The sequence below is a fragment of the Anomaloglossus baeobatrachus genome, chromosome 4, assembly GCF_048569485.1.
Source record: "Anomaloglossus baeobatrachus isolate aAnoBae1 chromosome 4, aAnoBae1.hap1, whole genome shotgun sequence".
Classification (NCBI taxonomy): Eukaryota; Metazoa; Chordata; class Amphibia; order Anura; family Aromobatidae; genus Anomaloglossus; species Anomaloglossus baeobatrachus.
In genome coordinates, this window is record NC_134356.1 from 562,785,598 (window position 1) to 562,929,776 (window position 144,179).

The window sequence follows — 144,179 nt, forward strand, 5'->3', positions numbered from 1 at the left end:
CGCCAGTGATACTTCTGGCTCTGCTGTGTTCTGCTCTTGAGTGACCTGTTGTCTGCCCTGCCCCCTCCTGACCTCCGTGTTCACCTGACCTGTTAACCTCCTCTGTTGTCTGTTTCCATCAGTGTCTCTCCCGCTGTCTCCCTGTTCGTTCCTTATCTGTTTACCTTTATTCTGTCTTGTCTTCCCACTCCCCCTCGCTTCTAGGCTCTGATTTCCCGGCTACTGACTATTTGATTCCCTCTATGTTTAGACTTTGCCCTTGTGTACTTACAAGACCTCATGTTGTGACACGGCTTTCTGACGATTCTACTGCCATCTGGTGGGCTTGACTAGTATTACCTCTGCTAGGGAATTCCCTGCTCATACGTTTCCTCCACTTTTACGCCCCCTAGTGGTTTACCAGCTAACTACCTTCTCAGATAGTTTCAGGAATCCTCTCAGTCCCACATTACTGCGCTGTACTGCTATTGTACATCTTAGAGTACAGCGTGACACCGAGCACCCGCAATATTCAGCTAAGCACAGCGAGTACCCAAGCACCCCGATGCTCGATTGAGTACCGAACAGTGGCAAGCATGCTCATTCAACACTTCTTACAACCCCAGTTTCAATCGTTTGAAATGTTTTTCAGAAGTTTGCTATTCATGAAACAGTCAATAGAAAACATACAAGAACCCTATGAAAATTGGTTCAAAACTTAGCAAAGAAACCATGTACATCATCCAAATAGCTTCAGGCTGAGATGGAAACATCTGGAGTAATGTTTCTACCCTTACCATATGCTGCACTCTGAACAAAACAGGACTCTATATATGAAAAGTAAGGAAGATCCTACTGCTTAAGGGGATTGTCCACTTTCAAGAAAGTGGGCACCACACTTTGTAAACCTACCTAAAATAGCAATCTTAAGGGGTACTCACCTTCGCTGTGCACAGTGTTGCCCTCCCCCCACCACTTCTCTGGTCCTACTGTTTTGACTGCAGAGCTGACATCACGCCAATAGTGACTGCTTTAGCCAGTTACTGAGTTCAGTGACAATGTAAGGTGTTAAATACTGTTTGTATAGAGTCTAGTGCAAGGGTACAAGGGAAACACAGAGACACAGATTTGCTAAACAGTTCTTGTATTACTTCATACAAGTAAGTGAACAAAACATGAAGGGTTAAACAGTTGCAGGGTGCAGAGGCTGGGAACAAATTAAGCAGTAATGGATCCTCAAAGTTCAGCAGAAGTGTCAAAGTATAATTCAGTCTCTCTTACTGTACTTGTAAATGTCCATGGCAGAGCAGAAAGGTTCCTGTGTGGACACGAGTTCCAGGGATCCAAAACAGAGGACGGCAGAAAAGTAGTTCTTCCAAAGACTTCAGGAGATCAGGTTACAGGCAGTCTGCAAACAGGATTCAGAAGCACTGGCCCATCAGCTGAGATGGCTTAAGCAGGTAATTGGCAGGGAACAGGGCAGGAAAATAGAAACTGAGGAATCCATATTGACTGAGGGCAAAGGAGAGGGCAACAGAACAGGAAGCAAGATGGCCAATGAAGAAAAAACAGATTCAAGCAAAATGACAAAATAAGGCAAAGAGTCATAAAACCTCACAGACAAATGCTTTGAGCTTAGTACACGCCACTGAGATCATTTCTTGCATACGGAATCCAATGACTGGCTGCAGCAATGAGGTCACATGAACATATTGCATCACCGCACTAGCTTGTGCACTGAGCAAATGCTGTCAACTTTGGAACATAATGGTGACTCGAGCTGTTGACTTGACATCACCGCTGCAGCAAAAATACTGAGACCGGAGCAGCGGTGAGGAGCTTGCACTCGATCCAGGGAGCGCGAGTACCTGCTGAGCTTGTTATTTTAAAACACCACTTCAGGTGTTTTGTTTTGTTTTTTTTTAATGCTGGAGTGGTGCTTTGAATCTAATACCCATTCCCCTGTTCTTATACTCACCCTTCATCTGCTTCATAATTTTTTGGCACTGATCCAGATTTATGGCACTATCTTGTGCCCATAATGTATGACTGGCCAGATCGCAACTAAATGCAACTCTATAAGAGCAAGAACAAGGCTCTCACAGACTTAAATTGATTTGTGTAATGCAGGTATTGGTGTTCCTCACTGTCCTGTCCACTTCCTCTTGTGGGGACACTGGCACACTCATCTTTCTGGCTGCTCAACAGTGGCTGCTCGGTCCCCAGTCTCTGCCGCCGGCCTCCACACATGCACACCTATTCTGAAAGGGCTAGCGTGTTCTAACCCGGAAGTGCCTCTCAGCTAGGTATTTAAGGCACCCTCCCCTTATGGGTGTCTGGGCAAAGTGGTCTATACGTTACTAGTTGTAAGGTCGCTTGAGCTGCTGCCGCTGCTGGTTTCATGCTGTATGTCGCATTGCTAACACCCATCTGTGTTCCAGTACTTGATGTATCTAACCGTCCCAACTATACCTGCCATGTCTGCTGCTGCACCTATCCTTATGCGGGCGTCACACGATATGATCTATAGTGCGATCGCACGAGCGATCGTACCCGCCCCCGTCGTTTGTGCGTCACGGGCAATTAGTTGCCCGTGGCGCACAAAGTCGTTAAACCGCCATCGCACGTACTTACCTGCTTAGCGACGTCGCTGTGGGCAGCAAACATCCACTTCCTGAAGGGGGTGGGACGTTCAGCGTCACAGCGATGTCATACAGCGGCCAGCCAATAGAAGCGGAGGGGCGGAGTTGAGCGGGACGTAAACATCCCGCCCACCTCCTTCCTTCCACATAGCCGGCGGGAGCCGCGCGACGCAGGTAAGCTGTGTTCATGGTTCCCGGGGTGTGACACGGAGCGATGTGTGCTGCCCCGGGTACGATGAACAACCGGCGCAAAGAAAAATAAACTTTTTTTTTTTTTAAAACGAGCGACGTGTCAACGGTACACGATTTGCGAACATTCTGCGTCGCTCGTAGGTGTCACACGGGACGACGTCGTAAACGATGCCAGATGTGCGTCACGAAAACCGTGACCCCCAACAACATATCGCACAATAGATCGTCTCATGTGGCGCCCGCATTATTAGCTGCATCTGCTGTACCCACTACTGCACCATGCCGTACTAGCTGTATCTGCTGAACCTGCTGCTGAATCCATCTATTCCAGCCGTGCCTGCTGCATCAGCCATCCTGGCTGCCAGTGTTATATCTGAGACTGTTATATCTGAAGCCAGCTGTAGCAGTACCATGTCTTCTCGAGTGGAACTTGGCTGCTGCCACCAGCCAAATACACCCTCCCCATCAGAGGCTCTCGCTGTAGGCCAGTATGCCATCCATTTTCGTACCCTGTCCTCCGAACTGGGCTGGAATAATGAAGCACTGGTGGGTGCATTCTGGGAAGGATTGTCAAGTAGAATCAAGGATGAGCTGGCTTGTCGAGATGTGCCTACTACTCTGGATGACCTGGTATCGCTGGCTGTCCGCATCCACCTCAGGTTCTAGGAATGATCCAGAGAGGCGAACCAAGAGAGGAGGTCATTGTACCTGGTTCCTTTATTCCAGAGTCCCATCATTCTGCGCCCGCAGTCTCCGAGACTCATCCTGAACCCATGGAGGTGGTTCAGATGCATTCAGCAAAGCTCCACTAAGAGTCCTGTCGCATTGGAGAAGGGTGCTTCTACTGTGGAAGTTCTAGTCACCTAATCAGTTTCTGTCCTAGAAAGCCAGGAAATTTACAAGCCTAGGGTCTGTGGCAGAGGCTACCTTAGGTGAGAGCAAGTCCTCTTCATCCTTATCCATATCCGTCTCCATGTCATGTGGCAATAGCTGTTTTACTGAATTGGCTCTTCTGGATACTGGTTCCGCAGGGAACTTCATTCAGTAGGTCGTTCTTGATCAGTACTGGATTCCCATCCATCGACTGAGTTCCCATAGTAGTGACTTGGTGTCGCTGGCTATTCGCATCCACCTCAGGTTCCAAGAATGATCCAGAGAGGCGAACCGAGAGATGAGGTCATTGCGCCTGGTTCCTTCATTCCAGAGTCCCATCATTCTGCGCCCACAGTCTCCGAGACTCATCCTGAACCCATGGAGGTGGTTCAGATGCATTCAGCAAAGCTCCACTAACAGTCCTGTCATGTTGGAGAAGGGTGCTTCTACTGTGGAAGTTTTACTGAATTGGCCCTTCTGGATACTGGTTCCGCAGGGAACTTCATTCAGTAGGTCGTTCTTGATCAGTACTGGATTCCCATCCATCAACTTTAAGTTCCCATAGCAATGACTTCATTGGATAGAAAGCTTTTGGCTCAGGCTATCCAGGTCATCACCGAGCAAGTTGAGCTTCGGGTTGGAATCCTGCACATGGAGAAAATAGCTTTCCACGTATTCTTTGGGATGTAGCATCCTCTGCTATTGGGTCTGCTGTGGCTTTAGAGACATTAGCCTCTCTTGGACTGGAGATCCAGAGATATGCTCAAATTATGTCAGTCCTGTCACGAAAAAGGTGTTGCTCCAGTTCATCCTGTTCGTCCACCTGTGATGCCCTCTAATCTTCCAGGCCTGCTGTCCACCTACTGGGTACACGCAGATGTCTCCATCTAAAAGAAAGATGAGACACTGCCGCCACATAGGCAATACAATTGCCCTATCAACCTACTTCCTGGTTCCTCACCTCCCCACATCCGAATTTACCCTCTGTCACAGGCAAAGACCCTAGCCAAGTCATAATACACTCAGGAGAACTTGGCACATGGATTGAACCAGATGTCCTCCTCACCGACTGCAGCTGGGTTCTTCTTTATAAAGAAAAAGAATGGCTTACTATGTCCATGCATTGATTATAGAGGTCTCAACCAAATCTCGGTCAAGAATAAGTATCCACTGCCACTTCTACCAAAATTGTTCGACTGTCTTCGAGACTACAAGTTCTTCTCTAAGCTCAACTTCTGGGGAATATACAATCTTATCTGTATTCGGTCAGGAGATGAATAGAACACTGCCTTTAATACCCGTGACAGTCATTATGAGTATTAGGTGATGCCTTTTGCTCTCAGCTATTCTCCGGCGGTCTTCCAGTAATTCAATTATACCTTCCGGGATTTTGTCTTCTCACGTGTGGTGGTGTATGTGGATGATATTCTTTTGTTCTCTCCCAATCTGCCAACCCACAAGAGAAATGTTCACCTGGTACTACAGAGGCTGAAGGAGAATCAGTTATATGCCAAATTCAATAAGTGCCTTTTTGAACAGACATCACTTCCTTTTCTGGGCTACATAATCTCTGACAGACACCGGCCTGAAGCTGGAATCAGAGAAGGTGTTGGCGGTTCGCAAATTATTATCGCCAATTCATTCCACAGGTGTTTTTTTTCGGACCCGCAAGGGGGCGAGGCCCAAGATGAGGATTCCTGAAGCCGAAAGTATGTTTGTCTTCCTCAAGCAGCGCTGCATAGACCAGGGATAAACAAGCAATTCTTCTTAGAGGTAGATTCATCTTCCTACAGGGCTAGAGCCATTCTCACTCAGAAATAATCTTTCCAGTAACATAGTAACCTGCTGTTTCTTTTCCAGTGCCTTCTCTGCCTCTGAACGTAATTACTTGATTGGTGGTTGAGAATTATTTGCAATCAAGATGGCTCTAAAAGAGTGGAGATACCTACTGGAGAGGGTGTTGCATCCTGTAGTCATCTTCACCAACAACAAAAACTTGACCTACTAACAATCGGCCCCAAGACTGAACCCGTCAAGCCTGATGGTCGCTATTCTTCACCGGCTTTAACCCTTGTTCTGTATTTCCAGCCAGCCGAAAAAAATGTCAAGGTGGATGCACTCTCCAGATCTTTTATGTCGGCCAACCAGGAGGAGAAGCCTCAACATACAGTCATATGAAAAAGTTTGGGCACCCCTATTAATGTTAACCTTTTTTCTTTATAATAATCTGGGTTTTTGCAACAGCTATTTCAGTTTCATATATCTAATAACTGATGGACTGAGTAATATTTCTGGATTGAAATGAGGTTTATTGTACTAACAGAAAATGAGCAATCCGCATTTAAACAAAATTTGACCGGTGCAAAAGTATGGGCACCTCAACATAAAAGTGACATTAATATTTTGTAGATCCTCCTTTTGAAAAAATCACAGCCTCTAGTCGCTTCCTGTAGCTTTTAATGAGTTCCTTGATCCTGGATGAAGGTATATTTGACCATTCCTGTTTACAAAACAATTCCAGTTAAGTTAAGTTTGATGGTCGCCGAGCATGGACAGCACGCTTCAAATCATCCCACAGATTTTCAATGATATTCAGGTCTGGGGACTGGGATGGCCATTCCAGAACATTGTAATTGTTCCTCTGCATGAATGCCTGAGTAGATTTGGAGCGGTGTATTGGATCATTGTCTTGCTGAAATATCCATCCCCTGCGTAACTTCAACTTCGTCACTGATTCTTGCCCATTATTGTCAAGAATCTGCTGATACTGATTTGAATCCATGCGACCCTCAACTTTAACAAGATTCCCGGTGCCGGCATTGGCCTCACAGCCCCAAAGCATGATAGAACCTCCACCAAATTTTACTGTGGGTAGCAAGTGCTTTTCTTGGAATGCTGTGTTTTTTTGCCTCCATGCAGAACGCCTTTTTGTATGACCAAACAACTCAATCTTTGTTTCAGTCCACAGAACCTTCTTCCAAAATGTAACTGGCTTGTCCAAATGTGCTTTTGCATGCCTCAGGCGACTGTTTGTGGCGTGCTTGCAGAAACGGCTTTTTTCGCATCACTCTCCCATATGGCTTCTCCTTGTGCAACGTGCGCTGTATTGTTGACTGATGCACATTGACACCATCTGCATCAAGATGATGCTGCAGGTCTTTGGATGTGGTCTGTGGATTGTCCTTGACTGTTCTCACCATTCTTCTTCTCTGCCTTTCTGATATTTTTCTTGGCCTGACACTTCTGGGCTTAACAAGAACTGTACCTGTGTTTTTCCATTTCCTTGCTATGTTCCTCACAGTGGAAACTGACAGTTTAAATCTCTGAGACAACCTTTTTGTATCTTTCCCCTGAACAACTATGTTGAATAATCTTTGTTTTCAGATCATTTGAGAGTTGTTTTGAGGAGCCCATGATGCCACTCTTCATATGAGATTCAAATAAGAGAACAACCACCTTAAATACCTTTTCTCATGATTGGATACACCTGCCTATGAAGTTCAAAGCTCAATGAGGTTACATAACCAATTTAGTGCTTTAGTAAGTCAGTAAAAAGTAGTTAGGAGGGTTCAAATCAAGAAATTGATAAGGGTGCCCATACTTTTGCACTGGTCAAATTTTGTTTAAATGCAGATTGCACATTTTCTGTTAGTACAATAAACCTCATTTCAATCCAGAAATATTACTCAGTCCATCAGTTATTAGATATATGAAACTGAAATAGCTGTTGCAAAAACCCAAATTGTTATAAAGAAAAAAGGTTAACATTAATAGGGGTGCCCAAACTTTTTCATATGACTGTATTATTGAGCCTTCCAAGATGCTCCTGCTGGCTCCAGTAGAAGTGTCTCCAGTTCCTCCAGGAAATACGTTAGTTGTGGAGACAGACAGGAAGTGTGTTCTTCAGTGAGACCATTCCTCCAGGTTTACAGAACAGAAGTCTATTCAGCTGATCTCTCGGCATTACTAGTGGCCAACGCTGCATCAAGACGGCGTGGAGTTGGTTTTGGCCTGTTCCTCGTGTGCTTGCAACAAGACCCCTGCTTCCCCTACTGGTGCCGACCGTTCCTTGGCAACACATATCCATGGACCTCATCATCGACCTTCCAAGGTCCAAAGATTGCTCTGTCATCTGGGAGGTAGTGAACGGAATCTCTAAAATGGCTCATTTAACTTTGCTGTCCAGTTTGCCGTCTGCCTGCACAACCTACCTCTCCACACTGTGTCTGATTGAGGCATCCAGTTCACATCTCAGTTCTGCAGGGCTACCTCCTAAGTTGCTGGATGTCACCTTGGACTTCCCATTGGCCTACCATCTGCAGTCCAATGGCAAAGTGAAGCGGGTCAACCAGATCCTGACAATTTTTTTGCAGCTATTGTTCCAGCCTAGAGACAAGGTATGGCTTTCTTTTAGATATGTCCACCTTAAGATGCCATCCTACAAGCTGCGTCCCCTTTTTATTGGTCCCTTCGACGTGCTCCAGCAGATCAATGATGAAGAGAGTAAGGGGTAGGACTCTTCTTTTGTGGACTGAAAGGGTTTTGATCCTAAGAAGAGGTCATGGCAGCCAAAATAGAATATTAATCCACCTCTTCTCCTTAAAAGATTCCTGGAAAAAGGGGAACATTAGGGAATGGTACTGTAATGCAGGATGCTCAGCAGTGGCTGCTCCTTCCCCGATTCCTGCTACCTGTTCCCAGGGCCTGCGCGACGTGCGTGCTGTACCTTCCTCCTGTGAACACTCCTAGGGAGCACGCATACACCTATTCTTAAGGGCCCAGCTCAAAATAGATGAAGACACTGGCAGGCGAATATAAGACAGGGGGCAGGGGACTTACATTAAAAGCACCACTACAGCGGTGAAATAGTTTGGGGCCAACTTTCTTGAAAGTAAACAACCTAGTTAAAACAAGCATATTAAAAGAGCGATTGGACAATTTTCCCAGAATTGCTTGTCTATATCTATGGACAGATGAAACCAAGCTAGAACATTTAGGCAATGCATACCAATATTCTGTTTATAGATGACAAAATGTTCTTCCAAGTGTAAGATAACCTGATTTCAGTTGAACACAATGGGTTGTAAAGAAGTATAATGATGCAAAGCATACATCCAAATGTACACAAGAAAGATTAACAAGAAAAGAATAGACTGGTCAGGAATGAGCCTTGAACAGTTTAAAATCGACCTGAACGAACCCTTGAAAAACGTAAGAACTTGACAGAATTTAAGCTGAAGAAACTACAAGCAAACAGTTGCAAGAAGTTCCTAAAAAAATATTGGGATGTGGTCACTGTAGGTTCAGTAACTAAGTATTATGGAATTAAAGCCTTTAAAGATTAATGAAACTTTAGATGCTAGACAACTATTACTTTTTTACTCCAATTAATTATCAGGTGATTTGGCTTTTTCTTTGGTCAAAAATAGCTGGAAAGTGGCCTCTAAATTTCTGTTTTTCCACAGTTTTGTAGCATGATTTCAATTGTTATTCAATATCCATTACTCCATCTCTATGTAGTTGGGGAGTATGACTTCTCTCTATAAAGGGGGTGACACCTTAGGAGTGTACTCGTGCTCTACAAGGGTCACTTATAGTGATCCGCCACTGTGCTCACCAATACTCAATACTCGATTGAGCATCGGGGTGCTCGGGCACGCTCATTACTTGCGGGTATTTGAGCGCTATGCTTGTGTCCTTGCCACGCATGTTTTTAAGATTTTTCACAGCCAATCATCATACAGGGATTGCCTGCCATACATGGTAATGCTGTCGTCACGTTGGCTACTGTCATTACTGTGACTGACTGGCTACATCATCATATTTTATAAGACCTGGAGACGCGATACTCGTCAAAATGCAGTTTAGGGAGAGTTGAACTTTCTATTTTGTTCTTGATGACTGAGAGGAGACCTAATAGCGATCTACAAATATCTTAAAGGCTGTCACACTGTAGAGGGATAAGTTTTATTCTCAATTTCACAAGGAATGACTAGAAGCAATGGGATGAAACTGATGGGGAGGAGACACAGGTTAGATATTAGAAAAAAACTTTTTGACAGTGAGGGTGTTCAACGAGTGGAACAGGCTGCCATGAGAGGTTGTGAGTTCTCCTTCAATGGAAGTCTTTAAAAAGAGGTTGGACGGACATCTGTCTGGGATTTAGGGTACCTTCACACTTAGCGATGCAGCAGCGATCCGACCAGCGATCTGACCTGGTCAGGATCGCTGCTGCATCGCTACATGGTCGCTGGTGAGCTGTCAAACAGGCAGATCTCACCAGCGACCAGTGACCAGCCCCCAGCCAGCAGCGACGTGCAAGCGACGTTGCGCTTGCACAGAGCCGCCGTCTGGAAGCTGCGGAGACTGGTAACTAATAAACATCGGGTATGGTTACCCGATGTTTACATTAGTTACCAGTGTGAGCAGGGAGCAGGGAGCCGCGCACACTAAGCGCTGGCTCCTTGCTCTCCTAGCTACAGTACACATCGGGTTAATTAACCCGATGTGTAATGCAGCTACATGTGCAGAGAGCAGGGAGCCGCGCACACTGAGCGCTGGCTCCTTGCTCTCCTAGCTGCTGTACACATCGGGTTAATTAACCCGATGTGTACAGCAGCTACATGTGCAGAGAGCCGGAGCCGGCAGCACAGGCAGCGTGAGAGCTGCTGGTAACTAAGGTAAATATCGGGTAACCACCTTGGTTACCCGATGTTTATCTTGGATACAGCTTACCTCAGCTGTCAGATGCCGGCTCCTGCTCCCTGCTCGCTTCATTTGTCGCTCTCTTGCTGTCACACACAGCGATCTGTGTGTCACAGCAGGAGAGCGGCTTTGAAGAAAACGAACCAGGGCTGTGTGTAACGAGCAGCGATCTCGCAGCAGGGGCCAGATCGCTGCTCAGTGTCACACACAGCGAGATCGCTAATGAGGTCACTGCTGCGTCACAAAAAGCGTGACTCAGCAGCGATCTCGGCAGCGAGCTCGCTGTGTGTGAAGCACCCCTTAGTGAATCCTGCTTTGAGCAGGGGGTTGGACTAGATGACCTAGGAGGTCCATTCCAACTCTAATATTCTATGATTCTATAACAGCCCATTACTTCCAGTCACCTCTAGGTCTTGTAGGTCACAGCATGTTGTAAGGTCGCTGCACATGTTGTGACATCATGACATTGTAACCCTAAAACACATGATGATCCCACCCCAAGGCCTTGTCACCTACTATAGTTAAGAACAGGCAGATATTTGAAGATCAGGCTGATGAGGCTTAACAACAGCTGAAAGAAGAGACCCTGTTATTTTTTTTTTTACTATTTGCTGGCTTTTTATGGTTCAACAAAACTGATGACAGGGTTGTTGTTTTTTCTCAACCCTTGCAAATTGAAGTCCTCAAAGTGGTGAGAAAATATCAAGAAATTCAACTCAAAGTTGATTCTCAGTGAAAGTTCATTTACTCTTTAAACGGAATCTATCACCACTTTGGCCAATTCAAACTGTTAATATAGACATACAGCTATAGAATGTTGAAAAAAATCTATACCTTTATGTGTCATATCAGATGCCTTGCTGTGGAAAAATCATCTTTTGTCACTCTAAGTAAATGAGCTCTTCCAGGTTATGGGGGCGGATGCTGCCTGGAAGATATCTCCGCCTCCAGAGAGTATTTTAAATAAAAGGGGCGTTACCATTGTGAGACAAGTAACTGACACTGAACAGGAGAAATTAAATTTGTCTTCTTTCAAACACATGTTTTGCAGATCCCTGATATCTTATCTTCCAGTCAGCATCCGCCCCATAGTCTAGAAGAGTTAATTTACATAAAATGATAAAAGATGCTTTTCGGGCTTTGCTCTCTCTTTCTATGTTCTGTATTCTACCCATGTTGGGTTGGTTCATAAAAGGATTAAAATGGGCCTGACTCGAGCAGTTGCAGTTACTAGATATGTATAGGGGAGCGGAAGGGTGGGCTACATGTCAATGTTAAATATTTGAAATCTGTTTTTCTGCTCTTTGTGGAACAGTGGTTATTTTGTATGTTCTCGAGTCGGTCTTTAAAATAAAGAATTAAAAAAAAAAAAAAAGATGATATTTATACAGTAAAGCATCTAATATGAGACATAAAGATATGACATTTTTCTGCATTATATAACCTGTATGCCTATATTAATAGTTTAAAATTTTCAAAGTGGTTACAGAATCACTTTAACCCTGTTCATGTCATACACTGAGTTTCTTCTTTCCTTTTTAAATGACTGCATTTAGGGTGATCGGTCAACTTTATTGCTGAATGTATTTGGCCATGCTATTAAAATATTCTAATTATATATAGTTTGTACAAATTCACTTCTTTTCTCAGAATATTGGCTTTTTTATAACTATCAATGCAGAGTGACAATAATGTTGACCACAACTGTACTGTATATTGAGCTTATGCAGCTTTGATAAGATGTTCCACTGCTCATATTACATTAACTATGCTCCATTACAATATTCATTTACATGTAAGTGTGTACACAATAAATATACATTTTTTGAGCATCTTTCACAAAATTTTTCATGTTGAACTGGATACACGATGTCATGGTGGATGCAGATCTGCATTTTCTTTTTATTTTCACCTCTCCATGGTATGTGGTACCTAATTAGTTAACTTTTCCAAGTGGCTGTTATTAGATAGTTTTCACTGAGGTGCCCAATCAAAAGTGATAGCAACTCAATAGAAAAATAACATGTTCCCACCATAGCTTAGGTTTTTCAGCATGTGAGAAGTAATGATACAGTTCTTATCTCTGGGTCTAACCTCCTGCATGATTAGGAAGTGCTTGGAAATTTGAGCACAGATGACTCACACCTTTCAGAAAAGATACCTGTGGGGAATTGGCAGTACAGCTGAGTTTATCTGTGTCACATTACAAACTCTTCTATCTATTACAAATCCTCTCCTCTCATAGCATTGTGAGCTCTGCTGCATTTCCCCTTTTCGTGTGTGAGATGCAATGACACCTAGCTCATTCCTGGCTCTAGAGGAATAACAAGATGATGTGAGCACAAGAGACATCTCCTGACAGGCAGTGTGGGGGATGGGGGGAACATACAGTCCAGCAGAGATGACAGTGCTATGAGAAGAGGAAAGCTGATAGAAGGGTTTGTAAGCTCAGCTATGCTGCCCCTTCTTACACAGGAGCCTTACCTGAAAGACGTTACCTTGGTGTTCGTTAACGTCGGTTTCAGTTTTCGTAGATTTTTTTTCTGTAAAAAATTTGTCTCGGACTTCGTCTGCATGCAGATTTGGTGCAGTCATTTTTTATGCATGAAATATGCACCTTCTAGCAGAAAAATGCACCAAAATATGCTCGTGTTTTGGTGCATTTTTGTGGCATGCTTTTGTTAAGTAAAATCAATTGGTAGAAGGGCTAAAAAATGCAGGAAAAACGCACCAACAATTGACATGTGCAGATTATTTTCTGCACCAAATCTGCAAGTAAAAAATAAGCAACGTGTGGACAGCACTTCAGAATTCTCATTAACTTTGCTGGCATAAAGATAGACATTGAGATTTGGGCCACAATCTGTGGCAAATCTGCACCAAATAAGGCTATATGCAGATTTTTCATTTTGTTTTTTTTTTTTTTTTGTGTAAATGCAGTGCTTACGCCACATGTGAACATGCCCTAAACACAGTTGTGGAAACATTCTCTCTTTTCACCTCTAGATATAATCACAGGAGATTGAAATCTCTTAGTCATGTATAAAGGTCCACATGATCTCATTTTTCATTCTCACCAAGTAATTTCTACCCTACTTCAACACTGAATAGACGGTTCCAATTTCAGATTCTTCAGAAACACTTCAAACACCACAAACATCTGAAAAAGATTGTGTAATTGGACTAATCATAACCTGTTAAGAAGAAAGTAATTTCGGAAAGGATTAGCTGCTGTGTTCTCACTGCCATTGCCAGATCAAACATCCGCGCTATTAGGGGAGAAAGCTGGACATGCTCAATCAAATCTTTTGATAGTGGAATTAGATAAGCAATGCTAGAGAGAAAGTAACCAAAGGTTAATGGTAAGATCATATATGTGCTGCTAACAAGGCACAATCGCTACAATAGCAACTTCAAAACGTTGTTATACTAAATATACCGTCATCTAAAAGTAGAGGATTCAGATCCACAACTAAAAAGATGAAAGTAAAAAAACATTCACTAGATACCTAGATGATTATTTATTGCAAAAAGTTATCAAATTGTGAAAAAGTAATTCCCCCCCTTAGTTATACAGTCAACTGATACAATTTATTGGGCTATTGGGGCACCCGTACACCTAGGCCGGAGTCACGCTTTTGAGTGCCTCGCGCGAGTCACCCGACACAGCCGTACACTCTCTTGACAAGAGCAGGTCGGCTGCATGTATCTCTATGCAGCTGAGACGCTCCTGTCCGGAGAATGTGTGGCTGTTCTGGGTGATGTGATGCAAGACTCACACAAATGTGACTCTGGCCTTAGAGACAGTTTACACTAAGGGGTACTTTGCACACTACGACATCACAGGTGCGATGTCGGTGGTGTCAAATTGAAAGTGACGCACATCCGGCATCGCAGGCGACATCGGAGTGTGTAAAGCCTAGATGATATGATTAACGAGCGCAAAAGCGTCGTAATCGTATCATCGGTGTAGCGTCGGCGTAATCCATAATTACGCTGACGCGATGGTCCGATGTTGTTCCTCGCTCCAGCAGCAGCACACATCGCTGTGTGTGAAGTCGCAGGAGCGAGGAACATCTCCTACATGCGTCACTGCGGCTCCCGTAGGATATGCGGAAGGGAGAAGGTGGGCGGGATGTTTACATCCCGCTCATCTCCGCCCCTCCGCTTCTATTGGCCGCCTGCCGTGTGACGTCGCAGTGACGCCGTACGACCCGCTCCCTTAATAAGGAGGCGGGTCGCCGGCCAGAGCGACGTCACAGGACAGGTGAGTCCATGTGAAGCTGCCGTAGCGATAATGTTCACTACGGCAGCTATCACAAGGATATTGTGTCGCCCGGGGACCAGGGGTACTCAAATCCGGGCCACAGAGTCACTTCTGTGGGTATCACGGTGGCGTGACCCGATCTGTGATCCCAGGCTCCACAGTAAAAGGGGTTTTGTTAAGGGAGATTGTCCGTGACGCCACCCACGGTTGTGGTGATTGTGGACACCACCACTGCTCTTTATGGGGATCCCGGGAGCGATGACAGGGAGCAGCTAGATGTTATTTCTCCCCTCCGTGGGTAGGGGGTTGGTTGTCCCGGGGCCCGGTGATGGGGTAAGCAGGGAGCAGGGCGCAGTGCTGCAGTGCGGTGCCCGAGGGCACGGGTGTACTCACAAGTAAGTCACACGGAGTCACTGGTAAACTAGGAATTGCTGGTGTCCGCAGCCTTCGGTACGGGGGTGTTAGTGTCTCACACACGGTGCAGCAGCCCTTGTTGTTCTTTCCCTGCAGCCAGGTGACTTTCTCTCCACTCTCTTCCTCTTTCTCCTCAGCCGGGAACGGGGAATCCACTCCCCTGTAGTGATCCGGGTACCCAGGTACCGAGGGGCCACCGCCCTGCTCCGGCTACCTCTGGCCCCTTCCTCACTACAGCCTGTCCTGGCCCTCTCGGAGCACGCTTTGCTTTCAGCCTGGGAGCTACAGCTCCAGGCTCCACCTCTGTCTGCTTCTCCAACACTCTGCTCCAGCCCCTCCCCTCTGCTCTGGTTTTCTCTTACCCTGGGGGAGGTGGTTTGTCTTGCTGCACCGGTGTGAGATCAGATTACCAAGGAGGATTAACTCTTTCTGTGACAACCTGGCTGTGCCAGGGCGTCACACACCCCCCTGGTAAAACACGGCCCGTCCTCGGGCCGTCTGGCCACCAACATTTATTAAACTGGGAAAAGAATAAAACATTTTAAACATTTTCACACACGTATTTTCAATCTTCCCACAGCGGGATGTACATTGCTTCAACGTTGCGACAACAATAACACTTTTAATAATGGCAACATAACGGGTCCTTTAGTCACCCACCCAAACAACCTAGCCTTGGTGCTGCCCCTAAAACCCAGGCAGCACCCCTTGACCCCAGTCCAGGAACGGCTTCAGATTGGTCAACGGGACCGGTACTTCGCGACCGTTGCGGCCGGGCGGACTGCCGGAGCCGTCGTCATCTCCGTCGCGGCCGGGCGGACTGCCGGGGCCGGTGGCAGGGCGGTGACAAAGGTGAGGCCTGGGGACCCCAGGTCTGGGTTCTCCCCCACAGGCGCTGCGGGCTCCGTTACCGGTAACAGGGGTAACGGGTCGGTGCATCGCTGCGGCGGCCTCTTTCAGGAACCAAATGCTGGCAGTGTCCTGGCGTCCCTGCCTTTACAGTCCTGGTCACATGAACTGCAGTTCCTTCCTACTGCTCCCCCTTGGTACTCGGGAGCAGTCCTTCCAGCAACTTTTAAAGTTTCTCTTTCGCTTCCGGTCCTCCGGAGCTTCACTTCCGCCCGCGTTCTCAGGGGGCGGAGCCTCTTTTTTGCGCCCACCGCTTGGGGAAGAAGGCGCTGGGCGGGAGATTTTCGCGCCCAAAATGGCGGCAAAGATGGCAACTTTCAAAATTTTTGCAGCGGATCACCGCTGACAGTCCAGAATAAGGCGCACTTCCTCCAGGTAACTGGATGGGTTCGATCCTGTTCGTGACGCCAAATGTGTCGCCCGGGGACCAGGGGTACTCAAATCCGGGCCACAGAGTCACTTCTGTGGGTATCACGGTGGCGTGACCCGGTCTGTGATCCCAGGCTCCACAGTAAAAGGGGTTATGTTAAGGGAGATTGTCCGTGACGCCACCCACGGTTGTGGTGATTGTGGACACCACCGCTGCTCTTTATGGGGATCCCGGGAGCGATGACAGGGAGCAGCTAGATGTTATTTCTCCCCTCCGTGGGTAGGGGGTTGGTTGTCCCGGGGCCCGGTGATGGGGTAAGCAGGGAGCAGGGCGCAGTGCTGCAGTGCGGTGCCCGAGGGCACGGGTGTACTCACAAGTAAGTCACACGGAGTCACTGGTAAACTAGGAATTGCTGGTGTCCGCAGCCTTCGGTACGGGGGTGTTAGTGTCTCACACACGGTGCAGCAGCCCTTGTTGTTCTTTCCCTGCAGCCAGGTGCCTTTCTCTCCACTCTCTTCCTCTTTCTCCTCAGCCGGGAACGGGGAATCCACTCCCCTGTAGTGTTCCGGGTACCCAGGTACTGAGGGGCCACCGCCCTGCTCGAGCTACCTCTGGCCCCTTCCTCACTACAGCCTGTCCCGGCCCTCTCGGAGCACGCTTTGCTTTCAGCCTGGGAGCTACAGTTCCAGGCTCCACTTCTGTCTGCTTCTCCAACACTCTGCTCCAGCCCCTCCCCTCTGCTCTGGTTTTCTCTTACCCTGGGGGAGGTGGTTTGTCTTGCTGCACTGGTGTGAGATCAGATTACCAAGGAGGATTAACTCTTTCTGTGACAACCTGGCTGTGCCAGGGCGTCACAATATCGCAGCTGCGACGGGGGCGGGGACTATCGCGCTCGGCATCGCAGCATTGGCTTGCGATGTCGCAGCGTGCAAAGTACCCCTTACAGGCCCCCAATAGAATGCATTTGACAATTTGTAGTTATTTGATAGCCTTTTTAGACAGGCCAACCGCTCACAATGATCAGCAATAGATGATTTTTTTGTGCACAGTATGTCTTAGTTCTCGGCAGCAGATAAGCTTTTTACACTAGACGATCGTTGTACTGCTGATAAAAAAATAAACACACAAAAAACAACATTTTTTTAAGCAAGATTAAATATAGCTTAGACAGGCAAACAAGCATCTTGCTTATTTGTCAAGTGACTGACAGCTTATTTGTACTGGACAATTATCGAGCATATCTAGACTATGGCCAGAGTAACACTTGCAAGTGAGTCTTGCATCACATCACCCGATACGGCCACACACTCTTCTGACAGGAGCAAGTCAGCTCCAAAGAAATGCATGCAGCCGACCCGCTCCTGTCCAGAGAGCGGTAGGCTATGCCGGGTGATGCAATGCAAGTCACTCGCAAGTGTGACTACGGCCTAAGGCCTCTTTCACACGTCAGTGAAAAACACAGACATTTTTCACTGACGTGTTAAAGATGCATGTGTCACTTCGTGTTCTGTGATGCACGGCACACGTGGGTTGTCCATGTGCAATTTGTGATCCGTGATTGCACATGGCGATAAACTCACCTGTCCCCGCTCCTGCTCTCCGTAGTGCTGAACTCTTTGGCTCTGCTGTATTTCCACTCCCGCCCACTGAAGCTACTTCTGGGTCGGCTGCTCCTGCATACATGAATATGCATGCAGTAATTAGCTGGCTCTGAAGCAGCAGCATGTAGAGGCCATAGACAAGCAGCGCTGGAGAAGGTGAATTAAAAGTGCTTTTTTTTTTCAATGTCTGTGTTTTTTTGGTACGTGTTTCACGGATCACACCATAGTGTGAGCACACGGACACGCATGTACAACGCACGGAGACTCAGACCCGTTTCACACGTCAGTGAAAAACAGTGACGTTTTTCACTCGCGTGTAAAACACGCACATGTGATTCACGGCACACGTGGGTTGTCTAAGTGCAATCCGGGCTCCGTTCTCCGTGGCCCGCGATTGCACTTAGAAAACAACTCACCTGTGCGCGCTCCCGCTGTCCATGGTGCTGATCGCTCCCGCGGTGCAGCATCCGGCCGGCGGTGACCCCCGCAGCAGCTGCTTCCGGGTCGGCTGTGTCGCGCATAATTAATATGCGCGACAATAATGAGCCGGCTCAGAAGCAGCAGGGAGAACAGGCTGCAGAGGACATCGCTGGACGCCGGGTGAGTTAAAATGTTTTTTATTTTAAAAGCCTAAAGGCTACTTTACACACTGCGATATCGGTCCCGATATTGCTAGTGTTGGTACCCGCCCCCATCTGTTGCGCGACACGGGCAAATCGCTGCCCGTGTCGCACAACAGCCGTCACACATACTTACCTGTCCGGCGACGTCGCTGTGACGGGCGAACCGCCTCCTTTCTAAGGGGGCGGTCCGTGCGGCGTCACAGCGACGTCACTGAAGTGTCACTGAACCGCCGCCCAATAGCAGCGGAGGGGCGGAGATGAGCGGGACGTAACATCCCGCCCACCTCCTTCCTTCCGCATAGCGGCCGGGAGGCAGGTAAGGGGAGCTTCCTCGTTCCTGCGGCGTCACACGCAGCGATGTGTGCTGCCGCAGGAACGAGGAACAACTTCGTTACTGCTGCAGTAACGATTTTTAAGAATGGACCCCCATGTCGCCGATTAGCGATTTTGCACGTTTTTGCAACGATGCAAAATCGCTTATCGGTGTCACACGCAACGGCATCGCTAATGCGGCCGGATGTGCGTCACAAATTCCGTGACCCCAACGACTCCGCATTAGCGATGTCGAAGCGTGTAAAGCCCGCTTTAGGCTCCTTTCACACGCGGGAGCGATCGGCACCATGGACAGCGGGAGCAGGCGCAGGTGAGTTGATTTCAAAGTGCAATCACGGGCCACGGATAACGGAGCCCGGATTGCACTTAGACAACCCACGTGTGCCGTGATTCACGGCACACGCAGGGACATGTGCGTGTTTTACACGTCAGTGAAAAACGTCACTGTTTTTCACTGACGTGTGAAACGGGCCTTAGGCCCCATTCACACGTCAGTGATTCTGGGACGTTTGTGCTTTTTTTTTAAACGTACCAGAATCACTGATATACGCAGACGCATTATAATGAATGGGTCTGCTCACACGTCAGTGATTTTTCACTGCACGTGTCTCCGTGCGGCGTACCCGCGTGTGCGTGATTGCTGCACAGAGACATGTCCATTTTTTTCTGGCATCACTGATGTTCCACGGACCACGCAGTGGTGTGGTCCGTGAAACACGTGCCAGAAAAAAACGTGGTTTTAAAATAATAAACATTTTAACTCACCCGGCTTCAGGCGCGCTCTCTGCAGCCCGTCCTCCCTGCTGCTTCTAAGCCGGCTGATTACTGTCGCGCATATTCATTATGCGCGACACAGCCGACCCGGAAGCAGCTGCTGCGGGGGTCACCGCCGGCCGGATGCTGCGTCGCGGGAGCGATCAGCACCATGGACAGCGGGAGCGGGCGCAGGTGAGTGAATCTCTAAGTGCAATCACGGGCCACGGAGAACAGAGATTCACGGCACACGCAGGGACATGTGCGTGTTTTACATGCCAGTGAAAAACGTCTGTGTTTTTCACTGACGTGTGATACGGGCCTTAGTCAGTGAAAAATCACTGACGTGTGAGCAGACCCATTGATTATAATGGGTCTGCGTATGTCAGTGACTCTGGTGCGTATAAAAACTGCAACATACATACCAGAATCACTGACGTGTGAAAGAGGCCGACAGTTAAAATGTCCAAAATGTATCAGTCGCTGAAGCAGTTAAATCAGACAGTCTAAGGCTATGTGCGCATGGTGAGTTTATGGTGCAGACATTTTCTGCACCAAAAATGGTAGCTTGTAGCAGAAAAATGCACCAAAAAAGCATGCATTTTTTGGTGCGTTTGTGGCGCATATTTTGGTGTGTTTTTGTGCCAAGTATTATTTTTGTGAAATCAATGCCTAGAAGGGCTAAAAAAAAAACGCAGGGAAAAAAACGCACCAACAATTGACAAGCTACAAATTTATTCTGCACACAAAACTGCACGGAAAAAAGAAGCAATGTGCGCACAGCACTTCAGAATTCTCATTGAGTTTGCTTGCATAAGGATAAACAAGTGTTTTTCTCACAAAACTCCACCAAAAAACACATCAACAACGCATAAAAACACACTTTGAGCACACAGCCTTAAAATATGCCAGGTTTATCAAAGTTTAGATCAGCTTAGCTTGTTTACTTTGTGCCAAATGTTTTGCGCCAAAAATGTTGCTGTATTTTTTCGGGCCCAGTGTTGCAGGGTTAGATATACCCCTTTTGACAAACCATGACCTTTTTTTAGACAAGCTCACAGAAAAAGTCACATATTAAATATAGCACAAAGGCTCATTACTTACGGATAATGCTTTTTATGGAAGCCATGAGAGCACCAGTGAGACCCCACAGTTGGACCTGACCAGACCCTCAACTTCTCTCTTTAGTGGGTTTTTATAGAGCAGTTAGTGGAAAAGCCAACCCTATAAAATAACTAATAGAAATCAATATTGTAAATGTTTTCAGCCATCTCTAAAGAAGAAAGTCAGAAATCGCATACAAGTACCAAGCCAGAGGAACAGAATTGGAAGGGTGCGGTCATGGGTTCAGGAAAATAGCATTACCAATAAGTGATGACCATCTTTCTGCTTCGCCCATGACAATACCATTAAAAGATTACCATAAAAACACACCAAAAGGAGAGACCACTGTGTCACCCGTGGATCAGGGGGGTACTCAGATCCGGGCCACGGGGTCACTTCTGTGGGTATCACGGTGGCGTGACCCGGTCTGTGATCCCAGGCTCCACAGTAAAAGGGGATTTGGTAAGGGAGATTGTCCGTGACGCCACCCACGGTTGTGGTGATTGTGTGGAACACCACCGCTGCTCTGGACGGGGATCCCGGGAGTGATGGTAGGGAGCATCTAGATGTTAGTCCTCCCCTCCGTGGGTAGGGGGTTGGTTGTCCCGGGGTCCGGTGATGGGGAAGCTGGGGATGATGGTAGGCGGTTTGCGAGGCCTGGCGAGGTGCAGGGTCGCAGGGGCAGCGCTGTGCCGCACGGCACGGGGTACTCACTCAGCCAGTAATCACGACACAGTCCTTGGTAAAACACTCGGCTGGATGGACGGGTGCCCACAGACGGCTGCGGTTGTTGTTTCTCCCCTGACCCAGTTTGGTGGTGTAAGTCCTTTCCTGCACCTTCCGTACACTCCTCCTGCGCTCCGGCTTCCAGCTGGCTCCCCAATTCAGTACCGGTGGGCCACCGCCCAGCCCTGGCTACCTACGGTTCCACCAGCTGTCTCCCCGGCTCCCTGCAGACGGCCACTACCGTCTGCCTGACTCTCTGCTGCACGAGGGCCCTAGGCTCCAATCCTAGGCCCCAGTCTGCGTCTGCCTCTCTGCAGACCTCCTCTCTCTTCCTCTCCTAGGACTTGACTGGACTTGTTTCCTGCCTCAGGCCAGCTAAACTCCTGGGTGGGCGTCTCCATCTCCTGACTCCGCCCACCTGGTGTCTGAGCCTGAGGAAAGGAATCAAGTTTCACTGGGGATGTCTGCTGTGAACTGCTGGGGGTGGGAGTGTGTGTGTTGTTACCTGTGGCCCCTGGCTTGTCCAGGGCGCCACATTCCCCCTTAGCAAAATGCAGACCGTCCGCGGGCTGCCCGTCCATCACCGGTTTTATTTTTCTTTTAACTGCAAAAGATTAAAACATTAAACACAAGCATTACTTTGCAAACTTCCCACAACGGGAGGCATATCAAACATTAAAACACTTTTAATAATAACAATGGAATGTGTCCTTCAGTCACCCACCCAAACAACCTGGTCCTGATGCTGCCCCTAAGAAATGGGCAGCACCCCTTGACCCCAGTCCAGAACCAGGCTGCCCAGATAGTTAACGGGATGGGTGCTTCGCTGCCGTTGCGGCCGGGCGGACTGCCGGAGCCGTCGTCATCTCCGTCGCGGCCGGGCGGACTGCCGGGGCCGTCGTCATCGGCGGTGCGGCTGGGATGGAAGCCGGGACCGGTGGCAGGGCTGTGACAAAGGTAAGACCTGGGCCCTCCCTCACAGACGCTGCAAGCTCCGCTACCGGTGACAGAGGTAACGGGTCGGTCGGGGCGTTGGCCGCGGGCACTGAGGTTTCAGCGGTGCTGGATGGACGGGACATCTCGTGCAGCGGTGTTCCAGGAACCAAACACTGGCAGAGTCCTGGCGTCCCTGCTTCCACAGCCGCGGTTCACATGCGGCCGGACGCCATCCCGTCCCCCTTAGCCTCTTTTTAGCACTTCCTTCTTCAGGGGGCGGGGCTCCACTTTCGCGCCTTTCCTGCTCGGGGAAGACGCTCGAGCGGGAAATTTTCGGGCCAAAGATGGCGGCTTCTGAAATTTTCCGGCCGGACACCTCCGGCGGTAACAAGGCGCACCTCTACCAGACGGCAGAGCGGTAGTATCCTGTTCGTGACGCCAAATGTGTCGCCCGTGGATCAGATACTCAGATCCGGGCCACGGGGTCACTTCTGTGGGTATCACGGTGGCGTGACCCGGTCTGTGATCCCAGGCTCCACAGTAAAAGGGGATTTGGTAAGGGAGATTGTCCGTGACGCCACCCACGGTTGTGGTGATTGTGTGGAACATCACCGCTGCTCTGGACGGGGATCCCGGGAGTGATGGTAGGGAGCAGCTAGATGTTAGTCCTCCACTCCGTGGGTAGGGGGTTGGTTGTCCCGGGGCCCGGTGATGGGGAAGCTGGGGATGATGGCAGGCGGTTTGCGGGGCCTGGCGAGGTGCAGGGTCAGCGCTGTGCCGCACGGCACGGGGTACTCACTCAGCCAGTAATCACGACACAGTCCTTGGTAAAACACTCGGCTGGATGGACGGGTGCCCACAGACGGCTGCGGTTGTTGTTTCTCCCCTGACCCAGTTTGGTGGTGTAAGATCTTTCCTGTACCTTCCGTACACTCCTCCTGCGCTCCGGCTTCCAGCTGGCTCCCCGATTCAGTACCGGTGGGCCACCGCCCAGCTCCGGCTACCTACGGTTCCACCAGCTGTCTCCCCGGCTCCCTGCAGACGGCCACTACCGTCTGCCTGACTCTCTGCTGCACGAGGGCCCTAGGCTCCAATCCTAGGCCCCAGTCTGTGTCTGCCTCTCTGCAGACCTCCTCTCTCTTCCTCTCCTAGGACTTGACTGGACTTGTTTCCTGCCTCAGGCCAGCTAAACTCCTGGGTGGGCGTCTCCATCTCCTGACTCCGCCCACCTGGTGTGTCTGTCTGAGCCTGAGGAAAGGAATCAAGTTTCACTGAGGATGTCTGCTGTGAACTGCTGGGTGTGTGTGTGTGTGTGTTGTTACCTGTGGCCCCTGGCTTGTCCAGGGCGCCACACCACCACTTATGATAATTTTCTCAAAGAAAAGAGCTGAAAAATCTGGAACTCAGTGATGTGGAAATGTTAGCAAGACATTAGACGTGAAGACAAAAAAAAGGATTTCTTTTTGTCACTGGAAAAAAAAACAAACAATATTACCATAACCAAAACCCTAAGCCTTGGAGTCTCCTAAAGGAGAAGACCAGGTCTGGTTAGAAATTTTTAAGACCTGACCTACATATACTACTGTATCCAAGAATAATGATTGGAACTTTCCTCATTTTACCATACTTAAAGTGAACCAAACATCAGGATTTTGGTATATAAGGTAAAGCCAGTGCAGTACTGGCACTATCAGGCACAGGCTGTACATACCATTAGTGGGCAGCTCGGATGTTTAGGCTGTGAAATCTATGTTTATGAAGTTTGAAAATTCATCCACTTTTTGATTGACGTGTGCACTCCTCCAGATAATATCCGGGCGGGTTATGCACATGATCTCCCCCCCCACCCCGCCTGTTCCTCCCTCTCTCTGGCTGTATGCAAATTTCTAATCTTCAGTTACACGGCGTCAGAGTTGGCGCCTACGCATAGCGCTTATTTCTGGCGCCTTGTTTTTGAAACCCGCATACAGTGTTTGGTGTCTGAGAGGGCGGGGCATGCGCCCTCGCTTCTTATCTTGTTGTGACAGCGGGAGCACGCGACTGGAGAGCAGCTGATCTTACCGATTAGCTGCAGCAGACGATATTGTAGCAGACTTCTGCTGCAGCTAATCGGTAAGAATAGCTGTGCTCCAGTCCTGTTGTGACCATGGGAGCGCGCGCGGTCATAACGAGATCTGAAGAAGCGACGGTGCATGCGCTGCCCTCTCAGACAACAAACACTGTATGCGGGCTTCAAAAACATTCAAAGCAAGAAGGCCTGCGGAGACACCATCACATGTTTCTCAACACTGGCAGGAAACTAGCCAGGTCTTTTATCGGGAAGGAACAACCACGGGAAGGGCAGTCTCCAGTCAAGGAGACCACCTATGCCAAACATGGTATCCATCCACAGACAGCCGTTTCGGGGTATTTGCCTCTCATCGGTGTGGAGTAGGAATCTGGCTAGTGGTAGCATTGCCTAGTAAAAGACTATGTGAGCAAGGATGGTTGACCTTAGGGAGATCAACATCCACCACTGCGGAGACACCATCACGTGTTTCTCAACACAGTGATTCTAGAGCAATGCCCCCTGGGAAATATTCAAAGCAAGAAGGCCTGCGGAGATACCATCACATGTTTCTCAACGCTGGCAGGAAACTAGCCAGGTCTTTCACCGGGAAGGAACAACCACAAGAAGGGCAGTCTCCAGTCAAGGAGACCACCTATGCCAAACATGGTATCCATCCACAGACAGCCGTTTCGGGGTATTTGCCCCTCGTCAGTGTGGAGTAGGAATCTGGTTAGTGGGAGCATTGCCTAGTAAAAGACTATGTGAGCAAGGATGGTTGACCTTAGGGAGATCAACATCCACCACTGCGGAGACACCATCACGTGTTTCTCAACGCAGTGATTCTAGAGCAATGCCCCCTGGGAAATATTCAAAGCAAAAAGGCCTGCGGAGACACCATCACATGTTTCTCAATGCTGGCAGGAAACTAGCCAGGTCTTTCACCGGGAAGGAACAACCACGAGAAGGGCAGTCTCCAGTCAAGGAGACCACCTATGCCAAACATGGTATCCATCCACAGACAGCCGTTTCGGGGTATTTGCCCCTCGTCAGTGTGGAGTAGGAATCTGGCTAGTGGGAGCATTGCCTAGTAAAAGACTATGTGAGCCAGATTCCTGACGAGGGGCAAATACCCCGAAACGGCTGTCTGTGGATGGATACCATGTTTGGCATAGGTGGTCTCCTTGACTGGAGACTGCCCTTCCCGTGGTTGTTCCTTCCCGGTGAAAGACCTGGCTAGTTTCCTGCCAGCGTTGAGAAACATGTGATGGTGTCTCCGCAGGCCTTCTTGCTTTGAATATTTCCCAGGGGGCATTGCTCTAGAATCACTGCGTTGAGAAACACGTGATGGTGTCTCCGCAGTGGTGGATGTTGATCTCCCTAAGGTCAACCATCCTTGCTCACATAGGCTTCAAAAACATGGCGCCAGAGATAAGCGTTATGCGCAGGCGCCAACTCCGACGCCGTGTAACTGAAGATTAGAAATTTGCATACAGCCAGAGAGAGGGAGGAACAGGCGGCGGGGGGCGGGAATCATGTGCATAACCCGCCCGGATATCATCTGGAGAGGTGCACACATCAATCAAAAAGTGGATGAATTGCCTGATAGTGCCAGTACTGCACTGGCTTTACCTTATATACCAAAATCCTGATGTTTGATTCCTTTTAATGCCGAATTAACAAAAATGCATCTGCAACTAGTCTAAACTGAGGCTTTACTGATTTAATAATCAAGCGACTCCAACAAGGCGTATTAACCGGGGTTTTTACCGGTTTGTAAATCATACATTTCAGTAGTAACTGAGTCTTTATTAATTTCACCAAAATTTATGCAGACTTGACCATGTTACAACTCCAACCCAATTTATTGAGAAATTAGTGGGTTGGCCAAAATACAGTACATGTCCAACCAGGATTACACAGTTTGCTTAGTATCTTAACTTCATTAGAAAGAGGAAACACGGAAGCAGCTTTTAGTATACTAAAAAACGAATAGATGCCGAAAATCTTGAGATTGCTCATAATGTACTGCATTCATCTTTCCTTCATTTTTACAGAGTCCCTCATTTGCCATTTTTTAATCACAGTTTGAACACTGATGACTGGCATTATCAATTGCTTGGATATCTTTTTGTATCCCTTTCCTTTTTTATACAGTTCAACTATCTTTCCCATACAGTGTGTGCAGAATTATTAGGCGAGTTGTATTTAGAGGATTTTTTTTTATTATTGATCAACAACTATGTTCTCAATCAACCTAAAAGACTCATAAATATCAAACTTAATATTATTGGAAGTTGGAGTGTTTTTTTACATTTGGCTATCTTAGGAGGATATCTGTTTGTGCAGGTAACTATTACTGTGCAGAATTATTAGGCAACTTAATAAAAAACAAATATATTCCCATCTCACTTGTTTATTTTCACCAGGAAAACCAATATAACTGCACAAAAACTAGAGATAAACATTTCTGACATGTAAAAACAAAACCCCAAAAAATTAGTGACCAGTATAGCCACCTTTCTTTATGATGACATTGCATGCAGCAGCCACTACTGCCTCCCAGACACTGTTCCGAGAGGTGTACTGTTTTCCCTCCCTGTGTATCTTACACTTTATGAGGGACCACAGGTTCTCTATGGGGTTCAGATCAGGTGAACAAGGGAGCCATGTCATTATTTTTCATCTTTTAGACCTTTACTGGCCAGCCACACTGTGGAGTAGTTGGATGCATGTGATGGAGCATTGTCCTGCATGAAAATCATGTTTTTCTTGAACGATACCGACTTCTTCCTGTACCACTGCTTGAAGTTGTCTTCCAGAACTTGGCAGTAGGTCTGGGAGTTGAGCTTCACTCCATCCTCAACCCGAAAAAGTCCTACAAGTTAATCTTTGATGATACCAGCCCATACCAGTACCCCACCTTCACCTTGCTGGTGTCTGAGTCGGAGTGGAGCTCTCTGCCCTTTCCTAATCCAGCCTCTGGCCCATCCATCTGGCCCATCGAGAGTCACTCTCATTTCATCAGTCCATTTTTATTCAGGCAGCATTATAATAATACCTATTTCTAAGGGCACAATTTCGAGATGTGCCACAGAAGAGCAGAGAAGATGAAGGTCTGAAGAGACGAGCTGTAGATATAAAGTCATCATAGCACCAGGACCTGTGAGGTACCGAGATCTGAGGCTGGATAAATACATCGGCTAAACGCAGGTTTTAAATGACCGTTGATCTATATCAAGCAGATGGTCAGTCGTTTATTAGCCTGTTTATCCTGTAAGCGCACTTTAATGTGCACAGTACGATCTTTAACATGATCATCTTGTGCACATAGAATAGCATTGTTCTTGGCAGTGTGTGTTTTCTGGACAATGTGCTGCCAAGATAGATGATATTTAAAGGGAGTCTGTCACAATCCAAATGCCAATTAAACTGCACAAACATTTATTTAGGGAACATAGCCCATATAAAAATCATACCATATAAATTTTAATCTAATAAGGGAAAATCTTCTTTTATTTTTTTTTTTATTCCTATTCATCTATTTTCTTATTAGAGCCAGTCCAATGTCTTGATCAGTAAGAGTGAGCGCTGCCTAAAATTGATGCGCTCCAGGTGTCAGTGTGGCCATGCACACAATGTGTCTTCTGGCGTGCTCTGATGTCTGGTTCCTGCCAGTCTTTGGCCACTATTTGACTGGCTTCAATGAGGAAGATATAGGGTGTTTAAAGAGGACCAACCACCAGAATTTTGCAATATGAACTAAAGGCAGTGCGATACAGGCAGTAAGATGCTGAATCCAGGCATACCTGATGTAGAAAGATCCGATGCTTGGTTCACCTCGCAAAGGACACTGGAGGAGAATTTTACAGCTGGGAATCGACCGACAAAGTCCCACCCCTGTTGCATCCGTCAATCAAAATGCAGTGCATTTCTGCAACTTTGATTAAAGATATGTCTGCAACCAAGCATTGGCTCTTCCTATAACAGTTATGCCTGCAATCAGCATCGTACTGCCTGTATGACACTGCTTTTAGTTCATATCACAAAATCCTGGTGGTTGGTCCTCTTTGAGTGAACATACAGCATGTGCGCGCCACATGGTGCTCTCCTCGCTCACTACACTGCCAGGTGCATCGAGCGGCGACCATAGACAGCCAGGATTAACACATCAGAGCACGCTCATTGAAACATTGTGTGCGCACCTGCATTGTCAGAGGGAGAAATCTCTGTTTTCAATAGACCGCTGACAATCAAGACAAGGCATTGGCTTTAACATGCAAATATTAGGGCACAACAGTGCATCAGGGCATAGGACATGCCAACTGTGCATGAAAGCACCCTCATTTCTATACTAAATAAACATAGATTTTTCAGCAAATGTTAAGTTAAATTATATGTGCACCTAGTATGATTTTTGTATGGGCCACATTCTCTATTAAGAATGTTTACACCATGTAATTCGCATTTTGTGGGTGACAGACTCCATTTAAGCTTAAAAATGTCACCATACGAACAAATGTTTTGCTCCTGCTTTGGGTGATTGAAAGCTCATTTAGGTAGACCGATAATCAGCTGCAGTGTAAATGCAATTTAAAGAGTAACTAAACATTTTAGAAATTATTTTTAATTTTTTAGGGTCATCATTTTGAGCAGATCCGTGATGAACCCAGTCCTGAGTCGCCTGCCATCACTCAAAAATCTCTTAAAATATGCAACTCATGAGACAGGAGAGCACACAGAGCAGGATGGATGCAGTAGAAAGTCAATGTCCTGTCTCCTGAGCTGTGCACTTCAGCTACCATGATTCCCCGAAAAAAAGACTTGCCCGAAAATAAAACCTAGCAGGATTTTTCAGGGAGGCTTAAATATAAGACATCCCCCAAAAATAAGACCTAGTCGCAGTTCAATAATGAAGTGTCCATGCATCGGTAAAAAAAAATTAGACACTGCAGGACACTTCATTATAGACAGCGGGCACCCCAGAAGAGAGAAGACCCCGCAGTCATACTCACCAGACGCCAACCGGGAGCAGGTGAGCGCATCAAGGTCCTGCGGCGGAACACATACACACATAAATCAGACACACTCACACACACACACTAAAGTTCGCATCCACACACTCACCACATAAAGCGATATTGCTTGCTTCTCGGAGCGCGTAAGGACTTGTGATGCTGTGCAGTGGATCTTCAAAGACCTGCGGGAGGATCACATGGCCGGAAGCACATGGTATCTCCGGATGTTGTGAGTGTGTGGGCACGATTGTACAGGTATGTGCAATATCGTGAGTGTGTGTGAGTGTATGAGATCGGATGTGTGAGTGTGTGTTCTGTTGTGTGAGTGTGGGCCGGACGCAGGGGAGGATGGCGTGCAGCACATCTGCCTGGAGCGCCCACCGGAAATCACAGGGAGGAATGATGTGGAATCTGATGTGTGTGTGTGTGTGTGTGTGTGTGCTCTCTGATGTATGTGTGTCGGCCAGATGCAGGGGAGTGTGATGTGCTGCAAGATCTAGGAGCAACACAGACGCTCAGGGCTGGTAATTATGATGATCCTGGGAGGGGGGGGTGTCTACTTTTTGTGGGGGGTAAACTTACCCCAAACCATGTCTCCTCGAGAATAAGACACCCCTTGAAAATAAGACCAGTGCTTTTATCGGGGCGAAAAAAATATATAAGACAGTGTCTTATTTTCGGGGAAACAGGGTATGGAGGCCTAAGTACATATTGCTGAACTAATCTGCTCAAAATGAATGGACCTAAAACAAGATAGCTCCCAGAAGTTAAAAGGTCCAAAGGAAAAGTAATTTTCATTCTAAATCCCCATCTATTTTGTGCCATAATTATTGGCTGGCGGATTCGCAGATACCCAGGATCGGCGGCTTAATCGGGTTTATTAAAAAAAAAACAATAAAAAACACTTGGTTTGGGCCCAAAATTGATCAAGGATATCTGGTCGGATGCCGGTTCCCATATAAGGCTAAGGGGACTAGAATCTGGTGCTTTAGGATGGTGGTAGAAGGGATAGGAAGATTGGAGCAAGCGCGTTATACTTACAAAGTCTCCAATGCTGCACTAACGCTACTTCTGAGACCAATCATTAACCTTATACATATGCCCTGCTTCCCCCAGTCCTGTGTCTCTGATTGGTTGCAGTCAGATGCGCCCCCACCCTGTGTGACAGCATGTCTGACTGCTTTCAATCAGAGACACAATGTGTGTGTCTCTATTGGTGTAAAAATACATTTTAAAAAATTCGCATAGGGTCCCCCCATATTATGATACCCACCACAGATAAAGCCACAGGCTGCAGCCCCTAGCTGTGCACTTATTTTGGCTGTGTATCAAAAGAAGAGGGAACTCATGCAGCTTTTTTTTTGTTATTTAAATAAATAATTTTTAAAAAACAGTGTGCTGTCCCCCCCCTCAATTTTGATACCCAGCCATGATAAAGCCGGAAGTTAGGAGCTGGTATTCACAGGCTGGGGAGACCCATGCTTATTGGGCCACTCCAGCCTAAAAATAGCAGCCGGAAGCCATCCAGGATTCTTGCTTCCATTAGATGTGACAATCTCGGAACTTAATCCCCATTGTCTTGGTGCGGTGGCAATGGGGGTAATAAGGGGTGACAGCTCACAGCTGCCACAAAGCCCTACATTAGTAATGAGAGGCATCTATAAAAAACCCCATTACTAATCTGTAAGTGAAAGGAAATAAACAAACACACAGAAATTTTCTGTGCCCACGCGCTGTGACTTCAGCCTGAAACCCACAGCGTCCGGACATGTTCTGTGCCTGCAGGCTGTGACTTCAGCATGTAGCAGAGCCAGAATTGTTGTGGGACCTTGTGTAAATTACGTCGGAACTGGGTGTTTGGGTTTAATAAAGGGGTGAAAGAGGGTGGGTTTTTTTGTATTTTATTTCAAATAAGGGATTTTTTTCTGTTTGTTATTTCTTTTCACTTACAGATTAGTAATGGGGGGTCTCATAGATGCCTCCCATTACTAATCTAGGGCTTAGAAGCAGCTGTGAGCTGTCAGTAACCCATGATATTACCCCGATTGCCACTGCACCAGGGCAAACGGGATGAGCCTGGTAAAGTGCCAAGATTGTCTCATTTAATGGATGCGTTCATTCTGGGTGACTGCAGGCTGCTAGTTTTAGGCCGGGGGAGTCCAATAACCATGAGTCTCCTCAACCTCAAAATACCAACTCCCAGCTGTCAGATTTACCATGACTGGGTAAAAAAAATTGGGGCGGATTGCACGCCTTTTAAAAAAAGCCACATGGGGTTCTTCTTATTTTGATATACAGCCAAGATAAAACACACAGCTGGGGGGGCTTCATCCTGTAGCCGTATACTTTACCTGTGCTATGGAAAGACCCTATGCCAATTTTTTTATTTATATTTTACCACGATAGAGACGCACACAGCATCTGTGCTTTCAAGCAGTCTGACACGCTGTCACAAAGGGTGGGGGCATGGTCTGACTGCAATCAAACAAAGACATCAGGACTGCTGATGGGTGGGGGAAGCAGTGCATATCCATGAGGGATAATGAGAGGCCCTGGAAGCTACAGCAGCGTGGAGACTGGGAAGTATAATGCACCTGTTCTTATCGCCCTAGCCCTCTCTACTACCATTTTAAATCACCTGATTTGAGTCTGCATAGACTTATATGGGGATCAGCGTCCAGGCAGATATCCGAGATTAACTCCGGGCCCAAACTGTTTGTTTGGTTTTTTTAAATCTGGTTGGACCTGCCGATCCCAAATATCTGCAGGTTCGCCCATCACTACTCCGGTTTTCTGTATAAGAGAGCCACTGCCAGACGTGTCTGGAGGTTTATTATTTAGAGATTATAAGGCTGTTCAGTCCTAAATCTGACGTATCTCAGATCAGAGTCAATCATACAAGGCCGATTGTTTGTGTATCATTTTATCATGCACCTTAATAAACTTTGTTATAATTTTGCACCATATATACTCCGTTCCTCCTGTCATTTCATGTATTCTAAGGAGTAGGTGTTTTCCACAGAGCCCCTCACTTGAGGTGGTCTTTGATGGTTATACAGCATTGTATTGGTTATGAGGTCTTTTGTTTTTCTCATTGTTCTTCCTGTGTTTTTCACAGTTTGCCTATTAACCACAACGGAGTTCAGAGCCCACGATCAGGTGTGGCTCACCAATTTTGATGATGCAATAAAGAATCAAGGTGGTCAGCTCACAAGTGGTGGTGAAGCCACTTCCAATGATTCATTGATTTATAAATACAGAGAATTATTAAAAAAAACGTTTGAAAATCTGTTGGAACAGAGCTCTCCTTGTTAAATACATTGATAGGGGCTTGGTCCCCCGGGGGCTCAGGGTCCAGGTCTTCCCGTCCTTTGGAGTAGAAGAGGAGGAATTTAAGGACAAATGGGAAGACCTGGCCCAAAAATGTTCCACAGGATTTCTGACTCGTCTCTGTGAACATAATACCAAATCTCTGTTAACCATGGAGGTGGAGTTAGAGGAATTGGAGAAGACACTTAAGGCCCCTTTACACACTGAGACTTTCTAGCAATCCCACCAGCGATCCCAACCTGGCCGGGATCGCTACAAAGTCTCTGGTGAGCTGTCAAACAGGCCGACCTGGCCAACGACGCAACAGCGATCCGGACCTGCAGAACGACCTAGCTAGTCATTGGGGACGTTGTAAAGCAGCTTTTTGAAAGGGAAGTCGCTGTAAAGTGCCCTTTACACACTGAGACTTTCTAGCGATCATGCTGCACAGCGGAAAACAAAGGACCAAAGAATGGTCCTGAACGATTTGTAGCGATCAGCAACTTCACAGCAGGGGCCAGGTCGCTGATGTGTTTCACACACTGCAATGTCGCTGGGGAGGTCGCTATAACTTCACAAAACCGGTGACGTTACAGCGATGTCGTTTGCGATGTTGCAGTGTGTAAAGCCACCATAAAAGAGAGGTTGCCCGCTGAGGGTATCACTAAGTTGAATAACGAGTTGGAACAGGAATTGTCGAAGGTGGAGAAAGAAATCAAAGAGTATAAATTACGCAAGTTCAATAGAGATATCTCTGATTACTCTAGCCACAGGGAATACAAATGGCACCACAGACAGGATAAGACCCGAGCATCGGGCCCCAGGGACACTGCTACGAGTAACAGATCTTCCTCTGTACAATCACGAGCTTCTGATAATGAATCTTCTTCCGGGGCATCAGGAGGGACATGCGATTGGGACCAAGGCATTGGAGCCAGGGTCAAATCTAACCGGTCCAGACAACAATTTACATGGAAAAAAACAAACAAGTATGTAGATAACCAATTGCAAGTTATTAACTTATCTGGACGTAAATTAACTGATGCCCAGATTGAAGTTTTATCTTTTGGTCTCACTTTCTCGCCTACCAATTCTTTTAATTTTTTTACAGCGTTAAAAGATATTAATTTATTTGCGAGAAAGTTGATTTTGAGGAGACTACATCACAAACAACCATCCGGGGTAAATCACGAATTGGAGCAAGAAGCCCTACAGGTATTGGAGGATCTGTTGCGCGAGCAGAAGCCCGATGTGGCATATTCTTTTCCCAGACATCTGCTGCCCAGATCCACCCGTTCCCCTCCCTTGTCTCTGTGCCCTGTCATCGATATCTTCACCCGCCTTGTGGTGAATGATTTTAAAAAGATATCAGTCAAGCAAAAGTACAACAACCTAACTTATAAACAGAGACAAGCGTTGGAGGAACTACAGGGTTATAAGGACGTTGTCGTCAAACCAGCAGACAAGGGGGGGAATGTGGTGGTCTGGGCTGCCGAAAAATATGAGGAGGCTGTACGCCAACTTCGGGACAGAGAGACGTATTCCAAATTATCATTTAACCCCATGACCACCTATGCCAGTGAGTTATCCCAGATCCTGGAGACGGCGGTTGAGAAAGGAGTCATCACACGGAGGATGTTTGATGGACTCCTTAACAAATACCCAAAAACACCCACCTTATATTTATTACCCAAAATCCACAAAGATCCCGTCAACCCACCGGGGCGCCCCATAGTGTCCAGTATGGAGGGGTTGTGTGAGCCTATTTGTCAATTTATTGACCATTATTTAAAACCCTTAGTGGAAGCACTCCCCTCCTACGTTAAGGACACTACGGAGGTCCTAAACAGGATGGACGGGATCTTTGTGGAACAGGACATGATACTAGTGACGGCTGACATACAAAGCCTTTACACTAGTATATGTCATGATGATGGGCTAGCTACAGTTCGTTTTTTCCTGGGAGCTGACAGTCGAGATGGGGAGATGGGCATGTTAGCCCTTGAGCTGCTCCGGTTTGCTTTAACCCACAATTTTTTTTCTTTTCAAAAATCAATGTTACCTTCAGAGGCGTGGCACTGCAATGGGCGCAGCCTGTGCGCCTTCGTACGCTAATTTATTCCTAGGGTTCTGGGAACGGACCATCTTTGGCGACGGAGGCGTGGGGGCCAGCTCCCATGTGCAGTGCTGGCTAAGGTACATTGACGATATTTTGTTTATTTGGCAGGGCATGACGGGGCAGCTCGAGGACTTTATGAGATCATTGAACATCAATGATTACAACATCAGGCTCACTTTTAGGCACAGCAGCAGTAGCATTCAAGATAGAGGTTGGAGACGATCATATGGTACAAACAGATGTCTTCCGTAAAGATACCTCTGTCAATGCTCTGCTGCACGCCTCTTCAGCCCACATGCCCTCCACCATAAAAGCTATCCCCACGGGTCAGTTCCTACGGATGTGACGAATTTGCTCCTCCAGCGACAAGTTTGAGAATCAGTCGGCCGATCTTAGGCGCCGTTTCCGGGAGCGGGGTTACAGTGGCAGAGTGGTCAAGAGGGGATATCTCAGGGCAAAGAATACATCCAGGACACAACTCCTCACTTATAGGCCCAAAAAAGATTCTACTGGGGGTGATCTCAGGTTCATTGGAACCTATAATCATGAGTGGGGTACGATGAGAGAAATACTTCACAAACATTGGCCGATCTTAACATCTGATCTGGTGCTTTCAAGTCTACTCACCGATACTCCACTCATGACAGCCAGACGGGCCCCAAGTATTAGAGTCATGGTAGTGAGGAGCCATTACGTGCCTAATATACAGAACCCCTTTAGTAATCGTGATCCACTTGTTGGATGTTTTAAATGTGGACATTGTTTAGCGTGCAGTAATATTGTCCGCAGCAGGACCTTTTCTTCTTCTGATGGCAGGAAAACCTACACCATCCGCAAATATATCTCGTGTGGTACCACACACGTGGTATATTTTGCGACATGCCCATGCTCCCTGATCTACGTGGGGCTTACCTCCCGTGAGCTCCGCATCAGGGTCAGGGAGCATGTGCGTGACATTACAGCAGCTGCATCTGTTGAAGATTGGTCTTTGCTAAAAACTCTCCCCCGCCATTTCAAAAAACATCATGCATGCAATGCCACGTTACTCCAAATTCGTGGTATTGATTCCATCAATGGCGGATCTAAAGGGGGGAATTTAAAACGTTTATTAGCCCAATGTGAAACTCGCTGGATTTCCACCCTCGATACCCTGGTCCCCAAAGGGTTAAACGAGACCATCAGCTTCGTTCCCTTTTTGTAGGTCACCTCTCATTTTCCCATATATATTGTTCCTTCGTTCTTTTTTATCTCCACTTGTGATCATTTTATTCATTTTATGTATTTCCACATATTTTAAATGGTCTTATCAATTGTATTTATACATATATTGACTCTATATTCATAAATCATGTCCCATTCCTGTTTTTCTTGTGTTGGCTGCTTTGTAGAATTATTGGTACTAATTGCATACTATTTCTAATCATATTTACAGCTGATTGTGTACCAATCGTCTTCCAATATATGGATCATGTGCGGGACTAACAATTTGGATATATCCTCCGTTTTCCGATGTCTTTATATATGGACCTGATGACTCCACATATTATGAGAAGATCCCACTTGATACACTTATGGATCACAGCAATCTACAATATATGGACTTTTCATTGTGTTTACTTTGATAACAGAGAATACAGGACCTTGTTATTACCGCCCCCTTCTCTGTCATGTGATCCTTACCTCATTTCACTATGTCACCTGACTTCCTCGGTTGCCGCCCCCTGACTGCGCTCTGGGGCCGTGTCTGCTCTCTTTGCCGCTGTGATTGCAGTCCTCCTGGCTGTAGCGTCAGCGTGGGATATGGGTGATCCGTCCCCATCCCTCCGCTCATGCTCCAAGGCCTGACGGCACTCGCGGTGGTGTTTGGGGGTGGGCCCGGTATCGGCGCGCGTCACAGGGGGGGGGGGTACACTCGGAAGTCAATTGCTAACAGCAGTATTTAATGCAGCCTTCCTATACCAAGCATATCGCCTCTTCCTGATGAAGCTGGAGCCACTGTGATTGTTATCAAGCGAAACGTACGTTGAAGGATGGCTTTAGGGCAGGCTGGGTGGTACTATCCCTCTGGGAGCTCTCCTTGTCCTTAATGACACTAATCTTACCAGGGCAATTGCCTTATTACCACTTTCATGGTGTCTACCATTATTGTGATTTAGCACATGCACTTTAAATAGTTATTGATGATGGGTTACCATTTATATTTACTTCTGGGGTATCTTAATGAACTGTGACCATTTTGTATTGAATATTATCTTACCCTCATGAGCTACTCCATGCTCCCCATGACTCCATAATTAGTGTTTTTTTTGTTTAAGGTATCTTGAGCCCCATAGAACACCTTTCCATGTGGTCTTAATCTTGTTTTTATAATCATGGCCCTGATTGTTTGTGTATCATTTTATCATGCACCTTAATAAGCTGTTATAATTTTGCACCATATATACTCTGTTCCTCCTGTCATTTCCTGTATTCTAAGGAGCAGGTGTTTTCCACAGAGCCCATCACTTGAGGTTGTCTCTGATGGTTATACAGCATTGTATTGGTTATGAGGTCTTTTGTTTTTCTTAAGGCTGTGACCGTGCAGCCAGTGGCTGATGCATACTGCCCAAACCGTTGGCAGCATATATCAGCTGACAGATCCCCTTCTTAAAGGGAACCTGTCATCAGAAATTTGGCTTTCAACCTAAATGTTTCCCCCTCTGCAGCTCGTGGGCTGCATTCTAGTAAGGTTTCTATACTTTTTGTGCCCCCTTTTAAACCAAAATAAATACTTTATAAAGTTGTACCTTTTGGTATGAAAATCTTGTAAATTCTCCATGGGGGCGGGCCGTCTGGTGTCCGTTGCTGTCCCTTACGCCGTCCCCCCACGCTCCAAATCATCCCTGAGGACGCCGCCCACTGCGCCCGAGGTCCCGTGCACGCCAGGACACCTGGTGACGTGGTCACAGGCACGAGAGTATGGGCGGCGCTGTGATTGCATCGCAAGTGCCCGCCCATACTCTTGTGGCCGCGCTCTCCCCTCTGTACGTCGTTCAGATCCTTTCCGCTTCTCCTGTGCTGCTCCGCTCCTCCCATCTATTTCCTGCTGCAGGGTACGATGGAAGGAGGTGACGTCTGGTCATTTGGCCGGCGCAGAACGCTGGAGGAAGAGGGGAAAGTGTAGTCACGAGGTTATGGGCGGCACTTGCTGATGACACTCACAGCATTGCCCATAACCTCGTGCCTGCGCAAAACGTCACCAGCGGTCACACGTGCACGCAGTGCACAGTCCCGCTACAGTCCCACAGCGCATGCGCAGGACCTCGGGCGCCCAGGGGCGGCGTCCTGAGGTTTGAAATTCAGCGTTCGGGGGCGGCGTAAATCGGCAGGAGGACAGTAACGGACACCAGGCAGCCCGCCCCCATGGATAATTTACGAAACTTACATACGAAAAAGGTACAACTTTATAAAGTGTTTATTTTGGTATAAAAGGGGACAGAAAAACTAGAGGAGCTTTGCTAGAATGCAGCCCAGGAGCTGCAGAGGGGGAACTTTTAGGTTTATAGCTAAATTTCTGATGACAGGTTCCCTTTAAAATTGCTACAACCTCTACTGGTAAGTCGGACTAAGGGTATGTGCACATAACATTTTTTCAGGTGCATCTTCTCTATAACCCTCCTGAAAAAGCACTTTATAAACTAGAAAGACTAGATCCATGTTCTGCAGTGAAAAAAATGACTTGCTGATCAGATGTTCAGTATTTTGATTTTTTTTCTCTTTTTTTTTTTTTTTTAAAAAAGCTTCAGGTTTCAAAAGATGTGAAGCGGTGAACGATGTGACCTGACCATTCCTCAGGCAACTTCCGCTTGTAAGCTACTCTAGAGTTTACCTAATACAATGTACGGTAATAAAAAAAAAAAAAAAAAAAAAGTGCCCAAAAGATGTCAGTAAACTTGACTGAAAAGAAGGGGGAAAAAACTAGCTTTAGCACAAAAAATATTGTTGTGTCCTGAAGTGTATTCTGCCTGAAAACCCATGGAATTCACAGACATCTAAAAGACATCTGCATACACCCTGCTGAGGCCTTACCCTCAAGATCAGTGTTCCCCAACTCCAGTCCTCAAGGCCCACCAACAGTGCAGGCTTTCAGGATTTCCTTAACAATACACAGCTGTTGGAATCATCATCTGTGTAGGTGATACTTTAATCACCTGTGCAATACTAAGGAAATCCTGAAAACATGCACTGTTGGTGGGCCTTGAGGACTGGAGTTGGGGGAACACTGCTTTAAATAGTAGTTAAGCCCTCCGATACACCTAAGACAAAAGGGGAGATATAAATATGTTTGATATGTATAGTCAGTATTAACAGTTAAAACTCATGGGCAACTTGTCCAAGGTATTTGATAAAAACATAAAGTACCGCCCCATAATGCAGTATAAACCAGTGGAACCTGCTCTGCCAGATACTAGAAGGAACATCTCATCTACCCAGACATACAAGAACACTTTTCTTTTTTCTTAACAACTGCTGTCAAAAGGCTTTAATTATAAGTAAACCATTCTGTTGATATTAACTTTCAGTGATCAGTGAGGAATTAAGCACAAGACAATGTCCCCAACTGTTGTCACAAGTGCTCACCTGACAGAAGAACCCTTGAGATTACCTGACTGAAGGATTCATGATTTATTTATTTTTGCTTCAAATATCCTATTTATGGTGCTAATTGCTGCATTATTTAATTAAAATAAAAAAAATAAGTATAAAAGTATGCATATCACCACAAAATACTGGTCACAGCTAAAAAGATCACCAAATTTAGTATTGCAGACAGGGTCGGACTGGTGTGTCTGGGGCCCACAAAGAGAATTGACTCTAGGGGCCTACCCTACAGCTATATGCAAATACCTATTAGCCGTTATCCCTGTAAGGCCCCCTTCACACATCAGTAATTCCATGTACCAGAAACACGGACACACGAAGACCCATTAAAATCAATGGGTGTGTGCACACATTTCTCACTGATGCGTTTCCGTGCGGCGCACACGTGTTTCAGTGTGCTCCACACAGACACAAGTCCATTTTTTTCAGGTATCAATGATGTCCCACAGACCACCTTATGGTGTGATCCATGAAACATACCAGAAAAACACCTACATTTAAAATAAAAAGGTTTTTAAACTCAACTGATTCCAGCGACGCTGTCTCCGGCCGCTGCTGTCTCCTGCTTCCAGGCTGGCAACCCATGCAAACATGGAGAGAACATAAACTGCTTGCAGATGGTGTCCTTTATGTGATTTGAACCCAGGACCCCAACCCTGTAATACTGCAGTCCTAATTAATGAGCCACCATGTTGCCCATGAATATTGCATCTTTACAACATCACAAACTCTTTCAAGTCCTCAAAGAAGGCTGGTTACTCTGGTCAGAGGACAGGATAATGTTGAGGATCCCCTTGGGTAATAGTTTCAACACTGCAGCTGGAATTGCTCGCCAGGTGAGCACTGAACAAGGTAAGGATCTGTCTCATCATACAGGGTCACAACATTTTTTGATCATTTGGCTGAATGCCCACTCTACAGTGACCAAACATCTCATTAGCAGAAAGAATCAACAGGCTAGACACACCTTTGGTGAGGAGCATGTTGTGTGGACAGAGGAGAAGTGGTCCACCATTCGTTTTAGTGATGAAAACAAGTTTAATCTATTTGGGTTTGATGGGAAACATGTTCATCGACAAACTGGGGAAAGACTGAACCCAAAGTTTAAGCAGTCAGTGAAAGGTAGTGGAGGAAGTATCATGGCTTGGGGAGTGTTTTCTGCAGCAGGATTTGGACCTCTCATACAGCTGAATTGCAAAGTGAATGCAAGTGTCAGAACCTTATTCAACATGTGGTTCCCTACTTGAGTTCATCACTCAGTCAACCAGCAATTTTCATGCTGGACAATGCAAGGCCCCTGTCACACAGCAAAACGAGTAAAGTAGTTCCTTGAAACAGAAAACCTTGAAACAATGAAATGGCCAGCCCAGAGTCCTGATCTAAACCCAATGGAAAACCTCTGGAAAATCCTTGGTAAAGTTATGGCCAAGAAACCCACAACAGTCCACAGAGCTCCTTTTATACAGTATGATGTTCTCACCACTCCCTATACACTGTATGATGTCCCTACAGCTCCCTATACAGTATATGATGGCCCCACAGTTCTCTGTTCATTGCAGGATGGTCCCTACTGGTATTACACTGTAGGATGGTCCCCACAGCTCCCTATGCATTATACCCACACAGCTCACTATACACTGTATGATGGCCCCCACAGCTCCCTATACATATAAACAATGTTTATTATGGCTCACAGGCAATGAAAACTCAAATGTCATCTCAGAAAATTAGATTATATAAGAGCAACTGAAAAAATGATTTTAAACTCAAATGTTAGCGCCTAATGAAAAGTCTGTACAGTAAATGCATTCAATACTTGGTCAGGGCTCCTTTTGCATGAATTACTGCATCAATGCAGCGTGGCATGGAGGCGATCAGCCTGTGGCATTGTTGGGTCTGGTGTATATTATATATACATACATATATACACACATACATATACATATATATTATATATATACATACATATATATATACATATATAACATACATACATACATACATACATACATACATACATACATACATACATACATACATACATACATACATACATACATACATACATACATACATACATACATACATATATATATATATATATATATATATATATATATATACACACACACACACATATCTAATTTATTTATTACAGTGGGGGAAAAGGTGTGCGTAGCACTGCAATATGTTTACATATGGTTAAAATCGAGGCTAATTGTTGGTTTGGGTTTTTAATAACCTGGACCATCAGAAACCAAAGAGAACACAGAAATTTTAGATATAAGGACACACTGTATATGGCACCGTGTTACAGTCATATTAGATGTGTTTACTTTAACCAATGTGAAATTAAAAAGTCATGTTCATTTCTTTCTCTTTTAAACATTTTATTAAACATTTTAAGAAGTCAAAAACTGTGATGAAAAGAAAAATACATATTAAAAAAAAAATCCCAATAATTTAAAAACAGTGTCCATATCACTCCCACCCAAAACAACAAAACCTGTACGAGAAGGATGAAGCCAGAGCTCTGGTTGGAGAGCTGCCATCTTCTATTTGGTACAGACATCAGCGCCTCATATCCATTGCACTGCCCCCTTTCACAAAAAGAGGAGAGGACATTTAAGGCACTGGAAAAAGTCAAATTATTTTAAATATAAAAAAAAACAATTGATGAAATATTTTCACTTGATTCCTAAAATACATTCCAACTTTGTACTGTATACCTGATTAGTCGGGAGGAGCAGGGTGATCGGAAGAATACAGTAGGGGGAAACAAAAAAAAAATTCTATAAAAATTAACCCATGGAGTGTCCACTTAAAACAGAGGTAAGGCACAAAAAAAAATCCAAACAAAAACACGTTTTAACAGACAAGATGAGATGTTGGGAATGTGCAAGCATTTGGTCATGAAAAACGTGAAAGACTAACACATTAGGAGCTTCGGAGGTGGCAAAATTCCAGTATCAACATTAAGGACACATTAGATGGTTGCAACGGCATAAGGGTTTTGCAAACTACTTGAGTCCGTACATACAGATCCTGCAGTGTACCATGGCCTTCCTAGAACGTGTCATTTCACTGAATGGGGACCCGTTTTTGTAAACCGACACGGGAAGAAATTTTTTTTTTTTTTTTTTTTTTTAAACTTTTGCTATGGCTTTTTACAATCTATTAACCATCAAGACATTCAACATTGTAAAAACTAGAAACCTAGTTAAAAATAAAAAAAATTAAAAAAATGTTCATTGCATAATTTCTTAATATTTGGTATACATTTCACATTAACCTGTTCAAGACTTGAACCCGCCAATCCACGGTTTATGACAACGCACGTTCTTTTTGTATATATATTATACATTTGACATTTTAAAAAAAAAAAAAATTTCTAACCAGAAGGGATCATCAAAACTACAAAATGGTATTTTCATTTCCGCAGCAAAAATTTTTGCTTTTTCCCCCTCACACCTTCAACGAGGATGGGGCTTAAGGTACAGTCACACTTAAGACACGCTCCAGCGATCTCACCAGCGATCTGACCTGGCAGGGATCGCTGGAGCATCGCTACATGGTCGCTGGTGAGCTGTCAATCAGGCAAATCTCCACAGTGATCAGACATCAGCCACCCGTGTAACAACGCTTTGCTTAGTAACCATAGTACACATCGGGTTACTATGCAAAGCGCTTTGCTTATAGTTACTCGATGTGTACCTTGGCTACGTGTGCAGGAAGGCTTCTAGAAGCTGCGGATGCTGGTAACCAAGGTAAATATCGGGTAACCAAGCAAAGCGTTTTGCTTGGTTATCCAATGTGTACCTTGGTTACCAGCGTCTGCAGAAGCCAGCTCCCTGCACATTCAGATCGTTGCTCTCTTGCTGTCAAACACAGCGATGTGTGCTTCACAGCGGGAAAGCAACGACCAAAAAAAAATGGTCCAGGACATTCAGCAACGACCGGTGACCTCACAGCAGGGGCCAGGTCGTTGCTGGATGTCACACACAGCGACATCACTAGCAAGATCGTTGTTGAGTCACAAAAACAGTGACTCAGCAGCGATGTCGCTTAGTGAGACGTGGCCTTTAGGAAAAAAGGGACTTCGCCTTTACTTTTTTTTATCCCCAGTTTGTCTTAATTTCACAAGATCATGGAAATTCGCATGTTTTGGGTGGGGGAGGGTGGGGGGGGGGGGAAATCAGTGGCATGCTCAGGATCTCTAGAACAGGAGGTGGAAGCTTTGTAGCACTTCCTCTACTGTAAGCAGTGCTTATTCAGTGCGATGTACAGTTATCAGGAAGGCAGAGATGGTAAAAACCCAACTGCCTTGTCCAACAACTAGCTCCACAATCTCCGTGCAGCTTCTTTACTCTGCATGGACGTTCAAGATCATCATTTAGAGTAATGTGCCCACTGCCAACATTTTAGGTCAATGGCGGTCTGCAAGTTGAGTAAAAAATTAAATAAAACCTGCATCCAGGCTGACATGAAGATGCAAAACCTAAAAGCAGTAATGTCTTGGTGTCAAATATGAAAATGTTTTTCCCTCTAAAGTCAATTATATTTTACTATACAGATTTGAAGCCGCTCCTAAAACAGACAGTACAAATTAACACAATGCAGACTTTGCGTTAGGACATGGAGTAAAGTAGAAGAATTAGGTATCATGGAATGTGAGAATACAAGGAGTTGATCACAAAACTGTTCAAGTTGTCATATTGCAATGTTGCAAGGCAAATACTGATCACATTTCAATGTCCCAAAAAAAAAAAAAACAAAAAACAAACACTCATTCACTAACAACTCTTCATAAAACATTAACAAAACTATTTACCTAAAAAAAAAAAAAAAAAAAAAAAAAAGTCTGAAAAAATAAATTAGGTGGCTATGAAGAGGTTCATTTTGAGCCAGCAGTGCTGGCTTATTAGGCTGTCCTCACAGAGTCATTTGTGTGAATGGTTTTACCAAATGTAGAGTCATTTTTCTCGAGCCAAAGTTCAGCAAGCCGCTGGGTAGAACCATGAGTAGATGCTTTTGACCCCAAACACATTTTGAACTGTTTAGGATCAAGATTAGGGTCACAAAACACAGGATGGTGTATGTGGACCACACCCACCTCTTGACTTCTAAAAGGCCTTAAACCTGCTTGTACAACCTTATTAAACAGGTCCACGTCCTCCAGTCCCCACCCCTGAATAGAAACATCAAAGCCTCCGGCATGAATAAGGTCTCCTTTATGGACACACGTAATGCCAAAACCATAGTTCCTCCATAAACCAGTTTTCTGTGTAAACACATAAGGGTTGTCACTAGGAACTTTTCCGGCATAGACAATCTTGGGGTCATATTGGCTGAAGATAATGGGAAAATACATTTGTTGGCCAGGGATGGTGTTAGCCCTACAGCGCTGAAGAAACTCTGTAGTGAATACCAAGTCGACATCACAGAAGAAGAGCAAGGAGTCATTGGTGAATTGAGAAGCTCCGACCTCTAGGGCCATAGCTCTCGAGAACTCTCCAGTTACCGGTAAGATCTGCATATCAGCCTTTGGATATTTTACCCGATAATCTCTCATGAGATCAACTTGTTTTTCCTTGTCAGTGTTGGCATCAGAATTGAAGAGCAAAATTACCAACTTCACATTTTGGTTGGGAATGAGACAAGTCTTTTCAAAGTTAGCCATAAACCTACTAAACATTTCATAGCGACCAGACAATGGCACCAGTATGTTGACCTTCATATCTTTGAGTTCTTTGTGTTCAACCTTGGATGAGGTGAGCTGGAAAGGGACAAACATTTTAAGGGAATTAGAAAGAAATGACAAAGAACCTGAATCTTGATTTATTCTATTGGCCAGCTCTTTTGCATCGATCTCGTCATGCTGCATGAATTGAATTTTGCTGAATGTCTGTTGGAGGTAGGCATGTCTCCTCACAGGTACTGTCATTTTTTTGCCTTTGTGCTTTTTGTACAGCAAGAGTAAATCCAAAACATACTCTGCTCCATACAAAGGATTAAGCCTGCGGTACCCATATTGAATCTCTTTAAAGTCAATAATACGACCACGGGTTTTGGCATTTGCATTGATCATTTCCATAACCTGCATTACGATATCATCAAGAGCTTCCTTTTGTGAGGCATCCATCCCACGCCTAGGAGGCTGTCCATCTGAGGCCGAATACAGATATTTGCCAGTGAGAAATTCCCACTCCAAGATCTCTTCTCTTTGGCGGGGTTGGTAGCGCATAAAAGAGGGAGCCATTCCCAGCTGCAAGTCATCCTTGTGAACTTCTGTGTTGCTGTATCTGCTCATAAGCACGATTTCCCGGTGGAGCTGAATAGTGCGATAACGGAGCTCTGCGATCTTACGACTCAGCATGTAACTGTGCAGACGGTACTGGTAGGGGGGATTCTTATTGGGGTGGAGGGTGATTGCTCTATGAATCTTGCTGTTGTGAAGATCCCGAATATAGCCCTTTTTGTTTTGTTCATAATTCTCATAAAATAATTGCTGCATCTGGGGGAAGAAAAGAAAAAAAAGTTTTAAATTTCCATTGCTTTATATTGTACAATTCTCTTTACATGGTTTAGATGAAATGTTAACTACAACAAAGACTATAATCCCCTTTATACTATGAAACACTACACAGCCACTCTACAAATGCACATAATAGGCCTCAGCTTATCACCTGGTCTTCTAACGTCAGATAGCGATGAAAACTAAGCCATGTGTAATTCCAAACTTTTAGAAGAAGAATGTAAGGAATTTGAAAGTTTCTTAGAAATGCAAAGAAAAGACATGGAGAACAGATTCACTGTGGACAAGGAGTGTAGTGCATCGGGACAGTAACGTGGAGTGTGTGGGGGCTACAAGAGGAGAACTACAGCAAATTCCTAAGAAGTCTGGGGAACAAGAAGAGTATGCGAATACTCGTCACACTGCTTAATAACCACGGAGGAGTGCAGCATGCTGACAGCGCAGGATTTATTAATCTCAGCAATGTTTAAAGGCGGACTTTACTCCATAAGGCCAGTAGTAGAAAACACCATGTATATTTAGTATATAGTTCTAGGACCCATGTTAGTTTCCACCTACACCTTCGGCCTAGGACAGTGCAAAGAGTCCCACGGCTCTCTGTAGCACCACTATGCTAATGCAGATCTACCTCTCTGGACCAGATATCATGTCCTTACTAACCAGAATTCCACAATTTGTCAGCCATTTCATTTATCGACGCTTGATTTGTAATATCTAACGTGGACAAATCAGAATTCATAATCAACTCCCTCCCCCCTCCAACTAAGTCAACCCCCCCCCTCCCCAGCCCTATCCAGTAAAGTCAATGGCTGCTCACTCTGTCCAGTCCCGCATAATCGTTGCCTCGGAATAGCCCTTGACTTTGCGCTCTCTTGCAAGCCACATATCCATGCACTTTCCAACTCTTACTAAAGCAAATTCAAAAATGTTTCCCAGATCCATGCATTACTTAACCAAGAATCTGCAAAAACACTAATGCATGCCCTCATCTCAGACCTCAGCTACAGCAACCTTCTGCTCTGTGGCCTCCCTTCTAACACTTTCGCACCCCTTCAAATCTATCTTAAAACTATCCTGCCTGACTAAGGGTACTTTCACACTTGCGTTTATTTCCTTCTGTTACAATCCGCCCTTTTGGAAAACAGCGGAATCCGTTAACGGATTCCGCTGTTTCCCATAGACTTGTATGGGTGACGAATTGTACCAAAAGGACCTGCGTTGCTTCCGCTGGGCGACGCTCCGTTGCTTCCGCCCAGCGGGAGGAACGCAGCATGTAACGTTATTTTGAGCAGCGGAATCCTCTGGATTTCACTGCGCATGCTCTTTTTTTTTTTTAAATCAAACTTTATTTTGGCTCGCGGTGGCCGAACGTTCAGCTGAGCGCCCGGCCATCGGCAAGCGACAGCGCTCAGCTGAGCGACCGGCCGCCGGCAAGTCACAGCGCTCAGCTGAGCGCCCGCCGGCATGCCCGGGCGCCGGCAAGTGACAGCGCTCAGCTGATCTTCGGCGGTCGGTTGCAGGGAGCGATCAGCTGATCACCCGGCGGCCGGCTGCAGGGAGCGATCAGCTGATCACCCGGCGGCCGGCTGCAGGGAGCGATCAGCTGATCGTTCACAATAGTCTGCCGCTGGTAAAAGGGAAAAAAAAAAAAAAAAAAAAAAAAAATCAAAAACGAATTGCGTTGTTTTGCAGCATCCGTTGCGCCACTATATGCAACACATCCGTTGCATCCGTTACACAACGCAATGCAACGGATACAGTTCAATGCAAGTGTGAAACTAGCCTAATCCACCAGCTATTCCCAGTTTCTCCTCTGCAAATCCCGTCACTTTCCCCATTTGTACTGGACAAAACTAACCATGACAAAGAAAGCCACCTGCTCCTCTGTGACCTAGTCTGGTACCTACCTGCATGCAACCTCCGATCCTCAAAGATCTCATTCTCCACTCCCCTCTTATATATCCCCCATACTCTAACTTTCTACCCAAACATATCAAGATTCTCGCCTACTGTGGAAACATTCAAAAAGGAACCTGAAGACCCACCTCTTCTGACAAGCCTACAACCTGTAGTAACCCTCAGTCCGCTATACCACCAGGCAACCATCTCTCCCGTCCCCTACTGTATCATAGCCCATCCCTAGTAGACAGAGTCCTCGCCGGCAGGGTCCTCTCTCTCCTGTACCAGTTGGTGACTTGTCTTGTTCATGATTATACTTATTAGGGTAAGGACACCGAGTAAAAATGGAGCAAGCAGGCGGGGGTGGGGCGGGGTTGTCAGGAAAAAAAAAATAAAATAAAATAAAAAATTGTATGGGATGACTGATTCATGAGACATCAATGGAGTCAACCACGTCAGAGTGGTTGTGCTGGAGAGCCAGGGAAGTCATGCAGTAAGTTATGGATACTAGTTTTTTATAACTCCATCTGAACATAAAAAAATAAATAAATAAAAACCGCAAAAAATGATTTTTACCACAATACTACATAAAAGTACATTTAGATCCTCAAGCATTTTCAGGTTTAGCCGACTATAGCTATAAAAGCCTTTATACATTAAACAAAAAAAAACAATTCCCCTCCCCCACTAAAATATGATCACAATGTTTTTGCAAATAACTTGCATTATTTACTGGCCAGTGGGGGATGTACAGACAGAAAAACACTAGGATGTGAACTTTGCATACCACAGTTTCCATTTGTGCTAAAGCAGCAAGGACACTTACACAAAACAAGAACTGAAGGTATTAAAACCACACACCAGTATATATTATATATAAAATATTTATTTAATTTATTTTTTTATATATAAATATTTATATAATTTTCTTCTTCATTTATTATACACACTATCCCCCCCTCCCAAAGAACATCCATATACTTTTTTACTGCCATTTCTAACTGCAAATTTCACGAGAGGACACCAATCCACGTCTGTTTACCTAAGACCTGTGAACGCCCTACAGTCCCCTCATCCATTAGGGGAGGAATGCTTGTGGTACAGCTGTTGTGGACTACTCTGGCCATTTTCCAAAATTCCAACTAAAGAGCATGCGTTGTGTTGTGGGATTTTAATGAAGACACGCTCCTGCCAGGCAGAGTAGAACACATTGGGTAAGACGGGCTAAAAAGAAGGCCCGTTTTATAGAGAAGCTGGCCTCCAGCCTGCACGGCGTCCCTGAGGATTTCATCACAGGCAGAGTTTGTACTGCATATTCAGGCTGCGATGTAGCATATTTCATAAACAAGGCCCCGTGTATAATGAGTTATCAATGGATAAGTGCGAGCAATGTGTGCTGCCTTATTAAAAAGGACGGGTTCAGGGTCATCACTGCCGGGAGATGGACATGCAGATACCGAGGCCAACTCCTCAAGCTTTCAGAGAGAGGGAAGAGATTTCTGCTAACGCATCGTCTAGAAAGGAGTCATCCATGGTCAAGAGCGTCATCTTATACATATAGGATACGGTCCAGTGTGTATGAGGAGCAGCCTGTTGCACCATAAACACTGCGTATCTGGAGATAGTGACCTTAGAGCTGTGTACAATGTTTAAGTCCCATACTTAAATGGGCAGGGGGGAGAAGATTGGTAAAGTGTCCAATCGTGAAGTCGACACTGCTCTACTTCTTGCTTGTGTGAACAAAAACAGTCAGTATGGTACTACATAGCCATTTTTGCCCGCGACAGTCACATGACCAAGAACCACTATACGTCACCGCTATATCACAGTGCTATACAAGCGAGTGTGACCATGAGGGTATTGTGACATGCAAGTGGCAAGAAGTGCATCTGCGTCAGATTTTGTGCCACAGTACCTTGGGGATCACAATAATCCTATTCACTTCTACTGTGTGGTGATGTAGCAGCGACCCCCTAGCCAACTGACGGGGTCGTGGAAAACGTTGCCAAACAGCCCTAGCATTGGAACAGTCACTATTAAAAATAAATAACTTGTTTCATCCTTTAGACAAGATCGGTTTACAAACAAATTCCAAGGCGGTGGCTTTTTCCATGCGGATTGTCTTAAAGGATGAAATATAAGTTGTTCTAATAGTGCGGATCCCTCCACAATGGGCTCTTGTTACACTTTGGAATTTTGGAACCTGTAACAGGTGAGATGAAACCCTTTTTTTGACATTAAAGAACAGTCGCTGATAATGACAATATTCAATTCTGTGTGTTTTGTGCTTCATACACTCCTTTTCTTCCAAGCCCTTTAATAATGCCAAGTGCATTAAGCAATTTTGTATGCCAGAGGGCACCAAACATTATGTATGACTATAAAAATTAATGGCAGACATAGCATGTAATTATGCAGCTGAAGGGTTATATTTACATGTACGAAGGCACATAAATAACGGCACACCCCAAAATACAAGTGGAAACCCATGCAGAACTGCTGATCGTTACGTGCCAAGCAACCACAAGCGAGAAGTGGTCGGAAAAAGAGCAGCGCTCAGACGAGTGCAACAGAGCAGATTTATACGCAGGGATGAGGACCAGGCACCTGCAGAGCTCTGCCAAAGCCAACATAAGCCCGAGCACGGTTAATAAGCAGCAGCGTACTCTCGAGCCGAGCGGCCGATAACCGAAGGCTGCTCTGTATGTGCCAAAGCAGGTCATTCTAGGTAACAGAACTGACAGAGCAAATGCAACAGGGTTCACAAGACTGCCAACCCGGCAACTCCGCTGTACGGCACAGAATCCGCACAGGACCAGAGTGCCTGAAACAGTATGGACCTGGACCACCACCAAATGCAAGCCACAAAAATATCCAGAAGATGGAGCAACATTTCAGTTTTATTGTCCAATGAGAGAAAACTTCTGTATAAATAAAAAAACAAATCTATAAAAAAGTAACGATATAAACCACGACATGAAAAACTGTGCTCTAAATCCAGCAAGACAATGTCGATAGAGGGCTCGTTGGGGAGCGTGCACCGAGCTCACGCCGACCAGCACTTATGGAAGATTTCATAGCAAATGTCACCTAAGGCTGCTTTCACACTACTTTTTTTAACATGCGTCATGAATTTTTTTTGCTGTAAAAGCGGATCCTGTTTTTACAAAGAAAAACGCATGCAAACGCAAGTGTTATTTTTCAGGATCCTGTCACTTGAAGTTTATGGGCGGGCATTGGAGTCATGTGATCGGGAGTGAGGGGAACTGAACGTGAGACTGGGAGCCGGCATCTGACAGCTGCAGAGGCTCGTAACCAAGGTAAACATCGGGTAACTTGCTTGAGATACCCGATGTTTACCTTGGTTACGAGGGTCTGCAGCTGCTAGGAGCCGGGCTCCCTGCACACGTAACCAAGGTAAACATCGGTTATCCAAGCAAGTTACCCGATGTTTACTTTGGTTACGAGCCTCCGCAGCTCTTGGGATGGGGGAAGAGAGACTGATCACGACAGGCTGGTTTTTGGGCATGCTCAGTAGAGCAAGCAGGATCTTGTCTATCAGCATGCCAGCGTTCATACGTTTGCATGCAGTATAGTCAGGATCCAGCAATTTGCAGTATTTGGACGCAGCTCAAAAACGCTACAAGTAGCGTTTTTGAAAAAAAAAGTTAAAAAACTGCAAGTCTCTGGATCCTCACTATAACGCAGGTGAACGCGAGTCCATTGCAAATGCATTGAAATGAAAACGCATTTGCACTGGATCCGTTTTTTTTTGCGTTAAACGTTCAGGACGCATGTTAAAAAAAAAAAAAGTGTGAAAGCAGCCTAAGCCACTTTATAGAAGCCTCCTCAAAAACAAGACAAATCTCACATTAAAAAAGGCCATAAATCTAAAGCACTGGCTGGCGTCACAGGAAATGCGCTGCTGAAATGTAGGTGATGCCAGGGGAAAAAAAACTCAACCGAGAGGAAACCGATGATGTGGCACAGAAGAAAAAAAAAAAAAAGTGAGATGTCACCAAGTGACTGGATCTTTAAAACAGTCTTTTCTGAAGAGGCCTGTAATAAGCATCAGAGTACACATAATTAGGGAGAACAAACGTTTCCCTCTCTGAAGGCAGGACAGCACGTTTAGTGCCCATGCCCGACCACAAGGCTTCGCCTTCTCTGCAGCCGGCAGACGACCACACGAGGACGGACAGCTGGAGACAAATGAAGGTTTACAGAGGTTTACGTGGCCATAAATGTCCTGAGGTTTGTGAATGTCCACATTTAACCACTTCTAGTATTCACCGCTTCATACATATAACTGAGAAAGCCCCCGTACCACTAGATGGACCATATGTAAGCCGTGTCCATTGCCTATTAGTTGGGGTGAGCATTGCTGACCTTAGGGATATCAACATATCCACTGCGGAGACACCAAGGTCAACAATGCTTGCTTAAGTAGTCTTTTACTAGGCATTGCCCCCACTAGCCAGTTTCTTACTCCACACTGATGAGGGGCAAATACCCCGAAACGGCTGTCTGTGGATGGATACCATGTTTGGTATAGGTGGTCTCCTTGACTGGAGACTGCCCTTCCCGTGGTTGTTCCTTCCCAGTGAAAGACCTGGCTAGTTTCCTGGCAGCGTTGAGAAACACGTGATGGTGTCTCCGCGGCTTTCTTATTTGCATATTAGTTGGGGTGGGCGCTCCTCCTGAACGTAGGACCAACTGTAGTAGAGGCAAAGAGAATATGGCAAAATGGATCGGATATGAAGGTGAAAGAAATTAGATCTTATTTACATATCAATGTTATAATAACCCCTTCACCCACGGGCGATTCTCAGTTTTGTCCCCCCCTCCCCCTCCCCTCTCCTTCCAAGAGCTGTAACTTTATTTTTCTGTCAATCTTGCCACTTGAGAGCTTGTTTTCTGCGGGACGAGTTGTACTTTTAAATGAAACCATAAGTTTTACCATATAGTGTACTGGAAAACGGGAAAAAAAAAAAAAAGTCAAGTGTAGAAAAACTGCAATAGTTTTTGGGATACTTTATTCAGTGTTCACTATATGGTAAAACTGATGTGTCGCGGTGATGCCCCAGGTACGAGGTCGTAGATACCAAACATGTATAGCTTCACTTTTATCTAAGGGGGTTAAAAAAAAATTCACAAGGTTGTCCAAAAAATATTAAAAAAAAAAAAAAAAAAAAAAAATAAAAAAGTTGCACACTTTGTGCCATTCTCCGAAACCTATAGGAGTTCTCATTTTTCAAGATCCATCGCTCAGTGACTGCTTATTTTTTGTCTCAAGCTAACATTTTTAACGGTAATATTTTTTACTCCGATGCTACGTTTTGATAGCCTGTTACTGCATTTTATGCAAAATGTGTGGTGACCAAAAAACGTAATTGTCGTTTGGATTTTTGTTTTTTTTTGGCTGCTACGCAGTTTACCAATCAGGTTAATTGATTTTATATTTTGATAGTTTGGGCATTTCTGAATGCGGCAATAACGAATGTGTATATTTATTTTTTTTAACCCTTTAATTTTCAATTGGGCAAATGGGAATTTTAAATTTTACCAGGTCCCCCAGGGGTCTATAACGATCAGCAGTCTGATCACTCATTCCTTCTTGGAGATCAGAGCAGCATTGCTCTGATCTGCACAAAAGCAGCTCCCCTCTCACTCACGGCAGTCTGCCAGCAGTGAGAGAAAGTGACTCATGATAGCTACAGAAGTCATCACATGACCATGTGCTACCATTGGAAGTCACGTGACTTGGGATGGTGCCAGGTAAGTTGATGCTTACCGTGGAACCATATAGCTGTTCAGATTGACAGCGAGAAGTAGGGGCTTAGTAGGCACAGGTGGACAGTGGATCCACTCGTGCCTGGCAGGCACACATGTCAGCTGATTTGAATAGCTGACATGTGGAAGGATCACTGCGGGTTGCCCACGGCAGTCCACAGGGATTACACTGCCACAAAACATGACGAACCCAGTACGTCATGTGTTGTGCAGAGGTTAAATGGGAACCTGTCACCAGGTTTTTCCCTTATGAGCTGCAGCCACCCCCCACCAGTGAGCTCTTATATACAGCATTCCAGAAGGCTGTATAAGAGCCCAGGCCGCTCTCTAGAACATAAAAAAACAAAACACTTTTATAAAATACTCACCTAGGGGGTGGTCCAGTCCGATGGGCATCGCTGCTCTCCAGTCCGGCGCCTCCTCTTTGCGGTGATCGCCGTCATCCTTCTGACACATCCTATGTCATGCACACTAGCCCACACAGCCAGAATCCTACTCCACACTGATGAGGGGCAATACCCTGAAACAGCTGTCTGTGGATGGATACCTGGCCTTGGTATTTCCCTTGTCATATCTTTAAACTTGTCAAAACGTTGGATATTGACTAAAAGGGCCACTTAATATGGTGGTCTCCTAAAAAGAGTCACCCCTTGGCTGGGCCCTTCCCGGAGGGATATCTGGCTGGTTTCTGTGGTGAGACTCCTAATAGAGGCTCCACGGACCTTTTTAATATGCACACTAGCTGGCATGGAGGTCCTGCTCAGGCCAGAACAAAGTATTGTAGTGCACATGCCAGGGTGAACTTTAACCTTTCCTCACATCTGCGCATTGGAGTACTTTGATCTGTCCTGCTGAGGGCAGATCAAAGTGCGCCAGTGCAGGACTGCAATGCCGGCCTGGGCGGGATAGGACAGATTGCAGCAGAGGCGGCGCCGGACCAGAGAGCAGTGACACCCATCGGACCGGACTACCCCTAGGTGAGTATAAATAAAATAAAACACACACACACACACACACACACACACACACACACACACACACACAGTGCCTACAAGTAGTATCAACCCCCTGCAGGTTTTATTTGGAATTAACTTGGCATTGTGACATTTGGACTGTAAATCAGCCTGGAAGTGTGAAATGCACTGCAGCAAAAGGGAATTTTGTTTACTTACCGTAAATTCCTTTTCTTCTAGCTCCAATTGGGAGACCCAGACAATTGGTGTATAGGCTATGCCTCCGGAGGCCGCACAAAGTATTACACTTAAAAGTGTTAAGCCCCTCCCCTTCTGCCTACACACCCCCCGTGCTCCCACGGGCTCCTCAGTTTTGGTGCAAAAGCAAGAAGGAGGAAAAAGAATTATAAACTGGTTTAAAGTAACTTCAATCCGAAGGAATATCGGAGAACTGAAACCATTCAACATGAACAACATGTGTACACAAAAAAACAGGGGCGGGCGCTGGGTCTCCCAATTGGAGCTAGAAGAAAAGGAATTTACGGTAAGTAAACAAAATTCCCTTCTTTGTCGCTCCATTGGGAGACCCAGACAATTGGGACGTCCAAAAGCAGTCCCTGGGTGGGTAAAATAATACCTCGTAAGAGAGCCGTAAAACAGCCTCTTCCTACAGGTGGGCAACCGCCGCCTGAAGGACTCGTCTACCTAGGCTGGCATCCGCCGAAGCATAGGTATGCACCTGATAGTGTTTCGTGAAAGTGTGCAGGCTCGACCAGGTAGCCGCCTGACACCTGCTGAGCCGTAGCCTGGTGCCTCAAAGCCCAGGACGCGCCCACGGCTCTGGTAGAATGGGCCTTCAGCCCTGAGGGAACCGGAAGCCCAGCCGAACGGTAGGCTTCGAGAATTGGCTCCTTGATCCACCGAGCCAAGGTTGATTTGGAAGCCTGTGACCCTTTACGCTGGCCAGCGACAAGGACAAAGAGTGCATCCGAGCGGCGCAGGGGCGCCGTACGAGAAATGTAGAGTCTGAGTGCTCTCACCAGATCTAACAAGTGCAAATCCTTTTCACATTGGTGAACTGGATGAGGGCAAAAAGAAGGTAAGGAGATATCCTGATTGAGATGAAAGGGGGATACCACCTTAGGGAGAAATTCCGGAACCGGACGCAGAACCACCTTGTCCTGGTGAAAAACCAGGAAAGGGGCTTTGCATGACAGCGCTGCTAGCTCAGACACTCTCCGAAGTGAAGTGACTGCTACTAGAAAAACCACTTTCTGCGAAAGGCGTGAGAGAGAAATATCTCTCATTGGCTCGAATGGTGGTTTCTGAAGAACCAGCAGCACCCTGTTCAGATCCCAGGGTTCTAACGGCCGCTTGTAAGGAGGAACGATGTGACAAACCCCCTGCAGGAACGTGCGTACCTGTGGAAGTCTGGCTAGGCGCTTCTGGAAAAACACAGAGAGCGCTGAGACTTGTCCCTTAAGGGAGCCGAGCGACAAACCCTTTTCCAGTCCAGATTGAAGGAAGGACAGAAAAGTGGGCAAGGCAAAAGGCCAGGGAGAAAAACCCTGAGCAGAGCACCACGACAGGAAAATTTTCCACATCCTGTGGTAGATCTTGGCGGACGTTGGTTTCCTAGCCTGTCTCATAGTGGCAATGACGTCTTGAGATAACCCTGAAGACGCTAGGATCCAGGACTCAATGGCCACACAGTCAGGTTGAGGGCCGCAGAATTCAGATGGAAAAACGGCCCTTGAGATAGCAAGTCTGGTCGGTCTGGTAGTGCCCACGGTTGGCCGACCGTGAGATGCCACAGATCCGGGTACCACGACCGCCTCGGCCAGTCTGGAGCGACGAGGATGACGCGGCGGCAGTCGGCCCTGATCTTGCGTAACACTCTGGGCAACAGTGCCAGCGGAGGAAACACATAAGGGAGCTGAAACTGCGACCAATCCTGAACTAAGGCGTCTGCCGCCAGAGCTCTGGGATCTTGAGACCGTGCCATGAACGTCGGTACCTTGTTGTTGTGCCGGGACGCCATGAGGTCGACGTCCGGCACCCCCCAGCGGCAACAGATCTCCTGAAACACGTCCGGGTGAAGGGACCATTCCCCTGCGTCCATGCCCTGGCGACTGAGATAATCTGCTTCCCAGTTTTCCACGCCTGGAATGTGAACTGCAGAGATGGTGGAGGCCGTGGCTTCCACCCACATCAAAATCCGCCGGACTTCCTGGAAGGCTTGCCGACTGCGTGTGCCGCCTTGGTGGTTGATGTATGCCACCGCTGTGGAATTGTCCGACTGAATTCTGATCTGCTTGCCTTCCAGCCACTGATGGAACGCTTTCAGGGCAAGATACACTGCCCGTATTTCCAGAACATTGATCTGAAGCGAGGACTCTTGCTGGGTCCACGTACCCTGAGCCCTGTGGTGGAGAAAAACCGCTCCCCACCCTGACAGACTCGCGTCCGTCGTGACCACCTCCCAGGATGGGGGTAGGAAGGATTTCCCCTTCGATAATGAAGTGGGAAGAAGCTACCACCGAAGGGAAGCTTTGGTCGCCTGAGAGAGGGAGACGTTCCTGTCGAGGGACGTCTGCTTCCTGTCCCATTTGCGTAGGATGTCCCATTGAAGAGGACGCAGGTGAAACTGCGCGAAAGGAACTGCCTCCATTGCTGCCACCATCTTCCCCAGGAAGTGCATGAGGCGCCTCAAGGGGTGTGACTGGCCTTGAAGGAGAGATTGTACCCCTGTCTGTAGTGACCGCTGCTTGATCAGCGGAAGCTTCACTATCGCTGAGAGGGTATGAAACTCCATGCCAAGGTATGTGAGCGATTGGGCCGGTGTCAGATTTGACTTTGGAAAATTGATGATCCACCCGAAACTCTGGAGAGTCTCCAGGGTAGCGTCGAGGCTGTGTTGGCATGCCTCTTGAGAGGGTGCCTTGATCAGGAGATCGTCCAAGTAAGGGATCACCGAGTGACCCTGAGAGTGGAGGACCGCTACTACAGTAGCCATAACCTTGGTGAAAACCCGTGGGGCTGTTGCCAGGCCGAACGGCAGTGCCACGAACTGCAGGTGTTCGTTTTCTATGGCGAAGCGCAAGAAGCGCTGGTGCTCTGGAGCAATCGGTACGTGGAGATAAGCATCTTTGATATCGATCGATTCAAGGAAATCTCCTTGGGACATTGAGGCGATGACGGAGCGGAGGGATTCCATCCGGAACCGCCTGGTCGTTACGTGTTTGTTGAGAAGTTTCAGGTCCAGGACAGGACGGAAAGACCCGTCCTTCTTTGGGACCACAAACAAGTTGGAGTAAAAACCGTGGCCCTGTTGCTGAAGAGGAACAGGGACCACCACTCCTTCTGCCTTCAGAGTGCCCAGCGCCTGCAGAAGAGCCTCGGCTCGCTCGGGAGGCGGGGATGACCTGAAGAATCGAGTCGGGGGACGAGAGGTGAACTCTAGCTTGTAACCATGAGACAGAATGTCTCTCACCCAACGGTCTTTTACCCGTGGCAGCCAGGCGTCGCAAAAGCGGGAGAGCCTGCCACCGACCGAAGATGCGGAGTGAGGAGGCCGAAAGTCATGAGGAAGCCGCTTTGGTAGCGGCACCTCCGGTGGCCTTTTTAGGACGTGACTTAGACCGCCATGCGTCAGAGTTCCTTTGATCTTTCTGACGCCTTTTGGACGAGGAGAATTGGGACCTGCCCGCGCCCCGAAAGGACCGAAACCTCGACTGCCCCTTCCTCTGTTGGGGTATGTTCGGTTTGGGCTGGGGTAAGGATGTATCCTTTCCCTTGGATTGTTTGATGATTTCATCCAAACGCTCGCCAAACAAATCGGTCGCCAGAAATTGGCAAACTGGTTAAGCGCTTTTTGGAAACAGAATCTGCCTTCCATTCCCGTAGCCACAAGGCCCTGCGGAGTACCACCGAATTGGCGGCTGCAACCGCCGTACGGCTCGCAGAGTCCAGGACAGCATTAATAGCGTAAGACGCAAATGCCGACGTCTGAGTGGTTATGGACGCCACCTGTGGCGCGGACGTGCGTGTGGCTGCGTCAATTTGCGCTTGACCTGCTGAGATAGCTTGTAGCGCCCATACGGCTGCGAACGCTGGGGCAAAAGAAGCGCCGATAGCTTCATAGATGGATTTCAACCAGAGTTCCATCTGCCTGTCAGTGGCATCTTTGAGTGAAGCCCCATCTTCCACTGCAAGTATGGATCTAGCTGCCAGTCTGGAGATTGGAGGATCCACTTTGGGACACTGAGCCCAACTTTTGACCACGTCAGGGGGAAAAGGATAACGTGTATCCTTAAGGCGCTTAGAAAAACGCTTATCTGGACAAGCATGGTGATTCTGGACTGCCTCTCTGAAATCAGAGTGGTTCAGAAACATACTCGGTGTACGCTTGGGAAACCTGAAACGGAATTTCTCCTGCTGAGAAGCTGACTCCTCCACCGGAGGAGCTGAAGGAGAAATATCCAACATACGATTGATGGACGCAATAAGGTCGTTCACTATGGCGTCCCCGTCCGGAGTATCAAGATTGAGAGCGGCCTCAGGATCAGAATCCTGATCAGCTGTCTCCGCATCATCAACCAGAGATTCCCCCCTCTGAGACCCTGCACAATATGATGATGTCGAGGGAAAATCTAAGCGAGCTCGCTTAGTCGGTCTGGGGCTGGGGTCTGTGTCAGAACCCTCAGCCTGGGATCCATGAGATACCCCGGGAGGACCATTGTTGGTCCAGCTGAGGTGGGCCAGGGAACAAAGATTCAACAGAGTCCCTGTGCTGAGATACCGGCCTGGACTGCAAGGCTTCTAGTATCTTAGCCATAGTCTCAGAGAGTTTTGCAAACTCCGTCCCCGTCACCTGAACAGTGTTAGCAGGTGGCTCCCCCTGGGCCCCTCTTAGCAGAGGCTCCGGCTGAGTAAGTGCCACAGGGGCCGAACAGTGCACACAATGAGGGTCAGTGGAACCTGCCGGTAGCGGGGTCGTACATGCGGCGCAGGCAGCATAATAAGCCTGTGTTTTGGCACCCCTGCCTTTCGTGGGCGCCATGCTATTATCTTCCCTGAGTAACACAATAGGGTATATAGCCAGAAATCAACTGTGCACCATACAGTGTAAAACATATATACCATAAACATATAATGTTACACTACTGCACAATGGGGCTAGCACCACAGGTGCTGCTTACCACCCGCCTAAAGCGGTTGTGAGGCCACCAGAGTCCCTGCCTGGGTCTCCCAGACTTTGTCCCCCTCTGCAGCGTCCGAGGAGCTGACAGGAATGGCTGCCGGCGTCCTGAGGAGAGGAGGGAGCCGTGGGCGTGACCCAGAAAGAGCGGGAACTGGTGCCCGCACTGTGCACAGTGAGGGGTGGAGTATGCAAAGCATGCTCCAGCCCTCAGTGCTGCTCGTTCTGTGGGCTGTCAGGGCTGTGGGCGGGAGGAAAGGAAACTAGGCCGCAAAAAGCCGGGGACTCTAGTAATAAACGCGGCCGCCGTAAAAGCGCGGCCGGCGTGAAAGTCCCCGGCGCACTACAAGTCCCAGCCGCGCCGCAGTGTTTCCATGGCCGCGGCGGTCAGTGCGGCAGTCCCTATACATAAACACACTCAGCAACGCTGAGTGTGTAATGGCACATATTAACCCGGTCAGCGCCGTGGTCCCCGGTGCACTAGCACACCCAGCAAAGCTGGAGTGTTGCTGTGCGCTGTCCCCACAGGGATACAGAGTACCTCCAAGTAGCAGGGCCATGTCCCTGAACGATACCCGGCTCCTATCCAGCAGGCTCCACAGGAGTTGTGGATGAAGCACGGTCTCAGTGCCTGGAGACCGATAGGATCCCACTTCACCCAGAGCCCTGAGGGGGATGGGGAAGGAAAACAGCATGTGGGCTCCAGCCTCCGTACCCGCAATGGATACCTCAACCTTACAACACCACCGACAAGAGTGGGGTGAGAAGGGAGCATGCTGGGGGCTCTATATGGGCCCACTTTTCTTCCATCCGACATGGTCAGCAGCTGCTGCTGACCAATCTGTGGAGCTGTGCGTGCGTGTCTGACCTCCTTCGCACAAAGCAAAAAACTGAGGAGCCCGTGGGAGCACGGGGGGTGTGTAGGCAGAAGGGGAGGGGCTTAACACTTAAGTGTAATACTTTGTGCGGCCTCCGGAGGCATAGCCTATACACCAATTGTCTGGGTCTCCCAATGGAGCGACAAAGAAAAGAATGTTATTTCTTTTTTTATTTTTTTTTTTAAATAATTGTGAAAAGTTTATTCAGAGGGTCATTTATTATTCAACCGCTCAAACCACCAGAATTCTGTTTGGTTCCCCTAAAGTATTAAGAAGTATTTCAGGCACAAAGAACAATGAGCTTCACATGTTTGGATTAATTATCTCTTTTTCCAGCCTTTTCTGACTAATTAAAGCTGGTGTCACACATGTCGACAACGACGTCGCTGCTACGTCACCATTTTCTGTGACGTTGCAGCGACGTCCCGTCGCTGTCGCTGTGTGTGACATCCAGCAACGACCTGGCCCCTGCTGTGAGGTCGCCGGTCGTTGCTGAATGTCCAGCTTCATTTTTTGGTCGTCACTCTCCCGCTGTGACACACACATCGCTGTGTGTGACAGCGAGAGAGCGACGAAATGAAGCTATCAGGAGCCGGCACTGGCAGCTGCGGTAAGCTGTAACCAGCGTAAACATCGGGTAACCAAGGGAAGACCTTTCCCTGGTTACCCGATGTTTACGCTGGTTACCAGCCTCCGCTCTTGCTGCCAGTGCCGGCTCCTGCACTGTGACATGTGGCTGCAGTATGCATCGGTTAATTAACCCGATGTATACTGTAGCAAGGAGAGCAAGGAGCCAGCGCTAAGCAGTGCGCGCGGCTCCCTGCTCTCTGCACTGTGACATGTAGCTGCAGCACACATCGGGTTAATTAACCCGATGTGTACTGTACCTAGGAGAGCAAGGAGCCAGCGCTAAGCGCGGCTCCCTGCTCTCTGCACATGTAGCACAGCGACGTTATGATCGCTGCTTCTGCTGTGTTTGACAGCTAAGCAGCTATCATAACAGCGACTTACAAGGTCGCTGTTACGTCACCGAAAATGGTGACGTAACAGCGACGTCGCTGTCGCTTAGTGTGACACCAGCTTTAGACCCTCCCCAAACTTGTGAACAGCACTCATACTTGGTCAACATGGGAAAGACAAAAGGAGCATTCCAAGGCCATCAGAGACAAGATCGTGGAGGGTCACAAGGCTGGCAAGGGGTACAAAACCCTTTCCTGTCTCCACTGTTGGGAGCATCATCTGGAAGTGGAAGGCTTATGGAACTACCGTTAGCCTTCCACGGCCTGGACAGCCTTTGAAAGTTTCCACCCGTGCCGAGGCCAGGCTTGTCCGAAGAGTCAAGGCTAGCCCAAGGACAACAAGGAAGGAGCTCCAGGAAGATCTCATGGCAGTGGGGACATTGGTTTCAGTCAATACCATAAGTAACGTACTCCACCGCAATGGTCTCCGTTGCAGACGAGCCCGTAAGGTACCTTTACTTTCAAAGAGTCATGTCAAGGCTCGTCTACAGTTTGCTCATGATCACTTGGAGGACTCTGAGACAGACTGGTTCAAGGTCTGATGAGACCAAGATCGAGATCTTTGGTGCCAACCACACACGTGACGTTTGGAGACTGGATGGCACTGCATACGACCCCAAGAATACCATCCCTACAGTCAAGCATGGTGGTGGCAGCATCATGCTGTGGGGCTGTTTCTCAGCCAAGGGGTCTGGCCATCTGGTCCGCATCCATGGGAAGATTGATAGCACGGCCTACCTGGAGATTTTGGCCAAGAACCTCCGCTCCTCCATCAAGCATCTTAAGATGGGTCGTCATTTCATCTTCCAACAAGACAACGACCCAAAGCACACAGCCAAGAAAACCAAGGCCTGGTTCAAGAGGGAAAAAAATCAAGGTGTTGCAGTGGCCTAGTCAGTCTCCTGACCTTAACCCAATTGAAAACTTGTGGAAGGAGCTCAAGATTAAAGTCCACATGAGACACCCAAAGAACCTAGATAACTTGGAGAAGATCTGCATGGAGGAGTGGGCCAAGATGACTCCAGAGACCTGTGCCGGCCTGATCAGGTCTTATAAAAGACGATTATTAGCTGTAATTGCAAACAAGGGTTATTCCACAAAATATTAAACCTAGAGGTTGAATAATAATTGACCCACACTTTTATGTTGAAAATTTATTAAAATTTAACTGAGCAACATAACTTGTTGGTTTGTAAGAGATATGCATCTGTTAATAAATCCTGCTCTTGTTTGAAGTTTGCAGGCTCTAACTTATTTGCATCTTATCAAACCTGCTAAATCTGCAGGGGGTTGAATACTACTTGTAGGCACTGTATAATATATACATATACATACATATTAGTGTTTATGTTCTACAGAGCGGCCTGGAATCTTATATACAGTATTCTAGAATGCTGTATATAAAAAGGGCTCACTGGTAGTGGGTGGCTGCAGCTTGTAGTAGTCAAATCTGGTGACAGGTTCCCTTTAATATGTGCACCTTTGTGCTTCTATATCTTGGCATGTTACACATTCCCTATTCAGTCCACCTTTTTATACACACCTTTTTTGCTCCCAGTTCACATACGGGAGCCAGTGGAAGGTGAGTGCACAGCTCCTCTGTGTGCTGGTGCTGTTGTGGTGGCGTCGTATCTGTGCGGCCTGGAGCCTTGGGGGCTTCGCCTTGCAGCATGGGTGCTATGAGGCACCAGGTCACCTGCCCTGCTGGTGCTTTGTCACTGCAGCAGTGGTTAGTGCACAGTGCCGCACTAAAAGGTTTAGTATAGGGACCCACTCAAGAGGTTCGCCACGATGTGGCAGTGGGCTTAATACAATCTGATCAGAATGATAACAAAAGAACCTGATGTTCTATTTAAATTTTTTGCCTAGCCGCTTTAGATCATTGTATTTTTTTGGGATGTGCGATCCATGTCTTTCTTCATAGTGTTTTTATACACAAAACACAAGAGGCCATTACCAAAAAAAAATAAAAAAAAAAAGGGGTGGACTCTTCATGAGGAAAGGTTAAGTCCCAATGCTTCAGGTGGAGAAGCTTTTGAGAGGCTATTACAAAAGGCAGAGGGGGAATGTACTGAAGAACAAAGAGGAAAGCACGCGGCGTCTGGTGACAATATGGGAGTTTCTTGTGCCCTTTAGCAGTTTGTCTCCGGCCATCACAAAGAAAAGTCCATAACATTTTGAAATAAAATATAAAATTCTGCAGGATATTGAAATAAAAGCAGGATATTACCCTGGATTTACATATAAAAAAAATAATGCGCTTCTTCAGAGAATCCAAGTTTTCTTCATCGCAGTGGAGACCGTTATATAGCCTTATAGCAAACGTTGAAAAGTGTTGGCAACTTTAGAAAGATGCAGAAGAGATTCTCTAAGGCCTATACTGCCCAACTTAAAATTAAATACAAGTAAGACGAGGCACAATCCATAAGGCTGCTTTCACACATCTGGTTTTTGCAGTGTGGCAAAATTCGGCTCAAAAACCTATGCAACGGATGCGGCGAAAAAAAACCCCGGATTTGTTGCATAGGTTTTTTCCATGCGGCCCGTCCATTTTTTGACTGATGTGGCTTGATACTGAGCATGAGCAGTTAAAAAAAAAAAAAAAAAAACATCCGGATGCGGTTTTTGCCGCAGGACGCCGCATCCGGCATCCATAGGCTTGCATTGTAAATCGCGCTGGATCCGGCGCGATGCGTTTTTTTCGCTGCAAACAAAACACGTTCATCCGGCCGCTGCATCTGCTAAATATGCCGCATCCGGCAAAAACCGGACGCAACGCAAGGCCATGCGGCACAATCCGACGCTAATAAATGTCTATGTGGAAAAACCGCACCCAGCGGTTTTCCCGCAAGGCGCCGTATTGTGCCACACAGCAAAAACCAGATGTGTGAAAGCAGCTGCCAATCCAGCACGTCCCGAGGGATAGGACATGGCAGCGGCCAGCGACTTGTTGCAGATGCAATGGCTGATTTTACTGTTCAAGTCAGTCTTTTTACACAGAAATCAAAATGCACAAGTCTAGAGTGAAAATGGTTATATTATATACAGGCGTGAGATGCATTTCGATGGAGGTTTAGAGGAGGGAAAAAAAAAAAAAAAAAAATGAACACGCTATAGAAAAAGAAGAGTCTGGAAATTAGTCTGGAGAGGGTTCCTGGATAGTTAATATCTTCCAGTTTCCGCTATCGTTTTGTGGTGTCAGCACACAGGCCAGACACAGGGTTCATTCTGCAGGACTAGTATGGCCGACTCATCTGTTCCATGAACATCACCGAGGAGAGAGACTAGTTTTTTTGTTTTTTTTTTTTTTTGGAAGTCATTCAGAAAAATAGCATTTAATGAATGAATGAATCCTTTTACAATGGGAAAAAAAATTAAAAAAAAAAATTGTAAAATAAATAAATTTAAAACGCACGCATGCCAAAAATCAGGAGTGGACCAATCAGACGAGAAAAAACAAAAAAAAAAACAAAAAAACCCACAAACAACCACACAGCTCAAATACTCACTGTGCCCACAGACCTGCATATTGTATGCAGAATTTTTCCTGCCAGCAATCTGATGGGGGGGGGGGGGGGGAGGGGGGTTGGTGTGCATAAAAATCCACAGCAAACACTCAATGTGTGAAAATGCCCCAAGGGTAGACAAGAGAGTCAGCCTTCAAGGTGGAGATTGTGTATTCGAGATATGGCCTTTGTTATGCCTAAAACAAAGGCCACCGACAACAATGGCTCTGTGATTTCGGCCTGTGTTTGCAGACTAGGGTTAGTATTTGCCATCTCTTGAGCGTCTGTGTTGCTGGCCTCAGACAATTACGGCTGAGGCCCAAGAATAGATTGGATTGTACGCTGGAAATAGACAGTCAGCCCAACAGCTGGGATTGAGGTTTCCTAGATAAATTCATAGACTCCAGTCGTCCTTTCATTCATTCTCATTTCAGTCGTGGGTGGACAATCGGATTTCCAGGTTCTGTCCTATAATTTACATTCCATCGATCCAGTGTCTGGTCACAACTAAGTTTAGAATGAAGCCTATGTTCCATAAGGAATTATATATGTGCTTCTTTGAAGTGCCTAATTTAGTATCGGCACGTTTGGGCCGTAGAATATATGGTGTTCAGGTCTCCTAAACGGTCCTGTCACCAAAAGGCTTAGAAATTCCAGTATTTAGTGGCTTCCAAGTTGGCATCTAAAGAAGCGAGAGTGTAGGGTAAACGGACCATATATTTCATCCTCCACTTGTTAATAGTACAAATCAAAACGAGGCCTCAGGTCATAGTCGTGGCCATGCGTCAACCAATTACACAAAGTTTCTAGGAACCAAATAAAAAGTTACCGTAGGTTACAAGTCCGTATTTACTAGAGATTTGCTGGAAGATTAGTAGTAACCTGGTCCAACAGCAGCACTGGTAGTCTGTGGCTGCCGGGACCAGAGCTGAGGACCCGCTACCAGCCGGCATTCCCACCAACTCAGTAGCTTTGAAGGTCCAATGTGACATCTTCGGTGTGGTGCAATGTGCACTTGAAGTCACGCCAAGCCTACTAATCAGAACAGGCAACAAGGCATCAGGTAGCCAGTGGGGCTCATAGGTCTATGGTCTGGGGGCTGCAAATACAGAAATGTCCACACTACAAGCAGATTGATCAGCTCAAATGTTTAAAACTAGAGAAAAGAAAATCCAAAAAGACTAAATTTGTAAACCAAAAAGTTGTTGTTTTGAACTGGAGAGACAAACCGATCAGTCTAGAGGTGGTAAATCTCCAACTGTGGAGCCAACGCCTTCAAAACTACTTCCGTCAACTCGGCACAAAGTGTTGATACTAACGATTCAACGTGTGGAGCTGGAGAGTATATAGAGGGTACACCAGCTGCCTTAGTCACCCCCGAATGTTTATTCAGACTTCAGGTGGGAAATCTCATTTCCTGACTATTTTACAAAACATTCAAAAGCCGTGGCCACCCGATAGGTGTCATTACACAATGGCTCCTGGTTTCAGCTTTCCACTCTCTAGGTAGGGGGTGAAGAGAAAGAACAATTACTGCACAGTACAGGCGAATGCAGGGGGGTCCCTTCAAGGGGATTTTAGGCCCAACTAATCCATGAAAGGATCATGGCAATGCACAAACTCCTAGAAAGAACTGTAATGGAAATCTTATACACGCCGCTCCTAGAGAACCTTGCACTCCCAAGAGGGAATCCGAGGTGATTTCACATGGCCTGTAAACTTTTCCTGGCCGTGGCCTTTTAACAAATGATTCATGCCAAAAAGGAAAGAAATGGGTGGAAGAGAGACAACAGAAGCCATCAGCTTGCCAGCCTATTAAATATGAAGGGTAATAAAACATGTGCATTGCTATGGATGGTGACAGCGCTTCCAAATGTCAGAAGAAGCAAAAACCTATGACCAGCATTGGCCAGAGTGAGCAGGGAGGAAGAAGAGTCACATTTTCTGAAGGTCAGAGATTGCCATGCTCACCAGGGCAGGTGAGGGCAGAGCATGGAGAGCCAAACCTTAGGAGGTCATAGGACTAGAAATATTCCTCCAACTATAAAATCCAGAATGCGGCAGCAACGACTAGAAGTGGTTCTCGGGGGGACGAGCTCCCAGTAGTCATCTATCACCGCAGACTTTACAGCTGTGTAATGACAGTGTACGCAAGCGATTGGGAAAGACCCCCAAGAATCCAGGTGTCATCCAGGTGAGCGCTCTGCAAGGAGAAAATATTAGCTTGCAAAATTTCAGAACCAAGCACCTAATTACTCCTGTGAGCAAGTCTTGGCCTGCTGACCAGCACATGAAGAAATCCTGCGCTCCCAGAACACATCGCTGAGTAATAACAGGCCTGTGATGTAAAGATGCCAGAAGGAAGGACGGATGCTCGTGTGAACTGCAGCTAAGCCACCATCATTGCCCTCACTTCACAGCCAGAGACGGAGGAAAGCACATTGCAACTACAATGCAAGCTTGGATTACGAGCAGAATTGGTTCCGGTAGTGCGCTCTTAAACAAAGTTACTCTTCTATCAAAGCGAATTTTCCCATAGGAAATAACTGAAACGCAGACAATTCATTCCACAACCCAAAAATAATTTACTGTAATAAGTTTGTATAAATACTGTAATACAAAATGTACTGTATTCATTTAAAATTACAGTACACTAAAGGGGGTGTTACACGCAGCGATATCGCTGGTGAAAGCACCCACCCCCGTCGTTTGTGCGTCACGGGCAAATCGCTGCACAAAATCGTTTGGAGCAGTCACACGGACTTACCTGCCTAGCAACGACGCTGTTGCCGGCGAACTGCCTCCTTTCTAAAGGGGCGGTCCGTGTGGCGTCACAGCAGCGTCACTAAGCGGCCGCCCAATAGAAGCGGAGGGGCGGAGATGAGCGGGACGTAACATCTTGCCCACCTCCTTCCTTCCTCATTGCCGGTGGCTGCAGGTCGTCGTTCCCGAGGTGTCACACGTAGCGATGAGTGCTGCCTCGGGAACGATGAACAACCTATGTCCTCCACAATCAACGATTTTTTAAAAAAGAATGACGTGTCAACGATGGACGATAAGGTGAGTATTTTCCATCGTTAACGGTCGTTCCTTGCTGTCACACGCAACAACTTCGCTAACGATGCCGGATGTGAGTCAGGGAATCCGTGACCTCGGCGACATATCGTTAGATCCGTCGTTGCGTGTAACGGGGCCTTTATACAAAATACTGTACAGTTAAAGAAAAAAAAAAAAAGCAAATTAAGCAACACATTAGCATCCAATAGATGTGTGTGCGGGAGGTACAGTATAAGCAATGTGCTGCACTGGTTAGCTGAAAGTACAATACTATATCCACAAATGCAAATTGATAGAAATGCTATATAGTATATACTACATGTACTGTACATATGGACAGAAAATTACCTCCAGAGCGGATCAGGGTGCGGTGAGAGGACGGAACCAGAAGTGTGCACAGTGAGGATTTGCTCTTATTGCAAATCATTGCTCTTAAACCAAGATACAAATTTGTAAAAAGCTTTGCTTGTCTTGCAAAATGCTCTCAACTCTTAGGCTATGTGCCCAGGCTGCGGAAAATGCGTGGATTTTGCCGCGGATTTCTCGCAGAAAAGCCGCGGATTCCCCGAAATTCTGCAGCTCAGGCACTTCCCAGCCATTTCTAAAGGCATTTTGGAAATGCTGTGCCAACGCTGCGGATTTTTCCGCAGCAGATTTTGATCCGGAAAAATCTGCAGCATGTCAATTATTGTTGCGGATTTTCACTTTAAAATTGGGGGGGGGGGAAGGGGAAATAAAATAAATAAAAATCCGCACCAAAATCCACGGCAATTCGGCGGTAAATCCGCACCTTTGAAAAGGTGCGGATTTTGCGGGAAAGCTGCGGATTTTGATGCAGAAAAATCCGCAGCTACATTCTCCCGTGGGCACCTAGCCTTAAACCAAGTTCCACTGTATCTTGGGACAGAGCGGACCCCAGGATTATCACATTATTAGACCATCCTGATAAAAATCACATTCACTAGCTGATCAGACAATTCTAGCCAAAATCATTACATCTTTATTGGATGAAAATTTAAAATAAATCCTAAGGCTATGTGCCCACGCTGCGGAAAATGCGCGGATTTCTCGCGGAAAAGCCGCGGATTTTCCAGAAATCTGCAGCACAGCTACTCCCCAGCCATTTGGGAAATGCTGTGCCCACGCTGCGGATTTTTCCGCAGCGGAAATCGTGCGGAAAAATCTGTAGCATGTCAATTTTCGAGCGGATTTTGCCTATTCAATTGAATAAAAAAAAAAAAAAAATCCAACAAAATCCGCACCCATGAAAAGGTGCGGATTCCGGGGGAAAGCTGCGGATTTTGATGCAGAAAAATCCGCAGATACAGAGTCCCGTGGGCACATAGCCTTAATGAGCCATCATGAAATGCGCCAAATTCTGGAGCCTCTTTCTAGAGCTGTGCATTATCCGGTTATTCCTCCTAGAAATGAAAAAAAATGGGCACATGGAACCCTGTTCATACCCAGCTGTCAAGTTATTCACACATTTCTATGGAGGAATGAGTAGAAGAGCACAACAGTTCTCGGTGATCGAATTAAACAGAAATGTTAAGACAGCAAAAAGATCTTTAAAAGGAATCTGTCATCAGGTTTTTGCTCCCCCATCTGAGAGCAGCATAATGTAGGGGCAGAGACCCCGATTGCAGCGATGTGTCACTTACTGAGCTGTTTGCTGTCATTTTGATAATCAATGTTTTCTCTGCTACAGATCTAGCAGTCATACAGAGCTCTTGGCTATATTCTGGTCTACCTGGCAGCACCCGTAGTAGTCCTAATTATAATCTACACCAAGCAGCCCAGTGACACATCACTTGAATCAGGATCTCTGTCCCTACATTATGGTATTCTCAGATTAGGGTGGGGGGTGTGAGGGGGGGGGGGGGGGGGAAGATTGAAGCAGGATTTCACCCCCAAACTAATTCATATGCACATGGAACCCTTTTTAAATAGGCCACTCTAGCAATAGCTTTACATGTGACCAGTCTGTTCGTCCATTGCAAAGAAATCAGAGTGCGATGCAATGGCAATTTTTGCCAGCAGTTTTATGCATATCCATGCTAATAAAAAGCTGCTTTTTACAGTATGCACAAAACCCATGAGATTCCAGAAGCCTCATACACACACTTGCTTTTTCCCCCCCTGACAAATAGCAAAATGTTGCGTTTTTTGAAAAAAGCAGCACGTCAGCTCTTCCAGCGTTTTTGCTGCTTTTTTCACCACTGAAAGCAGTGTGTGTGCGCGCGATATGCTAATGAGGCCAGGGACTAGTCGCAAGGCCATTAGTTCCTGAGCTCATTCCACACAGTATATCAGCACACCCACCGGGGCATGCTAACATGCTAGTCAATGCAGCATCACCAGCGGTCACGCCCGTACCTGTGACCGCTGATCAGAAGTCCCGGCACTGCTGGTCATGCGCACTAGACCTCTGAAGCCGGGACGAGTACACTCGGCTTCATACTGTGCATGATCGCAAGTGCCGGGCATTCAGATCAGCGGACACAGCCACACAAGTCCCCGCTGGTGATACTAACATGCTATTCAATGCAGCATGCCCCTGTGGGTGTGCTGCCGTGCAGCTCCTAAAGGATCTTTAGAAATACTTTTTCTTAAGATCTCTTTATCCATGCTACTTGATACAGGGACAGTTAGGGTACCTTCACACTTAGCGATGCAGCAGCGATCCGACCAGCGATCTGACCTGGTCAGGATCGCTGCTGCATCGCTACATGGTCGCTGGTGAGCTGTCAAACAGGCAGATCTCACCAGCGACCAGTGAACAGCCCCCAGCGACGTGCAAGCGACGCTGCGCTTGCACGGAGCCGCCGTCTGGAAGCTGCGGAGACTGGTAACTAAGGTAAACATCGGGTATGGTTACCCGATGTTTACATTAGTTACCAGCGCACACCGCTTAGCTGTGTGTGCAGGGAGCAGGGAGCCGCGCACACTGAGCGCTGGCTCCTTGCTCTCCTAGCTACAGTACACATCGGGTTAATTAACCCGATGTGTAATGCAGCTACATGTGCAGAGAGCCGGAGCCGGCAGCACAGGCAGCGCGAGAGCTGCAGAGGCTGGTAACTAAGGTAAATATCGGGTAACCACCTTGGTTACCCGATGTTTATCTTGGTTACAGCTTACCTCAGCTGTCAGACGCCGGCTCCTGCTCCCTGCTCGCTTCATTTGTCGCTCTCTCGCTGTCACAGAGCGATCTGTGTGTCACAGTGGGAGAGCGCCTTTGAAGAAAACGAACCAGGGCTGTGTGTAACGAGCAGCGATCTCGCAGCAGGGGCCAGATCGCTGCTCAGTGTCACACACAGCGAGATCGCTAATGAGGTCACTGCTGCGTCACAAAAAGCGTGACTCAGCAGCGATCTCGGCAGCGAGCTCGCTGTGTGTGAAGCACCCCTTAGGCAGGGATTAGCAATATGGACACAAATTGCTCGCGGTTCTATGTGCATATTGCACCTGACAGGTTCCCTTTAAACATGAACTATAAACAACTGATTTAAAAAAAAAAAAAAAAAAAAAAAGAAAAAAAAAAGATATATAAGAAAGAAAATAAAATATTTAGAATCGGAGTCAGGACCTTAAATATTATACACACACCCCCAATTGCCACCAATGTAAACTTAAGTACTGCAATGGGGGAAGACATGCAATAGATGGTGATGGATTATTTTATTTATTATTACCTCTCTACTAACCAAAATCCCACAATGTCTGTCTGCTATTTCATCCTTCTCTGCGCGATTCCTAAAGCTTAACATGGACAAAACAGAGTTCATTGTCTTTCCTCCTCCTCACTCATCTCCTCCAACAAGCCTTTCCATCAAACTCGATGGCTGCTCACTCTCCCCAGTCTCACAAGCTCGTTGCCTTGGAGTAACTCTCGACTCTGCTCTATCCTTCAAGCCACACATCCAAGCCCTCTTCACCTCATGCAGACTACAACTCAAAAATATCTCCCGGATGCGTGCTTTCCTTAACCAAGAATCAGCAAAAACGTTGAAGGCATGCCCTCATCATCTCCCGCCTCGACTACTGCAACCTCCTGCTCTCTGGCCTCCCCTTCCAACACTCTTGCACCCCTCCAATCTATCCTAAACTCTGCGGCCCGCCTAATCCACCTCTCCCCTCGCTACTCCCCAGCCTCACCACTCTGCCAATCCCTTCACTGGCTTCCCATCGCCCAACGACTCCAGTTCAAAACATTAACCATGACAAACAAAGCCATGCACAACCTGTCTCCCCCCTACATCTGTGACCTAGTCTCCCGGTACCTACCTGCACGCAACCTCAGATCCTCACAAGATCTCCTTCTCTGCTCCTCTTATCTCCTCTTCCCACAATCGCGTACACGATTTCTCCCGTGCATCCCCCATACTCTGGAACACTCTACCTCGGCACATCAGACTCTCCCCTACCGTGGAAAGCTTCAAGAGGAACCGCAAGACCCACCTCTTCCAACAAGCCTACAACCTACAATAGCCCTCAGTCCAGTAGACCACTGCACAACCAGCTCTGTCCTCACCTATTGCACCATCACCCATTCCCTATAGACGGTGAGCCCTCGCGGGCAGGGTCCTCTCTCCTCCTATACAAGTCTGTTTTGTACGGTTTATGAATGTTGTACGTATACCCTCTTTCACTTGTAAAGCGCTTAATATTAATTATTATTAATAATAAATTACATCTCTGCAGTAGAAATATAGTACTAGTTTCCCTTCGGATCATTCAAGCACATCGCATTCTCTCTACATAGAGGTCATGGTTTTACAGATCCGATCATTCTATCCATTTATAAGCAATGATGGCCCCTATCAGGAATTTTAGATGTGGAGATTTTCAGTTCTCTTCTCACATACGCTTCCACTTTCAGAACAAAACAGACAGAAAAGGAACCTTGAAAACCAGCTGTAATGGAGCACGTTGTACGTCACAGCTCTAAATACATGGCAATCCTTCATCTCAGCCCAGTCTCCAGTGTACATGGTCCACACAGCTCACTAATGACCAGCAGCCAGGACAATCCTAGGGGCATGAATCCAACCCGCACTCCCGTATGGCGCCGTCATCACACAGCCCAGGCATGTCGCCTATACCACAGTAACACTGGTATGCCGAGCCATGTCTGCAGATACACACGAGGCTACCCGGCATCACTGAGCTTACGTCACGGACATTATTAATCTGGCTGCGGCCTGTCAGAAAATCTCAAGCCATCAGCAGTTTAAGTCTAAGAATCTTGGATGAAGTTGGAGGGATAAGGCCAAGAAACATTACTAGACGGGTGAACAATACAGAAAGTATGAAGCCGGGGAGGAAGGAGGAGAATCCCTGTGTAATCTAGGCATATAAGAGCTGAGCTGACTTGTATTAACTCTTCTGTTCCTGGCAGAATAGTTAATATAATTATACACCTAATTTTCCATCTATCTCCACCATTCACCCTTCTGTGATTGACAGCTCTGGCTACATAGAGCAGAGAATGGTGGAGACAGATGAACAACAAGCAGATGGGAAGCTGCACCTAAATTATCAGGCCCGCTATGATGCACAAGCGCCTGTACTGGGTCTGGACAGTTAGTCCGGGGCCACACAGGGGACTACTGCGATCCTTGCATGACACTCAGCTCACACCGGCAGCACAGCGGGAGCCAAATGTCATGCAAGTGTCACTGCGACTGAGGTTCGATCATACGATTGGACCTCAGCTGCGGGGGACAGGTCAGCACTGAGGAGGGGATGGAGGGATTTATCTCCCTCCTCCGTTGCTGCACTCGCGGTACACCGGTGTAATGAGAGTACAGTGTGATTTTTCTCTTGCCCCATAGACTTGAATGGGTGCAAGAGAAACAAGGATTGCATTCCACCTGTAGCATGCTGCGACTGTTTTTTCGCTCCATTTGCACATGCCGTGTGTTTTAGGCCTTATTCTGCGCTGACCTTTAAAGAGTACCTTTAAAAATTATTTACATGCAAGGACTTCCCGCATCACTAAGCGCCAAAAGGAGAGGAGATAAAGATGGGGGGTGGGAGGGAAATGAGGGGGGGAAAAAAAACAGAATGGGGAATTTTGGGCAAATAGCTCAATTCCATCAGCTTAGCAAGAGGGCCATTCACATGTGACATTCTGGAACATTTTAAAAAAGGATTTCCAAAAGGAGACAAAGGGCGGCAGAATCCACATAAAAGTCCATATGAGATAAAAGGACCCTTTACGAGATGCCGTGGGCAGGGACCTCTTGAGAAGTGCTACTTTTACCACTTCATATCTAATGATCACTGGGGAAGGGAGGGGGGGGGTGTTAAGGGGTCATTTCATGGCAGCCCCTATACATGTATGCCACTATGGTTACAGTACATTCTAGGTGGGAGGGCGACACCCCTAATTTCCCATTCACGGACTTATTCTAAAAAAAACTACTTATATTCCAGATCTAGTTGGAAATTTTCACAATTACCTACCAGTGAATACAATTCTGCACTGTGGAGACAGATTTGATTACAGCTGCACACACTCCTATGTGACCGGGGGTATAGTATTGCACGCGGCTCCTCCGGACACCACTGTGGACCCTGGTAAGCAGAGTCAGCACATGCAGCAGCTGGGCCTCCATTTTCAAGACAGTTGGGCTTGTTATCAGTACATCTGATTATTTTTAAGGCCACCTGCACACGTTGAGCATTTGGTGAATTTATCTCAGTAGTTGTAGCCAAAACACGTCACCACTGCTATATTTATCACCCACTCCTGGTTTTGGCTTAGAAATACTTAGGCCACATGCATACATTAAGTATTTGGGGGGGGGTTCTAAGTCACCCAAAATATCTACATTATGGAGCGTTTTTCTGTTTTTTTGTCCATTACCTTTAAAGTCAGTTAATGGGATGGTGGTCTTTTCTGGGGTAACCTACTGGTCGATAAAGAAACAAGACAGAAGAAGGTTTTGACAGCTCTGAAATGTGATGCTGTCAATACCATGGATGGCAAGAAGAACAAAAACAGATTTAGGAACAAATCTCGCCAGACATGTCATTTGAAGCAAGGATCACTAAGCTACGACTCGCCTACTCTGGACATAAAATGAAGAGAGCAATCACTGGAGAAGGACATCATGGTAGGAAGAACAGAAGGAACAAGGCGAAGAGGAAGACCAGCAACCCGATGGCTTGATACTATAAGGATAAAGGCGGAGAGGACTCTGGTGGAGCCATCTAGTCTGCAAATGATCGATGTGCCTACACAACACTCATCCATCAAGTCGCCATGGCTTTAAAGCGAGCAGGCGGCCATTAAAGTCAAATAAAAAAAAATAAATAAATAAATAGTAGTGTAAACGGCGTCTATTGTGCCAGTACAGCGCTTCCATCTATATCAGAAATCACATTGTACACAGAGCCTTAAGGCCCCGTCACACACAAAGATCGCTAACGAGATCGTTACAGCGTCACTGTTTCCGTGACGCAACAGCGATCTCGTTATGTGTGACACCTACCAGCGATCAGGCCCCTGCTGTGAGGTCGCCGGTCGTTGCTGAATGGTTGGGACCACTTTCTCAAAGGTGATGTCCTGCTGGGCAGGACGCATCGCTCTGTTTGACACCCACCAACGACCCAACATGGTCCTAATGCCCGCCGAGATCATTATACAGATTGCTGATCGTTACTGCATCATTGGTAAGATCTGACATCTCACCAGCGACCTCCCAGTGATCCTTATAAGGTCACAGATTTCGGGATCGCTGTTAAGTCGTTAAATGTGACGGGGGCTTTAGATCACATTTATCAGAATAGTGTTGTGGCGGGCCATGCCTCTATGCACTCGAGGATCACAATAAAAAGCTGTAAACACTCAATAGCAAATACAGGAACATTCCTTTAAGAAGTCCCTACATTGTCACTCAATACTGAACGTGACAGCACCCCTACCTCATCCACCTTCACGCAGGCACCTCCAGCCCCCCCCCCCCCCCCTCCAAGTCTTTTATTCTGGGAATATACAGATAATAAAGAACGGTAATGGGGTGTTGCAATTCTAAGATGGAAAAAGCTGAGCTCATCCACATGCAGCGCAGCTATACAGCAACCATTAGTCACATTTCAGACACTCGACCTGGTTCAAGCACAAATCTTGAGTTATCAGCTGCCAGGAAGTGAACTTGAGCTATTGTGAAAGCTTTAATGAAGGTAAAGTACGTCATGTGCGGGTATGAAGTGACGGCCAACAAGCACTTCATTCAGAAAGCGGTCCACAGTGGAATCAGCATTTCACCGGTCGGCTACAAGCTCAACGGCAATTGGGAAATCCAAATAGTCCGTCACAGCAGAGAAAGTTACGCAGCTGACGGCTCGGGGCACACACCACAGCCTGCATCACTTGGGGCCTAATTTGAAAGGTAGACAAGTATGGGGTAGGTACAAGTGTTAGGCTAGTTTCACACTTGCGTTGGGCAAAATCCGCTGGGTCCGTTGCTGCGTCGTTTTGACGCATCGGTTATTTTTCTGGTGTCAACGGATGCAACGGATCCCTTATTTCACAGTAATCCATTAGCCGATTCCTGTGAAATAACGGAACATTGCTTCAGTTTGGCGTCCGTCTAATGGAATCCGTCGGCTCTGTTTTTTTCATTCTTGGCATGCTCAGTAGAAAATTAGCGGAATCCAGCAGCGGATTCCGTAGTTGAGCACTTAGCAACGGAATCCGCTACCATAGGGAAACATTAAAAATTTTAAAAACAGAAGCAACGGAATCCGCTGGTCGGCGTCATTTTGACGCAAGCATTTAACGTTGCCATCAGCGTTTCTTCCGCTTGGCGGAAGCAATGCAGCGTCGGCCAGCGGAAGCAACGCAGGTACTTTTGGCACAATCCGTTATCAATGCAAGTCTATGGGAAACAGCGGAATCAGTTAACGGATTCCACTTTTTCCCAAGACAGCGGATTGCGCAAAAAAAAAAAAAAAAAAAAAAAAAAAAAAAAAAAAACGGAAGAGAGAATGAACCCTTACTTGTATTCCTATGAGTGGGAAATTTGCTTCTTCTCAGTTTTGAGTCTCAGCCTGGACCCATGAAGGCATCGTATACCCAGTTAAACCTTTATTGAATATAAACTGGACAGGACAGACATCTGGTGCTTGGTCACCATCCCAACCCCCTTCCTATATTCTGCCTATTCATGTTACCCGGCCAGTGAAGGATCACAGCCGGATCCGCTGCACGAAAAAGCTTCTTGATAAATAAACTTGCATGTTTAACACTCAGATGTACAGCCATCAACAAGGGCTTCCAGGAACCCAATCTGACAGTTCTGGATTATAGCACTGGCCGGCGTGCCTGCACTGTTCCTGAAATGCATCAAATCCAGAGCACATTTTAACTGCTTAGCAGCCGGAGACTACACCAGCGGCTATATTAGATTCAGGACTTAGGGGTGCTTCACACATTGCGACGTCGCTGTTACGTCACCATTTTCTGTGACGTAACAGAGACCTGGTAAGTCGCTGTTATGATCGCTGCTTAGCTGTCAAACACAGCGACGCAGCAGCGATCATAACATCACTACATGTGCAGAGAGCAGGGAGCCGCGCACACTACATATTAGGATATGATCTTGGAGATGGGAATACCCCTTTAAAAGCAACGTTTCAAGCATTAGGGTTTCGTTTTCTGAAGGATTCATAGTTCATGGTTGGTCTATAAAAGCCGTCACTTTGGATGACAACAGCCAAAGTAAAAATCATCAACTAATCTCTGTCAGGAGCGGATCTTTCTTTGATGTGATGCAAATCCATCATCTGGCAAAGCGACCCGTCAACTCCAGCACCCAACAACCACCCAAAGAAAGCAAACGTTGAGAAAGGAAAAAAAAAAAAAAACAACCCAAAACTATATATTACACACATCGATACATACACACAAAACTCTTAAGTTTGACAGATATATCTACAGATCAAGTGTTTAACCCCTTTACGACCGCCGATACGCCTTTTAACGGCGGTAAATAAGGGTACTTTTTCCGATCCGCCGCTTTTTAACGGCGGTCGGAAAAAAGGGTCTAGCGCCCCCCAGAGTCAGAAAATTTCCGGGGTCTCAGCTGCCGGGGGTAGCTGAGACCCTGGAGATCATGATTCGGGCCGGTTTTTCCGGTCCCCGCTCACCTGATGACCGGTATACACCGTATACCGATCATCAAGGTATAGTAAATGACCGCGCCGGTAAAAAATGATTTATCTCCCATCTGGCATGATCAAACATGCCAGATGGGAGATAAATCTTTTTCCCGGTTCCCTCCGGTCCCCCGGTGTCCCCAAAGTGCCCCCCCCGACCCCCAACCCCCTCCCGAAAATCCAAGATGGCCGCGCGCACCGGCGATCACAGCAGCGCGCCGGCCGCATTTCCACTGTTCCTATGGTTTCTGTCGTATGTGCCATAACACATACGACAGAAACCTGCTCCCTAGGCCCCGCCGGGTCCCCCCCTAGTGTTCCCCGGTGTCCCCCGGTGTCATACATACCTGTCGGAGCCCTGATCCCCCGCGGCCCCCTCCTCCGGCTCCTTCTCTGCAGACTCCGGTCACATGAGCAGAGCGCAGCTGTCAGCTTCCTGTGTTCAGAGAGCTGTGCTGGCTGCTCGCACTCTGCAGCTGTGACCCGGGGAGAGTGGGTGCAGATTCTTTGCACCCACTCTCCTCAAATGGAGGGTCTGCCCTCCTAGAAAATGGGGGATACGTTCCCTGAACGTGTCCCCCATATTCTAGAAGGTCCAGAGGCGACGTGGGACATCCAAATGGATTATTGTGGATTTTTTTTTTTTCTTTTCAATAAATTGGTCAATCAGGGAATGTTTGGGGGAGTGTTTTTTCAAATAAATTTTTTTTTGTTGTCAATTTTTTTTTTTATTACTGTCAATTAGTTATGTCGGGTATCTGATAGACGCCGTGACATAACTAATTGCTGGGCTTGATGCCAGGTGACATTACACACCTGGTATCAACCCCATTCATTACCCCGTTAGCCAACGCACCAGGGCGCGGGATGAGCTGGGGCGAAGCGCCAGAATTGGCGCATCTAATGGATGCGCCACTTCTGGGGCGGCTGCGGCCTGCTATTTTTAGGCTGGGAAGAGTCCAATAACCGTGGCTCTTCCCATCCTGAGAATACCAGACCCCAGCTGTCAGCTTCACCTTGGCTGGTGATCTAATTTGGGGGGACCCCACGTTTGTTTTTTTTTTTTTTAATTATTTATTTATAAATAATTAAAAAAAAAAAAAACAGCTTGGGGAGCCCTCCAAATTGATCACCAGACAAGATGAAGCTGTCAGCTGTGGTTTGCAGGCTACAGCTGTCTGCTTTACCCTAGCTGGCTATCAAAAATAGGGGGGACCCCACGTCATTTATTTTAATTCTTTTTTTTTTTTTTGGGCTAAATACAAGGCTAGGCATCCTTTAGTGTCACATGAAAGGCAGGTAAGGGGAGCTTCCTCGTTCCTGCGGCGTCACACATAGCGATGTGTGCTGCCGCAGGAGCGACGAACTACATCGTTACTGCTGCAGTAACGATAATCGAGAATGGACCCCCATGTCACCGATGAGCGATTTTGCACGTTTTTGCAACGATGCAAAATCGCTCATCGGTGTCACACGCAGCAACATCGCTAATGCGGCCGGATGTGCGTCACCAATTCCGTGACCCTAACGACTCCGCATTAGCGATGTCGCAGCGTGTAAAGCCCCCTTAACAGTGAGAAATTTTTTGATACAGCAACAGTTTTGTGAAGTACCTGTGGATTCAAAATGTTTACTATACTCCTGAATAAAATCCTTGAGGGGTCCAGTTTCCAAAATGAGGTCACTTGTGGGGGGTTTCTGATGTATAGGTGCCCAAGGGGCCCTGCTAATGTGACATGGTGCGCGCAATTTACTTCAACTTTTCCAAAATTCAAATGGTGCTCCTTCCATTCCAAGCCCTCCCATTTATCCAAACAAAGGTTTTTGGCCACATGTGTGGTATCCCTGCGCTCACAAGAAATTAGATAACCTGTGGGGTACACGTTTTGTTGTTGCCTCTTGAAAAAGTGAAAAATGTGTCGCTAAATCAACATTTTTGTGAAAAAAATGAAAAATTTCAATATGGCAACCTAAGCTTATCAAATTCTGTGAAGTATTCGTGGATTCAAAATGCTCAATATACACCTAGATTAAAGCCTTAAGGGGTCTTATTTCCAGAATGGGGTCACTTGTGGGGGACCTCCACTGCTTAGGCACCTCAGGGGTTCTCCTAATGCAACATGGCGTCCGCTATTGATTCCAGCCAATTTTGCAGTCAAATTGCACTCCTTCTCTTCTGAGCCCTGTAGTGTGCCCAAACAGTTGATTTCCACCACATACAAGATATCACCAAACTCAGGAGAAATTGCGCAATAAATTTCATGGTGATTTTTTTCCTGTTACCCTTGTGAAAAAAAAAGCTACCTGGTTGAAGTAACAATTTTGTGGTAAAATTTTATTTTTTTATTTTCAACGTTATAAACTTCTGTAAAGCACCTGGGGGTTCAGGGTACTCACCAAACATCAAGATAAATTCCTTGAGGGGCCTAGTTTCCAATATGGGGTCACTTGTGGTGTTTTTTTGCTGTTTACGTACCTTAGGGGTCCTCCAAATGCGACATGGTGCCCGCAATCTTTTTCAGCCAAATTTTCTTTCCAAAATTCAAATATTGCTCCTTCCGTTCCAAGCCCTCCCATTTCTCCAAACAAAGGTTTCAGACCACAAGTGAGGTATCACCGCGCTCATAAAAAAGTGGGTAACAAACATTGGGGTCACATTTTTGGAATTACCTCTTGAAAAAGTGAAAAAATTGATGCTAAAGCAACATTTTTGAGAAAAAAAATGAAAATTTTCAATGTGACAACGTAACGTTATCAAAATCTGTGAAGTACCTGTGGATCCAAAATGCTCACTATACCCCTAGATAGAAGCCTTAAGGGGTCTAGTTTCCAAAATGGTGTCACTTGTAAGGGGTTTCTGCTGTTTAGGTACCTTGGCGGACATGTAAATGCAACATGGTGCCCGCAATCTATTTCAGCCAAATTTGCTTTCCAAAATTCAAATATTGCTCCTTCTGTTCCGAGCCCTCCCATTTGTCCAAACAAAGGTTTCTGACCACATGTGGGGTATCGGCGCGTTCATAAGAAAGTGGGTAACAAGTTTTGGGGTTCATTTTGTTGTGTTATTTCTTCTAAAAGTGAACAAATTTGGGGTAGAGCAACATTTTAGGTAAAATTTTATTTTTTGCTTTTTTTCATTCCACTTTGCTTTAGTTCCTGTGAAGCACCTGAAGGGTTAATAAACTTCTTGGATGTGGTTTTGAGTACTTTGAGGCGTGCTGTTTTGAGAATGGTGTCACTTTTGGGTATTTTCTGTCACTTAGGCCTCTCAAAGTCACTTCAAATGTGATGTGGTCCCTAAAAAAATGGTTTTGTGAATTTTGTTGAAAAAATGGGAAATTGCAGATGAACTTTGACCCCTTCTAACTTCCTAACCCCAAAACATTTTGTTTCAGAAATTGCGCTAATGTAAAGTAGACATGTGGGAAATGTTATTTATTAACTGTTTTGTGTGACATAACTCTCTGGGTTAAGGGCATAAAAATTAAAAGTTTGAAAATTGCAAAATTTTCAAAATTTTCATCAAATTTCCGATTTTTTCACAAATAAAAGCAAAAAATATCGTTCTAAATTTATAACTATCATGAAGTACAATATGTCACGAAAAAACAATGTCAGAATCACCGGGATCCGTTGAAGCGTTCCAGAGTTATGACCTCATAAAGTGACACTGGTCAGAATTGCAAAAAATGGCCTGGTCATTAAGTACAAAACTGGCTTCGTCCTTAAGGGGTTAATGGACCAAACGCACTTTAAAAGGGCTAGGACACAGCAAGTAAAAACAGACAAAAAAAAAGTCGCATTCCACCGGACCCATGTTACTTTATGGGGTCTCTCCCATCTGCGATTATTTTCTCAGCCCTAACCGGACCCAGAAAACAGTGGCAGTATGCTGCGGCAGGAATCCGATCCGTATTCACGCGCACCCATACAAGTTTATGGGCACAAGACAAATGGGCTGCACTCGGATGTCATCTGAGTGTAGTGCGATAATCATATTAGCTGGAAATTGAGGACATAGGGAGATTAATCTCTCCCTCTCCTCCGCAGCTGTGATCCGATCGCAGGATCAGATCAGTGTCATGACTCAGCTTACACTCGCAGCACAGCAGGAGCTAGCATATCATATCCAATGCACGCTTATCAGATGCCATACGCTCGTGTGGCCCCAGCCTGATGAAATATGTTGTCTAGGATCAGGATAGAACCCAGGAACAGCCCCACTCTCGACCACAGATAGTGTCTAGCATTGCAACTCAGCCCTGCTTGAAATTAATGGAGCAATGCCATAAGCTATGGTGGCGCTGGTTCTGACAGAAAGGAGCCACATCCTTAATTGCAGACACCCTAAGGCCTCTTTCACATGTCCGTTAAAAACCACGCACGTTTTTCACGGACGTGTCAAAGGTGTGTTTTGCCCTCCGTGAGTAGTGTTTATGGCTCACGTGTGTTCTCCGTGTGTTATCCGTGATAACACACAGAACGGAAACTTTCTACTCACCTGTCCCTGGTGTTGCTGTCCGTGGTGCTTCGGTCTCCGGTCCTGCAGACTCCCCGCTGCTGCAGCTTCCGGCCGCAGAGAAGTGAATATTCAATGAGCATAATGCGCGGCGGTCGGCAGCAAGTGACAGCAGCGGCGGAGACAGGAGGGCTGGAGAAGGGGAGTAAAGTTGTGTTTTGTTTTTTTCCCCCTCACAGACATGTCTTCTCTCCAGTGCGTGTCACACGGAACACATCCGGTGTGTGTGTTAAGTGTGACGCGTTTACATTCTGTGTAGCACCCGTGATGCCGGATTGAAAACGGACATGACGGCGTGTGGAGCACACAGACACGTTCCGTGCGCAAATAGTTACGTGTGTCCAAAACCATAGGAATACCTAGGTTAACATGTGTACGTGTCTCCGGTATGTGAGAAAACTGCCAAACACGTACCGGAGACACGTGCGTGGGAAGGGGGCCTAATACAGACAGATGAGCGGGAGAACGAGGAGCCAGAAGAAACCAGAGACGTCATACAAGCCTTGAGAGTTGCCTGATTATACGGACATATGATAGTAAACAGAATAAGGTGCCATTATATCAGTGTGTGGAGAATACCAGGGGTTAATTAAGATCAGAAATGTGGTATTGTGATGTACAGCAAGTTTCAAGACCTCCAAAAGCCAGAGGTGCCCCCAATGTGTGGTGTACATAGCCCGGTCCATGCACTCGGCCAGGTATAGCGTTACGCTGCACACAAGTGCCTTCTGGAAGGGATACAGTGTTTACATAAGACTGATGCCCTATCAATTACCCACTTGCAACCTGGCACAAATGAATGATGTGAATGGGCGCATTGTTAGGCGGCTCAGCGAGACCGCAACATTTGCACAGTTAAGGAGCTTATAGAAAAGTTGATGGACTGGAAGGAATACTTTATGTATTGTTAGATTAAACTCCCTGAACAATGATAAAAGTAACAAAAGTCCCACACTGGTTATCTGTGTGCCAGCCGGCCGGCAGACCTGGCACGGAGACGACCTGGGAAACAGCGGAGGAAAGGAAAGAAAGAAAAACTGGCACTGCGATCGCCTCCGTTTTCTGGACACATTAAGCAGCAATGAAGTATGAAGCGATACAACCAAACGCTGTGTCCTGGACGGGTCTAATGAGCTTATTGCAAGTCAAGGTGCTCCGGTATAACTACCGTATTTTCCGGACTATAAGATGCACTTTTTTCCCCCCAAATGTTGGGGGAAGTGTGGGGGGGGGTCTTATGGTCTGAATATAGGGCTGCAGGGAATGAGGGTGCTGCGGTGGAGCTGGTCTTCAGGGGCACAAGCAGACTGCAGCAGCGCCTGCCGTGACCACGTGGGCCCGCTCATTCCATATGCACGCCCATCATCTCAGCGCTGAAGCCGGCGCTACAGGTGGGCGGAGACAATCGCATAGTAAGCAGGCAGCTCGCATGATCACCCCCTGGCAACTACAGCCTGGAGTGATCATGCTCGGCTGTATTCACTGCCCCTCATCCTCATCCTCATCCTCTGCAGTGAATCAATGTACTCACCATTCCCCTGAAGCACCGCCATGTCCTCCTGTCTGCGCTGTGTGGAAACTAGCGGTGCTCACAGTGATTACGTCATTGCTGTGCACACGTGTCCACACAGTCGCACCGGCAGACAGGAAGACATCGCGATGCTGCAGGGATCATGGCCAGCTCAACACAGCGCTGCCGGCACAGACAGGAGGAGGAGCGACGCTGCGTGGAGCGAGGAAAGGTGAGAGTAAACGTTTATTGCAGGACAGAGCAGGATGATGGGGGGGGTATATGAGCAGGATGATGGATAGAACACACACACACCACAATCATTACCAGGATGGGGTACCTTAGTAGAGAATTTGGGGACATTACCCCCATTATAGTGTCAGCAGCAGATCCTCGCCCCATAGCGTGTCATGACCACATTTTTTGCTTAAAATTTTAATTTTCCTTCTCTAAAACCAGGGTGCGTCTTATTGTCTGAAAAATACAGTATATATATTTAATAGATAGATCTATTACACAGGGTGATGTGCTGCTGATCAATCCTTCAATGATCGCATGCGTGCCAACACTGGATAATCTGGACCTACAAATACTCATTTGCAAGTTTTCTGCAGATATAAGGCACCGCCATAAAGCGAGTCACCGGACGGTCATGGCATGTAGCTGGTGTGTCTTTCCGGGCTGTAAATGCATGCAGTAAACTTGTGCAATTTATAATCTCATGACAGCTACTAGTTAATAGTTAAAGGAACAGTAGCTCCACATAGCTGCCAGTAGGTGCTCTCCCCTCCCAGGGTAATGGTGATAACAGGACACGTATAGGACGGATATAGTTTCCCTCCCGGAAGCTGTATGACGCCATAAGGGCAGCAGGCTGGGTTTCAGGGTGATAGGGGCCATGTTATCCATCACATATAAGGAGAGGAAACTAGTTCACACCACACAAGTAAACAAAATTAAAAATCGAAATATCTGAGGTTTAGGAGGAGGAAAAAAGCATCATCACCAGCAGTGTGGTTGTCAGCGACATCCTGTTCTCTGCAGACGCCACAAGCTACCAATCGCTTCCAGATCCATTTGCCCTAAGTACTTGTACAATTAGCGCAGGGCTCGGTGCCCTTATTTCACAAGAGGAGAACAGCTCAGCACCAAGGGACTGGCGTCCGCGCACTATCCTGCCGGGCACTACATGTACTGTCAGGCAAGAACCGGCGGACCACCACCTGCAGGAACAGGCCACGTACTCCTGAATACCTGCAAGGTGGTCTCACACTTTACTACAGCTCATGGGTACGGCGACTGTATGCCAAACATTCACACAGGCCAAATGAAGCCACAAGCCGACTAGATAATGAAGTCTGAATGGAGTCCAGAGCTCTGCAGAGTTCATTATACAGTAACAGTGCGAGGAAGCCATCTTTCCATATAAACAAGACTTAAAATAAACCAGCACACTATAATTAAAGTTTTCACTTTTCCACATGTTGGAGAGGGGCCAGCGGCGGCTCACAGGCAAGCTGCCTAATTGCAGAAGAATCAATGAGCCAAAGTTATCAGGGTAAAGGAGGAATAAAACGTCCAAAAAAGGTGGAAGGCGGCCACTACGGAGACGACTGTGCCCCATCTAGACGTAGCGTTGTATAGACCAGGTTCAGCAACCTGCTGCTGTGTAACTATTGCCTGGCAGCAGATGTGTTGGGAAATTTCTACACTTGCACGCTGCAGACGCCCGGCATAGATTATATAATTAGGCTGCGTGCCCACGGTTAGTGTTCACAGCATTCTGGATGCAGCATGCTTCAGCTGTGTCCAAAATGCTGCATTGTACAGTACAAGCACAGTGGATGGATTTCTAGAAATCCCGTGCCCACTGTGCGTGTGCGGCCGGCAGCAGACACTGACCTGCGATGCAACTTTCCGAGTCGCAGCATGTTAATTGTTTGCTGTGGAGTTGTAAGCGTCCTCCATAGGGAGAACACAAGAGAAACCACAGCGCCCAGAGCCCGGATCATGGGCACGAGCAGCTGCAGAGGAGACTCATGGTCCACAGGTCCAGGACGCAGCAGGTCCAAATTGTGGGCAACGTACCCTTAAGGCCACGTCACACTAAGCAACATCGCTAGCAACATCGCTGCTAAGGAACAACTTTTGTGACGTTGCTAGCGATGTTGCTGTGTGTGACATCCAGCAACAACCTGGCCCCTGCTGTGACGTCGCTGGTTGTTGCTGAATGTCCTGGGCCATTTTTTAGTTGTTGCTGTCCCGCTGTGAAGCACAGATCGCTGTGTGTGACAGCGAGACAGCAACAACTAAATGTGCAGTGAGCCGGCTTCTGCGGACGCTGGTAACCACGGTAAACAGCGGGTAACCAAGAAGCCCTTACCTTCGTTACCAGCGTCCGCCACTCTCAGCTGTCAGTGCCAGCTCCCTGCACACGTAGCCACAGTACACATGGGGTTAATTACCCGATGTGTACTGTGGCTACGTGTGCAGAGAGCAGGAGCCGGCACTGACAGTGAGAGCGGCGGACGCTGGTAACGAAGGTAAATATCGGGTAACCAAGGTAAGGGCTTCTTGGTTACCCAATGTTTACTGTGGTTACCAGCGTCTGAGAAGCCGGCTCCTGCTGCCTGCACACAGAGTACACATCGGGTAATTAACCTGATGTGTACTCTGGCTAGGTGTGCAGGGAGCCAGTGCTAAGCAATGTGCGCTGGTAACCAAGGTAAATATCGGGTTGGTTACCCGATATTTACCTTAGTTACCAAGCGCAGCATCGTTTCCACGCGTCGCTGCTGGCTGGGGGCTGGTCACTGGTTGCTGGTGAGATCTGCCTGTGTGACAGCTCACCAGCAACCCGTGTAGCGACGCTCCAGCGATCCCTGCCAGGTCAGGTTGCTGGTGGGATCGCTGGAGCGTCGTTAGTGTGACATCTCACCAGCGACCTCCTAGCAACTTACCAGCGATCCCTATCAGGTTGTATCGTTGTTGGGATCGCTGGTAAGTTTAGTGTGACTGGGCCTTTATGCTACAATGGTCGCTGCTATCTCCGCTTCCATTTTGGGAATTGCATTCGTTTTTGTCATCCTGATCCTCCTGGTTCATGAGATTAGAGCAGGAGAGTGGCACTTGTCTACACAGTTTTAGAACCTCTGGTATTAGCAGAAATCTGGGCAATTGATGTGCCAGGATTACTTTGTGAAATCCCCTTTACCAGAAACGAGCAGATTAACGATAAAGCCCGGAGCCGGGGAGTCCTGACACTTAATAGTTAACATCGCTGCCGGCTATAAAACTCACTTGTTGTGTTTGACTAGAATAGCGGTTAAACCAAAATCATACGCAATTTCCTCCAGACACAGCGAGCTTCTGCAGACATTGTAATCAGAGCTAAAATAGTCCGAGCTGCCGTGGAAAGATCAGGCCAGAAAAAGCTCAGTGGGCACAGTACGTGGTAGTGCCCAGCGCCACAGCGGAAGCACCCACAGGCCAAGGGCTGGCATCTAATGGGGGAGGAGGAAGGAGCCATCCTGCAGCCTCCTATTCAGCCAATAGACCACATTGTGTGCCGGCTTGCAGCGAGGTTCATGGAGAGACAGGCCCAGAAATTCCTGAATAAAGAATCCCCGAAGATGACAATGTGCCTTTTAACAGCGGTTAAATGGAAGCGGAAGGTGTTCTGGGGGGTTTGTGACTGCGCCATTGTGCAGAAAATGCTTCTGTAACCGATCACTTATCACAAGATAACGAGATCTCAATATCCCCCTCATAGGGAGAGCGCCGCGGCTAAAACCGGGCAGGGGGCTGGCAATAGGGCTGAACAATGTCAGCTTTGTGCCTGCACGGGGAGGGCTCCATTCACCCCCTTCTCTTAAACCATATCCTGAGTGATATCCTTTTACAGCTGAAGGAGACTTTGGGCTGAATGACTTAATAGAGACGGCATTAACCCTTTCAGAGCAGGGTGGCATTCTCCAGCTCGCTCGGGGCTGTCACACTGCCATTGTATTGGGAGATTGCGTAATAGACTGAAAAGCCGCCTAGAATTATATAACATAAATTAAGAAATTGTGCGCACAGCCAACAAAAGTGACCGCACAAACATTACCAGCGGCAATCTGCAGAAAACCACTAAGTGCTCCTTCTAATTGCCTGGCAGATTAAATGATTGTCCCTAATTTTAACAAAAGCTGTTCAGTTTTTAAAGGCACAATAAACCTTACCTATAGTATCTTATATCATCCCCATTATACATGGCTTTAAAAATGCTCTGTATAGACCAGGAAATAAATGAAACTTTGGCTGCCTGCAGTCACCACTAGGGGGAGCTTCATTGTTACAAACGCAGCAGCGCCACCTAGTGGTAGGCAGACAAATTTATAGCTCTATTGTCTTAGTGTGTGCACTAGTCTGTTCCCATCTGGGCCGTGCGCTTTATAAGAATATGAAGCACAGAGGGGAATACCTTATTCATAGCTCATCTTGTTCCACACCAGCGTGTGAGACTTGAGTCAGCAAGTGGTAAATCATATGCCGAATTCTAGCACCTCGCTTACAGCCAAGGCGCTGTAACCTCCACCGTGCACATTCCCGTCAGTCTATAATGGCCCTATAATGAACTCTTACGGCTGACACTAGATATACAGCAGAGATGGAAACGAAATCAGTCAAACACCGACCGTATACAGGTAAAGGAGCCGTGGTGCACCACAAAGCATTAGAGGGGAGGGGGGCACACGTGGTCTCATCAGGGAGGAGAAATTATTGCATAAAGCAGGTCTGACTACGACTACGGTTCAGTCTTCATTCAGCAGGTGAACCACTGTCTGTAAGATGACCACTAGAAGGCGACATGTAAAGATGGTAGTCCTCAGTTGATGTACCTACACGGATAAGGCTACTTTCACACATCAGTTTTCTGCATTCAGGCACAATCCTTTTTTTGCCGGATCCGTTGGATCAGGGGAAGAAAAAAAAAAAAAAAAAAAAAAAAAAAAGGATCCGTTTTGCATCCGTTTTTCAAAACATTGGAGCATGCTCAGTTTACAAAAACAGATCCGGCAGCCGCGTTCGTTTTTGCCGCATTACGCCGGATCCGGCGTCCATAGGCTTCCATTGTAAAACACGCCATATCGTGCCGGATCCTGCGCGATGCGGTTTTTTTGCGGGCCAAAAAAAAACGTTACAAGATACGTTGCCTCCAGCTGCCGCTTTAGGCAATTATGACGGATCTGGCAAAAGCCGGATGCAACGCAAGGCCATCAGGCACAATCCGGCGCTAATACAAATCAATGGGGATAAAATGGATCCGGCGCCGGATCCGTTTTGTTTCCGGATTGTGCCCGATGGAAAAAAAAATTGGTGTGTGAAAGTAGCCTAACCCTTCGTTACCCATGCCCTAACATTATAGCAGCTTTCTTTTGACCGCACAATCTGAATACACTGTAGGTGCACGTTCCACCCCTACAATCCTCACCTTATTTGCCCACCACATTGGTGTCTTACATGGGAGCAGAATATACCGCCACAAGTATCTGGGGCCTGAAAGGCTTTCAACAAGATAGAGACCGGATTCTTCTGCTACAACCGCACGGATATTAATAGCCGGCCCAGATAATTATCCACAAATAGCAGCAAACACCTTACACATTGTGAGGTGGCACCAAAGAGAAAAATGTAGACTCGTCAACACCCAACTTATGCCCCCTCCCAATATACAGGGCACTGGTGACAAGTCTGGGGGGAGATGAGGGCCAAGCAGAGGCTCGGGATGGATGCCGTTCACAACTCGATAAATCCGCAGAGATGACACAGATCAGGCTATCAGATGATAGAACTACAGATGCCGCGGCACAGCAAAACCACATCAAAGGCTCCTGCTGGCATCATACAGCAGCGGCATATCAAGCGCAGGGTATGGCGACCAGCTGCCACAGGGTCTGCAGGAAGTTCAGAGGGGTAAGAAGGTCAAGCAACCTGCAATAATGCAAATCTGCAGGAAAACTGGATTAGGCTCGCACATGGAGGAACATGACCAGAAGGTGGTACTCCCTCAACTATGGAATAACCAGCCTGTGTATCCAGACATCCAGCGCAGACCATCGCCCCCTTTATGCCTCTGCTGGGGTTCACATATGGGTAACATATTTAGCAGCGGAGACGCACTGAAAAGAACAAACTTCTGCATGTCAAGTCAGGAGAGTTTGTCCCAGATAAAAAAAAAAAAAAAAAAAAAATCCACTCTATATGGGGCGAGAGAAAGATCGCACTGCACTGACGGTACACCGGTGTAATGCGAGTGCAGAGCGAGAATGGCAATAGCCGGCAACGCAGGAGAGAGGGCGATAAATCCGGCCCGCCCCCCGCCGTGTGGCCCCAGCCTAAAGGTATCGTCACACTTAAGGCCCCGTCACACTAAGCAACATCGCTAGCAACATCGCTGCTAACGAACAACTTTTGTGACGTTGCTAGCGATGCTGCTGTGTGTGACATCCAGCAACAACCTGGCCCCTGCTGTGAGGTCGTTGGTTGTTGCTGAATGTCCTGGGCCATTTCTTAGTTGTTGCTGTCCCGCTGTGAAGCACAGATCGCTGTGTGTGACAGCGAGACAGCAACAACTAAATGTGCAGGCAGCAGGAGCCGGCTTCTGCGGACGCTGATAACCAATGTAAACATCGGGTAACCAAGAAGCCCTGTCCTTGGTTACCCGATATTTACCTTTGTTACCAGCCTCCGCCGCTCTCACTGTCAGTGCCGGCTCCTGCTCTGTGCACATGTAGCTGCAGGACACATCGGGTTAATTAACCCGATGTGTGCTGTAACTAGGAGAGCAGGGAGCCAGCGCTCAGTGTGCACTGCTCCCTGCTCTCTGCACGTGTAGCTCCGTGCACTGGTAACCAAGGTAAATATTGGGTTGGTTACCCGATATTTACCTTAGTTACCAAGCGCAGCATCTTCCACGCGGCGCTGGGGGCTGGTCACTGGTGATCTCACCAGCAACTCGTGTAGCCACGCTCCAGCGATCCCTGCCAGGTCAGGTTGCTGGTGGGATCGCTGGAGCGTCGCAGTGTGACATCTCACCAGCAACCTCCTAGCTACTTACCAGCGATCCCTATCGTTGTTGGGATCGCTGGTAAGTTGCTTAGTGTGACTGGACCTTAAGCGATGCTCCAGCGATCCCACCAGCAACCTGACCGGGCAGGGATCGCTGGAGCGTCGATACACGGGTTGCTGGTGAGCTGTCACACAGGCAGATCTCACCAGCAACCAGTGACCAGCCCCCAGCCAGCAGCGACGCGTGAAAGCGATGCTGCACTTGGTAACTAAGGTAAATATCGTGTAACCAAGGTAAGGGCTTCTTGGTTACCTGATATTTACATTGGATACCAGCGTCCGCAGACGCCGGCTTCTGCTGCCTGCACATTCAGTTGTTGCTCTCTCGCTGTCATACACAGCGATCTGTGCTTCACAGCGGGAGAGCAACAACTAAAAAATGGCCCAGGACATTCAGCAACCACCAGCGACCTCACAGCAGGGGCCAGGTTGTTGCTAGTGATGTTGCTGTGTGTGACATCCAGCAACATCGCTGCTACGTCACAAAAGTCATGCCTCAGCAGCGATGTTGCTAGCGATGTTGCTTAGTGTGACGGGGCCTTAAGAAATCCCCTTGACAGAATCATTGCTCAGGGTCTCATTGCAAACTACACATTAGGCACTGGAATTTTCTACCTACACATACATCGAGCTGGCTAGCCTTGCCATCCAGGAATGTAGAAAAGCTGCGTCAAAACAGCCTAATCATGATAGTCGCCGCATTTTATGTAGTCCAGCTTTTATCTATGGTGAACTTTGATGGCAATAATGTTTTACAACACTTATGAGCACAGATGGACTTTAAAACTCATTTCAGTGAAATTGATCAGCTTGTAAAAGGCAATTATAGGAGAGAACAGTAAAATTGATCCACGACGGCTGGATTATCTGCTGCACACAGTCGTTCAGAACCAGTGTGCTGCAGAGCTGCGCTCTCTACCTCCAGAGCAGCCTTCCTAAGGGATTAGCGCCATACTCAGCCATTATGTGGGGATAAGTCTGAGGAGCAGAATACAAACGCTGTAGTCCTACACTGGAAGTACGGGAACAAGGTGGCCACAGGCCTCTATCCAAGGCGCTGGGGTCTGAAGTAATACAAAGGCTTACATGGCATTAAATAATCCTTACGGTTACATTACTGCACACGGACAATGGTGGGCTACATCGCCAAGTGCTGTACTGTAGGTCTACATAGGTGTTTGGACCTATGAGTAAAAGCACACGCCATCTTGGTTTAGTCTAACCAGCACTAGCTTGCAGGAGGCATGGCATGCTGGGAGTTGTAGTGTCAGAGCTGCAGGTTGTGGACCCCTATACTGTCGTGCCAGAGGGTACACCACACTATTTTGCGTGCCTATTTCTTGTAAGGGCAGCACCCGGTTTGCGGGCAGGGAACAGAGACACTCAGTGCCGGCCATACGCACCGCTACCCCCGTGTCCGAGCAGAGGTGAGCGAGCGCCAGTTATAGCTCAGCACTGTGGAGCCTAGGTGAAGGTTGTTACAGACGGGCCTTGTGATTACAGAGCGCTAACAAGGCTCGGTCTGTACCGTAGACCCTCGCAGGACAGTTAAGTAAACAAGCTGTTTCTTGGTAGGCTCGGAATTCACATTCTGACTTTTCCTCTGCAGCAAATCCCCCAGACACCAACATACGAAGCTCTTCAGCTAGACGTGTGCAACGCTTCCTTCAGGGGAAGGGGGGAGTTTTCTGCAGAGAACCAAATGTACAAGACAAAACTTCACCTAGGACGCTGCGTCAACCGGCCGGAGACTGGCAGAAGGAGCCATCGAGAGCAGCGACCAACTGTGAAGATCAGAGGCCACATGGGCGAAGCAGCAGAAAGGAGTTCATTTTCTTTAATAAAGTCAAGACAAACTATTGTAAAGTATAGAGGGGAGACAAAAATAAAAATTTGACAAGGGCCAATACAGGTCTATGATTAATAATAAATAATAATAAAAAAATATTAATTTATATAGCGCTATTAATTCCATAGTGCTTTACATACATTGTGAGCCCCAATGGTGAGAGTGTTGCCAATCTACAGTCCCTAGCTGTCTAGCGCATGTTTTTGGAGTGTGGGAGGAAACCCACACTAACATGGGGAGAACATACAAACTCCTGCCAGATGTTGTCCTTGGTGGGATTTGAACCCAGGACCCCAGCGCTGCAAGACTGCAATGCTAACCACTGAGCCACCGTGTGGCCCATCACGTACAGCACATGGATAGCATCTAACATTGCACACTTTTTTATTTTTTTTTGCAATCTCATTCATCCTACTGGGAAAAACACTGATTGACACTTTGGTTTTGTTTTCGTCACTTCCGTGTTTTATACGCGTGTGAAGGTCCAACTGCATTAATGAGCAGAGCATGCCTGTGCACATCATGACCAGTACCTATGGCTGTCAGCCGACAGGGATCACATGCCCCAATAAATAACAGCAAGCAGAGATATTAAAAATTGAGGAATTTTACAAAGTGTAATTTTATCTTTGCGAACGAGAACTCCGCTATGGTGATCTGCTCGTGTTTTGGGGAAATTGCCCTGGAGCAGTACAAACCTCACAGAAGGCCAGGAATATAATCGTCACCTTCCCGACAAGAGCTTTCCCAGGCTGCGGAGATGGACACAAGACAGACCCCCTTCTGCCACACCAAGGGCCTGGATAAGCTGGAGAGTGCAGGAAGCCGCTGCAGACAAGCTGCTTCCCAGGATAATGGCAGCCGGGATCTAAGCCGACCCTAATTCCCTAAGTAAAAACTCATGACCCTGAAGGTCACAGGGAGGCAATGGTAAGCAGAAGCCGACCGACCGGACTAAACAGAGGAAGCATTGTGTTTTACAGTCACGTTATTACTTCACTTTCCCTTTTCAGTGTTAGACGCACATGTATCAAAGAATAATGCCGTGATCAGCGATTGCCGTATACACCTTATAAAGTGCAAGATTACTCTACTTAGTGTATTAATAAAGACACCACATTCCCCCCGCAACGTTCTCATTAAAAAGATGTTCACTCCCCTGGAAACTTCAGTCAACATTCTCCGCAGGGCAAAACAGATTAGCATTTGCTGACCTGATCCTGGTGACGTATAATCCAGTGTGCCGATTATCCCGCTCCATGCCAGGTGAGCATGTTACACAGCATGAGATAGGCAGCGCCCGCTGGGGGAGCCAGCGCCAGAGGGGTTAATGAGCAAGGGCACTGGAGCAAAAAAAAAAAAATGTATGCCAGAGGGGGATGTTAATGAGGGGCTTCATAAAGTGTGCTAACCTGAAAATACACAGCCCGTGTCCTGAAGTATTCCAGAAGAAAGCCTCAGAGTACATCAGACGCAGGCCGCGCTCTTCAGGGATTAGGAAAGTTTACGTTTGCAAGTCAGGAGTATGAACTAATGCAAAATCCAGAAGCTGAAGAAAAAGGGGCCAACAAAACGAATACAGGGGGTCAGCACAACAATAACAGCTGCATGGAAGACTCCAGCTATGATTTTTGGAGCACCGCCACTACACCCCACAGTATGTTTACCGACAACATTAAAATGGGGATACCTCATGATTAAGGGTAAGTTCACACAGTGCGTTTTTCGGGTGAGTTCTCATTTTTGCTGTCCGCACACAACTTTTTTTTAAGCTGCGTTTTTGAGCTTAAAAAAAAAAAAAAAAAAAAAAAGGGTCATGTCAATTCTTTCCTGTGTTTCTCTGCGTTTCCCCCCCCATGCAATGCATTGGAAAAACGCAGAGATCAAAAACGCAGCAAAACGCAGCCAAAAACGCACCAAAACGCATGCATTTTTTGCCGCGGGTGCGTTTTTAGCAGCCAAAAACGCAGCGTCAAAAAAAAAAAACGCAGCGTGTGCACATAGCTTAAGAAGATTCACAGAACTTTGTCCCAGACCCCTGCCGGTATCCGGGACGCCTCGTCTGACCAGTGGGCACAGTACGACAGACAGTGATGGTGCACAAGCCTGACTAATCAGAAGACGCGCTGGGGATTATGGCAGGTAGGAAAATCACAGGGCTATAGACTACTGATTTACATTATAAAAAAGGTAACAAAAAACAGGAAAAAATAAAAAAAAAAAAGAATAGAAAAAACTACATACATACATACTCAATAGGTGACTAATGGTCACAGGCACGGGGCAGGGACCTCTAAGCTATGTCCAACTGAATATTTTGAGAGGAGAGACTAACTAGCGAGCATTGCCCTCGACTTGGAACCCGTGAAGCGTCCTCTAATTAGCCGTCTATAGCAGTAAGCCCCTTTATCCTTATGAGCGGATTTGTTCGTTCTCCGTGGAGAGGATGATCCATCTTCATATCTTATTCATTTCCTGCAGACTGGACTGGAAACACTGTCACAAGATATCAGTGGAGATAGGAGAGAACCTAACCAGACCAATTGTAATTTGGCCCAGCACTCGGCATCTGATGGCACTTTTCTTACTCTTCCCTCAGTGAATTTGGCCGGTGATAATGTTAAGTGAGTGCAACATGTCACAGCCTATACATAATATAGATAGATACACAGTAGTCGTTTGCAGGACTAACCTCGTAGGACCAGACACACTGCACCCCTGCGAACCTTCGGACACATCGACCGATCTCGACATCTTCATGCGTCGTGTACATCTCTCGTATGCACTCTCCAATGTGTGGCACCATCCTGCGTAGGACCTCCCTGCTCATGATCACACCGGGGCCACCCATGCAAAAATTTTCACCTGGTTCCAAGGCCAGTTTTCCCATCTCCTCGGTGGAACCAAGACCAGTTTGCCCCAAAAATAAGGGCTCGCTGCTATTGAGGCTACGCAGGAAGCTCTCTAGACGGTCTCCTTTGATGTAGACGTCGTCATCTGCTCTCATGAACCACTCGTACTGATCCAAGTAATGATCGTGCATGTATTTCAGCATCATGAAGGACTTCTTTTGTGGAGGGTAAGAGTCGTCCACACCTTGCAGTGCCACAACTGGAATTGGTATAGAAGTGTCTGAGCCCTCGCTTGAAAAAAATTCCACCTTTCCAGGTATCGACTGAGACCAAGTCCTGGAGAAAAATAAATAAATAAATATCAATCATCATCAATTCAGGTCTCTGTGATAATACTTGACCAGATCATCTGTACACTTATCAAGCTAGTGCCCACTGGTGAACATGCTAGACCCGCAAGGAAGGAGACATTACTGCGGCATATAATCCAAAGCGTTAAGTGACAAATTCAGCTCTGCTACAACCCCCGGTCACCTCCCATCAACTGCTCTACACCATCTTGTGAAAATGCGCTGGCCTAGATTTACTACCACCACTGGACTAGCCGCAGTCATAATCGCCGTAAGGAGATACTTGTGAAGTTTTCTCTACTTAGTCAGCGTCTGATGAGGTAAGAGCAGAAGGAGACCTGTAACCTGCAGGTCACTACATGGCATCACCGCCTTTTACAATCCAGTACACTACATCATTCTCACCGACTGCTCTCATTGAGGACACCCATACTAGCCCGGAGACAAGTTTAGAGAGTTATAAGGGCCTCTGCTTTCATGGGATGGGGAGGAAGGGGGGGGGGGGGGGGGAAGGGCAGAAGATTAATGTAGCAACATGAAAGGCTTGGAAGAGCAGAATTGGTTACAGGAGCAACATTCCTGCAAGGATGGGTCACCAAGACCACATCGGTAGTAGAAGAAAAGTTCTGCCATCCCTTCTCCCCAGAAACAGTACCGACAGGGGGAGGGACCGCCGCCGCCACGCACAGGAGGAGCAGGGGGAGGGACCGCCGCCGCCACGCACAGGAGGAGCAGGGGGAGGGACCGCCGCCGCCACGCACAGGAGGAGCAGGGGGAGGGACCGCCGCCGCCACGCACAGGAGGAGCAGGGGGAGGGACCGCCGCCGCCACGCACATTTATACATGACTGCTCCAACCTCCACACTGCTGCAGGCCAATAACCAATGAGGAATGAAGAACGTCTAACATGACGATAATTAAATAAGTTGGTGGTAAAATAAATTGCCCTAGATATAATCTGATGCATCTGATTATCTCTTCTGTCCTAAAGCCAGTTTTCTGTCTAACATTGTACTCAGAACTACCCATGATGTCCAGATCATATCTATGCCTTTGAGGGTATCAAGTTTTGATCAAGAGACAAATCTAGACAGAAGTCTGAACATGTTAGAAGTGTAAAACTGGCCTTAAAAAAAAAAAAAGTCCTATGAAAATCTCTTTATGACAAGTATTGGACAATGTTTCGCATTAAAAGCCGCTTTACACGTGTCGATTTATCGCGCGTTTGCACCCGCCCCCATCGTTTGTGTGTTATGGGCAATTTGTTGCCCGTGTCGCACAAAGTCGGTAACCCCCGTCACACGTACTTCCCTCCCCAACGACGTCGCTGTGGGCGGCGAACATCCACTTCCTGAAGTGGGAGGAACGTTCGGCGTCACAGCGACGTCACACAGCGGCCGCCCAATAGAAGTGGAGGGGCGGATATGAGCGGGACGCAACATCCCGCCCACCTCCTTCCTTCCGCATAGCCGGAGGATGCAGGTAAGCTGCAGTTCATCGCTCCTGAGGTGTCACACGGAGCGATGTGTGCTGCCACGGGAACAATGAACAACCGGCGCGCAGAAGGACGATCGATTTTTTGAAAATGAGCGACGTGTCAACGAGTAACGATAAGGTGAGTATTTTTGTTCGTTCCCCGTCGCTCGTACCTGTCACACGCTACAATAGATCAAACAATGCCGGGTGTGTGCCACTAACGACGTGACCCCGACGACATATCGTTAAGATATATCGTAGAGGGGCCTTAAGAGTATATTCAATGGCTCTCAAAATACTTGTTCATTAGCAATCACATCTTATAAGTGGCCTTAAAAGTAATCTAGTGTAAACAGGTGATGTGCTGCCCACAATACGCAACAATATGGAAGTCAAGCAATAGTATTAAAAATTGTGCAGTCCCTGAACTATTCACATTGGCGCTGATATAAGCAGAAGATCAAGGAGTGATTTCTGATAATCTATGTGCAGAAATCTGCCCGAGTAGAATGCCCTTCATTGGTTATGGGCATTGCTGTGGTGTCAGATATCAGGGAATGCCAACTTTATATAGTGGTATAGAACGGCACTTACACCCACTCCAGCCTCCGCTGGCATTACAATGGGCAGATCTACTGAATGAACTAGACCAGAAGAGGCGTTTACATTACAGTCATTACTGTTAAGAGATTAACTGCTCACCACATCAAATACCCGTGGTAATAGTTCTGCCGATTATCCCTTGTGTAAGAGTCAAGCAGGCATAAGCATTGTTCTTGAAGAAAAACCGTTTGTCAGCAGCACGGTGTCAGCGGTCAGGGAATGGTGCAACCCAATACACCGCAGCCGATAGCGGCATCAATGCTTAATCAGCCAGAGATAAGCCAGAAACTGAGCCAAAGTGATTACAGTTCTTATAATGTGCAAGTCATTGGCATCAGAAGGTGCCGCCACCTATATACCCACACTGTGCCACCTACATATCACAGAAACCAGATAAATGAGACATTGTCACTGGACTACAACACACCCTGACCATAAAAAAGAGCTCTATCTGGAGGAGCTTCTGATGGAAGGGTTTCTTTGTCCACATCGCTGTTGCCAGGATCACAAACCACATACTGGAGAAAGACTATAGACGGCAGAATATGAAAGAACCGTACAAAAGTCAATACGGGGTGCCCTAATGGGATAATAAACTAGGCCACGAGCAAGAAGGATTATACAGCCAGACTCGTATCCCCATTCAGAACTCCGTCAGGGGCTCCCATTTAGATACGCCTGCAAATACACAAAATTTACAACTAAAAGTCACAAAAAGTTGGACTCTCACCCCCTCCCCCTTCATCAGGGCCACATTTTAAAAACAGACAGTACAAGAGTACTCCATGAAGATATAGAAAAACTAACAGGCGGGGAGAATACAAGCAAGTCTGGACACTTTTACAGGCTTTAGGATATATAGTCCATTGCGTTCAAGCCCTAAACAAAATAGGATTTTTTGCCACAATGAATGGATTTATGGATCACACAATAGATCTGTCCAGAGAAAGGTTACTCAAGTCTTGATTAAAGACCAAATTTGAGGTGAAGACAACAGAACCAAAGCCCAAAAGGTGCAAGATGGTAAGCATTCTGGTTATAATGCCCGTGCAGTGTGACCAGGCTGACAATCACTAACTGCATTTCTCCGGGCAAAGCAGCGTTTTGTTATCTTTTGGGCAGCACAAGTCCTCGGTAAGCCGAAAACAATGGGAGCCTATGAGCACCGAGCGATTATTACCGACTGCCCCTGTAAACAGGTCAATAAATGACTGCCGATTGGTAAATATTTACAGATCGGTGTCTGCAAAGTCAGGTAGGGTAAAGGCATCCTATAGATACCCCATAATATGCCCATGTACCCAATCCAAGGTTTCTATGCATTAAATGTATCAAAGGCAATCAGGAGACCGGGAATTGGAGGCATGGCTCTGGTGCCTAGAACATTACGAGGCAGAAGACAATGTGTTTTGTGTACGCTACTTCTTTAATTATATACATCAATAAAGTGATCATTTAAAAGAGGTATCCCCATCTCCAATATCCTATCCCAATATGCAGTAGGCATATTAGCAAAAACCTCTCACTAAAAATGTAGTATAGTTCTCCTGATATAGCCATGCCTCTTACTTCATGTGCAGGACATTGCAGCAGCTTAGGTACGCATGAGATACAACGACTACTTACTAATGGCCAATATATGAGTGGACGTAATCATGATTATATAAGCTGCAGTACCCTGCACATGAGGTAAGAAAAACCGCTATATTAGGAGAACTATAGTACATTTCCAATTGGAGGAATTTGCTATTACTACCACTACTGCACTGACAAGGTAAGCTCGAGGAGTTACAGTATTTGTAGTTATGTGCAGCAAACACCTTCACCCCTGAGGAAGCCACATTGCAGGGGGCGATACACGGGGGTCCCATCCTCAGCTCATACTGTACCCAATTTTCACAGGTCTCTATTCATTAGTTTTACCTGCTCATCTATCCCGTGGCTTTATCTTTACCCTGTTGGTATAAATGCGGCAAAGGTGCACAAATAACACCGAGTCATAATATCCAGCTCATGATAGTTTCAGGAACGTAAACTTGTTCTATTTATTTTGGTTTATATATCCTACATTATATGACAAATACAATGTCTGGGACATTTCTGGTTACTATATGGGTATGGGACTTTAGATACATTTGTAGTATATTATATGTAACCAGTGAACTGGCATTAAATTGGGCAGATAAGGTTACGTGGTGCTCTTACTTAATACTGTAAACAAATTAGTTGTGGTATTTGTTTCTTTTTTGCTCTTAATACAGATTTTTATACGAGGATCCCTTAGCAGTGCCATACAGCTTTCCTTGCCATGTCCTTAATATCTGCATCCATAGGACAGAAGTCTAATTTTCCAGTGTCCATATTCTGCCAATATAACACACCAGTGACAAACCACACACTGGGACCAACAGTGAATAGACTGGGGATGAGCTATACCAGGAGTGTTGGGCGACAAAGCACACTGTAGCGCTATTCACGGTTAGGAGGACTAACGGAAAACCTGGGCAGAGCTCGGCCGTCTGTCAGTCCCGTGACTGAATAGCGCGGCAGTGTGCATGCTGGACCACCGCTCCATGTAAGTGAGGAACAGATTATAAATGTCGAATTGGTGGGGGACCGGGGTCATGAGACCCCACAGTGGAGGACACATCCTATGGTAATAACACACCACAGACGGTTCAATTAGAAATCTGGTTTCGAGCGCCAAGTCCTCCAAGTGTCACAGAAACGAAGCGGCGTAAAGTATCACACAAGTCTGATGCCCACTGGGAGCCACAACCAGTATAATGTGCCACAGGGAATTACTGGCCACAGACATGCACTAGTCACTAATGACCGGCTCATCACATGGAATACCAGCCTCACCTGAGCACTGGCATCATGGGCAATATGCCAGCAAGTGGATCAGAAGGAGCCCTGACATCCCATGTGTGTCCTGCACTCCTCGCCTCTAGTAATACCCAACTAATACACTAGTCACTAGTGTTTATTATGTGCCCTCTCCAACACCCCTGTATGTGCCAACGATCGCATCGACCCAAAATGATCCTGGTGTCTGAAAGCAAAGAGTGTATAGTCCATGCCCCGTGGTGTATATATAGACTGTGCCCAGTGGGGTGTTTGTATATACACCATACCTGGTGGGGTGTGAGTAAATATAGACCATGCCCCATAGTGTATATAGATTGTCCACAGGATACATAAACCATGCCCTGTAGTGCATATATAGACTGCTTGGTGGAGTGTATATACAGTGTTCCATACTGCATATATAGACCATGCCCTGTGGGGTGTGTACATAGACTGTGCCAGGGGTATAAGCATATATAGACTGTGCCTCAGTGTATAAAGACTGTCCCCAGGGTACGCAGACCGTGTCCCATGGTGCGTGTATATATACACACCATGCCCAACAGAGCGTATATAGACTGTACCCAGTGGAAAAAAAAAAAAATTAATATATATATATATATATATATATATATATATATATATATACACACACACACACACACATACATATACACACACACACACACACACACTATGCCGTGTGTGGTGTATAGACTGTGCCAGGGGTACATAGGCTATGCCCGGTGTCGTGTGTGTATCTATACAGTGTCAGGGAGTGATATCTATCCATAGGCACACACACACCCCGTGCCGGGCGGCCCGCTCACCTGTACGCAGCCACGGCCCTGGTGGGCAGGTATTTCTGTGCAGTCATCACCCCCACAAAGAGGAAGTTCCTGTCCCGGGGGAAGTCGTCCTCGCTGCCCGGCTCCAGGGCTCCGTTGTACGGGGCTTGCAGATCTCGCCAGCCCAGGTCCGTCCTGCTCCCGGGCGGCCCCACACAGCCCGCCGCCGGTCCTCCTGCGGAGCGGGGCCGCTTGCCGCTGTACCGGTGCAGGTCGGCGGCCCGGGGGATGATGAGGCGGGAGGCCATGAGGAAGCCCAGCACCAGCCCCAGCAGCACGCTGAGCCACGAGCGGCGGCCCCGAGCGGCCATCTGTGCGCAGGACGCGGCCCCCAGCCCCAGTGTCTGAGATCAGCGCCTACAGCCCGCGTCCTGTCATGTACCCGGAGCCGCCGTCACCTGCCCCGCACCGCGGTCATCTACGTGTGTGCCCCAGCGCCGCTCCGCCGCGCCCGGCTCCCCGCAGCCTGCCACGACACCGGCTGCAGGTCAGCCGCCGCTACCTATTGTCCTGTCCGCTCCCGCCCCGGGCTCACGGGCGGCCTGACACGCTCCTGCACACTCAGGCCTGGGGGATCTGTGTCAGGGTCGCGGCCCTCCTCTCCTGCCGCTGCCCGTCCTCCAGCTCCGCGCACGCTGCCCCGCACACACAGCTCCTCACGTCACCCGCGCCTCGGCTCTTTAAGCTCCACAGACTATAGAACGAGGGATTGAACCCGCCCGGCACCCGTCCGCCGCTTCTGATTGGATGAGAGTGAGAGAAGCCCCGCATCACGTGACTTGCGAAAAAAGCAAAACTTTCACTGCTGCTCCTGCCAACACTCACTGTACTGTGTGGGCCGCGCCAGAGCGAGTGGGCAGCGAGCGAGACCCCACACCTGCCCGGGGACGGGGGGAGAGGCACTGTGTGTGGAAAATGTGGAAACACACTCTGTGTAAATTATTACGTATGTGTGTGTGTGTGTGTGTGTGTGTGTGTGTGTGTGTGTGTGTGTGTGTGTAGGTATATATATATATATATATATGTGACAGGAACAATATACAGGCACTTTGCAGCCTAAGGGTATGTGCGCACGTTGCTTTTTACCTGCTTTTTTGCTGCTTTTTCTTCTGCGCTGTTTAATGCCAAAATGGATGTGTTCTTCTATTCAAGCAAAGTCTATGGGAATTTGGGTTTCTTGTTCACACGATGTTGTTCAAAATGTTGCCTTTTTGTGGCAGAACTTTGGTCAAAAACTCAGCTTTTCAAAGAAGCAACATGTCAATTGTTTTTGCCATTTGGGTTTTGCACTGCAAAGCTGAGTTTTTGACCAAAGTTCTGCCACAAAAAGGCAGCATTTTGAACAACATAGTGTGAACAAGAAACCCAAATTCCCATAGACTTTGCTTGAATAGAAGAACACATCCATTTTGGCATTAAACAGCGCAGAAGAAAAAGCAGCAAAAAAGCAGGTAAAAAGCAACGTGCGCACATACCCTAAAAGCTCATCAACAAGCACAATTCCACCTACTTTAGTGGTAGAAATGGAGCCCCTACCTCTTGGGCCCCTGTGTGACTGCCCCTGTCTAATATGTCCGCCCCAGTGTACAAGGTTTCAATAATCACTCGTGATGTCAGTAAACTTTCAATTTTTAAAATAATTTTGTCCTTTACAGAAAGTTTTGCAAATCATTTATCTTCATTTATCTACGAAAATTGCACAAAACGTATGAAATATGAAAAAAAAAACCGCTCCAATTCTCATCCAGAAAAGTGTGAGGAGTGAATCCATACGGTATTCCGTGTGATTCCATGCGGTATTCTGTGTGATTATCCCACGCAGAACCATTGTGTCATCTGTATGCCGTGTGCTATTATTCTACAGTCATGTATAGGACCATTCACAGGGTTCTGTGCTATACAATGGTAATGTGTCCATTAAATTCAGACGGCACGGGGCAGACATGTTATTGGTGCAGCCGGACAGGGCCCAAGAGGTAAGGGAGCCCATTCCCTCCTCCAAAGCAGGAGGGATTGTTCATTATGATGAACTACTTGACTTTAAAGGGCCCATGTTGTTGCTCGGCGACCTCTTCTGTTTGTGTCCACCAGTGGGATGGCATATGGATGGTCCATGTGACGTCCATTCGTTTTCTCACCCCCATAGACTTGCATTCGCAAATCTTGCCCAATATACGCGCCACACCCCTCATGCTGAGTTTAGGCCAAAAACAGCTAAAGAAAATCTCACAGATCATCTCTGCCTCACTGAATAACATTGCTGCAAGTGCAATCCGATATTTTCCTCCCATCGCACTTAGCGTCTTTATACGCAGATGTGAGCAAACCCTTGGGTGGACAGACCCTCACTGCCCCTGGTATAGTGTGCTGTAATGGATGCCACATGGACGCTGCCCTCTTTTTGCCACTGCCCACCTCTTTCCATACCAGGCACTTGTGAAAGCAATTCCAATACTTCCATTACTGTATAATGGGGACGAGCAGGTACAGTTACAGACATTACAGCCAGGGGTGTAACTACGGTGCAAAGGTTGAAATCGTACCCGGGCTCTGGAGCCTAGGGGGCCCAAAAAGTCCTTTTTATCTGTACAAAAAGACCAATGCTATTAAATACTTACAATAATTGGGGGCCCCATTAGAGCTTCAAGGTAGGCCACTGATTACAGCTATTAGTTATGCTGGAGTGTATGGAGATAGTGATATGGTTAGACCAGACAACAGCTATGGCTGAGCTCAGTAACTCTGGGGATGAGCACAACACTCAGAGGAGGACCAATCACTGCCATCATCGGTTCTCCAAATGAGTATGTTCTGATATCATTCTGTACATGTGGTTATATGTGTTCTAAGTGGAAAGAGCATAGTAAGCCACTGTCATACACCTCAAATTAAAAATGAATTGCTGAATCCTTCCCTTTACCAATATCTACCATTAGAGGGGCGTTATGGAGCTCAGGGAACGGTGGGCCTAAATTAGACATTGATTCCAACATTGCAGTAGACATGCTTGCTTGACTGATGGGAGGACGCAGATTATAAAGGATTTGCGCCAGCATCTCTCCACTTACATGCAATCATTTGTTTTAAACCGTGAACAAACGATTGCAGCTCTGAAGGGAATTTCTATTAGAATATTCACTACAAACTTCTCATAGTCTTCGTTTTTTTGCCTAAGGGTACGGTTCCACTTGCGTATCACTTGTGCGAGTCTCGAATCCCATCACCCCTGGCACGGCCGCACACTCTTCTGACAGGAGCAGGTCTTCTGCATGTATTTCTATGCAGATGAGGCGTTTGAGTCCGGAGAGTGTGCGGCCGTGCTGGGTTATACTGCTACGAGACTCGTGCGAATGATACACACACAAGTGAAACTCCAGCCTAAAGCCGGTTTCACACATCAGTTTTTTGCCATCAGGCACGATCCGGCGAAAAAACTGATGTGACATATCCAGTGAAAAAACGTATCAGTCGCATCAGTTTTTTACATCCGTTTCTTCCATTTTTTGATGGATCCGTTTTGATACTGAGCAAGCTCAGTTTCAAAAAACGTAAACTGGCGCCGGATTCCGGCATATGACAGATGACGCCGGATTCGACGTCCATAGGCTTCCATTATAAAAAAAACGCTGTACAGCGCCGGATCCGCCATGATCCGTTTTTTCGCCAGAGACAAAAATTGTTCACTTCAACGTTCCATCCGGCCACCGGATAAGCAAATTTTGCCGGATCAAGCGAAAGCTGGATGGAACGCAAGGCCATCCGGCCCAATCCGGCGATAATAGAAGTCTATGGGGGAAAAAACGCATCCGGCGGCAATAGACGCCGGATGCATTTTTTTATGTTTTTGCCGGATCGTGCCTGGTGGCAAAAAACTGATGTGTGAAACCGGCCTAAGAGGGAATCTAGCCGAACTATTCCTATATATTACTTTTTTCACCTAAGCCCAGATAGGAACATTATTGAATCCGGCGAGCTTCAATCTGGAGGTTTTTGCAATTGTTTGAATGGATTTCATAATGGAGATCATAATGTAATATCATCCTTGTTTATTTCTCATGCTGCTTAGAAATCAAAGTTTCTTTGCCAAATAATGATAAGATTGTGTCATTTGTGCAAAAAATCGAGTGTCAGAAGTCAGTATAATGTGCTGCATTTCTATTACTGGGTAAATTGAGACTGAAACTGAGACACTGAGCAAAGTGTATAAGATTCTGTGGACAATAATCAATATTGTGGGTGTTATAAGTTCAGCATTATAAAGACCTTATTGGAGGGTTATAATAAATGACTTCAGCCATAAAAGGAAGCATAACGGTTAATATAAGAAGTATAGGTCCCCCTACTGGACAAAGCATGTACTGACTTCAAAGGAACAAAGAAAATAGTAAGGGGCTTTGTGGAATGACAAAGGAATGGGTGAGGGCTAATGTTTCTTCATAGCACTATACAATGGGTGGATTATCCAGACACCCAGGATCAATACAGGAATAAATCACTGGCACCGCAGAATTCCAGGACAACCCATAAAAATAGATCAGAGCTGTAGAGAACGACACGGACAGGACACCCAAAACTTATATATTGATCATTTGTGGATAAGCAAAAATGTACAAAATTGAGCATGGTGTACTTAGTTTACCCTTCCGATCAGGCTGTGTGAAGCCCCCCACTACATAGTCTGTAAAAATAAGCCACTTTTTGCCCTGTCCGTAAAAAAAAATGTATGTCTATGATTTTTTTTTTAAGCTGAAGAGGCTTCTACAGATTTTTATTGCTGTAATTTATTTCACAGCCGATGTCTTTGTATCCAAATTACAGACAGTAGACACTGATCACTGATAATCACATTGGTTTATCAAGGATTTACATACAATGTGTCCTTAAAACAATATTGACTGTCAGTGATTTTTTTTTTTGTTTAAGGCTATGTGCGCACGTTGCGTAAATACATGCAGTTACGCTGCGCTTTGTAGCGCAGCGTAACTGCATGCGTCCTGCCTCCCCTGCACAGTCTATGGAGATTGTGCAGGGGCCGTGCGCACGTGGCGTTTTAGAGCGCAGCGCTTCGGCTGCTGCCGAAGCGCTGCGTTCTAAGGCTATGTGCGCACGTTGCGTACATTCACTCCAGAAATTTCTGCAGCGATCTGAAGAGCACATGTGCGCTTTAACCCCTTAACGACCTTGGACGTACTGAGTACGTCATGGTGACATGGTGCTAAAGGACCCATGACGTACTCAGTACGTCCTGGCGAAATCGCGGTCCCGGAGCCCCGGGGAGTGAAATTTATTTACTTAAACGGTGGATTCGGGAAGGAGGGGACCTCTGCCTGACGTCAGGAGGGGTGGTGCCTCCTCCCCGAACCTACAGAGGCTGTGATTGGCTGACGAACGCCGCTCAGCCAATTACAGCCACTGTAATGTTCCAGCCATTGAAAATGGCTGGAACATTGAAATCCAGCCCTGATCAGTGCTGCTGTAGCACTGGCCATTGGCTGGAGCTGGGTGATCGATGCTTCACCCGCCCCCAGCTCTGATTGGAGAGACCGGTCTTGTGACCGCTCTCTCCAATCAATGTGGATCTGCGGCCTGTGACCGTCCCTGGAAGCCGAGGAGAGCGGTAAGTTGTTGTCCCCCGCCGCCCGCCCCTGTCCCCGCCGCTGCTCCCGCTTCACCGCCGCTGTCTCCGATCGCCCCGCCGCTGCTCCCGCTTCACCGCCGCTGTCTCCGATCGCCCCGCCGCTGCTCCCGCTTCACCGCCGCTGTCTCCGATCGCCCCGCCGCTGCTCCCGCTTCACCGCTGTCCCCGCCGCTGTCTCCGATCGCCCCGCCGCTGCTGCCGCTTCACCGCTGTCCCCGCCGCCATGCTCCCGATGCACCGCTGTCTCCGCCGCCATGCTCCCGCTCCACCGCCGTCCCCGCCGCCATGCTCCCGCTGCACCGCTGTCTCCGCCGCCGCTCCCGATCCACCGCCGTCCCCGCCGCCATGCTCCCGCTGCACCGCTGTCTCCGCCGCCGCTCCCGATCCACCGCCGTCCCCGCCGCCATGCTCCCGCTGCACCGCCGTCCCCGCCGCCATGCTCCCGCTGCACCGCCGTCCCCGCCGCCATGCTCCCGCTGCACCGCTGTCTCCGCCGCCGCTCCCGATCCACCGCCGTCCCCGCCGCCATGCTCCCGCTGCACCGCTGTCTCCGCCGCCGCTCCCGATCCACCGACGTCCCCGCCGCCATGCTCCCGCTGCACCGCTGTCTCCGCCGCCGCTCCCGATCCACCGACGTCCCCGCCGCCATGCTCCCGCTGCACCGCTGTCTCCGCCGCCGCTCCCGATCCACCGCCGTCCCCGCCGCCATGCTCCCGCTGCACCGCTGTCTCCGCCGCCGCTCCCGATCCACCGCCGTCCCCGCCGCCATGCTCCCGATCCACCGCCGCCATGCTCCCGATCCACCGCCGTCCCCGCCGCCGCTCCCGATCCACCGCCGTCCCCGCCGCCGCTCCCGATCCACCGCCGTCCCCGCCGCCATGCTCGCCACTGTCCCCGCCGCCGTCGCACCCACCTTTTTCAGCCGCTGCTGCCCCCGATCGGCGGCGGCCGCCGCCTCCTTCATCGGCTGCCCCTTCTCCATCGCCACACCACCTATCCCTCCATGTGCTGCAAGCCACCCTCCCCCCACGTGGGGGGAGGGTGGCTGGCTTGCAGCACATGTGGGGGGAGGGTGGCTGGCTTGCAGCACATGTGGGGGGAGGGTGGCTGGCTTGCAGCACATGTGGGGGGAGGGAGGGGGGCTTGCAGCACATGTGGGGGGAGGGAGGGGGGCATGTGCTGCAAGCCCCCCTCCCTCCCCCTACATGTGCTGCAAGCCCCCCTCCCTCCCCCTACATGTGCTGCAAGCCAGCCACCCTCCCCCCACATGTGCTGCAAGCCAGCCACCCTCCCCCCACGTGGGGGGAGGGTGGCTTGCAGCACATGGAGGGATAGGTGGTGTGGCGATGGAGAAGGGGCAGCCGATGAAGGAGGCGGCGGCCGCCGCCGATCGGGGGCAGCAGCGGCTGAAAAAGGTGGGTGCGACGGCGGCGGGGACAGTGGCGAGCATGGCGGCGGGGACGGCGGTGGATCGGGAGCCCCCCTCCCTCCCCCTACATGTGCTGCAAGCCCCCCTCCCTTCCCCTACATGTGCCATCTCTCTCTCCCATCAGACTCTGCCCCCCTCCCCGATCTGCTGCCTGCTCTCTCCCATTTTCCATCTACTGCCCCCTCTCACCCTCCTCGATCTGTTGCCTCCTTCATCTGCTGCCTCTTCTGTCTGCTGCCTCTTCTGTCTGCTGTGATCCTGCTGCCTAGATCCATCCTGTAAGGTAGGTATCCCCATCTCACCCCCCCCCCCATCCTCTGCTGCTCCTCCATCCGCTGCGCCATTTCCCATCCATCCGCTGCGCCATTTCCCATCATCCATCCGCTGCGCCCTTTCCCATCCTCTGCCGCTCCTCCATCCGCTGCGCCCTTTCTCATCTGCCGCCCCGCCCTCTCGCATCGCATTATCCAGCGCAGTTGCTCGCTTCCAGACTGCAGTGGATGATGCGATGCGAGACTCGTGCATTGCTCTCACGTTTGGCACTGGTCTTGGCAGGCGCTCATTTTTTTTTTTTTTTTCTACTGATGTCTGTATTTTTTATTTCGCCAAACTAATTTTTTTTGTATGGGGGGGGGTCTAGTTTCCAAAATGGGATCACATGTGGGGGAGCTCCATTGTTTAGGCACCTCAGGGGGTCTCCAAATGAAACATGGCGTCTGCTAATAATTCCAATCAATTTTACTGTGAAATGGCGCTCCTTCTCTTCTGAGCCCCGCCGTACGCCCAAACAATTGATTTCCACCACATATGAGGTATCGTCGTACTCAGGAGAAATTGCACAATACATTTTATGGTGCATTTTTTCCTGATACCCTTGTGGAAAAAAAGCTACCTGTTTGAAAAAACAATTTTGTGGTAAAAAAAATAAAATATTTTCACGGCTCAACATTACAAACGTTTGTGAAGCCTCCAGGGGTTCAAAGTGCTCCCTAAACAGCTAGATAAATTCCATGAGGGGTCTAGTTTCCAAAATGGGGTCAATTGTGGGGGAGCTCCATTGTTTAGGCACTTCAGGGGGTCTCCAAACGCAACATAGCGTCCGCTAATAATTCCAACCAATTTTGCTGTGAAATGGCGCTCCTTGCCTTCCGAGTCCTGCCGTGCGCCCAAACATTTGATTTCCACCACATATGGGGTATCTGCGTACTCAGGAGAAAATGCACAATACATTTTATGGTGCATTTTTTCCTGATACCCTTGTGATAAAAAAAGCTACCTGGTTGAAGCAACAGTTTTGTGGTAAAAAAAAAATTTTTTCTTTTCACGGCTCAACGTTATAAACTTCTGTGAAGCCCCCAGGGGTTCAAAGTGCACATAAAACATCTAGAAAAAATATTTGAGGGCTCTAGTTTCCAAAATGGGGTAACTTATGGGGGAGCTCCATTGTTTAGGCACCTCGGGGAGTCTTCAAACCCGACATGGCGTCCGCTAATGAGTGCAGCTAATTTTGCACTCAAAAATTCAAATGGCGCTCCTTGCCTTCCGAGTCCTGCCGTGTGCCCAAACATTTGATTTCCACCACATATGGGGTATCTGCGTACTCAGGAGAAAATGCACAATACATTTTATGGTGCATTTTTTCCTGATACCCTTGTGATAAAAAAAGCTACCTGGTTGAAGCAACAGTTTTGTGGTAAAAAAAAAATTTTTTCTTTTCACGGCTCAACGTTATAAATTTCTGTGAAGCCACCAGGGGTTCAAAGTGCACATCAAACATCTAGAAAAAATATTTGAGGGCTCTAGTTTCCAAAATGGGGTCACTTATGGGGGAGCTCCATTGTTTAGGCACCTCGGGGAGTCTTCAAACCCGACATGGCGTCCGCTAATGAGTGCAGCTAATTTTGCACTCAAAAATTCAAATGGCGCTCCTTGCCTTCCGAGTCCTGCTGTGTGCCCAAACATTTGATTTCCACCACATATGGGGTATCTGCGTACTCAGGAGAAAATGCACGATACATTTTATGATGCATTTTTCCTGATACCCTTGTGAAAATACTAATTTTTATGGCTAAAGTAACATTTTTGTGTTAAAAAAGTAAAATTTTCATTTTTTTGTCTACATTGCTTTGGTTGCTGTGAAGCTCCTAAAGGGTTAATAAACTTCTTGGATGTGGTTTTGAGCAGAGTGAGGGGTGCAGATTTTAGAATTGGGTCACTTTTGGGTATTTTCTGTCGCCTAGGTTTCTCAAATCACTCCAAATGTGATGTGGTACCTAAAAAATTTTTTTTTGTAAATTTTGTTGGAAAAATGAGAAATTGGTGATGAACTTTGAACCCTTCTAACTTCCTAACGGAATTTTTTTTTTTTTTCAAAAATTGCGCTGGTGTAAAGTAGACATGTGGGAAATGTTATTTAGTAACTTTTTTGTGTGACATATCTCTCAGATTTATGGGCATAAAATTTCAAATTTTGAAAATTGCAAAATTTTCAAAATTTTCGCCAAATTTCCGAAATTTTCACAAATAAACGCAAAACATATCGGCCTAAATTTACCACTGACATGAAGTACAATATGTCACGAAAAAACAATCTCAGAATCGCCAGGATCCGTTGACGTGTTCCAGAGTTATAACCTGTCAAAGTGACACTGGTCAAAATTGCAAAAAATGGCCGGGTCTTTAAGGTGAAAACAGGCTGGGGGCTGAAGGGGTTAAATCGCTGCAGAAATGTCCGTAGTGAAAAAAAAAAAAAAGCCAATTCCATGCGCCCTGCCTGCAGCTCCTGCCATAGACAGAGCAGGAGCTGCCGGCAAAGCGCAGGAAAGAAGTGACATGTCACTTCTTAGAATGCAGCGCTTCGGCACTAGCCGAAGCGCTGCGCTCTAAAACGCCACGTGCGCACGGCCCCTGCACAATCTCCATAGACTGTGCAGGGGACGCAGGACGCATGCAGTTACGCTGCGCTACAAAGCGCAGCGTAACTGCATGTTTTTACGCAACGTGCGCACATAGCCTAAGAAGTGACATGTCACTTCTTCCATGCGCTTTGCCGGCAGCTCCTGCTCTGTCTATGGCAGGAGCTGCAGGCAGAGCGCATGGAATCGGCTTCACTACGGCCATTTCTGCAGCGATTTAAAGCGCACATGTGCTCTTCAGATCGCTGCAGAAATTTCTGCAGTGAACTGTACGCAACGTGCGCACATAGCCTAAGATAGCTAGAAAGAGTAGGGTACCGTCACACTTTAGTGATGCAGCAGCGATCCCACCTGGTCAGGATCGCTGCTGCATCGCTACGTGGTCGCTGGTGAGCTGTCAAACAGGCAGATCTCACCAGCGACTAGTGACCAGCCCCCAGCCAGCAGCGATGTGGAAGCGACGCTGCGCTTGCACGGAGCCGGCATCTGGAAGCTGCGGACACTGGTAACTAAAGGCTACTTTACACACTGCGATATCGGTCCCGATATCGCTAGTGTGGGCACCCGCCCACATCTGTTGCGCAACACGGGCAAATCGCTGCCCGCGCCGCATAACATCGCCCAGAGGCGTCACACATACTTACCTGTCCGGCGACGTCGCTGTGACTGGCGAACCACCTCCTTTCTAAGGGGGCGGTCCGTGCGGCGTCACAGCGACGTCACTGAAGCGTCACTGAACCGCCGCCCAATAGTAGCGGAGGGGCGGAGATGAGCGGGACGTAACATCCCGCCCACCTCCTTCCTTCTGCATAGCAGCCGGGAGGCAGGTAAGGAGAGCTTCCTCGTTCCTGCGGCGTCACACGCAGCGATGTGTGCTGCCGCAGGAACAACTTCGTTACTGCTGCAGTAACGATTTTTAAGAATGGACCCCTGTTACGAGGGGGACCCGGGGAAGCGTGCCAAGATGGGGAATGGACAGCTTCCGCCGGTCAAGGTCCACTGTGCGGTGTAAGGGACCGCTGCTATGGTGGGTGAAGAGTGAGCGGGTTGCTGCTAGCGATCGTCTGGAATGTCACAGACGATCTATGTACACCGGTCTGCCCTAACCCGTGTGGGTTGTATGGCAGGGATCACACGGCTCGGTGTACCTGTTGCACGGGGAAGCACAGAGGTGCCCACGCACGTGTGCCAGTGGAAGTCACGAGAATATGGCACGACGGTAGCACAGAGGTGCCCACGCACGTGTGCTTTCAATAACCAGGTGAGTCCAGTGGAGACTCGAGGAGCTCACCTGGGACAGGAACACGGCCTGTAGAAGGAGCTACTGCCGGAGCAGCAAGGCAGGGACACGGCCTGCAAACCAGGTGCTGCCTAAGCAGCAAGGGCCAAGCCCACAGAAGAAGATAATGCCTGAGCAGTGGCGTGGCAGCACGCTGCCAGACATCCAAACATAGAAGGACGGTCGCGCGCCGCCATGATGGCAGGAGGAGCTTTTAAGGAGGTGTAGCTCCAGCCAAGGGCGGGCGCGAGGCGGAGATGACGGACTTGACCCAATCAGGATCCACGACATCCCAGCCTGGCCAGTCAGGATGCACCACGTCACCAGCCTTGTCATCAAGCCGTGTGACGTCAGTGGGCGAATCAGGATCCACCAAGCATAGCACATGCTCACCCTCCTGCCTCTGGGAAATAGAGGCGGGATCCTCGGTCTCACAATGTGTAGAGATAACGGGAGTCTCACTGCTTCCCTGAGCAGCAAATCTCTGCACATTGCGCAACCTCACAGACCTTCGAGGCTGCTGAGCAGGAGGAGCTGTGGCAGGCAAGGAATGGGAGACCGCCTCATTTCTTGCAACAGGAGTACCACTAGGTGTCACCCTTGTGCTGCCTCTCTGAGGAGGTTTCTCCTGCACGCTGCGCAGTCTGGCAGACCTTCGGCGCTGCGGAGCAGGAGCGCTCGTGGCAGGCAAGGAGACTGTCTCATTCCTTGCCACAGGAGAGCCACGAGGTGTAACATTACCCCCCCGTCTAGGCCCCCCCCCCCCCTGCCCGTGCTCGAAGGCTGCTATCAAACCCGGGGCGTGGATATGATCCTCCAATTCCCAGGATCTATGCTCCGGACCACGGCCGACCCACTCCACGAGGTAGTACCTCCTGCCCCGTATAACTTTTGTCTCCACAAGCTTCGCCACCTCAGAGTCGTCGGGCGGGGAGTCAGTTTGAGGCGTCAGGGACCCCGAGAACTTATTAAGTCGTACGGGTTTCAGGAGGGACACGTGAAAGGTGTTGGCTATAGCCCAGCGTGGAGGGAGCTGGAGTCGGTATGCCACCGGGTTCACCTGCTCTAGCACTTTAAACGGACCCAGGTACCTAGGGGCGAACTTGGCTGCCTGTACCCGTAGGTTAACATTCTTAGAGGACAGCCACACTAGGTCACCAGGGGCGAAGGATGGTGCAGGGCGGCGGCGCTCATCAGCCGTTGTCACCATCCGGTCTTTAGCCCTCTTAAGGGCCTCTTGGGTGTTATCCCAGATCTCCCGGGCCTCGGTCGCCCAATCCTCCACTCTAGGATCGGGTGACGTAATGGGCATCGGAACCGGGATTCTGGGATGTTGTCCGTTATTGAGCAGGAACGGAGTCTGACCAGAGGATTCATGGACCGAATTATTAATGGCAAATTCGGCCCAAGGAAGGAGGTTAGCCCAGTTGTCGTGGTGCGCGGAGATAAAATGGCGGAGGTAAGTTACCAAGGTCTGATTGGTCCTCTCTACCAGTCCATTGGTTTCGGGATGGTATGCGGAGGAGATGTTCAGCTCTATCTGCAGGAGCTTACAGAGCTCTCTCCAGAAGCGAGACGCGAACTGGGGACCCCGGTCGCTCACCACCTTGTCAGGCATGCCATGCAGCCTAAATACATGCCTAATGAATAAGGTGGCTAGAGCACGTGACGTCGGGAGTCGTGGGAGAGGCACCAAGTGGACCATTTTAGAGAAGTGATCCGTGATGACCCATACGACCTTGTGACCTGCTGACTTGGGCAGATCTCCCAGGAAGTCCATTCCCACCACTTCCCAGGGACGATCCGGCACTGGCAGTGGGTGAAGAAGACCTGCCGGTCTCTGCCGGGACGGCTTATTCCGTGCACACGACATACAGGCTCCCACATACTCCTGTATGTCCTGGGGTAGTCTCGGCCACCAATAGTGCCTAGTCACAAGGTCTCTGGTCCTTTTGACCCCAAAGTGACCCCCGACCTTGGAGGCATGGGCCCACGATAGCACCTCATTCCGTAGTTCAGGGGGAACGAGGGTCTTGCCAGGTGGCACCTGGTCCAAAGAAGTGGGAGTGACCATCCTCAAGCTGTCCGGGGGTAGTATAAGACGAGGCTCCTCCTCGTCCTCCTCCAACACAACCATACAACGTGACAAGGCATCGGCCCGTACGTTCTTCTCACCGGCCAGGTGGCGGATAATAAAGCGGAACCGGGAGAAGAACAAGGACCAACGGGCCTGCCTTGGGTTCAGGCGTTGTGCTGTCTGGAGGTATGTGAGATTTTTATGGTCGGAAAATACTTCAAATGGATGCTTCGCACCCTCCAGGAGATGCCGCCATTCCTGGAATGCTAGTTTCATCGCCAGTAACTCCCTATCCCCTATGGAGTAGTTCCTCTCGGCCGGAGAAAAGGTCTTGGAGAAAAAGAAACAAGGATGCTTCCTTCCTCGTTCGTCTTTCTGGTACAGGACTGCACCAGCACCGACCGAAGAGGCGTCTACCTCTAGTAGAAAGGGTTTGGAGATGTCTGGACGATGAAGGATGGGAGCTCTGGAGAAGTAAGTTTTGAGAGTGTGAAATGCCTCTACCGTTTCCCGTGTCCATGCTTTGGGATTAGCGCCCTTGCGGGTAAGGGCAATGATGGGTGCTGCCACCGTCGAGAAGTTGGGAATGAACTGGCGATAATAATTGATAAACCCCAAGAATCGCTGGATCGCTTTCAGCGAGCGGGGCTCAGGCCATTTCATCACTGTCTCCAACTTCCCCGGATCCATTGCTAACCCCTGACTGGACACGATATACCCCAGGAACGGCAAGGATTCACGTTCAAAAACGCACTTTTCTAGCTTAGCATATAACGAATGAGTGCGGAGCCTCCTAAGTACTCGGATGACATCCCTCCGATGGGTGGCAAGATCGGGGGAGAAGATAAGGATATCATCCAGGTATGCAACCACGGAAAGATACAAATCCCGGAAAACATCATTCACAAAGTCTTGAAATACGGCGGGGGCATTGCAGAGTCCGAAGGGCATTACGAGATACTCGTAGTGACCGTCCCTGGTGTTGAAGGCTGTCTTCCACTCATCGCCCTCTCGGACTCGCACTAGATTATACGCCCCGCGTAGATCCAGCTTTGTGAAGATCTTTGCCCCGCGGAATCGATCAAATAACTCCGTAATGAGGGGCAAAGGGTATTTGTTTTTGATCGTGATTGCATTTAATCCCCTGTAATCGATACAGGGGCGTAGATCCCCTTCCTTCTTTTGCACGAAGAAGAACCCCGCACCGGCCGGTGAAATAGACTTGCGAATGAACCCTTTTGCCAGGCTGTCCTGAATATATTTGGACATAGCCTCCGTCTCTGGAGCAGAGAGGGGATACACTCTGCCCCTAGGGGGCTCGGAGCCTGGCTTCAGGTCTATTCGGCAATCGTATGGCCGGTGGGGAGGAAGGGTACCTGCGGCCCTCTTGGAGAAGACGTCCCTGTAGGCCTCATAAGGTGTCGGTAAACCTGGCTCCCCTGTATTCCCTGAGGACCCAACCGACCTAATGGTAGCGGGTGGTTCGGTAGTCACGAGGTGCTCCCTACAGGATCCTGCCCATGATGAGATCTCCCCTGTTGCCCAGTTGAGTATAGGAGCATGCTGTCTCAACCAGGGGAGGCCCAGTAGGATCTCATCCGTCCCCCCTGGAAGCACCAGGAAGGACACCTGCTCATGGTGTCCTGGTGGTACTTCCATCCTGAGAGGGATGGTGATCTGGGTGATGGGATCGACTAGTAGGGACCCGTTGACTACCCGAACCCTGAGTGGCTTGGGTAAGATAACCAGGGGAACTGAGTATCGGGTTGCCAGGGAGGTCGAAATGAAATTGCCATCAGCGCCTGAGTCCAGGCAGGCCAGAGCAGAGAAGAGAGTAGTGCCAAACTGCAACTGGGCGCTGATAGTCAACCTAGAGGGAGAAGCAGCGTCTAGTAACCCCCCTCTGATGGAAACTAGACGCTGTCTTTTCCCGACGGTTTGGGACATCGGGTAGCTATGTGTCCCCTCTGCCCACAGGAAAAGCAGATGACACCAGACCGAGAACCTGGGGTAGAGGAGACCGCTTTGGACACCTCCATTGACTCCACGGAGTCGCCTACAGAGCTGGCTGGGAGACCTGTCTGGTGGAATACGGGAGCCAGACGCTTTTTAGGCCGTGAGGACGTGGGTGCTGAAGAGACCTCGAGCCTCCGCTCCGCCTGGCGGATGTCTATGCGAGAGGCAACCACAATCAAGGACTCTAAAGTAGCAGGCACCTCACGCGTGGCCAGTGCGTCTTTGACGAACCCTGCCAGGCCCTCCCAGAACACAGGGACAAGGACCTTATCGGGCCAGTCCAGCTCTGCGGCAAGTGTCCTAAAGTGTACGGCAAAGTCCCCGACTGAAGCGGACCCTTGCCGAAGTCGTAGGAGGCGCAGCGCGGAGTCGTGGGTGACTTGAGGCCCGAGGAACACCATTCTCATGGCCCCAAGATAAGATGCTAAGTTATTCACCACCCGATCTCCGCGCTCCTACAACGGCGTGGACCACTTCAGCGCTCTCCCTGTGAGCAGGGACTGGACGAAGGCTACCTTCGCCTTCTCGGTAGCGTAAAGAGTCGCGGACAGCTCTAAGTAGGTGGTAACTTTGTTTATAAACCCACGGCACTCGGAGCTGTCCCCGCTAAAGCGCTCTGGAAGCGCAAGGCGAGGAGACCTTCCACCCAATAGCACAGCCTGGGTAGCCGCCTGGGTGGCGACTGTCGTCAGAGCAGTCTTGTCGGAGGAAGACTGCTCCACTGCTGCCAAACGTGATTCCAACTGCTGCACATAATGCAGCAACTGCTGCTGCTCTTCAGCCATAGCCAGACCTTTGGCGCGACCGTAATGTTACAAGGGGGACCCGGGGAAGCGTGCCAAGATGGGGAATGGACAGCTTCCGCCGGTCAAGGTCCACTGTGCGGTGTAAGGGACCGCTGCTATGGTGGGTGAAGAGTGAGCGGGTTGCTGCTAGCGATCGTCTGGAATGTCACAGACGATCTATGTACACCGGTCTGCCCTAACCCGTGTGGGTTGTATGGCAGGGATCACACGGCTCGGTGTACCTGTTGCACGGGGAAGCACAGAGGTGCCCATGCACGTGTGCCAGTGGAAGTCACGAGAATATGGCACGAGGGTAGCACAGAGGTGCCCACGCACGTGTGCTTTCAATAACCAGGTGAGTCCAGTGGAGACTCGAGGAGCTCACCTGGGACAGGAACACGGCCTGTAGAAGGAGCTACTGCCGGAGCAGCAAGGCAGGGACACGGCCTGCAAACTAGGTGCTGCCTAAGCAGCAAGGGCCAAGCCCACAGAAGAAGATAATGCCTGAGCAGTGGCGTGGCAGCACGCTGCCAGACATCCAAACATAGAAGGACGGTCACGCACCGCCATGATGGCAGGAGGAGCTTTTAAGGAGGTGTAGCTCCAGCCAAGGGCGGGCGCGAGGCGGAGATGACGGACTTGACCCAATCAGGATCCACGACATCCCAGCCTGGCCAGTCAGGATTCACCACGTCACCAGCCTTGTCATCAAGCCGTGTGACGTCAGTGGGCGAATCAGGATCCACCAAGCATAGCACATGCTCACCCTCCTGCCTCTGGGAAATAGAGGCGGGATCCTCGGTCTCACAATGTGTAGAGATAACGGGAGTCTCACTGCTTCCCTGAGCAGCAAATCTCTGCACATTGCGCAACCTCACAGACCTTCGAGGCTGCTGAGCAGGAGGAGCTGTGGCAGGCAAGGAATGGGAGACCGCCTCATTTCTTGCAACAGGAGTACCACTAGGTGTCACCCTTGTGCTGCCTCTCTGAGGAGGTTTCTCCTGCACTCTGCGCAGTCTGGCAGACCTTCGGCGCTGCGGAGCAGGAGCGCTCGTGGCAGGCAAGGAGACTGTCTCATTCCTTGCCACAGGAGAGCCACGAGGTGTAACAGACCCCCATGTCGCCGATTAGCGATTTTGCACGTTTTTGCAATGATGCAAAATCGCTTATCGGTGTCACACGCAACGGCATCGCTAATGCGGCCGGATGTGCGTCACGAATTCCGTGACCCCAATGACTCCGCATTAGCGATGTCGCAGCATGTAAAGCCCCCTTAAGGTAAACATCGGGTATGGTTACCCGATGTTTACCTTAGTTACCAGTGCACACCGCTTAGCGCTGGCTCCCTGCACTCGTAGCCACAGCACACATCGGGTTAATAAGCAAACCTTTGCTTATTTGCCCGATGTGTTCTGCCGGCTCGTGTGCAGGGAGCCGGCACTGGCAGCGTGAGAGCTGCAGATGCTGGTAACGAAGGTAAATATCGGGTAACCACCTTGGTTACCCGATGTTTACCTTGGTTACAGCTTACCGCAGGCTGTCAGACGCCGGCTCCTGCTCCCTGCACATTCAGGATTGTTGCTCTCTCGCTGTCAAACACAGTGATGTGTGCTTATCAGCGGGAGAGCAACAATATAAAAACGAACCAGGGCTGTGTGTAACCAGCAGCAATCTCACAGCAGGGGCCAGATCGCTGCTCAGTGTCACACACAGCGAGATCGCTAATGAGGTCACAAAAACCATGACTCAGCAGCGATCTCAGCAGCGATCTCGCTGTGTGTGAAGCACCCCTAAGGGGTACTTCACACACAGTGAGATCGCTACTGAGATCGCTGCTGAGTCACGTTTTTTGTGACCTCATTAGCGATCTCGCTGTGTGTGACACTGAGCAGCGATCTGGCCCCTGCTGTGAGATCGCTGCTCGTTACACACAGTGCTGGTTCGTTTTTATATTGTTGCTCTCCCGCTGATAAGCACACATCGCTGTGTTTGACAGCGAGAGAGCAACAATCCTGAATGTGCAGGGAGCAGGAGCCGGCGTCTGACAGCCTGCGGTAAGCTGTAACCAAGGTAAACATCGGGTAACCAAGGTGGTTACCCGATATTTACCTTCGTTACCAGCCTCTGCAGCTCTCATGCTGCCAGTGCCGGCTCCTGCTCCCTGCACACGCTAAAGGCTACTTTACACACTGCGATATCGGTCCCGATATCGCTAGTGTGGGTACCCGCCCCCATCTGTTGCGCAACACGGGCAAATTGCTGCCCGTGCCGCACAACGTCACCCAGACCTGTCACACATACTTACCTGCCCAGCGACGTCGCTGTGACCGGCGAACCGCCTCCTTTCTAAGGGGGCGGTCCGTGCGGTGTCACAGCGATGTCACGGAGCGGCCGCCCAATAGCAGCGGAGGGGCGGAGATGAGCGGGACGTAACATCCCGCCCAACTCCTTCCTTCCGCATAGCGGCCGGGAGGCAGGTAAGGAGAGCTTCCTCGTTCCTGCGGCGTCACACATACCGATGTGTGCTGCCGCAGGAGCGACAAACTACATCGTTACTGCTGCAGTAACGATAATCGAGAATGGACCCCCATGCCACCGATGAGCGATTTTGCACGTTTTTGCAACGATGCAAAATCGCTCATCGGTGTCACACGCAGCAACATCGCTAATGCGGCCGGATGTGTGTCACAAATTCCGTGACCCCAACGACTCCGCATTAGCGATGTCGCAGCGTGTAAAGCCCCCTTTAGTTAAGCGGTGTGAGCTGGTAACTAAGGTAGACATCGGGTAACCATACCCGATGTTTACCTTAGTTACCAGTGTCCGCAGCTTCCAGACGCCGGCTCCGTGCAAGTGCAGCGTCACTTGCACGTCGCTGCTGGCTGGGGGCTGGTCACTGGTCGCTGGTGAGATCTGCCTGTTTGACAGCTCACCAGCGACCATGTAGCGATGCAGCAGCGATCCTGACCAGGTCGGATCGCTGCTGCATCGCTAAAGTGTGAAGGTACCCTAAAAACTCAAGTTGGCCACCTCGATTTGAGGTGGGTGAAATGTGATTGAATGATTCTTGATCTCTATATAGTAGCCATCAACTCCTAATACAGTGGAAAAACAACTCTGTAATAAGACAGAAAGGAAAATTGCTGGTCAGGGAATTTATTTTTATCAGTAGTAGTATTTGTTTTGAAGCAACATGAATTCCATGATACTGTACATGTGAAAAGGGTTACATATAACATACATAATATAAGGTAAAGAAACTGACGCAGGAGAACCCTGCACTCATGGTCTGAAATCTACATGGTAATGGGGAAGGAGACAATAGGTCAGGGGATATTTAGGAACCAACATGTTTACTGATATTGAATTGTATCCTTGATAACCTTAGGTGTCTACTTTACTACTGAATGGACATACCACTTGCACCATCATTACCTTCCATATATATATATGGTAATAAAAGTATAGATTCACTAACTATAAATCCCTCTTCAAATTGATGCTAACTAAAGCACAAACCTTTTAGGCCAGAGGTGGTGAACATCCAGCATAGACCGAAATGACATTTCACTCAGGCCTCCAGGCAGTTTCATAGGAACTGCAGTGCTTGGGCCGACGAACCCACCTTGCGGGCCAAGGGCTCTTTAATTCCTCCTCATACTGTAAGCACGCAGGGTTCACTATTGAATGCTGCAATCCATGCAATGAAGAATTCTGTCCTGATACTGGTCAGTGTCAGGACGATTTTTTCAGGTGAAGTTATTGAGCTCTGTACTCCCATTGTGTTCCTATTATGAATGCAGCAGCTGCAGTGTGTCCTATGTGATGTATATGCACCAGCTCCAGCATCTCTTATGTGATCAAAATGCATCAGCTCCAGCGTCTCCCGTATGATGTAGACACCATCCAGTGTCGCCTATGTGATGTATATAGCATGCTCAGTGCCTCCTATGTGATGTATATAATTCAGCCCCAGTGTCTCCCATTTGATGTATACATAGCAGTCTTAGCGTATCCTTTGTAATTTATATACAGCAGTCTCAATGTCTCCTATGCGGTATACACAGCAGTCTCAGTGTCTCCTATGTGATGTATATAGCATCCTCAGTGTCTCCTATGTGATGTATATACTCCAGCCCCAGTGTCTCCCATTTGATCTATACATAGCAGTCTCTTAGTGTATCCTATGTGATTTATATACAGCAGTCTCAATGTCTCCTATGCGGTATACACAGCAGTCTCAGTGTCTCCTATGTGATAAACACAGCAATCTCAGTGTGTCCTATGTGATGTATATATCATCCTCAGTGTCTCCTATGTGATGTATATAGCATCCTCAGTGCCTCCTATGTGATGTCTCCCATTTGATGTATACATAGCAGTCTCTTAGTGTATCCTATGTGATTTATATACAGCAGTCTCACTGTATCTTATGGGATGTATACAGCAGTCTCGGTGTCTCCTATGTGATGTATATAAAGCAGCCTCAATTTTTTCTGTGCTATATGCAGCAGTCTCGATGTCTCATATGTGAAGTATATACAGCAGACCTCCCACTGTTTGCATTCTATAAATGTTACTTGAGCAGTGCTGAATTTCCCACTGTAAGGACACATGCGGTGTAATATGCTCAAGGGGTTCGGAACAACTTACTGCTGTCATTAGTTCTTTACAAAATTTATCACAAAAGTTGACTGTGATTGAAACCGACTGACGCAAATATGGAATAGTAATTGCAAGTCACAACAGTATCAGTACCACCTAACATCACACACCTCACCACAGAGAAGCAGTTTCAGCCATCATATTAGAGTTTAGTTAATTTTTTGACAAAATATAGTAGGACAATTTTCAAGTTGATAATTTTATATAGCCCGCGACTGATGTTATAAATATCCAAATCACTCTTTTAAAAAAAAAGTTTCCACACCCCTGTTTTAGGCTTTGTGTGTACATTGCATTTTTTGTGACCACAAAGATGCAGCGTTTTTGTGCGTTTTTGGCAGCTAAAAAATGCACAAAAACGCACCCGTGGTAAAAAATGCATAAAAAAGCATGCATTTTTGCTCGTTTTACTGTGTTTTTTGCCGCATTTTTGTTGCTGCGTTTTTTCCTATGCGTTGCATGGGTGAAAAACGCTGGCAAAAACCCAGAAAGAATTGACATGTTGCATCTTTGTGGTCACCACAAAAACGAACCTAAAACAAAACTGCACTGTGCGGACAGCAAAAATGAAAACTCATAGACTTTGCTGGGGAAGCAAAGTCATGCAGTTTTAAGACCAAAAACGCACCCCAAAAAGCCGTGAAAAACGCACTGTGTGCACATAGCCTTAGGCAGAATTAATAAGGGGCATTATTGACACTATGGGCCCAATTCATAATTTGCAGGTTTTTGTAAAACATTATTCCTTTTTTGGTCTTGTGTTTTTTGTCCTACAGAGTTTTTTTGAGCCAAATTCTTCAGCATTACGCAGTTGATTTATGAATTTTGCGCAAATCAATAATTCTCTTTTTTTTTTCTTTAACCTGCTTTGTGACTTTTTAGAGCAAAAAATGTCACAAAATTAGCTGGATTCAGATGTACATAAAATCACTCCAGGATTGGGTCTGGAGTACAGTTGCTCAAAAATGTTGTTACTCTTTAAATAGTCACAGTTGATGATTTACCCACAAACATCGGTAAATCACATAGACATAAAAAGAAAGCGAACACGTAAAATAGACTTTAAAAAAGGCATCAATTAAAAGCATCAAAAACTAAGCAAAGAAGCGAAAATGCAATAATTAATCATGAATCAAGCCCTATATTGCCTACTTCTTGTATGAAACTTCAACTTTTCAGACCAATGGACAGTATAAAATGTATTTGACAAGCTTAGCCTATGTTCGCAATGTGATTTTTCTGTTTATCTGCCATATAAATTAGAAATGGTTTTACCTATAGATGAGCAGATTGATTTGCAGTACTTAAGGCCCCGTCACACTAAGCAACATCGCTAGCAACATCGCTGGTAACGAACAACTTTTGTGACGTTGCTAGCGATGTTGCTGTGTGTGACATCCAGCAACAACCTGGCCCCTGCTGTGAGGTCGTTGGTTGTTGCTGAATGTCCTGGGCCATTTTTTAGTTGTTGCTGTCCCGCTGTGAAGCACAGATCGCTGTGTGTGACAGCGAGACAGCAACAACTAATGTGCAGTGAGCAGGGAGCCAGCTTCTGCTGAGGCTGGTAACTAATGTAAACATCGGGTAACCAAGAAGCCCTGTCCTTGGTTACCCGATATTTACCTTTGATACCAGCCTCCTCCGCTCTCACTGCCTGTGCTGCCGGCTCCTGCTCTGTGCACAGATAGCTGCAGCACACATCAGGCAATTAACCCGATGTGTGCTGTAACTAGGAGAGCAAGGAGCCAGCACTAAGCATTGTGCGCTGCTCCCTGCTCTGTGCACATTTAGCTGCAGCACACATCGGGTTAATTAACCTGATGTGTGCTGTAACTAGGAGACTGGGGGCTGGTCACTGGTTGCTGGTGAGCTCACCAGCAACTCGTGTAGCCACGCTCCAGCGATCCCTGCCAGGTCAGGTTGCTGGTGGGATCGCTGGAGCGTCGCAGTGTGACAGCTCACCAGCAACCTCCTAGCAACTTACCAGCGATCCCTATCGTTGTTGGGATCGCTGGTAAGTTGCTTAGGGTACTTTCACACATCCGGATTTTTGCTCTGCGGCACAATACGGCGTTCTGCAGAAAAACCGCAACCGGCTTTTGTAACGCCGATTGCGTTTTTTTTTGCATTGACTTACATTAGTGCCGCATTGTGCCGTAGGGGCTTGCGTTCGGTCCGGTTTTTGCCGCATGCGGCAGATTTAGCCGATGCGGCGGCCGGATCGAACGTACCCTGCAACGTTTTTTGCTCCGGCAAAAAACACCGCATCGCGCCGCATCCGGCCGCTGCGGCGCATTTTTCAATGCATCCCTATGGAGGCCGGATGCGGCGCGATGCGGAAAAAACCGCATCCGGTCGCCGCATGCGGTATTTTCCACTGCGCATGCTCAGTAGCATGCCGCAACCGGAAAAAACCGGACCGGCCGCATGTAAAAACGTATGCAAAGGATGCGGTGTTTTCACCGCATCCGTTGCATAGTTTTCACAGCCGGATTGAGCCGCAGGGCTCAAACCGGATGTGTGAAAGAAGCCTTAGTGTGACTGGACCTTTAGGGCCATCAGACAAGTCAGTGGTCTCTGGGGAGACTCGCAATCCTCTTACATTCCATGATCCCCTGTGTACCTTTTGATTAGCTGGCTCGGTGCGACATTATCAGTAAAGGCCCCGTTAGACATAGTGATGTCGTTAGCGAGATCGCTGAAACGTCACAAGTTTTGTGACGCAACAGTGACCTCGCTAGCGATCTCGCTACGTGTGACACATAGCGGCGACCGGCCCCCCCGCTGCGATATCACCGATCGTACCTGAAAATCCTGGTTCATTTTTTGATTGTTGGTGTCCCGCTGGGCAGCATGCATCACTGTGTTTGACGTTATAACAACGCCGAGAGACCTCGTTGGCACGCCTGGGTGGAAACACTACGACTCTATTGAGGTCTGAGTCGTCAGAATAGCTGCTGTGTGACAGGGTCCCAACGACCGCCGAGGTCGTTATACGGATCGCCGTATCGTTGCTGCATTGTTAATTAGATAAGGCTGTTTGCCAGCTCACTAGTGACCATGTAGCGACGTACCAGCAATCCTGACCAGGTTGTATCATTGTCGGGATCGCTGGAACGTCGCTACTTGTAACGGGAACCTTAGTCTTGCTGTAATGATGACATTGCACCATCCTGGTTAATCGAAAGCCACTCCAGGGAACATGAAGGATAACAGATTAATTGGGCTCTTGCAAAGCCATCTTTTAGTGTCTTATATATAATGTATATACCATCCCCAGTGTTTCCTATGTGACATATATACCATCCCCAGTGTCTCCTATGTGATGTGTATATACACCAGCCCCAGTGTCTAATATGTGATGTATACACAGCGGTCTTAGTGTATCCTATGTGATTTACTGTATATACAGCAGTCTCAGTGTCTCCTATGTGACCAGAGACTACTGACCTGTCCGATGGACCACTGTCCCTGCTAATCAATCCGTCCATCTCTAGTCTGGACACAGATGTTGAACATGTACGTAGCTTACAATTTACAATTGAATCCAATGTATGTCTAACAAGTGTCTGTTTGGCAAACATTCATTGGCATACCTTTTATTTTACTGTATTGCAAAACATAATCGACTATTCTCCTCAATACGAGAGAATTGAGAGATGCATATCGAATAGCTGGTGTAGTTGGGGTTATATATTTAGGCGGGCTTTGCACGTTGTGAGATCGCAAGCCGATGCTGCGTTGTCGCACGCAATAGTCCCCGCCCCCGTCGCAGCAGCGATATTTTGTGATAGCTGGCGTAGCGAACATTATCGCTACGGCAGCTTCACATGCACTCACCTGTCCTGCGACGTCGCTCTGGCCGGCGTCCCGCCTCCTTCCTGAGGGGGCGGGTCGTACAACGTTAGAGCGACGTCACACGGCAGGCGGCCAATCAAAGCGGAGGGGCGGAGATGAGCAGGATGTAAACATCCCGCCCACCTTCTTCCTTCCGTATAGCCGCCGGCGGCAGGTAAGGTGATGTTTCTCGCTCCTGCGGCTTCATACACAGCGATCTGTGCTGCCGCAGGAACGAGGAACAACATCGTACCTGTCGCGGCAGCGTAATTTTGAAAAAGTCGGAGCCTACACCGATGATACGATAACGACGCTTTTGCGCTCGTTAATCGTATCATCTAGGATTTACACACTACGATGTCGAAAGTGACGCCGGATGTGCGTCACTTTCGATTTGACCCCACCGACATCGCACGTGCGATGTTGCAACGTGCAAAGCCGCCCTTAGTGTTTAAACAGATGTTCCCATTGCACTCAACACTTAAACCTAGATTTAAAGGGGTTGACCACTACTTTAATAATGCTGACCTATTTTGGGGATAGTCATCAGTATCAGATTGGTGGGGGTCTGACACACGTCATCCCTACCGATCAGCTGTCATCAGCTCCTTTGGAAACCAAAAGAAAACAGTGTAAGGAGCAGAATAGCACAGCTGCGTAAACTGCTTAGTGGGTGATGATGAGAAAAGTGTGTCAAACCCCCACCAATCCAATATTGATGACCTTACCAGGACTGGAAAACCCAAATGTTTTTTCACTAAAATGTACTTTTTAGGCTATGTGCACACAGTGCGTTTTTCTCGGCGTTTTTGCGCGTTTTTCGGGTGCGTTTTTGGCCTCAAAACTGCAGGACTTTGCTTCCCCAGCAAAGTCTATGAGTTTTCATTTTTGCTGTCCCCACACAGCGTTTTTTTTCAGCTGCGTTTTTGTGGTGACCACAAAAGCGCAGCATGTCAATTATTCCCGCGTTTTTCACTGCGCTTTTCATCCATTGAGTTCAATGGGATGTTGAAAGACGCAATGAGAAACGCAAATAGCTGCGTTTTGGTGCGTTTCTAAGACCAAAAACGCAGCTATAAACGCAGGAGGTGGGTAGTAAAGTGACGTGTACAGGAAGAGGATTCCTTCTGTCAGTATATACAGAAGCGTGAATCCTCCCGGTACCGTCACCGCCGCTTCCACCTCCAGTCCTGTGCATGTATGCTGCCGTGCGGCGCCATGTCTGGGCGGGAGGTGGAAGCGGCTGCGAAAACAAAAGTTAACAGTAGAAAAAAAAAAAAAAGTTATACTCACCTGTCTGCAGCCTCCCGGTGCCATGCCCGCTCCCATCTCCTCTCACGGTATCGCCGCTCCGGCTGTGTGCAGACGGCCGGGAAAGCTCCGATGGATGCAGGACCTGGCGATGGATCACCTGATGCAGTCACCTGACGCATCAGGTGATCGTAAGTATCGCGGTGACGCGGGCGCCCGGCCGGTATCAGCGGATTTGTCAGGAGACTTCATCCCTGATTACCGGCAGCTGCTGCAGCGATCGGACAGGATCAGACTCCCGCCCCATCGCTGCAGGAGCTGCCGGTAATCAGCACATAAGTGAGTATTATTTTTTTTTTTTGCACCGATGCATCTGCTGATTGTATAATCGGCTTTTATACAATCAGCTGATGTGTGATGGGATTCAGGCACTTGATCCTGACACATCATCTGATCGCTTTGCCTTCCAGCAAACCGATCAGATGATATTGGATCCGGATTGGACGGCGTGGGACCCTAACCCAGGATTACTGCGGAGGGGGGTTTATTTCAATAAAGATGGAGTCACTAATTGTGTTGTGTTTTATTTCTAATAAAAATATTTTTCTGTGTGTTGTGTTTTTTTTTTATCTTTACTAGAAATTCATGGTGGCCATGTCTAATATTGGCGTGCCACCATGAATTTCGGGCTTAGGGCTAGCTGATAATATACAGCTAGCCCTAACTCCATTATTATTACCCAGCTAGCCACCCGGCTTCAGGGCAGCTGGAAGAGTTGGATACAGCGCCAGAAGATGGCGCTTCTATGAAAGCGCCATTTTCTGGGGTGGCTGTGGGACTGCAATTCACAGCGGGGGTGCCCAGAAAGCATGGGCACCCTGCACTGTGGATTCCAATCCCCAGCTGCCTAGTTGTACCCGGCTGGACTCAAAAATTGGGCGAAGCTCACGTCATTTTTTTTTTTAAATTATTTCATGAAATTCATGAAATAATTTAAAAAAAAAGGGCTTCCCTATATTTTTGGTTCCCAGCCGGGTACAAATAGGCAGCTGGGGGTTGGGGGCAGCCCGTACCTGCCTGCTGTACCCGGCTAGCATACAAAAATATGGCGAAGCCCACGTCATTTTTTTTGTTTGGGGGAACAAAGAAATCTTGCATACAGTCCTGGAAGGAGGATGCTGAGCCTTGTAGTTCGACAGCTGCTGTCTGCTCTCCTGCATACACTATTGGATGGAGGATGCTGAGCCTTGTAGTTCTGCAGCTGTCTGCTCTTCTGCATACACTAGTGGAGAATGAAGAACACATTGAAGAAGGAAATGACATCAGACCTTTTTTTTTTGTTCACTGATAAAAAACGCATAAAGACGCAGTGAGCAAAAACGCAGCAAAACGCAGCAAAAAAACGCACCAAATCGCGGCAAAACGCGTGCGTTTTTTGCCGCGTTTTTTCGACGCAGGTGCGTTTTTGTGCGTTTTTAGCGGCCAAAAACGCACAAAAACGCAGCGTCAAAAAGACGCACTGTGTGCACATAGCCTTAAAATATCTTATTAAAAAATATGGCATAAATGAATAATGGCAAAGTGTTGCTGCCATACTTATCTTCAATTCAGCTGCCAGCACATTATAAGCCAAGCAGGAAGGTCCACGGTCATTTGAGAAAGACTGGTAGCCAAGTTGCTCACCATACATGTTTCATACAGTGCCTTGAATAAGTATTCATACCTCGTGAACCTTTCCACATTTTTTCACATTACACCCACTAAGTAGAAAGTGTTTGTGACGTGTAAAGGAGATCTAAATCCCATTGAGAATTTGTGACAAGACTTGAAAATTGCTGTTCACAGACGCCTCCATCCAATCTCACTGAGCTGGCAAAAATTGTAGCAAAGCTGGAAGAGACAGACCCCAAAAGACTTGCAGCAGTAATTGCATTGAAAAGTGGTCCTACAAAGTATTGAGTCATGGGAGCTAAATACAAATGCATGTCACAATTTTCCGATTTATATTTTTTAAATATTTAGATCCATATATAATTTCCTTTACACTTCACAAATACTTGCTACTTAGTGTTGCTTGTCACATGGTGTCTGGCTCAAAACTTGCTCAATGTCAAGACTACTTCTGACGCTGTTCACATAGCAGAGTCAGACACTACACACTATGCTGCTTTTGAGTTGCAAACAGGCTCGGGCATCGACCAGCTGTGCTCTTGTTAGTTATCGGGCTTGCAGAAGTTAATTTATACTAGCCTGTGGATTACTGCTTAATTCACATGTTGCAGGAGACCTATCAGTCACCTCCGCCCTTTTTTGGATGACGGTGCCTGGTCTCCCATGCAGATGATAACTTCTGCAATCCCGGTCCTTGGGCTTTGATATCCAGTTGCTGGTGAACTTCTGTGTGCTGTTTGGTGTGTTGTGGAAATACTCTTGTTGTCTGATTATTTCCTTCCTTCCTTTACTTTCCTCCTGCTCATGTATTGTCTATAGCTTTGTGAGTGATTGCTGTGAATTCGAGTTTTGGTTTTCCCCCATGTTTATTTATGTGGGATTAATCACTCCTGTCCCGGCCCTCTCCTGGGTGAAAGGAGAGGGCCATTAGACCAGGGTTGTTCCAGAACTAGGGTAAAGAGGGCGGCCCACAATTTGCCACCTTCAGGAGTATCTTTGGGATCAGGGACAGCCAGGCTCCTCTGTTCCTAGTGATTCTGTCACACCTCATGACATTGGTATATTACAAAATATCCCAATAAAATACATTTAAGTTTGTGGGTATAACATGAAAATACAGTGGGTACAGAAAATATTCAGACCCCTTTCAAATTTTCACTCTTTATTTCATTGAAACCATTTGGTAAATTCAAAAAAGTTCATTTTTTTTCCTCATCAATGTACACTCTGCACCCCATCTTGACAGAAAAAAAATAGATATGTAGAAATGTTTTCAAATATATTAAACAAGAAAAAATGAAATATCAAATGATTATAAATATTCAGACCCTTTGATCAGTATTGAGTAGATGCACCCTCTTGAGCTAGTACAGCCATGAGTCTTCTTGGTAATGATGAAACAAGTTTTTCACACCAGGATTTGGGGATCCTCTGCCATTCTTCCTTGCAGATCCTCTCCAGTTCCGTCAGGTTGGATGGTGAAAGTTGGTGGACAGCCATTTTCAGGTCCCTCCAGAAATGCTCAATTAGGTTTAGGCCAGGGCTCTGGCTGGGCCAATCAAGAATAGTCACAGAGTTGTTCTGAAGCCACTCCTTTGTTATTTTAGCTGTGTGCTTAGGGTCATTGTCTTTTTGGAACGTGGACCTTTGGCCAAGTCTGAGGTCTAGAGCACTCTGGGAAGAGGTTTTCTTCCTGGATATCTCTGTACTTGGCCGCATTCATCTTTCCTTCAATTGCAACCAGTCATCCTGTCCCTGCAGCTGAAAAACACTCCCATAGCATGATGCTGCCACCACCATGTTTCACTGTTGGGATTGTATTAGGCAGGTGATGAGCAGTGCCTCGTTTTCTCCAAACATACAGCTTAGAATTATCAACAAAAAGTTCTAGCTTTGTCTCATCAGACCAGAGAATCTTATTTCTCATAGTCTTGGAGTCCTTCATGTGTTTTTTTGCAAACTCTATGCGGGCTTTCATATGTCTGAGGAGAGGCTTCCGTCGGGCCACTCTGCCATTAAGGCCTGACTGGTGGAGGGCTGCAGTGATAGTTGACTTTGTGGAACTTTCAGCCCCTCTCCCTACTGCATCTCTGAAGCTCTGCCACAGTGATCTTGGGGTTTTTCTTTACCTCTCTCATCAAGGCTCTTCCACAACGATTGCTCAGTTTGGCTGGACGGCCCAGTCTAGGAAGAGTTCTGGTGGCCCCAAACGTCTTCCATTTAAGGATTATGGAGGCCACTGTGCTCTTAGAAACCTTGAGTACTGCAGAAATTCTTTTGTAACCTTGGCCAGATCTGTGCTTTGCCACAATTCTGTCTCTGAGCTCCTTGGACAGTTCCTTTGACCTCATGATTCTTATTTGGTCTGACATGCACTGTGAGCTGTGAGGTCTTATATAGACAGGTGTGTGTCTTTCCAAATCAAGTCCTATCAGTTTAATTAAACACATCTTGGCTCCAATGCAGGAGTAGAACAATCTCAAGGAGGATCATAAGGAAATGGACAGCATGTGACTTAAATATGAGTGTCTGAGCAAAGGGTCTGAATACTTATGACAATATGATATTTCAGTTCTTCTTGTTTAATAAATTTGCAAACATTTCTACATTTCTGCTTTTTTTTCTGTCAACATGGGGTGTGGAGTGCACATTAACAAGAAAAAAATGAACTTTTTTGAATTTACCAAATGGCTGCAATGAAACAAAGAGTGAAAAATGTAAAGTGGTCTGAATACTTTCCGTACCCACGGTATGTGCAAAAGTTCGCGGAGTATGAATAATTAGCCATAAATGCAGATCAGTTCCAAGTTTTGCTTGTCTGATGCTTGGTAGAAAAAAAATTGAATGTTTTTTCACAATGCCTGTGTGACGCCCTGGACTAGCCAAGTAGTCACAGACAGGCCCTTGCACCAACACCAGTCCCCTAAAAAGGTAACAGCAGCCAACCTAAAAACCCTGAGTCACCCCTCTCAGGCTTTGACGTTCACACCCAGGGGCAGAGCCAGGCGGTTGGCCACGCCCACCGAGGAGATCGGATAGCCTGAGGCGGGCGGAAAAAGCAAGCAGATGAAGTTAGGGAGGAGAGGAGAGCAGTCTAGGAGGTGAAAGGAGAAGAGTTAGTAAGAGAAAACGTCTGTCGGGGATCTGGGTCATAGCCCGAATACTCTGTGGCCAGGAGGCAGACGGTGGTTGCCGACTGCAGGAGCCGGGAAGACAGCTGGTGGAACTGTAAGGGACCGGGACAGGGTAGTGGCCCGCCGGTACCGAACCGGGGAACCAACTGGAAACCGGAGCACCAGGAGAGGTGAACGAGGCCCAGAAGCCACTGGACCGAGTCAAATTCACTGATTGGGATCTGGACCTTAGTTTCTTTCCCACCCAAGTCCCGACTGAAGACAACAGCCCAACGAGGGGGATAGAAATCCACCGCTCAGGCAGAGAGATCCCACAGGCCAGCGTCTCTGGGCAAACAGGCTCTCCTGACACACACAAAGCCGGGGAGCGGACTCCCATCGCTGAAGCGCAGGCAGTCAAAATCTACAAACTAGGTGCAGGAGAAAGGCAGGGACCACCAAACTGTGTGGGGGACCAACCACCATCTTTTTGGTTTACCAGAGACTCCGGTGTATCTGTCATAGTGAGTACAACAGTGCCCTCGGGCCGTGCACCGCCCCGCATCACGCCAACACGCCCGCACCCCCACACCCTAACCCCAGCAACCGGGCCCCGGGACCATCAACCCCCTACCCACGAAGGGGTCAACACCTGTCTGCGCAACACCGTCCCCGGGAGACTAGTCAACAGCAGCGGTGGTGTCAACACTCACCACAACCCGTGAGTGGCGTCACAAACTTAAACTCCTAAACCACGGCTCCGGCCGTGAACCTTCCCCATCGAAACCCCCCCTCACGTAGCGCCAGCCTCCCTTCAGAGCGATGTGACCCCCGGGTCCGGAGGCGCTCGAGCCACCCGCCGACGAGCCCGGATCCGAGCGGCTCGGCTGCGGCCGAGCCCTGGGGCGTTACACCTTCCACATACTTTATTAGATGTATTTCTTTTTCTTTAAACTTTTATATTTTGGGGCTCAGTGTCAGATCTGAACTTGAAGTAACGGGAGATTACAAAAGTGATAAGAGCAGTGTCCTTAGTGATTACCGAGAATTTCTTAGTACAATGCCAGAGTTCTTTAAAGGGAACCTGACACCATATTTGTCCCTTATAAACTGCGGCCACCACCAATGAGCTCTTCTATACAGCATTCTAGAATACTTTATATAAGTCCCAGGCCGCTCTGTATAACATATAAAACATCTTTTATTATATTCACCTGTGGGGTGGTCTGGTCCGGTGGGCTTTGCTGGTATCTTTTTGGCGCATCCTATCCAATAAGAGTAATAAACCCACCACTTGACAAGAGAAAATTGCAGGTGATGTAGACTTTAATCAACGTGACAGTTCAATTCAACAATATATATATTATGACGTTTCGGTCATGTGGACCTTCATCAGGAAAATACAGTCATATGAAAAAGTTTGGGCACCCCTATTAATGTTAACCTTTTTTCTTTATAACAATTTGGGTTTTTGCAACAGCTATTTCAGTTTCATATATCTAATAACTGATGGACTGAGTAATGTTTCTGGATTTAAATGAGGTTTATTGTACTAACAGAAAATGTGCAATCCGCATTTAAACAAAATTTGACCGGTGCAAAAGTATGGGCAGCCTTATCAATTTCTTGATTTGAACACTCCTAACTACTTTTTACTGACTTACTAAAGCACTAAATTGGTTTTGTAACCTCATTGAGCTTTGAACTTCATAGGCAGGTGTATCCAATCATGAGAAAAGGTATTTAAGGTGGCCACTTGCAAGTTGTTCTCCTATTTGAATCTCCTATGAAGAGTGGCATCATGGGCTCCTCAAAATAACTCTCAAATGATCTGAAAACAAAGAATATTCAACATAGTTGTTCAGGGGAAAGATACAAAAAGTTGTCTCAGATATTTAAACTGTCAGTTTCCACTGTGATGAACATAGTAAGGAAATGGAAGAACACAGGTACAGTTCTTGTTAAGCCCGGAAGTGGCAGGCCAAGAAGAATATCAGAAAGGCAGAGAAGAAGAATGGTGACAACAGTCAAGGACAATCCATAGACCACCTCCAAAGACCTGCAGCATCATCTTGCTGCAGATGGTGTCAATGTGCATCGGTCAACAATACAGCGCATGTTGCACAAGGAGAAGCTGTATGGGAGAGTGATGTGAAAGAAGCCATTTCTGCAAGCACGCCACAAACAGAGTCGCCTGAGGTAAGCAAAAGCACATTTGGTCAAGCCAGTTACATTTTGGAAGAAAGTCCTGTGGACTGATGAAACAAAGATTGAGTTGTTTGGTCATACAAAAAGGCGTTATGCATGGAGGCAAAAAAACACGGCATTCCAAGAAAAGCACTTGCTACCCACAGTAAAATTTGGTGGAGTTTCCATCATGCTTTGGGGCTGTGTGGCCAATAGCGGCACTAGGAATCTTGTTAAAGTTGAGGGTCGCATGGATTCAACTCAGTATCAGCAGATTCTTGACAATAATGTGCAAGAATCAGTGACGAAGTTGAAGTTACGCAGGGGATGGATATTTCAGCAAGACAATGATCCAAACCACCGCTCCAAATCTACTCAGGCATTCATGCAGAGGAACAATTACAATGTTCTGGAATGGCCATCCCAGTCCCCAGACCTGAATATCATTGAAAATCTGTGGGATGATTTGAAGCGGGCTGTCCATGCTCGGCGACCATCAAACTTAACTGAACTGGAAATGTTTTGTAAACAGGAATGGTCAAATATACCTTCATCCAGGATTCAGGAACTCATTAAAAGCTACAGGAAGCGACTAGAGGCTGTGATTTTTGCAAAAGAAGGATCTACAAAATATTAATGTCACTTTTATGTTGAGGGTGCCTATACTTTTGCACCGGTCAAAGTTTGATTAAATGCAGATTGCACATTTTCTGTTAGTACAATAAACCTCATTTCAATCCAGAAATATTACTCAGTCCATCAGTTATTAGATATATGAAACTGAAATAGCTGATGCAAAAAGCCAAATTGGTATAAAGAAAAAAGGTTAAGATTAATAGGGGTGCCCAAACTTTTTCATATGACTGTATCTGAGGACTGGGGTCAATGTATAAGCACATGCGCTCATAGATATATAATGAGGATGTCACAGATGGTAATGATCTGTGGAGACTTGCGCTTCAGGAAGTGTGACTATGTCACTGTAAGATGGCGCCATTTAAAGTCTACATTACCTGGAAATTTCTCTTGCCAAGTACCAGGTCTAGAGACTGTTATTACACAAAGGGGAAAGATGCAGATGCAAACAGCCATAGGGATGGACCAAATAGAGATCTACAAAACATGAGACTGTAATTAGGTTTGCCTTGAATAATTTGCTTATCACTCAATGCACCACAGGGGGTGGAGGACAAATGGTCATTTAGATAATAAAGCAGCAAAGTAAAGTTTTCTTAGCCTGTGGCTATGAAAAGAATTAAAGAGGACCGAATGGTGACAAACAATGTCTGTTCAATGCTGTGGAATGTGTCAGTGCTATCTGTATAAGTGACACAAATATGAAAAAGTAAAGACGTCACATAGAAGGTGACGTGCATTGCACTATTTACATGTGCTCAAAATTCAAATTCTGGACTTTACATGTTGCAACGAAATCCAAAAGTGTCTGACAAGCACCTACACAAACAAACAAACACAATTGTTCAGCCTACACTTATCAGCGCCAGTGCCCTGTTATGTTATCATGTGTATTTTGCTTGGCTAAACCTACCTGGTATTTCAGTGGCGTGGGAGATACAGATACCACTGCTCTGATAATACTTATCTTTAGTAAAAACCATAGGATCAATGTGTTCTAGCCCCCTAATTGTTATCAGACCCCCAGACGTCATCAGTCATCAGTGACATCTGTAATGGGGTGGGGGGGATCAAACTTTGTGGTGTCCTCTTCTTATCAGTTGGCAGTGACAGTATATTTTCTTGTTGTTGATTCCCCTATATTGATTATTGATGTAATATATACGTTTATTTATGACTAGAAGGTGGCCCGATTCTACGCATCGGGTATTTGTCACGCTTCCCGGTCCCCTGGTCCCGCTCTCCGCTCCCCGTGGCCCGCTTCCCACTCCCCGGCGGCGTCCCCTGCTCACCACTCCGGTCCCGGCCTCCTCTTCTCCGCCTGCGGCCTCCATGCGTCCAGCTCCCCGCTCCCGGCGCTCCTCTGCGACGTGGGACTCCCAGCCGGGCACCTCTGCTTCCTCTGCACCGCTCCCTGGATTGGCTTCTGGTACTCGGGCCTTGCGCATGCGCATTAGGGCGCGCGCGCGGTCATTGACCCTTTCTTAAAGGGCCAGCACCTAGAAACAGGAAATTGCATAGACAGGTACAGGGTATATTAAGATTCACTTTCCTGGTGGGCGGGGCCTGTTCTACGTGTTTAGCAAGCTAGTGTTCAGGTCCCCGTATTGCTTTACCCTGTGCTTTGCCTTGTATTTAACCCTGTCCTGTCTCGTAGAGCCTGTCCTGCCACGCCAGCCGCTCCGAACCAAGTCCATCCCTGGACCCTGACGGTGACTTCGGCGGATGTTCCACCACCTCTGCAGCTCCGCCAGTCTCCAGTCCCTGGCTCCGTTCGGTGACCCGTTCCATCGCTCAGCAGGTTCCGGATCCCGCCTGACCCTACAACCCGGCCTTGGACCCTGAGCTTCGTCACCCGGGCTACCGTCCTGTACCTCGTGTGCTCAGCGCCATCCACCTTTCCTGCTCCTCTACGGACTGTTCAGCTACCTATAGTGCTTCGGCTACCGTGCATCAGGACCCTCTGGCGGGGTGACCGGCCTGGCTGCCTCCTCAAGGGAAATCGGTGTACGGTCCAGTGCTTCCACCACCCGGTCGTAACAGCTAGAACAGGCCATGGATCCCGCCGAAGCACTAGCGGCCTTGCAGCAGGAACTCGTACGCCAGCGCGAGACTCAGACCCGTATGCTGAACTTCATGTCTTCTGTGGATACCCGCCTGAACACGCTACAAGCGACGGCCACATCCTTGGCATCTCAGGTTTCCACTGTACAATCCACGGCCACAGCCCCTGTGGCAGCCTCCTCGGATGCTTCCAAACTTCGTTTGGCCTCACCACCCCGGTACGCCGGAGATCCCAAGACCTGCAGGGGATTCATCAATCAATGCTCTCTCCATTTCAAGCTGCTGCCGGACCTTTTTGCCTCTGACCAAGCCAAGGTCGCGTTCATGATGTCCCATCTAGAGGGAGAGGCACTGGCCTGGATGAACCCCTTGTGGGAGAAGGAGGATCCGGTAACTACTAACATCCAGGAATTCCTGCAGGCATTTCGTGGCACCTTTGACGAACCAGACGCGCCTCCGCGTCTGCCTCATCCCTCCTCCGGTTACGTCAGGGGACTCTGACGGTGGGCCAATATGCCATCCGTTTTCGCACCTTGGCTTCGGAACTCGGGTGGAACAATGAGGCTCTAACCGCCGCCTTCTGGGAGGGACTCTCGGGTCGTATTAAAGATGAGCTGGCTGGTCGTGACGTGCCGTCCACCCTGGATGCCCTGATTGCCCTAGCGACTCGAGTGGATCTTCGCTTTCAGGAACGATCCAAGGAAGTGTCCCGCGAGAGGCGTCCGATACGGCACTCCTCCCCACCACAGAAGTCCATCGCTCCCCAGTTGGCGTCACCTGGCGCGTCTACCTCCGAGCCCATGCAGATTGACCGCCTGAGGCAGTCGGAGCAACGCCGAGCAGAACGACTAGCAAAGGGTCTCTGCTTCTACTGCGGTGATGGCACACACCTGCTACGCTCTTGTCCCGAGAAGCCGGGAAACTCCAAAGCCTAGGCTTGGTAGGAGAGGCCACCCTAGGTGCTGGGACTCTCTCAGACTCCATTACCTGGACTATTCAAATCACTACAGAAGAGACCCGGTTCACGGCAGAGGCGTATCTCGATTCCGGAGCAGCAGGCAACTTCATCCAGCAGGCCACGGTGGATAAGTACCAGGTGCCTGTCCTCCCACTAGAGAAACCGCTGGTGATCGCCTCTGTAGATGGGAGACCTCTCTCTGACACCGTCTCACTGATCACCAAGCCTGTGGAAGTACGGATCGGTGCTCTGCACACCGAGAAGATCACCTTCTACGTCCTCCCGCGCATGTCTCATCAGATCCTGCTGGGACTCCCATGGTTACGGACACACGAACCGTCGGTCAGCTGGAGTACAGGTGAAATCACCCGATGGGGCTCCTCGTGTCACGAGAGATGTCTGAAGTCCATCCAGCCCGTCCGACGCCCTCCGGTTCCAGAGTCTCTACCAGGACTGCCTTCTGCCTACTGGCCCTTCACGGACGTGTTTGATAAAAAGGAGTCAGAGGTACTACCGCCTCATCGTTCCTACGACTGTGCCATCGAGTTACTGCCAGGAACTACGCCTCCTCGAGGACGTATATACCCCTTGTCCCCTGCTGAAACACGAGCTATGTCTGCCTATATCACCGAGAGACTGGCTAAGGGGTTCATTCGGAGGTCCTCGTCCCCTGCCGGAGCAGGGTTTTTCTTCGTCAAGAAGAAGGAAGGCGATCTGCGCCCTTGCATTGACTACCGGGGATTAAACCAGATCACCGTAAAGAACAAATACCCTCTACCGCTTGTCCCCGAACTATTCGATCGGCTCCGAGGAGCTCGTGTATTCACCAAGTTGGACCTCCGTGGGGCCTATAACCTGGTTCCCTTCGCTCTGGAGACGAATGGAAAACTGCATTCAACAATCGGGATGCGCACTACGAGTATTGTGTCATGCCCTTTGGTCTATGTAATGCTCCGGCAGTCATCCAAGAACTGGTGAACGACGTGTTCAGAGATCTCCTCTATGTCTGTGTCGTGGTGTATCTGGACGACATCCTGGTCTTCTCTCCGGATCTACAGACCCACCGAGAGAACGTGCAGCTAGTTCTCCAGAGGCTTAGAGAGAACCGTCTGTACGCCAAGTACGAGAAATGCATCTTTGAAAAGTCGTCTCTTCCTTTCCTGGGTTATGTAATCTCGGACACTGGCCTGCAGATGGACCCAGAGAAAGTGTCTGCCATCATCAACTGGCCTCCTCCTTCCGGACTGAAGGCTATCCAACGCTTTCTCGGCTTTGCGAACTACTACCGTCAATTCATCCCGCATTTCTCTGCCTTGACTGCACCTCTCTCTGCCTTGACTAAGAAAGGAGCTAATCCTAAGGACTTGTCCCCGGCGGCCGATGCCGTGTTCTGCTCCTTGAAACAGGCGTTTGCTTCTTCCCCGGTTCTCCATCGCCCTGAATTGAACCGACAGTTCACCTTAGAGGTGGATGCCTCCTCCTCAGGAGCCGGGGCAGTGTTGATGCAGAACTCCCCCTCCGGAAAGATGGTCACTTGTGGATTCTTCTCCAAGAGCTTCTCGGCACCCGAACGCAACTACACCGTTGGGGATCGGGAGCTACTGGCCGTGAAGCTGGCCTTGGAGGAATGGCGCTACCTCTTGGAGGGAGCTGTATACCCTGTAATCATATACACGGACCACAAGAATCTGGAGTGCCTGCGGTCTGCCCAAAGACTGAACCCACGACAAGCCCGCTGGTCCTTGTTTTTTGCTCGATTTGATTTCCAACTCCATTTTCGGCCTGCGGATAAGAACGTGCGGGCAGACGCTCTGTCCAGATCCTTCGTGCCCGTGGAGTTGGAGGAGGAGACATACCAGCCCATCATCAACCCCACTAAAGTCATTCCGGTGACTCCTGTCGCTCTAACTCAGATACCCCCTGGGAAAACCTATGTCTCAGATACTGACAGACAGAGAGTCCTGCACTGGGGCCATGCTTCTAAGATCGCCGGCCATGCTGGTCAGAAGAAGACTTGGAGCACGATTGTCCGTCACTACTGGTGGCCGTCCCTCCGTAAAGACATCGCAACCTTCGTCTCAGCCTGTCCATCCTGTGCCCGGAACAAGACACCCAAGCACCTACCCTATGGACGTCTTCTGCCTTTGCCCATTCCTTCCGTTCCGTGGCAACATATTGCAATGGACTTTATTACGGACTTACCCTTATCCTCCGGACATACGGTCATATGGGTTGTGGTGGATTGCTTCTCAAAGATGGCTCACTTCGTTCCCATGGCTGGACTGCCCTCTGCCCAGGAGCTAGCTGACTCCTTCATACAGCACATATTCCGATTGCATGGCTTCCCCGCACACATTGTGTCTGACAGAGGAACTCAGTTTACCTCGCGCTTCTGGAGGGCTCTCTGCAAACATCTAGGAGTGTCCTTGGACTTTTCTTCGGCCTACCATCCTCAGTCGAATGGCCAAGTGGAACAGGTCAATCAGATCCTGACCTCCTTCCTGCGCCACTACGTCAACATCCATCATGACGATTGGTCCACACTCCTACCTTGGGCTGAGTTCTCCCATAACCAGCACATCAGTGAGTCCACCTCCAGCTCTCCCTTTCAGATCGTTTACGGACTGCAGCCTTCTGTCCCGTTGCCAGTATCCTCGGCTTCCGATGTCCCCGCAGCAGATGCTCTGGTTCGGGACTTTTCAGCTATATGGAACTCTGTCAAGTCGTCCCTAGAACGTGCTTCATTGCGGATAAAGAGACATGCGGACAAGAGGCGCCTGGATCCCCCGTGTTTCTCCCCAGGTGATCTGGTCTGGCTTGCATCCAGAAATGTCCGATTGAAGTTACCCTCGTACAAGTTGGGCCCTCGCTACATCGGGCCGTTTAAGATCATCAGCAAGATCAATGCAGTCTCCTACAAGCTGCAGCTCCCGGCCACGATGCGGATACCCAACTCCTTCCATGTCTCCTTACTCAAGTCTGTTGTCCTTGGTCCCTTCTCCGCTGAGGTCGGTACTGCTCCTCCTCCTATTGCTGACGATGACATCTATGCGGTAAGGGATATCGTGGCCATGAAGACCGTGCGAGGTCGGCAATACTTCCTGGTAGACTGGGCAGGTTATGGTCCCGAGGATCGGTCCTGGGAGCCCCGGGAGAATGTTGGCACTCCTCTGATTCGTGCCTTCCTGTCCCGCTTGTGCGGGGGGGGGGGGGAGGGGGTACTGTCACGCTTCCCGGTCCCCTGGTGCCGCTCTCCGGTCCCCGTGGCCCGCTTCCCACTCCCCGGCGGCGTCCCCTGCTCACCACCCCGGTCCCGGCCTCCTCTTCTCCGCCTGCGGCCTCCATGCGTCCAGCTCCCCGCTCCCGGTGCTCCTCTGCGACGTGGGACTCCCAGCCGGGCACCTCTGCTTCCTCTGCACCGCTCCCTGGATTGGCTTCTGGTACTCGGGCCTCGCGCATGCGCATTAGGGCGCGCGCGCGGTCATTGACCCTTTCTTAAAGGGCCAGCACCTAGAAACAGGAAATTGCATAGACAGGTACAGGGTATATTAAGATTCACTTTCCTGGTGGGCGGGGCCTGTTCTACGTGTTTAGCAAGCTAGTGTTCAGGTCCCCGTATTGCTTTACCCTGTGCTTTGCCTTGTATTTAACCCTGTCCTGTCTCGTAGAGCCTGTCCTGCCACGCCAGCCGCTCCGAACCAAGTCCATCCCTGGACCCTGATGGTGACTTCGGCGGATGTTCCACCCCCTCTGCAGCTCCGCCAGTCTCCAGTCCCTGGCTCCGTTCGGTGACCCATTCCATCGCTCAGCAGGTTCCGGATCCCGCCTGACCCTACAACCCGGCCTCGGACCCTGAGCTTCGTCACCCGGGCTACCGTCCTGTACCTCGTGTGCTCAGCGCCATCCACCTTTCCTGCTCCTCTACGGACTGTTCAGCTACCTATAGTGCTTCAGCTACCGTGCATCAGGACCCTCTGGCGGGGTGACCGGCCTGGCTGCCTCCTCAAGGGAAATCGGTGTACGGTCCAGTGCTTCCACCACCCGGTCGTAACAGTATTCTAGAATTTACGTATTGTGTAGTTAATGTATGATTTTTGTTATATATATAGATGTTGTTGTGTGTAGTTACCAAGTGTTTGTGTAGGGGCTGTACATGTTCTGGGTGTTGTCTGGGTGTGGCGGGGGGTGAGAGCGGTGTTGTTTGTGTGTTGCGTTGTTTGTGGAGCGCTGTGTGTCTGTAGCGTTGTGTGTGTGTGTGTTGCGCGGTTTGTGTGGGTGTTGTGTGTGTGTGTGTGTTTTGGGGGGAGGTATGTGTGACGACATGGACTCTCATGGGTTAAAGTTTGTTAAAATCCAGCCAGACAGCATGATAGATTGTCTATAGACGGGGGAGAAGTCCCTCATTGTTTTTACAAGACTCTTGTTGACTCAATGTAATTGTGTTGGCCACTGAAAGCTAGACGTATTGTTCTCCAGACATTTCCAGTAACCATTGTATTGTAGTTGTGTATTGATAATGTAATTACCTTCGTAGCCATTGTCTAGTCGGTGACTCCCAGTTTATATGTACACCCTCAGTCTTTCTACCCATATCATTTAAATGAACATTGTCTATGCAGCTTGAGATTCATCCAATGGGAGAGGTGATCTTGTCCAACCAATCGATGAGGACGCAGTGTATCTAAGTGGAAGGCTGTGGCTATAAAAGGGACTTCTTTAAGCCACCAGGGTTGATGAAGGTTGATGGATCCAGTCTAAGCTCTTTGGAGCTGACTAGAGGATCAGGATATCTTATGGCTTCAATCTAGGGACTCCGGATCCGGTTGGAGACCATATCCACAGCCTAGGGATTTCGACTCCGGCTGCCAGGATTGTAACATCATACCAGGACTACCTAAGGAGGACACTCAGGTTGGGACAATCCGGTCACCTGGCTACAGACTTTACAGACCTCACACAGCTTCCTAAATCTGGCGTTATTCTAGTCACGGTGGGTGCCCGCCAAAAGCGGGGTGCTGCTGGACTGGAGTGAGTAGCCCTGGAACCTGTGAGGCATGGACATTCTAAATCCCTGGTGAGCCAGCGGAAGGGTGAGACTCTGTTGCCTGTTACATTTGTGT

The 144,179-nt window shown here is 47.9% G+C and overlaps 1 protein-coding gene across 1 annotated transcript; it reads right to left on the minus strand.

The window, feature by feature from the left end:
* Positions 1–41,980: 41,980 nt before the first annotated feature.
* On the minus strand, positions 41,981–103,237 carry CHSY1 (chondroitin sulfate synthase 1). The gene is made up of 3 exons (XM_075346011.1): positions 102,521–103,237; positions 96,252–96,747; positions 41,981–46,075 (listed from the first exon to the last, which is right to left on the minus strand). Exons 1-3 carry the CDS (start codon positions 102,847–102,849, stop codon positions 44,483–44,485), a joined length of 2,418 nt encoding a protein of 805 aa, XP_075202126.1. The 5' UTR covers positions 102,850–103,237; the 3' UTR covers positions 41,981–44,482.
* Positions 103,238–144,179: the final 40,942 nt, after the last annotated feature.

Bases quoted from the DNA above. Each gene is read 5' to 3' on its own strand.
- CHSY1 (XM_075346011.1), bottom strand. From the start codon at position 102,849: ATGGCCGCTCGGGGCCGCCGCTCGTGGCTCAGCGTGCTGCTGGGGCTG. The intron at 96,748-102,520 runs GTGAGCGGGCCG...ATTTTTCTCCAG, and splicing joins AGGGCCGTGGCTGCGTACAG to GACTTGGTCTCAGTCGATAC. The intron at 46,076-96,251 runs GTTAGTCCTGCA...TTCTTCCCCCAG, and splicing joins AGTGTGTCTGGTCCTACGAG to ATGCAGCAATTATTTTATGA.